The sequence below is a fragment of the Caloenas nicobarica genome, chromosome Z (genome assembly GCF_036013445.1).
Source record: "Caloenas nicobarica isolate bCalNic1 chromosome Z, bCalNic1.hap1, whole genome shotgun sequence".
NCBI lineage: Eukaryota > Metazoa > Chordata > Aves > Columbiformes > Columbidae > Caloenas > Caloenas nicobarica.
Genome location: NC_088284.1, coordinates 47,043,890 through 47,165,785, shown reverse-complemented (window position 1 = coordinate 47,165,785; position 121,896 = coordinate 47,043,890). Strand labels below are relative to the sequence as shown.

The 121,896-nt window shown below is 38.4% G+C and overlaps 1 protein-coding gene across 1 annotated transcript; it reads right to left on the bottom strand.

The window, feature by feature from the left end:
* Positions 1–8,063: 8,063 nt before the first annotated feature.
* On the bottom strand, positions 8,064–74,504 carry SLC12A2 (solute carrier family 12 member 2). The gene is made up of 27 exons (XM_065655687.1): positions 73,709–74,504; positions 54,297–54,416; positions 52,292–52,367; positions 51,591–51,686; positions 49,565–49,704; positions 48,458–48,568; positions 44,611–44,719; positions 44,049–44,176; positions 43,877–43,961; positions 39,629–39,777; positions 34,600–34,707; positions 33,487–33,610; positions 31,939–32,040; positions 30,597–30,752; positions 30,016–30,115; positions 25,448–25,559; positions 23,266–23,406; positions 22,956–23,062; positions 20,902–20,981; positions 19,085–19,225; positions 18,356–18,403; positions 16,715–16,837; positions 16,439–16,550; positions 15,783–15,869; positions 13,407–13,542; positions 11,889–11,956; positions 8,064–10,952 (listed from the first exon to the last, which is right to left on the bottom strand). The coding sequence occupies exons 1-27, from the start codon at positions 74,261–74,263 to the stop codon at positions 10,817–10,819; spliced, it is 3,450 nt and encodes a 1,149-aa protein (XP_065511759.1). The 5' UTR covers positions 74,264–74,504; the 3' UTR covers positions 8,064–10,816.
* Between the last annotated feature and the right edge of the window lie 47,392 nt (positions 74,505–121,896).

Sequence of the window (121,896 nt, the reverse complement as noted above, 5' to 3'; positions counted from 1 at the left end):
GGAGACAGAACCCCAACCCTTGTATATTTATTTAGCAAAAAAATAATGCAGTATATATCTAAGTGATGCAAATATAAGGGCCTAAACCTGATTGTCTGAATTCTGTAAAATAATGGCCATATCTCTAGGTCTTACTGTTCTTTATGTGGCGATAGCTTATGGAAGTTCATTGTTCTTCTCTCTACCCTATGTTAAACCTGTATTCATCACTATGAAAGAAAAAAGGGCAGGGGGGGGAGGAATCAAATAACCACTAGGCCATAATCTTCAAGTGCACATTCATTTTTTTTCTGAAAAACATTCACTTTAAGATAAAAATCAACACAGAGATCAACCATATCACCAAAAGGCACAAGTTTTCCTTGCTGTTTTGTCTGCTCCAGAAAAAAACATCTAGCAGAAGGCTGAAAGTAGGCAAGAAATAACTGATTTTAAAGTTACCAATTCAACAGAAGTTCTACCAAGTAGTTCACTCCCAAGCTTAAAAGGTGATTGCACTGTTCTCTCCCACTCATATACATTTCTGAAAGGCAAAAATTCTTACAAATCAGAAATAAAGGCAATTTCAAGCATTTGAGACAGGAAAGAATGAAAGCATTTGAGCATACTGCTCCCACACAACACTGGCTGGCCCAAATGAGCTATCGCCTGACTGATCTGCAAACATTTTAAGTTTAATATCAATGAGGAAGAGTTGTTTAGTACAAATATAACTCATTTGGTATGCTATAATGAGACAAGAAGTTTATATCACCATTTTGTGCCCATTTTTTTACCTGGGTATGTTGGCAGTTGCACTTCCCCCCCCCGGCCCTGAGCACCGGTGCGGCAGTTGCTCTGGTAGCTGCCCATCCCCTCTCAGAACTGGGGCCTTCAATGGGCAGTTAACGGCTCTTTGTGGAGACCCAGAGTCGCTGGGCAGGGTCGTCAGCAGAGGAGGGGCCGAGAGCGCCCACAGCCCAGAGAAGCCGAGAAGCTTCTGGAATGCCCACACTCGGGGGGCGGGGCATAGAGAAGCCGAGAAGCTTCTGGAATGCCCACAGCCAGATCTGAGCAGACTATAAATGGGGTTCCCGCTGGAGACCCCCTTGGTGTGGTCTCCTCGGAGCTGCGGGTCTGCCATGCTGCTGGAGTCCCTCCCCTTAGATGGAGAAGCCATCTGAGGTAACCTCCCGGGATGGGGAGTGCCTCACCTCTGCGTGTGGGTGAGTGAGAAATTACTGAATACATGCTTTAATAAGTCCTTGCCTGGTAGGCGAGTGTAAATTCCTCATCTGGGACAGACGAGTGTAAAGTCCTGGCCACAGTAGGCTAGTGTTTATCTCTTATGGGCAAAACGGGGCAGAGAGGGCTCTGGTTTGTTTTCCTGTGAGTGCGTAATGCACGCTGTGGATCCTCATTTTTCTTAACTTCGCTACACCCCAAATAATCTCCTAACCTAATATCAGAACCTGTATCTTATGTTATCGGAGTGCTAACTAATTGTATAAGTCCAATTTCTAATCGGTTTATCTGCATATGGCACTACTTTTCTGGCCAGAATAAAGTTTGTTTTGGACCTTGTTGTCCACCTAAACTTATTTTGGGGTGTCTCCGTGACACTAGATGTATGCACGATTGGGTGTACGCATGGGTGACACTGGGTGTATGCATGATGAAGTGATCAGACTTTGGAATTTTGAGATGAACTGTGGCAAAACCCAATAATTCCTACCTCTTCCAATCTGGCTTTTAATATCATATAACCCTCATATTATATGCTTAAACTCTCAAAACTAAGATTAAATTGCCCACACCAGTCTCCTTCTCAGTCTTAGTGACTCAGCACTGCCTAATGCATAATCCTAGCCTGCTCTTGCATCCTCAACATCCAAGCTGCACTCGTTTCCAGGTCTTACTTTTATGGGCAACCACAATCTTCAGCTTTAGTACTGGAACAAAGTCTACAGTTCCATACCATCTGGCAGTCACAGCGCTCCTTTCTTTTTCTATCTAAATTACTCATAAATTATTCAAACACTAACAACAATTTCTGTGTCACATTTTTGAAGGCCATTATACTGTAAAAAGACTGCTATTTTTTGGCACAGTGTTGCTGGATGCCTTATTTTCATGGCATTGATTCAAATAAATGGCTGAAGAGCCTAATATATTCATTCGAGAGTTTGCTGTGGTGTTTATTTTCCCCTAGCATGTCTTCCCAAACCCCTTTCTCAATTTCAGATAAGGCCTCCAGTAGACTAAGTCACTTCACGTATTAAGATCACTTCTTTCAAGGAAGACTCTTTCTAATTTTCTCTTTTTTTTTCACCTGGATAGTCAAACTATGATAGCAAATCAACTAATAAATCCGCAGAAAAACTCCAGCTCTACTAATAGCATCATCCTGACATTTTTATGAAAACAAGCATATTAATATGATCTTCAGCTAAATTTTCAGTTTCAGTTAAACTTTTCTCATTTTTCAATAAGCCTATAAGAGGCACAAATTTTCCATTTATTCAGAAAACAGGTCACAGGCTTTGGTACTTACAGGGTATTTTAAACACAGGAATATCTGTTGGAGACACAATACAGCTCAGAAAGCAATTAGAGAGATTTCTTGAATGTCTTGGTGATAACTTCTTGATGCAGTTGCTCAAAAAGCCACCTAGGACAAACTCTCTGCTGAATCTGTTTTCTCACAAGAAAGAATTGGCTGGGGATATGAAGGCCAAGATCAGTCCTGGCTGCGGTGAAGATGACAAAGAGCAGAGCTTAAGATCCTGAGAGAAGAAAGCAAGACAAAAGGTAGAAATACAGCCTCGGACTTCAGGAGAGCAGACCTTGGCTTCTTTTAAGATCTGTGTAGCAGGTTCCCAAAGGAGACTGCTCTGCAGGGCAGAGAGACCCAGAAAAGCCACCTGATCTGCAACAAAAACCTCTTAAATGCACAAGAACCTTCCAATCAGATGTGCAGGAAGTGGAGCAAGCCCAGCCGAAGGCCAGCACAGATGAAACAACTACCATATGCAATCAAACCCAAGTACACAGAAGGTGGGTGCAGAGATCAGCTGATGTGGATAATAGCAGTACCCTGACAAGTATACAGGGATGGCGTTTGGAAATCCAAAGCGCAGCTGGAATTGAAACTAGTGAGAGATGTGAAGAACAAAAAAATGGGCTTCAATTCACTTGCAGTGAAATATTAAGGTAATAAGCAAGTCCAGCATAGTTACACAGATGGGTGACTGGGCTGGAGCACACAACATGTAAGAGGAGATTCAGAAAACTGAGAGTTTTTTTCTGCTGAAGAAGAGAATGCAGTAGAGAAATCTTTTTCATGTCTTTTGCACAAAGGGATGAGAGGCAACAGACAAGTTGCAACACGGGAAAGTCTGATTTGACCATCCTTATGACGAAAACTTATAATTTGAACACTAGATACCCAGAGAGGCTTGGAGATATTAAAAACTCAACCTGACAAGGCCCTGTGCAATCCGGTATACCTGGAGCTGCACTGATAAGAAGACTGGGCTAGCCAACCTCCAGAGGTCTCTCCCAAAACTATTTATTGTACAAGTATGAAAACTCAAAAACAGAGCCAGATATCCAAAAACCTTCTATGCGTTACTTAATCCTGGGAAAGAACTTGCAGCTTTGTTTTATAAACAGCTCTTAAAAAACCAGCAAGAACACACAATGCATGTACCATTTCTTAAGATCACAGTTCTCTTACTAAAGCAGGACCAGCAGGGTGGGTGGTAGAGTAAAAGAACTTCTCTAATACTTTTTAAAGTTAAGAGAAAGAAATTGTACCCTATCCACAAATAGCTCCTCATTTGAAGGACGAAAAACACAAACTCCAAAAATCTGTCAAACAACATAACCTGGGCAGCCCCACCATTACTACACTACTGCCACCATGAAAATCTTAAGTCTTAGGAAGAACCTTGTCATTCCTTCAATCCCCAGGTACCACAGACTAATTTCAAAGATCCATACATATATTGTAGTGAAACTACATGGCATCTCTACCTGCTTTTTGGTTAGATTTGGGAAGCAGATAGCTTCAATCTCACCTTATGTCTATGGACTGAAGGAACGACCTGTGTTATGTACTTAATTTTTCTTTATCAGTGACGATAAATTATCGCACAACACAGGAATGTTTTAAAATTAGAAGCAATTACAACAACTAATTTAGAAGTGTTTCCCATTAAAAGGAAGAGGGAATATTCTTAGTATGCACAGCAAAACCTAGAAATCGGGATTTGATCTGAATTCCAAATCTGCCACCAAGTCACTTACTGTCATAAAAGCTGCCACAGAATATGGTTAATTACTGTCAGAGCAAGAACAAGACTACAAACTCAGAACCTACTGCCCTTTACATTATGTAGAGGCTTACTACCTATAGTCAATGCTACAGTAAGAGAAGATACTTTTTATTACTAACCTTGCCTAATTCTGGGAAAGTGAAAAAGTCCTGATCATGATGCATTTGGAGTGATGGCACACAGATATATTTGCAAAGACAGAATCCAAATAATAAATTAATACTGGAATGTTTTGTGTCTGGGATAGAATGAGTTTTCTAGAATCACCTAAGAGTTTCAGGGTCGGCCAATGGTACAGGATAGAAAAAGTAAAATCTATTTGCTGGCTAGAGTGGATGCTTAGTTCCCAGACTTAACAAGTAATGGTAAATTTTTTTTTTTTTTTGGTAGGGATTATTTGCATCATGCTGACTTCCAGGTCCCATCTGAGAATCAAGCCTCATTTTTCTAGGTGCTTACAAACAAGTCAAGAACAAGAAAGCAGCAACCCCCAAACCCTGCAATACAATTAAAATAAAAATATTATGGATAAAGAGTACTTACTAAGGTTTAGCATGTATGTGTCAAAGCTTGAGTTTTCCCAATAAATCCTACCATGTCTGAAATACTATTGCTAGTTGAACGATACAGAAAGATTTTAATGAGAATAAAGACTCTTAAAATTAACAACACTCAACTGTACAATCAAAAATAAAAGGAAATTCTATATGAGGTTAGCCAAAATCCCATGTGGAAGCCCACAGTATTCTGTGGTTAGCCTTAATTTCATATGTTAATACTGTGAATGGTTGTTATTGGTTGACTCCATAAAATGTCATTTGCTTTGAGGTGCAAAATCCTCTTGGCAAGCACTGCGCTTTGACCTCCTGTGATTTCTAGGTTACCAGTGCTTAAATTGCTATGTTTTACTACAAGCAACAATGCTTAACCTTTATGCTTATATTTTTGCACTTTACATATGTTTTGATTTTTTTTTCTTCATCCCCACTGCTCATCAGAGTTTCATTAAATTGGCCAGAATATTTACAAAACACCTAGGCTAACACTGGATTATCTGGCATATTCTTTGGTACATGAATTCCATCCCCTGCTTCATGTATAATTTTTTAAAATACTTTTCTAAATGTTAATCTATGTAATCAGTAACAGTAGTACAAAGGAGTTGTTAAAGAGTCCCTGTAATTTGCAACACCATGGTTAAACCAGTCTGCCAGGCAGCTTGGTCTCAAAGAATGAGACTCCCAGGGCTGGGAGTGAGGAGGTTTCAAGGCTAATCCCAGTGCTCTAACTTTCAGCCAGAGCCTGTGGAAATCCTTTGCTTGTGATTCCATTTTACCATCTGTTTTGCAGAGACAAATTTAAATGCAGAGAGATGTTCCAAGATTTACTTATTAGTTGTAATACATTTCAACATAGTGATATATTCAGGCTTAATAAGATGCAACACTATTTACTTTCCTTCAATACTTTAAATAGCCAGTACCTGAATATTTTGGGAGGACAAAGTTTTTATCACCTTGCTGCTTCTTCTGTACTTGGAGATGGTGGTAGATGTTTGCCTTGTTTGTTACTTACAAAGCAAAAACACCTCATTGAAATGTTATGGATCACTCTGAAACTAGATGGGACACACCAGTCTGTTTTGGTTTGTAATGTCTCTTCTCTCTCTGCCTGCAGCATTTATCCTTCTGTTCCCTAAGACTAATGCAGCTGGAAATAGCCACTGAGGAAAGTGAGTTATCATCCAGTGCTTTATGAAATGGTGGTTACTTAGTGGTAAAAAAGCTGTTTGAACTCAACAGGCAGCATCTGCATGGAGATTCCTGCACCCTTTAGAACACAACGAGAATATTTTTTGCACAAACGGAGAGGGAAGAATGAATATTAAAATTTTCTCAAATCCACAGTTAGAATTATGAAAAAAATAATACAAAAGAGCACTTTTATTCTGATATGTGTTAAGTTTATTCAAAGCATTGAGTCGTTTAGCCCTGAAACCAAAGGAACAGTGCAAGAGGAGTGTATTTGGCAGCACATTACCTGAAATGCTGAAAGACAATAGTGACACCTGGCGTTGCTGTTGTAGTTTGAGTTCCTAGAAAACCGTGCAGATGAAATATTTCCTATTTCTTTCACTACAAATCATGTTTTATTAGCAGGATTTTGTAATTATTACTGTGGACGGGAACTGAGGGACTGTGAACACAAGATTCGCAGACCCAGAACCTCACACTAGAACTTGTTTTGGCTACAGCTCCTCAGGGTCAGTTTTCCGCAGATCCCCAGAGGGTGGGAGCAGAGTTGCAAGTCCCTTTCTCTCATGCCCAGGTGCTACTGCCATGTATTTTCCAAGATTTCACTGAAGCACAATAAAAACATGTTTCCAGCACACAACACACACCACGCCATAAGCAAACATCAGAGCACTTTACAAAAGGACAGGCTTAGAGCAAGCCAGCAAGGGCAGCTATTTGGGGAGGGAGGGTGCATGACGCCCCTCACAGGCAGGGCCCCACTGCGGCCTTCACCCCGCCGGCATTGCCTGACGCTTTCAGTCCTGGTAAGAAAGAGTAAGAAAGGTGTCCTACTTTCCTGTTTCAAAACAAAACAGGTTACTATGCAGTGTGAACCTTCACTGTTTGATTATGTAGCCAAGTGATGAGATCAACCTTGATCCAATTTTCATTTTTTAAGCTTTAAAACTGTATGTGAAGCCATTTATCTGTGAATTCAGCTCGTGTTACTGTTTCATTATTTAGATCAACCACATCTCCAGCAAATAGGAGGATCTAGAATAACTGCTACATTTCTTCTCCTCTATGTCTTTACATACTGAAAAAGGTTAAAGCCAATGCCATACAAGTTGGCAGTGCGCTTTTAACAAGCATTCCCTTTCCACTGGGCTCCAAACCTTATTTTCAAGGCCTAGATTTAAATGCATGGAAAAACTTAATCAACAGGTATTTAGTAAGTTAAGGATATATACTAGGAGTTTGAATTTCTTAGAGTTTAAGTATCAAAAATTCTGTCACCCAGCTACATTAGGTAACACCAAAATTTACAAGGTTAAAGTTCTGTGGTTTTAAGTATCATGTGATGTGAGAAAATAAGGTGCCAGTGCTCATTATGGTCTTAAGAGTTTTCAACTAGTTTCTAGCTGAATGTACATTAGTAGAGTTAATGCCAAATGTCTCTTGCTTAGAAGTGGCTTTGCAACCCAGGAGTTAAAATATTTTCCCAGCCTACTTCCTCATATCCCAGTGGACTACTATTATTTTGAGGGAGAAAGAGATGTTAGACAGTCCTTCACTGTATTCAGAAGCAAAACAAATTGCATACGTAACAGGAAAAAATTTTCAGATAATGACATTCCAGCTTTAACACACCAAGTATTATGGATTGGTCTGCGTTGTCTGGCAAGTCATGGAAAATTTCAGTGAGTGAAAAAAAGCTTTATTTTTCTTCTGCAACCACCACTGTTCCTAACTCAGTAGTAGCAAACATTCCTCCTGAGAACAAAATGCTTGTCTCCTTGTATCAGACACCTGAATGGCTTTAAGCTGTACTCATGGTCCCATGCAACTTACCTTTATAGCAGAATTATCAGATGCATGCAAAAAATATATTCACATGTCAGATGCTATTTTCAGCATTAATCTATTTAACTAAGAACATTATTCCCTATCTCCCACCAATAAAAAAGGCTTTGTTAGACAGGACGGTTGTATTGAATTCACTTCCTTTTATTGCAGTGACATCCCCCTGGTACAAAGTATTAACTGCAATAATTACATTAAAACATTAGAAAAGCATTTGTGTGACAGTTACAGTACAGTATCAAATCTTACATATTCAAACCAAGTGGGCCATTACCCACTGACGCTCAAATCTTTAAATTATTTTCAGTTATTTTTAAATATGTAATGTCAGAAAAAGCATAAAAAAGAATGTATGTAAAAGGAAACCTAAATAAAAGTGAACAAATAAATAATTGATTTTCTCCAGCTACTACTGTCTTTCTAAACCTATACAAAGAAATCTAATCTATAGAAGGTATGAATTGCCATGTGTAAGTGATTTCATTTTTCAAGTAATTAATAATGATTGGAACATTAAATTTGGTGTCAAAATCAAAGCAGAAGTTGGAGTGACTGCCACTAACTGACATCTGTTGCATACAATTAACTGTTGAAATTTTAGTGTAGCAAATAATCTCTAAACTTGACCTCATGCCTAGTGTTAGTGGACTTCTGAGAGTGCATGTGAAAAGCATCCTATGTTATCTCACAGACATTACCTTAACTATCCCCATATGCATATTTAGATATATTTTATATAAATTTTATACACATATATGCACGTATACACACACTTCATTTGGTTTCTGTGTTACTGATCACAAGCAATGGTTTCCTGAATGGGCAAAAAACCTTTTAAATAAGTGTACCTGTGCACGTTTTCTATTTATTTAAAGATAGCAGCACTAAATCCATGCCTTACTGTCCATCTGTTCAAAAGAATGTGACCCATAAAACAAGAAGAAACATGCCAATGATTCCATATTCACAATGTGGCATCCTTATTCCCTAAAAAGCACTGTAAAACCTGTAATAGATACGTTGGTAAGTTTGATACCCACCTCTCACCTGGAAGGAAACAGCACTTCTAGTGCAAAATGTCTTGTCTTACAATGTTTATGACAACAGGCTGGGTTCATGCTGGCATCAGTTATCTCACACTTAGCAGCAAAACATGCATGTTTGTTTTTCTTTATTGAATAATTTCAATTAAAAAAGTCTCAAATCCAATTGACTGAAACAGGAAAAAAATATTTTTGCAGTTCAACCAGAACTTGACAGTGTATACTGCACTGAGTATTTTTTATTTTAACCACAACAATTTGAAGCTCTACCTTGCCACACAATGATTATGTTTTGTCCTTCAAAAGGAATAGTTACATTTCAATTTTATCTTGTACTTGGCATAAAAATACACCGTTGCTGTGCATCCTTAAATGAAAGTCACTCAACCATCTGATCCAGTAGCTTGTCCAATGCTAATATCAAAAGCTTGTGAAATGTTTTTAGGCAATCCTTTCTATCCAAAATATATTAGGAATTTAAAAACCAGTTCACATTACTAACCTTTATACAAAGGCTCAAGTGAAATTTCTGTGTAGGTGTTCATAGTAGACCAAATTATTAAGTTTTCAAACTATACAATGAATGGGCACAGACGACTGGCAGTTCCTTTATTGAACACAGAAAATGTATAAAGTAGGATGTATGGAATAGATCTAAATTACTAGACAATCAAACCTGAGCATTATTTAATAAGACTAACTATATTTTCTGACAACTGAATGAATTGACCTAAAAACATCTCCCCTAGTAACTAGTGGTCCTTTTAACCAATTGTTGAAAAATGCGAGAGAACTGTAGCTTTTACATTTCATATTGGATAGCAAGATTCCACATAGTGTTTACTGTTTTCTGTTAGATAGTATCACATTGCTTATATTATCCCCATTCAAGCCTTAAGTTGAGTTTTGCTTCAAAGTAAGTTGAAAGTGACACCAAAAAGTAATAGGCCAAGAACTAGGACAGGTCGTCTTTTCTTCTAATTTATAGTAAGATAAAAAGCCCCAGCCAGTAGGAGGAATTTGGGTTTCATACTAGAGCTAGAGAGCAAAGACTGACCAGGATCCTTTACCAACATAGCTAATGTTAGCTGTGTATATCAGACTAGTGTCAAAGTAGTACACATTATCAAATCTGAGAAAAATGTCTTCTCTGCTAGTAGAATTAGTTTTATTTAACTGTTGCAGAATTTAGTAGCACAAAGTCTTGACAATGACATCAGGAATTTGCTTTAGTTCAGCTGACCTGCCCCAATTCTCACCTTTAAATCTAACAGATACAATAATAGAAAACCAAAAACCTTCTTGACAATAGAAAACATACAGTACTAAGAACTAATAGCTCAATGGAAGACCGAAAAGCAGCATTCATTTTTATTGTAATGTGGAAGAGACTAGAAAGTAAAGGAAATCTAATCTAAACCCTTAGTTGAAGGCAGATTTTGACATTCTATATAAATTTACAAAATAGGATGTATGGATGAGATTTGGTTAATTTCAGAAGGCACCTCAAGGCTAAAAGGCTTTTATAAATCTATAATCCTTTCATTGACCAAAAATAAAACATTTTATTGCTGCTATTCAAATAGCAAAAAAAAAAAGCTTGTCTTGTTCATCAGTCTAACAAGGAATCCTCCCCCATTAAGCAAGATTAAATTACAGAAAATATAGGATAAAACTGAACATGTCACAACTTTAGAAATACAGTGACTTTCCTTGTGTGCTTTGAAGTCAGTGAAATAGTGAAAAGATAGTCACTTTTTGCCTTTGTGATGTTAATAAACTACAGACTATGTCAGTCACTCTCCCCTGGGCACTGAAGTACAATTTCATCATAGCTGTCCCATGTGCAGTAATCTTAGGAATAGAAGGTAAGAACACTCTGATGATTCCCACGAACGAGGAGAATTGGTGGCAGATCTTTAGAAAGAGCTTCTAACCAGGCCATGTATAGTGCACTAGAAACCGCACCTTTTCGTGCAACTGGCAAACTCCTACAATGCACAAGCAAATAAAAAAAGCATTCGACAATTAGAAAAATCTTGTGAAGCGCAAGTTATATCACAGAAATATGAAAATATGATTCTACAAAGAGATAGATATTAAGTCAAATTTCCTTTTGTTTGGTTGTTTTTTCTTTTGTTCCCTTCTCTCCTCCTGCCCCCTCAGAATTCAGTTAATGAGTTTGTATCTTAAGCACTACAGGCCTTTACATCTGTTTACCCCTCACTTCTGGCCTCTGATCACCCTTTTGTATTCAGGTAGCTCAATGGAGAATTCTCCTCAATTGAAGACAGTTTCTCGAAAGACTATTCAAGATTTTAAAATACATTTTTTTCTTATGATGCCAATGGTGCAGTCTAATATTCCTTCTTGTAATCCTTCCAAAACATGCCATACACTTTTCTTTTGAAAAAAACTACTGTAACTATTTGCCCTACTCAAACTACACTTATAGTACTACTTCATGGAGCTCCGAATCAGGCTCCTGAAGAAAAACACAGCAAAGAAACCTACGATCTGCATTCTGCTTGTTTACACCAAAAGTAATTCCATGGAAATCCATCAGTAGGATGATGATCTAACTTGATCTAGAGAGATTTCCTACAACAAGAAGTGAAAGGAAGGACCTGAAAGGGAGGGGAACAGTTGGCATGTGGGAGTGGAAAGAATGTGATAATCCTGGGCCACGCTACAAGTGTGGAAGTAATCTCCTAAAGTGTGGAAACATGAAGCTATACAGGCCATTTTTCATTAATCAGTATAGTAGCTCCATACTTCTAATAAATACTTTCTGCATTGAAATCTCTGAGGATTTTTATACTTTAATGCCAAGGCACACGTTTTTCCCTAGCCTGCATTTGCATATATTTGTATTTCAAATTACAGTTCTGTATCAATTAGGATAACAGCACAACTCATTTACTTACATGACAATTATGTTAGCTGTACTCGAATGTTCTTTCAGCAACTCATTCAGCCTAATCTGGCGGTAAGTCTGTAATTAAATTGAAACGCGTTAAGAAGATTTTTTATAACAAACTACAAAAGTTCAAGAAAAATGAAAACCAGTTATGATCAATTGGTATAAGTAACTTATAGAAAACGTGTACTTCCGCCTCAGTTTGGCAACTTGTTCACTTTTCTGAAATACCCATGGTTTTAAGCCTAGGAGTGAAGGAAGCAGTAAGCTTAAAACATGCAAATAGGCCAACTACTCTGAAAGCTAGATTTAAGATAGTTCCTCTAGTAATAACACCATCCTCAATAGCTCTTGGAAGCAAGAACCTTCTATGGTCTCTTCAAGGTTCTTTTAACCACATTCTATAAGCTCACAGTGAGCAGGTCTTACAAAATTGAAGTCCCATCTTTACTTGGTAAGCCTACCTCCATAATGGGCCTCCCTTTTTTTACTACCCTATCCTGTCCTCACATCTGATACAGCTTGCTCAGTTATTTTCAGTTCTCTTTTATGTCAACTAACTTTATAGCAAACATTTTGAGTTAACCATTTTGTATAGTCCTGTTGTTCTCAGATGAGCTGAGATCTAGTTAACCTGTGGGCTAGTGGCTGCAGAAATAATTAAGCTATCAGCAGACAAAAGAATAAATCACTTCCTGAAATGAGTTTTGGTGACATTTGTAGACAAGAGGAACAGTAAGGCATCAAGCAGTTCAACAACTATAAAGCAACTGTACTTCATAAAGATCTTCTCCCTTGGTAATATGCAGTTAAGATACCTCAGCAGCAGCTGCCAGTCAGTCTGTACCCACCTGTTAAACTTTATTTTTTTCTTTTTTTTCCCCCTCTTACAATGCAGAATGACCTCTTATTCCCATTTCTTCTCTACTGCAAATCCTCACAGAAGTTGTAAAAACCCAGACAGGAAAAAGCAGATAAGGGTGGCATACAGTCAGGACCCCCTTGAATAACATCTGATCACTGAAACTTTAACCAGTCTTTCTTTAAAGAGATACATGCCTATATCTGCATCCTGTTATAGGACACTACCTGAGTCTCCTCCATCAAAGTACTTGAGAAGGAATACCTCTGACATCTCTGTAGTGCACAGCTGCTTGGGAAAAGTGTCAAACGTTTAACTGCTCCTTAATGTATTTTTTTTTTTTTTAATTATGAAGTAGAAAATGTTACTTTGGTCAAAAAAAGTCAAGCTGAATATGGACTATATTTTTCTATATTAACTGCTGAAATACTGTAGGAAAGTAGTTTAGGGCCTCACATACAGAAATGGAGAAAGTTTTATTTTTTGGTGAACCATCTAAATGGTGTTGGATGCTGCTTTCCATCAGTTTTGCATGAAAACAGCCATGGAAAACAGAATAACAAGAATTAACTCATTGATATCACATCCACATATACAGTAGCAATAAGAATTAGGATAAGAAGTTCAACAACATTTAAAATAACACTCTAAAGAACACAGAACCTTTGTCTTGTAAAGCTCAAGTTCATTATCTGTTATCCTCCACGGCTCATCCTCCTTCATTTTATCTGCAACTTCTTGTTCTTTATCATCTTCGTGAAGTCGGAAGGGCTCTATCATTTCTTCAAAAGCTGCGATACTGAAATGATTAAGTGAAAAGCTAGATTAAAACATGTATGAGTCTATATGTCAGCAATGACTGTCATGGTTATCAGAAAATAAGTTTTATTACTATGTAAAAATTAAGTGAACTGAATTTTTTTCACTGACAATTGCAGTTAGAACATCACATGAGCTATTTGTATACACAGACATTATAAATCAGCAAACAATTAGGGACATCTGTGAGATCTTTCACTGTTCATTATGCAACTGAGGTTCCTCACGCAACTAAATGTTTTAGCCAGTAAAACAAAAACGAAAACCACACAAAAAACCCTCCCCAATTTTATTGCTAGAGTTTTACTATAATTGTTTGAAAGCTGAAGAGTACTACCTTAGAAAATGTATAGTAACTAACAGTAGTTTCTTCAGAATTAAATTTGAAAGAGGAAACTATATGTCGCACTAAAAAAAAAAAGCTATCGTCTCATGCTAGTGCCATTAGGATTTTTGCTTTGATATTTTTATTTTGTTTCTTTTAAATCTTTCCAATACAGTCTGATGGCCACATTCAAATGCAAGTAACCACAGCCATCTTGTTTAGTCTTCCTGTTGCACTTGTTACTTTGAATTTATTTTAACTCTAGCAAGAACTTTGAAAGAAAACCTGAAGACCAAGGAGACACTCACTTCTACTAGAAAGAACAACTGACATTACCCTATTTTCTCTACCCATATTAGGATAACAGCAAACAATGGCTGCCACAAATTATGGAAGTATAATAACTTCATTTTGCACAGCCCCAGCATGTGAGATATGAGAAAAATATGCAAGATTTTTAGCAGAACATACTGAAATGTGTGCCTTACATCCAATAATATAACTGCATTTTGATGATATTTGATTGGTTTTTTATCAATATGACAAGGTATTGCCAGTCTTCTGTCGTTGCAAATTACAATGTAGCAAGTTTGACAAACATCAAAGAATACCTCTTATTGTAATATCACTAGGTGTAACGTGTTAGCTTCCATATAGTTAAACATACCTCCATTAGAAAATGGGCATGGGGGAAATTCCTATTCCCCCTAGACACCCCCACACTACTAAAAAAACCCACCACATCTTTTTTTCTAGCCTTGGTGGTCTTTAATGATGTTAGCTGATACAACTTCGCCTTCATCATAAGGAAAAAACCAAATGTGATCTGCTATTTTTTGGCTGAACAAAAAATAACTGTATTAACAATATATTTTTAACAGCTGCTGTGCAACACATCATCATCTTCCCCCACTTAGTTTACAGCTATTGTTAATGCCAGCTGGTACTTTAGAAAGGTTTTTGATATATCATGGGGAATGTACCCAGAAAGATAGAAAAAATGCTCTCAGAATAACTAATTCATGGATCGCTTCTGTAAAATAAAATAATCTCAATCTCAACTTTCTGTGCATAAATGCATACTACCTTTAAGTTTACACATTTTACATCAGCAGGCTTAGAGGAGCAAAGACATCCAGAAATCAACAGAATGCCAGAAGTACTCTACTGTTTTAGTTGCTTGATATATTCTATACATTTAAGAAAAGGTGATTAAAAAGCAGAGTATTAAAGAATGCATATTAGGATTCACCATTTACATAAGTTGTAGAACAGGATTTCCTAATTTGTGTGACATGTCAAATTATTCTGATACATCCATAAGATATTTTTACAACTTTAACATACTAAATAAGACTTGAAGGGAAAGGAAGATAATATTTTTAGATCTTACACATTCTGTTATACATTTGCACTGAAAGCCATCTACAATTAGTATCTTTTAAAGCTGACAATCAGAAATGTCGCATGTATGATGAACCCTGTGCAAATTAAAAGTCCAAACAATTAAAAAAAAAAAAAATAAAAAAAAAAATCAGGCTATCTGAAGACTAAGTTGGTTACATTAAACCAAGTAAGATAAAGGCCATTTAAGTTTTTATAAACAGTCCTCTTTTCAGAGAAGATAGCTCTAGAGAAATTGGATTTTTTAAAAACCGTATTTTTCTAAATGTAATATTACAGTCTACAGGCCAGAGATTCAAAAAATACAAAATTCTATGTTCTTGGACATAGGAATTATTGATTAATGTATTTACTGAATTTTCGTGAAACACTGGATGTCATAGGAACTACTCTACCAAAACTGCTATGTAGGGAAGAGTGAAGTATTCTAAATCCATGAAAGAGATCAAGAATTCAACCAACAAACAAGATGGGGTTTTTTTGAGACTTACTTCTCTTTCTTTGGCTTAGTATTAATATCCCCAAGAACCATAATGTCTGAGAAGTCTATTCGAAATTTGCTGAGCAAAGTAGCCATCCTGTATGAGAAAAACAAGCCTTTATGCATTATTAGATTTTTAATTATCTCACAGGGTAAACAGATAGGTGCTGGGTAATAAAAACACTACTTTAAGGAAACAAACAAACAAAACACACACTTAAATGTGATAGGGGGGAAAAAACCTAACCTGGCATACAGCTATACATCAACAGCATGCTTTGGAAACAAACAAACAAAAACCAAACATAACAAGCAAACAAGGAATAAAAACCACAAACAAGGAAAAACAAAACCCACAAACCCAGCCACAACACCACCCCTCCTCCCCTTTTCCAAATAATAAAACTAAGAGAAGAGCTGTGCCTTAAAGACAACCTCAGAAAATACCTGACAAAATGTTAGTCTGAGACAATGATGCAGAAAATTTACTTTAACTTGAGGCATCTCATCCAAAACAATCTGGAGGAAATGTAAATTTTTTTTTGAGAAAGAAATAGAATTACACCCCAAAGAACAATTGAAAGAAGGCTACGAGGAAGAGAAAGTCATCTACTGTGTATCATGCTCTATTAGCATTTTCAATTAAATGTTTGTAGGTCAACTTACGCTCTTCTGTCATGATCAATTCTGTTTATTTTTCCACCAATAAACACTCTGATCTTACAGTCTTTCCACTTCTTCTTGGTTGTTAGAAGATAAGGAATCAACAGCGTCAAACCTGCATTTTGACCAGAATTTAGGAATGATTCAGAAAATAGATTACAAATGCTCTACACAATGCTCTATATACGAGCTGACTGAAAAATACCCATTAACAATTAATTCAAAATCTCTTCAATAATTTTAGTTTCAACATTTGTTTTAATGTATAAAGCACATTACCTCCGTCATCAAAGAGCCACCAGACATCAATATTGCTTTTGCCTTGTTTCTTCTGAAACTGAGTACTAGCATCAAGAAGTCTTTGGTCAGCCAAGTTCAAAGGAGAAGATGGACTCTTTGAATCTGGAAAAACGTATGATGAAACTTGATTTTTAAGTGTTTTCGTTAATTACCCTGAAATTAATCAAATGCAACTTCTAAGTATTTTGTGATATATGCAAGTTTAAATAAAAGTTGTTTCTTCTCCCTTACCCTGACTCCAAATTTTGATTAGATAAACTGAGCTGTATTTAGCAAGTCTGTGAACTTATAACTTCAGCAGTTAAAGATTTAAATCTCAAAGTCACTTAGCAGACATTTACGAAAGAGAGGATCTGTAAGATCTTTATACAGTCATTTGCCTGCACAATTTAACTAAACTTGCATACATAATTCAGAGCATTAGGTCATGCACTGTCTACCACTTGCATATGACAAAACTTCCCTAAAAACATGTAGATACTAATTTACAAGTAAATACCATGTCCTAAGCACTTTTCTTCTTAAATCCATTTTTAAGTATGTGGTAAAAAGAAAAGCTAGTTCTGTGTACTAGAACTCTATCTTTTGCAACAAGTACTGTTTTGCACGTGTAAGGCTCAGTGTAGACCATTTTGCGTAGCAAAGTTATTTGATTTGCTGAGAACAAGAGAACAATGTCATTTTCAAGCAGATTAATACAGGTAAATATATTTTTTTAAAAGCTACAGAAAAAACTAACCCTTTTACCCTTAACTGAAACCTCAGTTTGAACAAGAGCCAAGAGTTTGATATTCATCTCAGTCCTTATTCTACGAGACATTTTTAAATTTAGAGTACATCTTTGACTGATTTATGTTAATATAGCACTTCACTGCATACTGGGACTTCTTCCAAACTGCCATCTTGAGCTTCAAGATGCAATCTCATTTCCATTATTAAAACATAACAGCTTCTAGATGTTGAAATTATGAAAAAAGTATTTTAAAAGTTAGATGAATCTTAGTTAAGGTAAAAACATTTGCTTAACTCAAAAAAGTCTGAAATAAACCAGGAAGTGAAAACTGCTCAAGTCATCTGTCAAAATGCTGTTTATTTGAATGACCACTTTCAGATGTTAATCTCACTGAGTGGCTATATGATGCCTTAATTTGCAAGCTATTGAACAATTCCAAATAACAGAGCAACAACTATGGCTTTAGAAGATCTACTGAATAACCTGATGGTGCACTTCCACTATACCATTAGATAGTATTTCCCTTACACTAGGATGAAGTAAGGACCCAGACAGATACCTGAGACACAAAGAACTAAGCGAGCTCCTGAACACATTTCAAATGTTACTTAAGAATAAAAGAAAAAAAATCCAACATTCATATCTTAGACGTATGCACAATCTTTTCTCACTAGCAACTTGTTCTGAGAATTTCCACGAAGCTGCCATTTTTCCATAGGCTAATCCCTAAAGATGAAACACATTCCAAAGCAGATATGAAGAAATAAATTAACATTGCATGGCTGGTATTTTTCTCTCTCTCATATGTGTAGAAAGGAGTACAAAAGGAAAACTGAAATTAACAATGCAAAAGAATGATTTAACACAAAAAGGTGGAAAATGCCTGCCTTTTTTCAACAGTGGTTGTGTTGGAGTCTTTCCATCCTCGTCCTCCTCTGGAAGATTATTAAAGATACAAAATAAAAAGGTTAATTTCCTTTATGATGTTAATGAAAACATTACTAATGTATATTAAAAAAATAGAAAATAAAGATGTAGAATGGAATGGATTTTGATACAAAGAAAAGTAGCATGCAAATGCAGTCTACAAGACCCTGAGATTTATTTGTACTTAAAAAGAATTAATCACACTGCTCACTTAACTATTAAGTCACTCCAAGCTTTTACTTTAGAAAGAAGAGGCAAGTTGATTATTGTTATGTCAGAGTATCCTGAATTATGTGTGTTTGTTAACAGGCACATAATATTCCAGTCTCAAGTGAAAAAACCTCCATAAATTTAGCAGCCTGCAAATCACACATAGTATATTGATATGCGGCACGATTGACAAGCAATTTTTAATGCCCAAACTCATTAACAAAGAAAAATCCATTGTAGGTCATTGTCTACCACCTGGTTTATTTAGGCAACTAGACATGAAAGATTATTTTACATACTGGTCAGCTCTAAACCAAAGTACTCAAGTGATTTGACATCTAGGGCTAGAAAAGCATGACACACTTCTGTTCCACAGACACAAAAATTCCATAAATAATTCCTTGGTGAGGGGAGAAAGGAACTGAAAAGAGAATGAGAGAGAGTAAGAAGTCAAATTTCACTGCTAACTAGCAAGTTACCTTTATGTAGAGTTGGGCTTCTATCACTGGATGATGGAGCAAAAGCTATGCAAGTGTCTGTCTCAGCCTTCTTGCTGTAATCCACTTTTACTATGATATCCTTGGCACATGGAGATTTTTCTTGGGATGACAGTAACTCTTCTTTGAGACAGTAAAGAAACACATTATAAGCCACTTAATTGTTCCAAATGGTACCAATAGAGGTATGTGACTACACAAAGATCATTCACAGTTGGTTACACTCTACTGCAGCTGTTATACTACAGCAAAGAAGGGTGTTGATTGCATTAGCACAGACTAAACATAAAACAGAGTGAGCTAATACTGAGGAAGTACAACCAGGAGGGGAAAAAAAAAAAATCCATTTCCACTCTAACTCCAAGAGGAAGATGAGCCTTATATAAGACCCAGACCAAGTATGTCTCACAGCTGAGGTTTTTTTCCAGGTTTAGTTTCAGTGATGCTACTTCGTAGCTGTCAGGGTTAAAGCAAACTCACATAGAATCATAGAACAGTTTGGGTTGGAAGGGACCTTCAAAGGTCATCTAGTCCAAGCTCTCTGCAATGAGCAGGGACATCTTCTACTAGATCAGGTTGCTCAGAGCCCCATCCAGCCTGGCCTTGAGTGTCTCCAGAGATGGGGCATCCACCACCTCTCTGGACAACCTATTCATGTACTGGACTTTGTCTGGCTGAAAGTTTCCCACAGGAGTTCCTCTCCCTTCCCAAGAGGCTGTTTCTCTCCACCCCAAGATGTACAGGATGCAGGAGATGCCTGGAAATGCAAAGCCCTTCATTAGCAACCTGGCCTGACCTCCTCTCAGCAGTCTTCAGAGTATTTTCTTGTAAAGGCCAAGCAGACCCAGTCTAACATATTAAAATACCAGAGGCCAGGGCTGTATCCTGCAGGCTGTGGATGTCTTATGCTGTGGCAGAATCTGCACGTCCCTTGGCTGCTGCACCACAGTGGATACTAAGAATCTCCTGACATCTTGGTGTTAATATTTCCCCATCTTCTCAGCAGTGTTGTTTACACTGCAGGTTCACTCCTTGCCATTTCTGATACACCTCTGCCCTCCTGCACACAGGGACAGGTTTTCTGTCTCTCTCCAAATCCTAAGACATTCCTATGTTTGCAGTGAAGGAACGACCCTCCTCTCTTCAGGAAGATGACCCCCCTGCAGCATTCTTCCTCACTGTATCGACCTTGATAGAGTAAGCTACAAACAAATGAGATATTATCAATTCAGTTGACAGCTGCTGCCAAAGCTCACAGGCTTCCTTCATTATTCTGCTTGAAATCTAACTAAAATTATACAATTTTGCTTAACACCACTACCTACAAAGCATAACCAAGTCTTCCACATTGAAAACAGAAAACCTTTCCAAACCTGAGATGGACTACTGCTGAAGTCTCTAAACTAGTGTCTGTAGGGGTTGGCAACCCACATCAGACCCACCATGCAACATTTGTTGTGATTTTCAGGATTTCTATACATGGTCCCAAATATTTTATACCAATTTGGCAGCCTCTTCAATTTGTTTCAGTAAAACAGTAAATCCTTCGGAAGCAACTATGTGCAGCTTACGAATGAAGAAAGTTGAAACACATAGAAAAACAGGTTCTGTTGCTGAGCATGGGGTATTCTTATTCTACATTCCCAACTTGTTAATTTCAGTGACATTATTCTATGAGACATGGTTTGAGTTTTGGTTTGGTTTTTTTTAATAACTTATCTTTATCTAATATTTTCAGAAAGTGGTATTAAAAGGGAATTTGAACAGCTATTTATCAGATAAAACAAAATGTATCTTACCTTGGCCCTGAAGGTGAGAAATGTCCAGGCCCTCCTTTAGGCGGATGACAACTACACCGTACTGAACATCAAAGGCATCACTAAACAAGAAGAACAAAACAAAACCAAAACAAACAAAAAAACTAAAACCTTTTATTTCCCAAAGGACCTACTTTACACACCCTCTTCAAACAAATTCCAGTGATTAAACACTGCCATTTAAACTCCCAAATAATAAATTTGTGTTACAATTTCAGTTTCAATTCGAAACTATCAACCGCATCAGTGAACTGAATACCACGTATTGAAGAGTAACACATAGAAGGGATATTTATTCCCTCTCCTCCCTCTTTCTCCTATGTAAACAGTGAATAAGAAAAGCAACATGAACATGTCAGTCAAGTTCTGCACAGATGATAAGACACACTGAGAAATCTGAATTCTTATCTTCCGCATCAATACAGGGATTTATTTTGTGTAGATACCCTTGATTTGGGAACTAACATTTCTGACGTCTTTCGAAGACTTTTGGGTACTAAAATCACCTACAAAGTTGTAAATTAGAATCAAATTAGCTATAAGTTAGCCGTAATGTGACTACTTCTATTGTATCTAATGGGGAAGGAATTCGCTCCCTTAAAAAACAAAGAGGGAAAACTTCATTATTGTAGAAACAAGCAAAAAGCCTAAATAAATGGATGAGTAAAAATGGAGTAACCCCTCCCCAAGATATAAGACAGAAAAACATGAACTCAACCATGTCATACAGTTTGCATTAGCCATTGATCACTGTATTAGATATAAATACCTCATAACAACCAACTATAAATCAGAGAACTCCCTCCCATGTCATTTCCCCAAACAAAAATTTCTCAAGATTTCACTCATTAAAGTCTTCTCTTTAGAAGCAGTAAGACTCGATTAGAAATGTGCAAAGTATCAAAATATTCTATAATAAATCCAAGAAAAATTGAGGTTGATTTAAGAAGAAAATGTTTTGTCCATTGGTGAACATTTTAAATTCATTATTTAATTTGTTAAATTTGTAAAGATTAGATGTGTTTCTATTGTGTGCTTCAGAAACTTTCAATTTTCCAGAGATTTTCCAGAAATAAGCTTGACCTACAGTTATTACTTCCTGAGGTTTCTTTAGAGATGTGGAGAACCACATAACTTGTTAGCCTTCACAGATCTTCCAGCACGAGCCGTTCCAAAGTAAAACAGAAAAAAAAGAAAAAACAAGAACTAACCAACATGTTTCCTTATTTTTCACTGCATTTGGTGCTCCTGCTTTTCTCTATAAGGAGCTGGGAAAGTATAATTTTTTTCCTTTTCTAATCTCTACCTGTAATTCCCTATTGTCTCTTTTAAATGCACAGTAAATGAGAAGTGTAAAGCACAAGTGAAGTGGATTAAACAGCACATAAGGAAAACAAAAAACTCTCTATATAAATGCAAGAAGCCAGTTTTGGTTTTCTTAAGTGTTCGTAGCTCAAGTTATTCTACTCAATTTTTTTACCAGAACTGGTCTGCTTTTCAGTACTGTAAAATTACATTGGTATTTCCTTCCCCATCTCCTTTCTGACTACTGTATTACTTTAGGTGTCAGTGCTGCATATTAGCAAGTAAAATATTTCTTGTATATGAAAACAAGGTTTAGCGAAGATAGAACTTCAGCATAAGAGTTGATTTGTTCTCTCCTATACTTAATCCATACAGAAAAAGTGCAGGAAAATCCCTGCTTTCTGTAGAAACTATGCTTTAAAGAATTCAGCAAACTGGCACCTAAGACACTAACTCCATCTCTAAGGACAATAACTCTTAAACCTCAGACCACTGTGTCAACTCTTTCCAGATGCAGAAGGAGTTACTATATAAAAATCTAAGCTGTTTATAAAGACTTGCTTATTAATTTCCATATCAGAAAAACACAAGATATGGAAGATTGCTGGATCAGCAATATGTTAAGTCTGAGTCTACCTGAAAGAGATGTCATGCAACTAAGATCTTCTTGCGTTACTACCAAAGGTACTGAAATGGAACATAAGAGCTACACCTCCCCGTTTTCTACTTACTGGAATAAATTGATATAGGTTTCAACGTCTCTCATGTCACCTTGTCTCCAGTTTTTCTTAAATCCAACAACAAGGGTGTTAGGTCTCATTCTACCCAGACCAGCAGCCTAAGAACAACAAAAAATTTTTTTTAAAACATGTTACTGAAACAACTAAAGGTTCTATTATTTTCTCTAAGCAGAAAACAAAGTATTTTTCAAAGTTTTGATGTAACTTTGCAAAATGAAAACACTTCAAAGTATAAAATCTTCCAAGTTTGATGTTCATCGTCACCACTTTAATAAAAAAAAAAAAAGAAAGAGAGGTATACCTGCATTAAGTATTGCCCTCCATCCCTCAAGTCCTCTGCATGCACTGGTGCATAGAAAGCCTTCATCTTGTTTTTAATTAGCCATCGTTGATATTTAGCCAAATCAGTTGACAGCTCCTTCATTGCTTGCCTCCGAGGACCCTTTCAAAGTAAGGAAATAAAAACAGCAGAGAGAACATGAATTTTGAGTAGTAACAAAGCCTGCACCCTCCCCAACTTTCTTGATTTCACTGCTGGAATCCAATTTGAACTTGAAGATCCTCAAAACATGCTTTCACACTATTAAAAAACCCAAAACAACAAAATTCCAGGCAATATCAGCAGCAAAGAGTGGACTAAATTATAATTTTTAGGAAGAGTGTTGCTCAAGCTTTAGCAATCTTGTTCCTGCAGAGCACAACCCACTTCCCCAGGAAGCGGCAAAAACTTGTCCTCCAAAGCATGAAGTAGTTTTAAGAAGAAATGGCTTTTTCATGAAACATACATAGATATAGCATGACTTAATATCAGGCTTTAAGGGAATATTTGTTTCAAGCTGTACATGCTTGCCTCTGTGCATACATTATCCTCATCAGAAAAACTTTGTCACAGTAGTGTCACTTCTGCAGTTTTATGTTGCAGTCAAAGTCATCTCCTCTTTAACAGTTTCATTACTTTCATCAGGACAAATCATTGTGTTCCTCCCAGACATCAAAATTCAGAATACAGGACAAGGTAAAATCAAGAACACACTAGTCTAGGTTTTGCAAAACTATACAGACTCTGACTAAATGGTCAGATTAAGTGAAGAATAAGGTAGTGTCATCTTGTAGGAAAGCAATTTTAAATAGAGATAAGATACACTCCCAGAAAATCTCTTGTCAGAATTGCTTTCCTACAATAAGGATTATACTATATTATTCTTTTCAGTACAGCCCTACTTTTGAAAGACAGTAATTCTTTATGTGGTATCTTACCTCTCTCGTATTACACAGTTTCTGTCCTTCGCACTTACTGAAATGTTAACTCGATTTGCTCTTACTGCTTCAGTAGATCAGAGGCAAATCATATTTATTAAGTGTGGTAAATCTAAACATATTTTCAACTCAGAACATTCTATGATCTATGATGTTTAAAAGTAATCAATCTTTGCATTTACTTGTTTAAATGTTCTTAGTGATGTGACAGAAAAATTTTGGCCTTTAATCATGAAGCTAAACTACACAATCTGAGTATGCTAAAACACCACTTCCAGTGTTTATCAGAGATGCAACGGTGTCTCTGTAGCTAACTGAAGTTTTGATACAGACCATAGTATGACAGCCACCTTATAACACAGTTAAGACAACTCATGACAAGCACAATTCTGAAGAACAGTTACTTGAAACTTGCTTCCTTCCTTCCACTCCAAAACCTCTATAGGTCTGCTGTAGATTTTTTTTTTTTTTAAGTAGTAAGGACTGCTGAAATTATGTCCTTCCAGAACTGTCCTCGCACACCCCAACTCCAAAATACTAGGGGCTGGGCAGAAAGAGTACAGGAAAGGAAATGCCTGTTTATCTTGCTGTTTCACTGGTCAATGAAATGAATCTGATAACTGAAGGAAGAAAAAACTACTAGAAATGTTAACAGCAATTTTTGCTATTGGCTAAACTGATACTGAATTTCCTACTTAAGAAGGTTTATTTTAGTCCAGACTTTGTAAGAAAGCAACACAGGAATCAATCTTCCTGAAACAGTTAACACTGAAAGGAAATCTAGCTGTATACTACACATCACTTTGACTTAACTGCTCTGCCTAAAGCATGAGAGAGTACATGAGATTGTATGACACAAGGAGAGAAACAGACCCAGGCTGTAATCCAATGTTCACTTTACTCCTACAAAGCTTCCCCAGCATTTAAGCATCAAATGATGAGAGGTACTAATTTTGCAAAGTTTCCCCTGCAGTATACCTAACTTGAACAGTGACGACCACACGTGAGTGGATCCTACCAGTAAACCTTTTTGCACTTCTCAATGTCTAATGATGTTTTCATTAAAAAACACACAAAAAAACCTAAAACCCCAAACAAAACCCTACACACCAAACACACCCACAAACCAACAACACAAAAACAAGAACCACCCCCCAAAAAGGCAAATGGGTTAAAACACCTCCACCAAGATACCTTACTTTAAAGTACAGACAGAATACACCTACCATGTGTACGTGGCCGCAGATCATCAAACCCACATTCTTGGTGAAAGCATGGACAAGGTGAAGTAGAGCTGGACGTGCATTTGGAGCACCTGTCATAATTAAGCACTGAGGTCTAGAATTGGAATAGATGATGAAGAAAAAAAAAAGGTTGGAATTAATTTCATCTGGAGTAGTGGAGTTCTTCATTAACGGAAATAAGTTTCTTCCAAATATTGGCCATAAGAACATAATCATCACTGGAGAGGTAGTAACCTCATCTACTTTTACAAGACTATACTAAATTAAGATCTGTTTTTCCACAACTGTCAGCAGACCTATGATTAAATGGTTCCAGACTTTGAAATCCCACTAAATCTGAAAACGTACACATTTAAGAAGATCAGAAACAGATTTTAGACAAAACAAGGTCAGAGAGATGAACTTCTTCTCCCATTTGTAAGCCACTTCCCTTTGCATTTTCTAGCTTATATTCTTCTGTGCCCAACAGAAAAACTGGAATAATATATATATATTTTTTAATTACTACCATTCAGAAGGCAGTGCCAAACAACTGCAAGTAAGTTATTCTAGAAAACTTTCTCATCATTTTTAAAAGATGAAGTCTCCAGGCTTCAGAATTCAAGAGATAATTTTTCATATTGCAAAAATAAATAAGCCATCTGTGTCAATCTGTACAGCAGCTCCAGTTCATTTTCCACCTTAGAATCACAGAAGAGAAACATTCAGGTTCGAAAAGAACCTGAAGGTCAAGTCTAACCATAAGCCAAACACTACCAAGTCCACCTCTAAACCAGGTCCCTAAGAACCTTGTCTACATGTCTTTTAAACACTTGCAGGGATGGTGACTCAACCACTTCCCTGGGCAGCCTGTTCCAATGCCTGACAACCCTTTCCATGAAGAAGTTTCTCCCAATATCGAGTCTAAACCTCCCCTGGCACAACTTGAGCCTGCTTCCTCTCGTCGTATCATTTGTTACTTGGGAAAAGAGACAGACACCCACCGTGCTCCAACCTCCTTTCAGGTAGTTGTAGAGAACAATAAGGTCTCCCTTCAACCTCCTTTTCTCAAGGCTGAACAGTCCCAGCTCCTTCAACCACTCCTGAGACTTGTGCTCCAGGCCCCTCACCAGCCTCATCACCCTCCTCTGCACTCTCTCTAATACCTCAATGTCTTTCTTGTAGTGAGGGGCCCCAAACTGAACACAGGATTCAAGGTGAGGCCTCACCAGTGACAAGTACAGTGGCACAATCACTTCTCTAGTCCTGCTGGCCACACTATTTCTGGTACAAGCCAGGATGCTGCTGGCCTTTCTGGCCACCTGGGCACACTGCTGGCTCATGTTCAGCCACCTGTCAATCAACACCCCCAGGTCTTTTTCCCCCAGGCAGCTTTCCAGTCACTCTTCCCCGAGCCTGTAACATTGCCTGGGGTTGTTGTGACCCAAGTGCAGCACCCAGCACTTGGCCTTGTTGAACCTCATACAACTGGCCTCAGCCCAACAATCAAGCCTGTCCAGATCCCTCCCTGTAGAGCCTTCCTACCCTTCAGCAGATCAACACTCCCACTCACCTTGGTGTCATCTGCAAACTTGTATTATCATAGAATCATATAATTGTTTTTGTTGGAAGAGATTTTAAAGATCATCTAGTTCCAGCCTCCTGCCATGGGTAGGGACACCTTCCTCTAGACCAGATTGCTCAAAGCCCCATCCAACCTGGCCTTGAACACTTCCAGGGGTGGGGGCAACCTGTTCCAGTGTCTCACCCGCCCCATGGTAAAGTATTTTTTCGTTATATCTAATCTAAATCTACCCTCTTTCAGTAAAAAATCATTACCCTTTGTCCTATCACTACATGCCCTTGCAGTAACTCCCTTCTCAGCATTCTTGTAGGTCCCCTTTAGGTACTGGAAGGCTGCTATAAGGTCTCCCCAGAGCCTTCTCTTCTCTAGCCTTTCTTCATAGGAGAGGTCCTCCAGCCCTCTGATCATCTTGGTGGCCCTCCTCTGGACTTGCTCCAACAGATCCGTGCCCTTCTTATTATGGGGCCCTCAGGGCTGGGCACAGTACTCCAGGTGGGGTCTCACCAGAGCAGAGGGGCAGCATCAACTTTCTCAACTTGCTGGTCATGCTTCTTTTGATGCAGCCCAGGATACAGTTGGCTTTCTAGGGTGCAAGCGCACACTGCCAGGTCATGTCGAGCTTCTCACCAGCCAATGCCCCCAAGTCCTTCTCCTCAGGGCTGCTCTCAATCCATTCTCCTCCCAGCCTATATTTGTGCTTGGGATTGCCTCAACCCACATGCAGGACCTTGCTCTTGGCACTGAACTTCTACATCAGCAGTGTCAAACTCATTTTCACCAGGGGCCACATCAGCCTCATGGTTGCCTTCAAAATGCCAAATGTAATTTTAGGACTGTATAAATGGAACTACTCCTACGTTTATCCAGTCCTAAAATTACATTAACTACTCCTACATTTATACAGTCCTAAAACTACATTCAGCCCTTTGAAGGCAACAGTGAGGCTGATGTGGACCCTGGTGAAAATGAGTTTGACACCTCTGCTCTATATTATAAATACATAAATACTGAGCTGCTCTGGTTTAGAATGTAGCTCTAGAACTCAAAACATTTTTTTCTATAGGTTAGAAACCAGTATCAGGCCAAAACCAGTTCTCCTAAAGCCACTGTGCTTAAAACTGGCTTAACATTAAGATCTGTATCTCCTTAGGATAACAAGAAGTTTAAAACTCAAAAAGCTATATACTAGCTTCCCAAACAAAGGAGCTCAAGTATTTCCCATGCAATCCTAAATACATACTGATCAGCAAAACATTCATTCACTATATCAGCACAAGCAGAAAGTTGCACTAGGTAAGAATTTTCCTATAAAGCCTATTTCTACATCAGTGTTTGTAACCCAAAATACTCTCAGCAGACAGAAGTAAGCTTGCAACACTAATCACAGTTTGGCATTGCTAATTATTTAATGCCGGCCTTTAGATTTGCATTAGGGGAAGTTTGAAAATTGCTGCTCTTGATACCTAAGCAACAGTTTCTGAATGTAGACTTTTTTCCTGTTAACAATGCAGCTTGATGTAATAGGTAATAAAACGTTTATGAATAAATCAGAGATTTTCATGTCATATTAAGACTTAGAGCTTCAGAAGGAAGAACTGCTTCATAATTATAATTCAAGTTTTTTGTTTTATACCTACAGCAGCCAACCCTTTCAAGTTTGGAAGTGGGAAAACCCATTGATACTCATATTAATACATTTGCAATTTAGTTGTACTGTCATATTCTTTGAGGTGGTGCTCATACCTCTACCATGATTGGCTGACATATCTAATTTCACCTGTCTGTATGTATGCAACAGACACTGGAAGTACCTATCCTGTAGTTCTTAAAGAAAATTAAGTCACTACCAAGAGAGGCTAGGGATTAGAACTGGAGTATTTTCCTAACTAACAGGAAATACCATAGATCTCTTCTTTGAAAAACCTAACCTCAGAGAATGGCACCTGTATCAAGAATCTCTCCCTGAACTCATTCCTTATTAAATGCTGCACTAAGTATTCAAAGTCTCCCTTCATATACAATGGAAGATTTTAGTAGCTAGATTCTCTTGCTAATAGGCTGAGCATAACAGAATAGTACACTTAGAGCTGCAGCTGCAACACTTGATTAAGTGCTGACACTATAAATCCTGTGCTGGGCACAGGCACTATGTAGGAGGTTAACTGCTCTATTTAAAGAGACAGGTCAACAGAACCTCCATCCTTGGAAATACTCAAAACTTGACTGGATAGGGCCCCGAGCAATCTGATGTAAAATCAAAGTTGGATCTAACTTTGCAGCCAGATCTATGCCAAGTCAGTTTAGTCGGAGATTATATAACACCACATTCTATTTATTTGGAGGAATTAGTTTAATGCAATGCTTTTTGTTGAAAATTTTTAAGTACCTTTCTTGTATGACACCTTATGCCAGAAAAGTGGCATAAATACCACAGGATAGAAAACTGCCTTCTGGAGTAGGACTTTTCTGGGTAGCCATGTTGGCAGACATCAGTTCTCTTCTTCAGTGTGTGAAAAACAATCGTGTAGCCTCTCTCTCATTACTAAACTGAAGTGCAATGAGAGAATATGTCTAATGTGAAATACCTAGTGTTGAGGGCAACATTCACAGTATACACATCTTGGGGATTTTAGGTTAGATCAGTTTTAACCCAAGCACATGGACTGAATGCTCATCAGCAGTTTGCAGCATATCTTCCAATTCAGCTTCAAAGAGGAAAACAATTCACAGTTCGTAATGCAAACCATGAAGTGTCTAACAATAAGCAGACATCATCCATAGACTTGCTTCTAAAGTGCACTCGTAATCAGAAATAAGATGCTAGTGTAAATATGTCCAGAGGATGTCCATGGTGGTGAAATTCAAAGTTGTCATAATCCACAGGAGATGAACTGGCATTTACTGGAAACCATCATAACAAACATTGTGACAGTACCCTACGGAATACATAGAAGTCATTTCCTATGCTTTTAGTATTAACTGTTACCTGAAGTTTTTCACGTGATCTTCCACTCCTGAGAGCCGAATAGAATGCTGTAGTGCATTCAAGTATGTCAAAGCTTGTGTTGAGGATCCCCAGTTCACATCTGTTGGAAGATTTGAAGTTCCAGTATTTTAAAGCTGTTCACTGTTAAACTACATGATCACAAAATGAATGTTGAATATCAATTGAAAACACAGAAGATTTAAGCTACATCTTATACATTCTATACAACACTAGTCAAACCCATACAGCTAAGCAGGCAATTCTGTTTAAATATAACATTTCTCTAGAAGTTTTAGCAAACTTAAGTTTGATGTGTTACAATTACAGGAAGAAAGAATTACAGGGTTTTTTTCCCAACTCTTCAAAGACTGTGACAACTTTAGAGTAAAAAAAATAACAGTTCAGGAAAAAATGCCATGCTTGGTTACTTTATATCACAGCAAAGGAAAGTGTCATCTGCAACAGGTTGAACTAGTCAGCCAAACCGAAATATGTTATTTTTTTCTCCTAAAGGGCCTAACTTTTTTCCTTTCTTGTACATTCCATTTCCCCCCACTATAGCCGGAAGCTGCTATACATACCTGGTTTCTTGTAAGTGACATAAATGTATAGTCCAAGGACTATGACATACGTCAGAAGTGCTGCCCACCAATTAATGACAAACATCACAATGCAGCACAGAATAGCTCCAACAAGAGAAATCCACATATTGTAGTATTTGAAAGCAGGGCGCCAACCTAGCCGAAATATAATTTGGGGAACAGAAAAGAGGAGGGAAATAAATTTAACCACTACTCCAAGAGAAGGAAGGTGCTATCCCTCTTTTCCTTCCCTAGTGTTCTGCATCACATTTAATGTAAATGTGTGACAGTTTCACTATCATGCAAAACAGACTGTGGCACATTTATGCTTTCCATTTTCCAACACCTTTCAAATGAATTTGCATCTTTCTTACATAGGTATGCAAATGTGTCTAATTTTGCCCTCTAAACACAGATCTCAAAAGTAAAGTTTTAAGATGCTTGTGCCAGTATGTCTATTGAATCAGACTACAGGAACCTTTGGCAATAGCTTGTCTGACAGTCGATTTTTGCTTTCAAGCTAGCCTAACATGAATTATAAGCTTGTGACTCCGTCTCTCACATTCTACTAAATGTTTCTAGTTGTGCATTTTTACTGCTTTCACATGGCCAGAAACTTTCACCATCTGAAAATGAAAAGGACAGATACATCCAAGTAGAACTTGAATATATCAAAATAGTGGATTATCACTGTTTTACATCCCTATTTGTCACACGTTTATCCAAAAAAGCAAAAATACATTTGCACACCCCCACTAACACACCCAAGATTAACAAGCGCATTAGATGTAGAATTGTCTAAGCAGAGTTATGCACTGATCTGGCAAAGCAATGATGTCTTCCCAGATCAGCAACTTGAGAAATTTTTAAGGGCATTATTTCTGTACAAATGCATAGTGGACTGGGTATGATACACGTGTGTTTTGCAAGTACTGGGTTTTGGCATATTTCTGTAGTTTAACTAGCTTCCCACACCAAAGGCTATAAAAATGTGGCAATACCACTGCAATTCCAGTTTCTTCTGGACTGGAAGATGAAACATATTAACAGATCTAAAGACGACAAAAGGGTGCTTCTTGAACACCAGACACTGAATTAGCAAGAAAGCTTTCTTCAAGGGTTTCTGAAAAAACACTGAATTATCTTGTGTTCCCTCAGCAAAAAATTTCAGAAGACAAGTACACACCATATTACACTTGTAATTCAGATGCACCATGACAGTCAAATAGATATGTAGTAATTAAATTAAGCTAAATATTCCTTTATATTACTATCTTTAAAACTGTATTTATGCGTAAGGAAATTGTGGGCTAAACTCTCACCCTCAAAATGTAGTGCCTACCTGGAGATTTTGCAAGAGAAGCATGGAATACAGAGAAGTTAATCAAGGCATATGAGGCCAAGAAGAAGTTAGAAATAATTGGAGCAATGACGTTCAGTTCAGCTGTAAAACCAAAAACAATGCAGGCTGTTATGAAAGATATCAACCAATGGCTTTGAAAATTCCAGAGTAAAAAATCTGCTACAAACAACCTTTTTTCTGATGTACTCTGAGGAAAATCAGTTTGTCCTTTCTGTCCAACAAACCAAGCTATTATCTTAATTGTCTCTTATGTACCAAGTTATCTTCTAATAGTCAGGAAGTGCAACTTTCAGTTTCAAAAATATAAACATTTTTTTCACACTACCAAGTGCTCCAGGACTGACAGTTTTGAAGCACTTCATACTTCCTCAAAATAAGTCACTGAAAAAATTTCTTTTCCAGCATGGCTTAATCAAACAGTGCACCAATACTCTGGGTTCTGAAGAATGTCAGAAACAGCAGACAGAGCATTAATACACCTGTAGTACACCTCTAGCTCAATTCTCAAACAGCAAAGAACAGGACACTACTAAGTTTAGAGACAATTGACTATGGTGAATGGCAACTCCAGACAAAGTTAGTGTGAGGAATGTGACAAACACATTCATCTGTCTGCATTTTAAGTGAAAAGTTTAAGTGAAAAGTTGCATCAATAGTACTACTACAGTGCTTTATTACAGACCAATAGTATCACAACAGCAAAAAATACACCTTTTTACTGAAAGAGATGGAAAAACCTGATGCTCCCCTTTCTTTGAGGCAGCACAGTTGAAAGCATGTATATGCGTATCCTCACCATAAAAAAAAAAAAAAAAAAAAGAAAAAAAAAATCAAAATGAGAATTTGCCATGCTGGTCTGCAAGGTTCTGCTTGTAATCAAGCTTCCAGTCAGCATGCTGAGGTAGGGACATCATGGGTATACCTGTGCCTGAAGCAGACTTGGGCAATGATGAAAGAGCAAACTGGGCAATGGAGTTCGAAAGTACTGGTACGGGACTCATGGATGGACACAGCACAATTAGTATGCCATCTACACAGAACACATGTAATACTACCTAGACTATCTTCACCTTTAGCAACAGCAGCATCCCCACTCATCTCTACTGTTTGTAACTTAAAAGGAAAACACACTTTAAAAAGTATTATTCATGAAAGTTTGCCATTTACTGAAGCTGTTTCTCATTATTAAAAATCTGAAAGAAATTTTCATTTCTAGGTTCTAACACTTCTCTATGTCAAGCAAAAGATGTTTTTTTTATTGATTGATAGTATCTAAAGACATATACCTGTGGTTATTAAGAAAAGCACAGTATTGCTACAGTTAAATTCAAATTTACTGCAGCTCTAGACAGTTATACCAAGAAGACAAGAGAACATAACCCTCAAAATACATAGACTTAGAACGCTGACTTAGAATTAAACATTGTGCATTAGACCTCTAGAACACTCTCATCAATTTGTGATATAGAATAGAATGCTTTGTAAAGGACAAAAGGATATTGAGATTTATTATAATTTCAAACTAACCAATTAGTATGAATCCAAGAGCAATTAAAAATGTTAGAAGATATCCTCTCAGTGGCTCATTGTTCTTCCCATAGCCTTTAGCAAACATCTGAAATCCTGGATAAATGTTGTCCTTGCACAAAGCCTAAGAAAAAAAACATTCAAGAGTCAGCATGCATTTTGCTAGAAATGTATCCTTACTAATGGTTACTAATGCTGTCTTCCACTGCATATTATCTTCCTGAAAGAAGTTTATAGCCACCATGTACTAATTATATTTTCAACTGTCTTTCCATCTTGACATTTTGCATTTCCAGTATTCTATCCTTCACTAATTTCTACCCATCAGAACAAGCTTAGCTCTTCTGCAAGTAGTTGACTATTCTTCTTTACTGGTGTCTTACAATTACAAAGAGTCTTTCTTTAGAGACAATGTTTTCTCAGAAAGCGCAAAGTTTGCCCAATGTACACATCAGTGCTCTGCATCAATACTTGTGCTTCTATTTTGCAATAAAATCCCTTCTACATATGACTCTTTACTGAACTTTTGGGAAAGAAGGTCATTAGAGGACATTAAAGTTTTATCCAATTAAAGAAAAATTGTAAGACAAAGAATGAGATCAAATGGTTCAAAAGAACATAAAGCAAATACATTCAGGAACACCAACAAAATAAATGTAAATGATTTATGTAAGAGCTAGTACACAATTATTTTGATAGTGTATTCTCTGAGGATTAAGATTCCACAGCTACAGGTTCTATTCTATTCTAATCCTTCTGTGATTACTTTGAGAAATGAACTAATCTGTTATCTTTGTATGTGCTCCACTGGTACTTATAACGAGAAACATCTAAAGGAGTTTGTAGATTCCTGTAATGTTAATTACACCACAACTAAACTCTAAACTAACCAGAAACACATGACATCTGGAACAAATTCTAGTCTAGCTATATTTAGCAACAATAAAACACTAATTTCCCATTCTAAGCAGCAGGAAAATACTAGATCTATCTACTGATGTCAACTGGTAGGAATAATGACAGCAAGATGTCAGAATCCCCTTCCAAAAATTCTGATTCAAAAGTTCATTGAAATTATTCTTTAAAAGATTTTGGCTTTGCTTCTATACTTACCTGAAAGATCTTAGGTGCACTCACAAGAGATGCTAGTGCAGAAGACAGGGTGGCTGAAAAAATACCTGCAGTAATCAGTGGTGCAAATCCTGATACCATGCTCATCACCTGGAAGCAAAATATAGATATTTTTTAAAGAATATGAAAAAGTATACTATACAAATGGATGCAACATTACCTACACAAACAGAAAACCAAAATATTATGCATCCTCCACTTAAAAGCTGTTAGAATGTCATGCGTTCGTATCAATGAATGAACTAGGGACAAATCAGGGAATATAAATGGATCCTAATTTTAGAACAAGAGAAGGTGGCTTTTCACACAACATACAGTCCCAACCATGTAATACTCAGGTCAAAGCAATCAATGTCTAAAGTCTCCACGGGCTCATAAGATGATTAAAAATAAGTCATGGAAGAAAAATACATTGGAATTTGTTACATATTTTGACTAGCATACCAGTGAATAACATGGTCTCAAGGAGCCCAAGTGACAGAACAACTGAAATTAGGGAACATCTTCGGAAAGCTGACTGTCTTTTTCAGTATCTCCATCACTCTAAGTTAAGCCTGTTTCCCATTCAAAACCACAAAGACAAGACAAACTTGCTTCCTGTCTCCCCAGCATTACATCCTAGGACATCTTTGTAACCCCAGTGAGTAAAATCCTATATGCAAGAATACTATTCTTGGTAGACTGGATGACTAACAAAATAAATCCTTAGTAAGTTAAGTGTAAGAGAAGGGTGTTGATAAGACATAAAAAAAATAATTCCGAATTAGAACCAAAGCAGTTTCTGTTTAGTTGCCATATAGCCTAGAGACCCTCTCCTACCCTTTTACTGATTACTTCCATAACACAGCTGCATCCAGCTTTGCATGTGTCAAGCGAAGTAAGATACAGAACTATGTATTTAACAAAAAAATCATGGTTTAATATAATACTTCTCTTTACAAACCAAAACCCTGAACTGCTTGAAGAGAGCGAACATTTAAGAATTTAATACCATCTTGAAAAAGCTTATGTTTTTAGTCATTTGACCAAACCCAGCATAGTGCCTTTCAAACACATTGTGTCAGAATGAGGTTCTGCATCATTTGCAGTGATTACTTGCCTCTTTCATCCTGGCAACTTGTCTAGCGTATCAGGAAAGGAACTGAAGGCAAGAGAAATCATGCACAAGTGTCCAGATTTTAAGTTGCTGTCACCTGAAGTTGTAAAATCTAGCTGTCTAAAATAATCTTACAAAGTAGGACATGCTCTCGGAAACAATACACAGGTGACTGATTAAGTTTTATTAATATTCCTAGGGCTAAACTACTGACAAAAAGTAACATTTTTCTACAGATCAGACTGACAAAAACTGTTTGGCCTCTTAAACAGTCAACCAAGCCTCTATACTACATCAGGTTTCATTGGTCAGTTCAAGGCATGCCTGGCCTAAAAAAGAGAAATTAAATAATTGCAGGTACATAAGGTGAGAGTGAAGTGGCTGCCAAGCAGGATAAGAAATGAAGGCGGTAATTTCCTGAAGCATATTTGTAGTTGGCCTTTATTCATAGATGAATAAAACTAATGACACATACACTAAGCTGTCCCTCCTATGCCCAGGTTTAAGCTAGTTCTATAATCAACAGAAAAAGTTAACAGTTGCAAATGCCAGTTTGTAATAACCCTACACTATAATTGTAGAAGAGAAGTTTAGGGTGTCAATGCTTTACTGACAAATAATTTAGAAAGAAACTTTTGCTATAGCAACATATTGAACAAGCACAGAATAATCTCTGTAGAAGCAGTATGAAAATTTTCTTCCCTGCAAGGATGGCTTAATCAATCTTCCCTGGAAGGACCTCCTACGGACAGAATCTGTGTCTCCATCACTTTTCTTCCCATCCAATTTAAAACATTGTTGTTTTGAGGCCTTCACTTCACTACACTTGCATAAACTTCTTGCAGGTTAGTTCTTACACTGTACTCAGATTTTACATCCTCCTTCTAGGTTTTCTTCATTGCCTCCATTTATTTACACTATTTGTTTTTTAATATTACATCTGGTTCATAAATTTAAGAGAAATCTGAGTAAGATGTATGCAGATGAAGTCTGTCCATTTTAAAAGCTAATGAGTTACAACTTGGGTTACTAATGTAAGAGATATTAGGAAACTTCTTCCAAGCTAGAGGAACAAAATGGCAACCAGTTTCAGTAAAACCAGTATGCCACGGTGTTAAACACCTCTCTCTCCCCTTCCTCCCTCATACACACTATATCCCAAACCTCATGACCACAAAACCAAGAAGTACACATATGCAGTTGCTATAGCACTGAAATTTTCATCCTTGAAAGAACACACAGAACTGGAAGCACAGACATCTAGTAAGAATGGCTCCGTTATCACTGGTGTGGTGAGACAGATACGTAGTTACTGCTGATAAGGCATTCATTATGTTTGCTTGGCATTTATTGTTTAGACAGTTTATTAAATTTCAAACATTTGGAATAACGAAATATTGTATCTTGACTACAGTTTCAGTTCTTTGGTCCAGCCATTGTGGAGTAGAAAAAAAACAGCACATGGAAACAAGCAGCAGCTTCTTTAGATTTTCACGACGAATACAGATGCCCTTCCCCTAAATATTTTCAAATATTTTCCAGCTGCCTTCCTTTGTAGAAGGAATGTTTTAGCAGAACTTTCACGCTGTTTCTGGAGTTTCATGCTACTTTCAACTTTCATCCAAAGTTGACCAAATTCTGCATTTAAATTATCCAAAGCTATAACTTATTCTGGGGAAGTTCCAGGCTGAGGCTACAAAGCCCCAAACAAGTTTCTGAAGTTACTCTTCAACCAGGTTACAGCCTGGACACAGAAATGTCACTGGCACTGAACAGAGAAATGTCTGAAGCCTGTGAGGACCTCTAATTCATTTGCATTGACTACAACAGAAACTAAAGATAGTTCTTCTATGCAAGTCTGAGTAAGCCCGTCTCACCAACTGTTCTCATTTTAAGTTTTAGTACCATCTAAGCTTGCCACAAGTAAATCATACTACAAGTCATCCCTTTGCTGCCCAAACACATCTAAAACTTGAGCTGCCCAAGTATTAACTTCAAATAAATTCTTTGCCAGAACTGAATACAGCAAAGTGTATCAAAGTGATAAAGTCATCAGGCTGTGCACATGAGTAAGCTGGCACTTTCAAGCCCAGAATCTGCATGCTTACAACCTGTAAGACAAATCAACAATCTTTGCTCACTTAGGCATTAATTTATGGTTTTAGAATATTTGTTTTCTGTTATTTAACCTACAGAAAGAAGTTACATTTGTATGAAGAGCTTCAGAGATACACAGGCTTAGAGCCACCCTTAACACACACAGTGACTCACATATAAAAAGAAAAAAAAAAAAAAATCTCTCCTTACAGCTACCATCCAGAGCTACTAAGTTGAGGATAGTTCAATTAGAAAATGGAGAACAGTTTATCTATAGGTAGGCAGTATCTCATTGAAATTATTTCCTTCTGACATCTCCTGAGAAACAGAAACAGACTCTTAGAGACGCACAGCAACAGCTGTGAGGATGAGAGGGAAAAAAACAAACAGCAAGGGAAAGTCCCACTGGGGATTAGAAAAACAAAATTCCACAGAGAAGATGGCTAAGCACAGCAGCAGGTTGCCCAGAGATGCTGTGCAGTCTCCATGACGTAGTTTTCAAAACCTCAACAAAAAGGGGGTGTAAGGGGCCTTGCATTCTCTGTGCATGCCATGGCCTTGAAAGCAACTTTTCTTATTTGGATTGCACTATTTTTTCCACAGAGAGAAACAAGAATAATTTGGGAGACAGAAGCACTCTTTAGACCAAATTGTAAGAAACTAGAACATTAATGACTAACTTATTAGAAGTACAAGCAACATTTATGGCAAGCAACCTTCATTATGTTATGACTTAAAGAAAAAGATACAACCAGAGGAAACCAGTTCTACACTATTCTCGGCTGTCCATCTGATGATATACTTTTTGAGTTTGGGTTCTTCTGAGCTTAAATGAATGAGGAATGTCATCAAATGCAGAATAATTATTCCCACTGGACCAATTCTGAAGTGTTTCTAAATACAGACTTTTTCTAAACCAGAACATAGTAAGACCACACAGATACTCAAATTAGTCCACTATAGAAATGTATTTTACTCTAATACAATGCTCTACACTGCAACATTATTTCAGCATGTACAAAAGAGGTTTTTCATCCAGCTTTGCAGGTAAGGCTGTCAGCCTGACATGTAAGCAGTACATGGAAGAAGTACATGTACCACAAGCTACATATCTTTTTCATTAGTGGATTTCAGGCTGATCTCTAGCCAACTTTTTGTATACCTATTAGAAAAATTTAGGACAAAGATGGACTGCCACAAAGTAAGTTTAAGTCACTAGGAAATATGTATGTTTTCCTGTGTTTCTTTCAAACCCTTACCAATAGTTCGTGGACATCTCTGTTACCTGTGAAGTGTAAGTTGAACACTATGAATTACTCCATTAATTCTATAGGATTTTTAAATACATTAACATCAGGTTTTATGATAACTCAAAATGTTCTTACCATGAAAGAGGATATTGTGACAAATACGTAAAACATTCTTAAAAAGTCAGCATATATTCTAAGAAAATTAAAAAATTAAGGAACAAGTTATTGACAGAGGCTACCTATGATTACTATGCATCACTATTAACAGTGAGTACTCCTATCCACATCACTCGATGACATTCAGTTATCTGAAGTTGCAGTTCCAACACCTAAGCTACGCAGTTTAGTCAGAAGATTAAATATTTATACCATCTGTGTATAAACACCCAAAAGTTTTTAACATAGTTATGTTGTTCTTCACACTAGCTAGAGTGTACCATTTAACTATTCCAGATAAACCTTATATTTATGGAAAAAGGCATTTTTATTCTATGATTTTTCTCAATATGCAATTCAAAGAAGAATAAACACAAAAGCAAATGAACAGATTTAGGAAGAAGTTTTATACCTGGAAATTGTTCATCAACCCATACTGACACCCTGCCTGACAGGATGAGAAATCATAGTTTAAGTTGCAAGCTGCAGTAGTGCAATTTGTCAGCTCGGTGACAATGGTGTTATTAACATTTCCTGTGGCATCTCGAACAACACAGGAACCTAGAGTGAACACAACCACAAAAAAAAAAAGCATTAACAGATTGAACCTGAACTTAAAGACCTGTGTCAAGCTTGATTCCCTTTATATGTAAGCGTATTCTCACAGAGTAATGTCAAAATATGGCATTTACATTTTTAATATATTTCAGTATTAAGCACATCTTCCCTATGAAGAAAAAATAGAAACAAGCAAATTAATTGTTCTCTTGCCTGAGATGATCTTCAGTTAATAAATCTGAGTCTAATATGAAGAGGAAAGTTTTAGCACAGAGGAAAACAATGTCAATAGATTTGCAAAAGTTTAACTGCACAATTTTAGCTCAACATATTATTTCTCTGAATAATGAGTTTCTGCATAGCTCTTTAACTGAAGCACCATCACCTGATTTTATAGGGGGTTTTTTGTCCATTATCTTAAAGGGATGCAGCATTTTTGTACTACTATGTACAGATATATGCAGACAGGTGTGTGTAGTGTTGCACTTATTTATTTTCCAGTCAATACAGCTCAGACATTAAAATAAATTAAGTAATTTGTCACAAAAGCCTGTCGCAAGCTATTTTCAAACGCTCAAACAAGCCACCTCCTATGTGACTGTGGTATTTTAAGTTGACTTCCTGGTGAAAAACAAAGCCACACAATCCCATTCCTACCACATCTTATAATTAAGTTTATCACTTAAACTGGTGTCTTAATCTATGATTATTTGCAATTTCACTGGTCAAGAAAACTCTTAAGACACAGCATTTCAGCCCTTAAATACTAAGAAAAGCTTAAAAATACTGAAAAGCCCACAAGTCTTCTACCTCAAGGTCTCTTGTCTCAAAGAATGAAACAAACTAGAGCAGACTAAGTATTATTTAACATTCTATAGTTTAATAGTTGAAGTAGTTAATTGTCCAGACACTAGCAAATATTTCCAGTAACAGGAATTAAATAAGGAATGGGGAAGAGAAGACGGAAGACTACAGAGCAGTAGCCAACAGAATTTCCTTAATTTGGTCTTTTAGGAACCTGAATGACAAGGAGGTCCCAGGAACAGAATTCTGCAACTACTGAGGATGTAAATTACTTACTTGCAAAATAAGAAGCAGGGAACAGGTGTGCGCGAACTTAAGTTTCTTCAATAACAATCCCTATTACCTATGTAATTTGTCTCTCTTTCATTGGGAAAATGAATTCCTAAATACCTATGCCATATTTAGATTGCCTCTGAGCCATAAGAACTTGATTAACAGCCTTCAATAATGCCTGGTCCTGGTAGGTGAATATTACTTAATCTTTCCACTTTTCAGATTTATTTTTCAGTTACTTATTAGGCCCAACTCGCTAAATTTCAGTATGAGTTTCCTATATTGATCACCTGTCTTACGCTTTTCTTGTGGGTATGCAGAGAGGCTGGAGTTTTTGTTGTTCCTCTGTTTTAAATAGGATTAAAACCTCTGTACAATAAAAAGTTTCTTCTCTTCCACTACACAAGTATTTGCCCCAGCCATTCAAGCAGTATATAATGGACGTGACACTATATTTACTAGTTGAACTATGTGTAGATAACATTTTGTTGGTAACAGATTGCAGTCGCAGACTCATTAAGTTAAGCAAAACATGAAATAGCTGGAGTGCACTATCACGGCCCTCCTCTTCCTCATTCCCTTTTTTATGGTTCAGATCCAACTGTCTGGCAGGTCTTTCACATATGGAGTCAAAGCACAACAGAAAAGGACAATGGCACTATGAACAAATTTAATGTGAGCCTTAATATGTGAGAATGCAGAACAGAAGCCAGCTGGGCAAGCTCCGTTCTCAGCAGAAGATACTTAGATATAAGTAAGAGTCCAGACATTTAACCTTCATTCAGAAACATTCTATTTTTTTGAGAGATCGTGGCAACATCTTCCCTATGAACCTCAGGATTTCACCTTTGCATAGGCATTTATGAGCACGTCTTGTTATCTCCTAACTCCATGCAACCAGCAAGAATTCCAGAGATACTACCCTGAGTCCTTCAGACCGCAGATGAGAGCGCTTTACTTCTCCAGTGCTAACAAGCAGCTACAGTTAAGCTCTCATTAATCAACTTTACTTCCCTATGTAGAAGAAGCATGTCCTAACCCTACACAGATGTTTGAGGTTTTTATTAGAGCATTAGTCTGCATTAGTCCCTTGCTAAAATATGAAACTTCATACTTTCTCCTTACAGCTGTTATCTTTTTGAGAGAGGCTGCCTAGCTCAAGCACTAGAACTAGCAACTTTGGTCATCTTAACCTCCTCTGTTCAGTTTCTTAACCTTCTTTCTTACTACAGAGCATGCAAATACTGGGCTAAATTCAGAACATCATCTTCCCCTTCAGACACTAAAAAAAAGGAAAAGGTTCTTCATGTGGTGGTGGAGCACTGGAACAGGCTCCCCAGGGAGGTGTCACGGCCCCAAGCCTGACAGTGTTCAAGAAGAGACTGGACAACGCCCTCAGACACATAGTGTGAACTGTGGGGTTGTCAGATGCAGGGACAAGAGTTGGATTTGATGATCCCTGTGGGTCCCTTTCAGCTCAGGACATTCTATGATTTTGTGACTCAGTCACATTTACTAGCCACTTCACAGTTTTAATGACTTGCTTATCACTACTCTGGAAGCTTCCAGTGGGAAATAAGTGTGTGGGGAAAGGAATAAAAATATTTGTATTTGTCTGATTCCTGATCCAATGCCTCAAAAAAAAAAAAAAGGCAGCTAGATTTCACTCATATCATAATCTCTGACTTCTGCAATAGCACTGGCCTTTTCTAACTAGCAGAATTCTAAGTGTAAGTTATAGGAGGCAACTAAGGTAAGACATTTCTGATGCACCAACCAATTTCATATTCTGCTGGTTTTGCAAACTGTTCCTTTTGTAATATGAAAAATGAGGTTTTTCATGTTGAAAGATTATCAAAGTATTCCATTAACAAATGACTATTAACGAGCATTTTGCTCTCACATTCACTCAAGTATTCAAATTTGGTAGCAGAGGTCTATGTTGTCCATCTAATTAGAAAATAAGTGTAGGTCATTATGCTGCATAAAGCAGAATCACTACAGAGCAACTATTTGGCAGAGCTACAGTACAATGTTAGCCAACAGAGGCAGACTAGCAAGACTGGTATACTTGGAAAGGAAGTACCATTAGTTGTAAGCTCAATGGTACCCTTATAAATAAGAGAATTTCATTCAAAAGGCATCACAGCTAAGATAAGGCAAGGTCTCTCACATAAGAAAACTGATTAGTGCTGCCAGAAACTAATTTATGTGATTCAAATAAAAACATTTCCCATCATAGGCAAGAAATACGTGAGATATGATTACAATCTTAAGTTTACTAGAATAGCATTGTTTTATGGGTGGGAAAGCCTGGTTGACCATTGCTGCTCTAGAGCAAAACTGTAACAGAGCATCAAGCCCCAAGGCAATTTCTACAGATAATTTCAAACCACTCCAGGGTGGGGAAGCCCAGGAAGAGATGTTATAAAAATACTAAGATCAGTCTATGATTGTTTCTCCTCTTTCCACATGAAAATAAATTACAGACAATGCTTCTGAACAGGACAACACTTCTGAAGGTGGGCTACCCAGATTAAGGTAACATAAACTCTCCTCTCTCTAGCAGGGAATGACTGCTCATGCATCCTCACCAAAGAGCTGTTTGATCACCTCACAATTCCCTTCAGATAAGCAGCTGACTACCATCATCTTCAAACCAATATGGGTGTTTGTTCAGTGAGTATTTTCTGAAAACATGCTTTACTAATCCAGGGATTATTTCACCGCTAAATTGTAAATCTTTTAACATAAATAACTGCAATAAATGAGCATCCATATTAAGTCTTTAGTCCTCCTTAGTCTCAAACAATCACTAGTCTTAGAAAACACCACTCCATTCAGGAAATTATAAAATCAGCTGAAAATTGAACTTCCAACAATAATTAGAAATGTCTGGCTATTACTTTCCCACGCATGAAAGTCAATTACATAATGACTTTACATAATGCATTACATAAACCATACCAAAACACAACCTCAGAATGACTGCGAAAGGATAAAATTAAAAATATTATCTATTTACCTACAGATACTGCAATTCCTACGTAAACCAATGTAGTAATTAAGATGGCCAACAGTGTTCCTTTAGGTATGGCTGACTGAGGATCCTGAAAGAAAAATGTCAGCAGACAGTGATGACAGACATAAACGTACGCTCAGTGTTTGTGAACAATATTTGTTCATTCACTACTCACCGCAAGATCACCTGAGATATTTGCACCAGCAAGTATGCCAGTTGCAGCAGGGAAGAAAATAGCAAATACAGAAAAGAAAGTTTCTCCATCTCGGAAATCTGGTCCAAAATTCTCGGAAAATATTTCAGCTGTAGAAAAAGATTTAAGTCTGTCAATATTCATACAGAAGCTACAGTATTAGCTCATTCCAGCCATTATCAGCTCCATGAAAAAGCTGAAAGTCACAGCTGTATGACCTTAAAATTAAGTGTAGAACATTTAAGTCGTAATTCATCACCTTGACTCAAAATTCAGAGTAAACTTACATAGCCTTTAAAACCAGAAAAAGTACTTACAGTATCATGCAACTTTTTAAAAATTTAATATAACCGATATTAAGTACGCAAGACCAACTTCTGGCCCAATAACTCTAAGGAACAAAACTGCAGAAGTCGGAAAGAATTAGGAAAAAATCTCTATAGTTAAACGGGACTATAAGCTATTTTAGATGTTTAACTTAACTATGACAGCATGTGTCCTCTTTGCAAAGATATTGTTTACAATACTAGCTGTTCCAACATACCTTTATAACCAAAGAAACCTTTAGGCTTCTTGCTGTCCAAAGGAATAAATGTTCCTATAACAAAGTCTCCAATAGCAAGTATGAGGATCACCAGTAAGACTATCTGTGCCTGAAACATACAATGGTTGCAGTCAGACAGAAGAACTTGTTCCTTTTTGCAGTTTCAAGCTCCAAGGTTATGTTCTAAAATGCAAATATTTACTTGATTCCAAATTCAGCTTACTCTTCTCAGTTTGTTTTCCACAAATATATAATGCAAGCTGGAGAGAACACATACCAGGATTTTTAATAACGAAGTAGGAATAATTTGTAAGTTTAATGTCTGTTCAAAAGAGAATTTGTTATTACTGTACTCCTCAAAGCTATACTTCTAAAGACAAAATACTTAGAAGAACTATTTTCACTATAAGCCTTCAAGAATGAATGGATTTGAGTAGACTGAGAAAATTCACAAGAAAAGAGCTAAATGTACACAAATGCTAGGAGTATTGCCTTATTAACCACAATCATAATACTTTGCCTTATACTTCAGTATGCGACATTTATTTTACTAAGAGTTTTATTAACTCACAAATCAAACAGCTTTTATTTGCTATTTTATGCAATGGACTACATTAGTTTGTTACATTCTCATATTCTCAAACCCTTATTTATGAAATCAAACCGCAGACTACCACAATTATGTGTTAATTTCTAGTTTGTTGAGACATTTTCACTACAACATAAATTCTTAGCCACTGTTCAACAAAACTATTATAAATCTTACACTTGGAACAAGAAGCACTTTTAACCACCCAATGCCTCTAAAGTGTGAGTAAAGATAAATCCAGGCATTGAAGAGATGTTCAGGTTTTACACTGAAATAAGCAACCACACTGGCCTATTATCTTTTGTGTTATTTGATGCCTTATAAAGGCATATACCAGTGGCTCAGGAGAAACTATTTGTAGTTTAAGTTCTTTTTCCACGCCTAGGACCAGAACTTAATACACAATAGCACAGTGGCATTGCTGATTATTACAAACCAAAGTTTTCAGTTCAGACAGTCTCAAAAGAAAACAGGATAGCAAAGCAATAAATGAAGGATAAGAGCCAAGAGCAGAGTCAGTAGACCACCTGAAGAGACCAGTTTGTGCACTCTAGCTAGATGTCTCCTTTGCCAAGCCTCGTAAATAGGTGAGAGGTGTAGGCAGTGCAGCTGGGTCCTCATCACAAGTCTTCAATAAGCCTAGAGAATTCAACATCAAGTTGCCACAGAGCAATTGCCACAAGTGGATTTATCCAGTAACAAACCTAGGCTTCTCCCTGAAGCTAAGAGTGCTTTCTGTATATCTTCCTTATATGCAAAAGTCTCAAAGAAAGAATGGGCTTTGAAGACTTCAACACAAGGAGCTGAGTGCTAAGAGACCACAAACTCTGAAAAGATATTTTTAAGCAGGCTTCCCTAGGATCCCGGTCCTTCTTAGCTTCTAGATCTACTTAAAAGGCATTATTATAGATTCCCCTCATCCCATTTTTCAAGACATTCTTTAAGTCATGAAGAAGGCATACAAGAACATCATAGATACTTTAATCAAGAGGGAAGTACTAGTGTTTTGCTAGGCTAAGCTGTATATTAACCCACATGAAGTGCTTGTTTGAGAGGTTCAGCTGCTCATCATCACTCCTACTTGCCTTGTTCCGTGATTCAGAAACAAAGCCAATAAGCCTTGTTTTTTGCATTGAGCACAGGATTTTTGAAAGTTGAATATTTCCTAATAAAGATGACACTACAGTGATACCATAGGTCAGGTTTGATATAGAAACATTAAACAACTGGGGTATTTCTATGCAAGCTAATGTTATAGAACTGTTCATGCTACCAAGCAAAAGCAATATATTTCTTGTGACTTCAAGTGACAGTGGCCAGAGGGTTAATAACAAATAATTCATTCAAAGGAAAAAGTAAACGGTTGAGATTAAGGAGGACAGTACTGTTTGAAGTCAGGTGCGTTAAGATATTACAAATTGAAGTTACATACACTGAAGGACTACTGAGAAAGCTCAACAATTTTTACAGAAGTATACTATTCGATTTAAAAATACATGTCGAAGTAAATTTCTTCAGATGCTTTTTCTGGTACATCCAAGTGTTGCACTTAAACTTCACTTTTTCTATGATATCAATCTCTCTAAGGCTGGAAGCAACAACGAGAAAAAATCCTCTCTCATTTCAATTATGAATACCATCAATTTTGATGCTGGAGCGTAAGAAACTCTTACAACAATTACATGAAGAGACGCTTTCAGTTGCCTCTCACTGAAAAATACAGGAACTATTGTGAACCAAGTATCAAATTTGAAAGGAGACCAAGGAAGCCTCTTCTCTATTTTTGATCACACTGTGGATGGCCACTACATGCAGAAAACAGTGAGCAAGTGACACTACCTAGTAATACAGAGCAGAAAACTAATATGGCAACGTCTGTATTAAAGTGTATTAGGGTCTGTACATGTTTGTTTCCACAATCACAGCACATGAGGTTCAACAAGGCCAAGTGCCAGGTCCTGCACTTGAGTCACAACCACCCCAGGCAATGTTACAGGCTTGGGGAAGAGTGACTGGAAAGCTGCCTGGTAGAGAGGGATCTGGGAGTGTTGATTGACAGCTGGCTGAACATGAGCCAGCAGTGTCCACAGGTGGCCAAAAAGGCCAACAGCATCCTGGCTTGTACCAGGAATAGTGTGGCCAGCAGGACTAGAGAAGTGACTGTGCCACTGTGCTCAGCACTGGTGAGGCCTCGCCTTGAATCCTGTGCTCACTTTTGGGCCCCTCATCGTAAGAACGACATTGAGGTACCAGAGAGAGTACAGAGGAGGGCGACAAAGCTGCTGAGGGGTCTGGAGCACAAGTCTGACGGGATGCAGCTGAGGGAACTGGGGCTGTTCAGCCTGGAGAAAAGGAGGCTGAGGGGAGACCTGATCGCTGTCTGCAACTACCTGAAAGGAGGCTGTAGCATGGAGGGGGTTGGTCTCTTCTCCCGAGTAGCAAGTAATAAGACAAGGTGAAATGGCCTCAAGTTGCACCAGGAGAGGTTTAGATTCAAGATCAGGAAAAATTTCTTCAATGAAAGGGTTGTCAGGCATTGGAACAGGCTGCCCAGGGAAGTGGTGGAGTCACGATCCCTGGAGGTGTTTAAAAGGCATGTAGATGACATTCTTAGGGACATGGTTTAGTGCTAGAGTTAGGTTATGGTTGGACTCCATGATCCTGAGGGTTTCTTCCAACTGAAATGATCCTATGTTTCTGTTCTATTGTATGATCTAAGACTGTACAGCCACAAGAAGATGAGGAAAGCAGGTGCCCCCTCCTGCACATTCATCACCACCAGTGTTCACACCCCCCTGCAGCACTGGGCCAAGTGTCTGCCTCACATGTCCGGCTGTTTCCAAGTGTAAACAAAACCAGAAGAGAGCAGAAGGGAAGGCAAGAGCTCATTTGAAGTTCCCAGTGAGAGCAAATTCCCACGCTAACCTTTTCGCATTATGCTGTAATTGCCAGGAAGGGGGTAATATCGCTAATGACGCTGTCAAGTTTGTTAAGAGTAGATTATGCTGGTTTTTAGGTTTTCATAGATGCTTAAGCTCCCAGCAGAAAAGCAGCCTAAGGTCTGAAATGCTGTCCAGACCTGCAGATCCTAGAGCTAGACAGATCTACTGCAAACACTGCCTACTGACTGACTTCTAACATACCATGCATACAATACAGAGTGCACTAAATATACTAAAAATAAATCAAACAGCTGAGGTAGAAAAAGGAATCAAAATTATTAAGCAGATAATAAAAACAAAGGTAACAATTCCTTACTTTGGCTTCCCATTCCATTCCAGCAACGGAAATACCCAGCAATATAACCACTGTGATAGCCCCTATGATTCTGATATCATTCATTTCATCAATCATCAACGTTCCATTTTCCTAACAAAACAAACAAAAAAATAGAATCATACACTTTATCAAGTACTTATCTTTCCTACTGCATTTTACTGACTGTAATTTATTAGTAGAGTTAAACCTCTATACCACAGACTTACTAATTTTAAATTCCCTGTAAGGACACAAGTACTTTGCTTTTTGCCCAGTTTTAAATCATGCATTCCATGTCTTTGAACTGGTCAAGGCAACCACAGATATCAGTACAGGCTGGGAGATGAAGGGATTGAGAGCAGCCTTGCTGAGAAGGACTTGGGGGTAGTGGTGGATGAAAAGCTGGATGTGATCTGACAATGTGCACTTGCAGCCCAGAAGACCAAATTGTATCCTGGGCTGCATCAAAAGGAGTGTGGCCAGCAGGTTAAGGCAGGTGATTTCACCCCTCTGCTCCACTCCAGTGAGACCCCACCTGGAGTCCTGTGTCCAGCTCTGGAGCCCGCTGTACAGGAAAGACATGGACCTGTTGGAGAGGGTCCAGAGGAGGCCACCAAGATGATCAAAGGGCTGGAACACCTCTCCTATGAGAACAGCCTGTGGGAGTTGGGGTTGTTCAGCATGGAGAAGAGAAGGCTCCAGGGAGAACTTATTGTGGCCTTTCAGTACTTAAAGGGAGCTTATAAGAAAGATGGGGACAGACTTGTTACACTACAGTGTGTAGTGTTAGGATACGGGGTAATGGTTTTGAACTAAAAGGGGGTAGAGTCAGGCTAGATATAAGGAGGAAATTTTTTTATGATGAGGGTTGTGAAATACTGGAACAGGCTGCCCAAAGAAGTGCAGATGCCCCATGTCTGGAAACATTCAAAGTCACATTAGACAGGGCTTTGCACAACCTGATCTAGTTGAAGATGTCCCTGCTCTTTGCATGGGGGTGGACTAGATGACTTTTAAAGGTCTTTTCCAACCCAAATCATTCTATGATGACAGCTCCAACGTGCATAAAGGACAATGTAATCAGTATGACCGCTATCATCCATGTACCTTGAGCAGCTCCACAACTGTCTCTGCAAAGCCGACAACATACATTGCTACTGCAACAGCATTGGCAAATGCAAAAATCAGACCTATAGCACCACCAAACTCTGGCCCTAGGCTTCTGGAAATTAAGTAATATGCTCCTCCTGAAACACAAAAAGACAAAAAATCACTACATGAAAGACCCTAAAAATAAACAGTCATCAGCAATTTAAAGTTTACATGAACAAGATGCAATTTATTTTTGCATCTTCCCTGTTGTATTAGAAAATAACCCAAAACTCAATATTTAAGGGACAGACACACTGATATTTCAGGGATACATTTCAAGTTTTTATGAAAACATACTAGTTGAAAATAATTGCCTGACTCATGCAACACATTACATTATTCAGTTATGCATCCAGCTCTAGGGTTAAAAAGAAATTATAAACCAGAAGCTGTAGTAGTACTGGGGTGTTTATTTCAAATTCAAAGTATTTAAGCTTAGTTTTACTACTACACATTTTCATTAGCTATAACTCAAGAAACTGGCAAAGTAGACTGTAATAAACCCAACCCAAGTTCCAAACCTCAGCAACCTGTTCCTTAAAGCTCTGTTGTAAAGGGAATTTTCTGCCCTCCAATGGGACTCAATCACACAGCCACTTCACTGTGCTTCAAAAAGATAGGCCCAGTTCCAAAGTAATTTCAATTTGAAACTGGGTCCAACTTTTTGAAACACCCTGTATTTTTCTTTGTATTTTTGAGATTGACAAATATACTATCTCAAATCCCACATGTGACAAATGGAACACTAAGTATCTACAGCAATAAAGAACAAAATATTTTAAAAGTGTAGCAAAGGCACATTCCTCCAATTTAAGGCTAAGCTCTCCAGAAGCAAAAATATCCTACAGCTCCAGTCTGAAGCAACTGAGTGTACACTAAAAATTAGCAACAGGAAATCCTTAACTTCACTGCATTACAGTTCTTGTACTAAACTTACGTAGGTACCCAGCTTTGACATACTTTGCAAATCAGAATGTTAACATAAGAAAAATATTACTGTAAGATTTTCAGAGGAACACCTGTGATTTTATTTTACAGTTCTTCCCCTTTAGCACTGCAAATTTTCTAATGAAGTATTATTTTGCAACAGTGACCCTAAAAAAATGGCTCTCATAAGAACAGAAAAATCCAGTATGTACAACGCAGCCTGAAAAAAGAAAGGGCATTTAGAAACTATGCTTGACATAATGCTAAGATTCATAGATGATACTTCCTGTTGGGTCTGTTTACTTTGTGATAGTAAGGTTTTTCTCTTCATTCTTTATCAAGATAATTTTATAAGCTTTTATTTTAATTCCAACACATTTTCTACTAGTAGCAGTCTTTTTGTGAAGCAGTTTGAGCACGTCAAAGGCACCAACCACTTAAAAACTATTTTGTAGGAATGGCTGACAAGAGCATGCAAACCACGAAAGGGAACAAAAACCACCACTCTTAAGAAAGCTAGAGATAAGAGTTTGGAGAATTGCTTTGATGTATAAAAAAAAAAAAATCATGATACAACAAGAGCATATCCTTTCGTATGCTCTCATGTATACATATAGCTTATCCTTTCATAGGATGTATTTTTTCATTAGTAAGTTTTATTTCAGGATATGAATACATAAAAGTACACATGCACGCTCTTGACCAACAGTGTAAATGCAGAAGAATATTAAGACCCTATTCATTCCTGGATACGTGTCTCTTGAAATATTTGTATTCCAAAAATTAAGAACAGATGATGTTTTCCCACAAAGGAAAAGCCACTAGTAAAATCAAATTAGTAGGCTAATTTCTGACTTTTCATTACACAACTGCTTAGTCAAATACAGAACATAAGGAAGACTCTGCTCCTCAGAAAACTAACTTTTCCATACATTTCATCCATCTTGTTTTTTCCCTGATGCTAAAAGGATGGAAAATAAATTAGAAGTTTCATCCTCAAGGTGTACACTTCAGAGTGATGAAAGATTAAAAAGCTTTATCGAAGTAGATTTACCTCCTCTTACAAACCCGTTTGTGGCTATTGCTGAAGTAGACAGTCCTGTAATGCTTGTCACAACAGTGGCCATTCCAATCACCAAGACAGACAGACCTTTTGGAAAAAAGGGAAAAAAGGTCTAAGTACAGCAGTATTAAAACTTATAAATCTTGAACTTGGTTTAAAGAATTAGTCTTGCAAATATAATACAAATTTACTGTCTGTGGTCCTGCACATTCAAGCAAAAGGCTTCTTCATTCCCTTTTTCTACACAGAAGTTTCCAAGATATAAACAGAACTGGATAAATGTTATCTTTAATCAGCAAGGTAAAAGCTGCATCCTAGAGTTTCAAGGAAACACTCGTGTTTTGCAGATGAGGTGTTTTCTGCAGCCTAACACCAGGTGAAATCTTTGAAGAAAATTGTTCATATACTAAATAGTCTATAAGCAGACTTTAATAACCACAGATCAAAAGTTTCTCTCTACAATTCCCTAAAGACTTACAAATGACAATTTTAACTTACATACCTTATAGATAAATGAGCCAGTTTAAGTAACTTCATACTGCTTGAAGTTTTGATAAGGGTAAATCACCTTCACAACTGGCAATATTAAGGTGATTTTCTACTTCTTTTTAAAGTGTAAGCTCAGCACCAACATCTCTTTTGGATGAGATTTAAAAGTTGCTGAAATAAAAATACAGCATTCATACACATACCTATCCCAGCTTGTCCTACAATCCATGATAGTCTGATGAAGAGCATCACGCCCCAAATATTTAACATACATCGTACCTAAAACAGTAATTTTACATAGGTTAGGTCTTATATCAGCTGCCATTTCCACTAATGCTTCATTTTAGTTTTTAATGTCGAAATTATCTTGCAGTCTTTCCCCACCGACTTTCAAATTATTTCACAAGATCAGATTTTAATCAGACAAGTTTAGGTTTGATTAAAAAAAAATAAAAGGAACCTAAAGATGATTAAAAAGTTACTACCTTGAACATAGATTAAGTTACAGTACTTCAATATCTGACGCTTGTAGTATGTCTTGACCAAACAATAAAATAATTTAGATCCCAGCTTTCAGGATCCAAAATTCACACTATAGAATACATGACTACATATAAGATTGCAAGGTCTAAAACCCCAGTTCGGATCTCCCACAATCTCCCCCAAAAAATGCACTGAAGCAATACTCTATTAAATTTATTCTTTTTTAAAAAATAGCCCCCACAACTTCCCAGTCCAAGAAATTTTGTATCTTACAACATCGCTGCACACTAATAGGATGGGGGGGTATGCATTTTTTTTATCCTTGTTTTTTTAAACTCTTATCCTCAGTAAAATAGAGTCTGCAATGTACAGAATTTAGACAGAAGACTAACAGCAAGTCTTAGGTCACTCTCTTACCTAAAAAGTATGATATCAGTCCAACAAGAAGCTTAGCTGGTCATTAGGATTAGAAGGGAGACAAGGACCTCTCCAAACCACAAAAGTAAAAAGTTTTCAGAGATTTAAAGTCTTTTGCAAAATGTAAATCACCTGAGCTGGAAATATTCACCCAGGTTGCTTACGCCTACTAGTAAATACTAACTGCAACTTTCAAACAACTGAAAGGGAGATCATCCTCCTTGAAACTTTTCAATAGACTTTAGAAGAAAATGGTCAGCTACATTTATTCTCTGACTCCTTAATACTTTGAATTTCTCCAAACCCAAATTCTGTATTGGACTACTCCTGTAAGCAACAATTCTAAGTCAGCTTCATACCTGCTTTAAAACTAAAAAACTCTGTCCTCGGTTGGGGTACATAACAGAAATCCATAATACCTGTTTGACAGGTACCACAGGCACTCTCCCTCTCCCAGAGAATATGGCTACTTCAGGACTTGTCAGGTAGTTGCTAATACACAGCGGAAGCTTGCTGAACTGAAGTTAGGTATTCCTAATGCTCAAGTTCAGCATGTTTTAATCAACTGTTGCATTTGCAGCCACCACTATAAACTCTTACAGCTTTGAAGTATGTATTAATCACGGTTTCTCTTTGTGAAAATATTAAAAATAAGTTAATAAGTACTTGTAATGAAATCCCTCATGTCGCCCTTAATTTTTCAATACTCCAAATGGGAACAAACTCAGTTTTTTCCATCATGACTATATTGTATTTAGTGTTAAGACTTCCATAGCTTAGGAGAAGATTTTTTTTTTTTGGTGACAGGTTCAACGAGACTTAAATACTTAATCCTGGTCAAGTTTTGCTATATACTAGTAGGTACTCTCCTCACCACAGTATTTTTTGGTTCTCTAGAAAGAAGTAAATAAAAATCCAACATCCAATGCTTCAGCCCTAAACTTTATGGATATAAAGTGAACACACATTGAATGTATTCTCTCCAATTGCATTTGTCTTCGTCACTGAAGATTCATATATAGTTTTTCTACTACATATGAATACTTACATTATCTTTTTCTTTCTTGGAAATTATGCAACTTCAAAAGTGTAAAACCTGTCCTAAGAAGCCATGATCCCTTCAAAAGCTGAAGTCCTGAAGTATTTACTTCCTTAAAATCTCAGCAACTCTTCCTAAAATTATGGCATTTTTCACATCTATCATACATATATTCTTTTATTTATACAGTGCTATCACAATCCCTCTCAAAAAAGGTTATTAGAAGGATCATATCTGCAAGAAACTGAAGTACAATACATTAAACTTACCAATACACCTTTTATCCAGCCAAACTTGACCACTCCTTTGCTGTCAGGAGTATAAGTGGCTGCTGCTTCCCCAGCTGGTGTGCCTTCCTCACCATTTGCATATCCATCTTCAAAGGGCTCCTAGGGAAAAAAAAAAAAAAGTTTATCTTTTATGTGATTAACAGAGAGAGCATTTGATGCTCACACTGTAAAAAAAAACAAACAACCTGTCTACTTGCACAAACTGAAAAACTAAAGAATGACACAGCAAAAGTTTTAAGCTTTTCCTTTATGTTCCTTGCATGAGCCACATCTCACAGATTTCAAGGAATATAAAACAAACTTACACAGACCACATAGGTATTCTGCTTCAATTAGAGCAAACTGTTAGCAGTCAAAAGAAATAAATATTTTTAAGAATCAGCTCTGCAGCCCTAAGAAACAAACACCTGATCTTTTAGAAAAACAGTTACAAGATTTCAAATGCAGTGACTTCTACAGCACAGGAAGTTTTATTTCTTAATCTGAAAGTTCTACCACAAGTTACTGGTCTCTTCTACACCATTTCATGTACTTCAGACTTAGCTGTCATTTGATCATTTTTTCAGGAAATAAATAATTCACTTCCCTGCAAACTATTCCACTATTGATTGTAAAGTGATACTTCTAGAATGGAGGGTGGGAGAGAGGCATTTCAAGTAGGAGGGAAGAGAAGCCTTCTCAAACACTTTTCCCTGTTTAAAAGGGAAGGATGACAGATGCAGAAAACAGTCGCATGGACAAAGACCAACTTGTGGCTTTTCCTTACAATTCAACTCAGCCTTACAATGCAAAAATCTTCATTGTCTGATATATATTAAAAATATATGTGTATAATACACATACTTGTTGCATGCTTGCTTTTCAAGAGGTAGTTTTGTTTTGCCAAGCCAGCCAAACACCTAAATGTTTAAACTCAAATATTTCCTACATTTGCTGCAGGAAGTACTCCTAACAAAGTATGTTAGTTATCCAAGGCAACAAGTATAAAGCATGAATATACTAGAAAGAGCCTGAATACCACTCAGAGAATACTATTCAACAAACCAGCTCAAGCAGTATTTGTGAAGCAGCCTGCATCCCAAAGGGCTCAGAAAACAGTTAAGCAATTAGAGGTTCAATCCCAATGAGGTAAAGGGCAAAACGCTCATTCGCTAAATAAGACACAAAACAGACTAGACCCAAATTATTCTTTCAAGAAGTATGTTTTGTGCTGTAGAGACACAGTATGAAAGCTAAGTGTGAGATACTTTATTAAAGTCCTTCTCCTCCTGATACATTAAAACCAAATATACCATCAAAACAGAGTCCAGAGGAAATATTTTTAGAACTGTCACTTATTAAGGGTATTATCCATATCCCCTTACAATCAGTAGTAAGCATACAAACACAAACAGGGAAAAAAAAAAAAATCAGATTATGTCAATCTTATCCAAAGGTCATTAGCACAGATTCATGTCAGTACTTCTCTCACTGACTCTGCATTATGAAATGATCATTAAAAACAGGTATATCTGCAACACATCTGGAGACCTTGTATGGCATATGCTTTCCACCACAAGGCAGAAGCACAATCAGTTTGCAGATCATTACCTTCAACAAACAGCTATCTTAAATAGTACGTTTTATTGTCTCCAGAAGGGATTAAAAAAATACAGATATATACTTACATATTTTTATACGTATGTGTGCATATATATGTAATGTACGGTATACGTTATATAAACAGAGGACAAAAATAAACTTAACTAGGAATTACATGGTTTGCTGAACTGCAGCTCTTTTGGATAGATGAGAACTTAATGGCTGTAACTTCTTGGGGGATTTGTATCACCTTTGACTAGATGAATCTATTAACTTGCTGATTATTTGTAATCAGGCACTCAAACCAAATCAAGCAAGAAGTGATGTGTGATCCATTTAGAGTGACAAGAAAAACAGCAAGAACAAAACAAGAGAATTACAATGCTGCTACATTTAAGATTTTATGTGGTATTAACTGTAGCATCTCTATGGCGAAAAATAGAATAATTAACTAGCTTTAATTACATACATACAGCTACACGCCACTCATTTGCTGAGCCAATGCTGACCTCCCTAAATCAGAACTGAGGCGATGGCAAGCCCTGTCATCAGGCTTCTTGCCCAACTTGGACACACCTGAAGATCACAACAGAAAAGAAAGAGCCTACATCCTGCCCAGTACCCTTGACTACTCATCCTTCAAATGACTTTCCCAGAAATGCAGGAAGAAACATCAAAACGCTTTCAACCTATTATATTAATGTGTCTCTCATCAGATTCTGCTGTTTCCAGCAGCACTTACTAGAAGTTTCTCCCCAATTCTCCTTCTACTCACCTTCTGAAGTGTGGAGGAAAAAAGAAAGAGATACATTAAAACAAAGGACAGGTTAATAAACGTGTTCACAATCATGATAACAAATCCTCCAATCAAGCATGCAACAGTGTAACTGCATATTATTATTCCTTCATATAAAGCCCATTCCTGTTTCTCATTAAAAAAGCATCACACTATATATACCTGCAACAACCTCAATTTTAAAGCATTGCATAAAGGGAGTCACATTTCTATTATCTAAGAAGGTTTATGCTTTGGCCTAGAAAGCTGCCAACATTTGAGAACATCTGGTATTGCAAAAAGGCATGTCGTGCCTGTAATAAGAAACAATAAAATTGTTATTTGAAAAGACTGGTCAGGAAGGATCGAGGAAGGGCTACAAGAAGTGTGTATCTGCATGTCCAAAAATATTGAAACATTACATGTGACTAAAGTAGCTAATGCTGTAATACCAAGTCACAACACTTTTTAAAAATAGGCTACAAGTTTTTGTTTACTGCACATTTAGGTTTTAAGAGAAGGTGGAGAATATCTCACTATCTCGTGTAAGAGAAAATTATATACTTCAGCATATGACCATGACTGGCCTGGTATTGGTAAAACCTGCACACACGAACAAGTTGGCCTCCAGAGGTCACTTTCAACCTCAACCATCATGTCATAGCTAAACATTTTACTACAGTGCTCAAACAACCCCATAGTTCAGCCTGTTTTATTCTGGGAAAGAGACAATGGCTCACAACTGGTATTTTGGGTTATCAGTTACCAGATCAGCTCCAAGATATGCACACTATGAACACAAGAAAGTTTTGTTCTGTATGTCTTGTCTCTCCACACTATGCAATATTTCTTAGGAAAATATTTTTAAGTAGATGCAAAATGTAATAACTGAAAGGTTACTGCTGGTTATCAGTGCTAGTGGGTGCACAATAAAGCACCAGTGAGAACAGATATTACAGAGTGTGGGCACAAAAGAATTCCACTACACAAGGCTCCAAGTTCAGTCCTTTAATGCGAGATTAAGAAAGCACCACTGTGGCCTCAGCGGTAAATAAAGCAGGCATAGTATTTTTCGTGCTTGTGCTGAGGAGGAGACAATGCTTCTACCCAAGTAGCATACTAAATGGAAAAAAATGCTCTAGTACTATTTTAGAACAGCAATATATGTAAGATAAGATCTTCATAAACAGTAAAAATCACTAACACTAGGGATTTGGAGGAGGTGTAACAAAAGGGGAAAGAAAAGAAGGTTTTAGCATTTCAGATCAGAAATACTCTTATTAACACAACTTTTTAATGCAAATAATGTCTTTTATCTAATTGGTACAAAGAACAGAGTTATGTTGCTCACTTGCACTGTTACAGGAAAAATAAAACACATTTACATGTTGACAATTCTACCATATACTGATAGGAACCTAGCCAAGAAGCAGTTAAATTGCATTCCTACACAGAAATTTACATTGTTGTATCACAGTGCACTGAAAAGTACAGATAATATACTATTCCATCTCCAGTACTGGCTCATAACAATAAGTTATTTGTGCCAATTGTGAATAGCCTCCACATTTATTAGAAGCGTATTCGTAATGAGAAAAACTCGTTAGCCAGAAGACAGAGATATTTTGCACACAGCTTGAAATACACTGGTGCACGGAAAAGGTTCTCATCAGTAAAAATTGCTGCTTAGTTTTACTGAGAGTTCTTGATAGTGGTTAATGGCATGCAGCACATTTATTTGTGAAGAACTTATCTAGATCCCACGTTAAAGGCACCATACTTAGACTATGTTGAACTATATGAGGTGGTACCAGAATAAACGCACATGAACTCTTCATTTTTTTTCAAGTATCACAACATGGAAGACCCAAGTAAAGGACAGGACAACAAGTAAGCTTGTATCTAAGAGTACCTTATTATTCCTCAGCCAGATCACTTTCTTTGCAATCTGCCTGATTCGGTATGTCCCAAGCACAGCTAATCCTTCCTATTGCCATTACTCGTGTGCAAAGAGGGGAGGCCAAAGAAGCACCTGAGACTAGAACATTTAACTGCTCTTTTTTCATCTTTAAAGTTTGACCAGTTATGGATTTAGCACATGCCATAAAGTATGGGCCTCTCCTCCTACGAATTCCTCAGAAAAGCTTCACAACAGTACCTTTTTCTTGTCTTAGTAGGATACAGTACTGAAGCTGGTTTAAATAATTAATACTATCAAAATGTTAAAGATAAGAGACTCATCTTTTCAAGCTCCAATATCTGCAAGGAAATATAAAAATGGCACTCCACTACATTTAATCGAGAGAACAGCTGCTTACATTTCAAACTACTTTGAACTTACATATTCTGATAATGAGCGCATGGCGCTCCCATCATTTAACATGCTTCCTGTGTGACCAGCAGGTCAAGGGAGGTTCTCCTCCCCCTCTACTCTGCCCTGGTGAGGCCGCACCTGGAGTACTGCGTCCAGTTCTGGGCTGCCCAGTTTAAGAAGGACAAGGAACTACTGGAGGGAGTTCGGTGGTGGGCTATGAAGATGATCAGGGGTCTGAAGCATCTTTCTTACGATGAGAGACTGACAGCTGGGTCTTTCAGCCTGGAAAAGAGAAGGCTGAGAGAGGATCTTTATGTTTATAAATATCTGAAGGGTGACTGTCAAGAGGATGGGACCAGACTCTTTTCAGTGGTACCCAACGATAGGATGAGGGGCAACAGGCACAAACTGAAGCACAGGAGGTTCCATCTGAATATGAAGAGAAACTCTCTTACTTTAAGGGTGCCAGAGCACTGGAACAGGCTGCCCAGAGAAGTTGTGGAGTCTCCTCTGGAGACATCCAAGACCCACCTGGACACATTCCTGTGCAATCTACTCTAGGTGAATCTGCCTTAGCAGATGGGTTGGACTAGATGATCTCCAGAGATCACTTTCAACCCCAACCATTCTGTGATTCCTGAGGACAGGAAACAATGGAAGCCACCCAAGAACTATCTTTCATCAGAGGTATGAACAGAACACTTCTGTGCAGCAATTGGTCTCAGTCCTCACCAGCTACAGTCCAAGCCCCAACAATGGGATAATGGTTTTATCCACTAGGAGCTTTGCGGTTAGAGGTGTTTGCAGCAATCACCACAGACAGTGGAACCCTTCTGCACAAAAGAGAGAGACTTGCACTCATCTTCTACACTCCCTCACTGCAACTTCCAGTGTTACTGCCAAGCTGTTCAATACACCTTACCATAACAATTACTTGTTTTCATCTTCCAAAAGGTTAACTTTACAGGCATTGCCATTTTTAAGAAATCCCTTTTTGTGGAAGGAAACAATCAGTAAAGCGTACTGATCCAGATGTAGCATGCCAGCTGTCTCAAAAGTGGATGACCTGTTACTTGTAGAGATTATACCCCTTAAGCAGCCCAACTCTACAGGTGTATACAGTAAAGACTATGGCTATTCAAACACAAAACTTGACAGTACATAGGATTTTTCAGAGTTAACAGAGCTCAAAACATACACAGAAGAAAACCTTACAAACATTTGCGTTTGCTTCTCTAATTCAAACACACTTCAACCAGTGTGGATAAAATAAAAATGACAGATTAAAGAAAGTTATCAAACAGCAGCAGAATTACTGAAAAATTTGCCTCAGAAGATGCTAGCACATCCCATGATTTTTAAAGGCTACAAATCTTTTCTTGGATGAGCAAGCCTTCAACTTTCCCTTCTGGAACAAACTTTTAGATTCTTCCTCCACCTCAGCTGTGATATTTCTAATGATCTGAATGAAGCGTTTTAAAAGTGCTAGGTGTGTTGTATGGACACAATAAATGCATAGAATAATCCTGCTGACATAGGTGTTTACCTCTGACGCAACAGTGACTTCTTTTGCAAACAGTTTATAGTAGTAAAAATATATTTAAGCGTGATACTGTACTACCAAAGAATAAACCCACTATTCAATGTAAGACACACAACGTTGTATCAAATACATCTGTTCTTCACACACTGCTTTTGCAGCATGCTAACACTTGCAGTCATAAAATTTCCAGTTTGTGCCCAAAGGTCTCTGATAAGCTGTTCTTACATTCTAATGCTTTTAGCTAACCAGTGGTGAAAGAAACCAAGAGCACCAAGTTTCCTTTCCAAAATGTGTGAATACCTATGGAATGGTTTTAAGCATATTGTAGTCCAGAGACGAAAGAGAGTCCTGTGATTAACACTTTATTCTCAGTCAGACATTCAAATTGCTTGATAAAGTATTTCAGTACCTAAATATGCAAGAAGAAAAATAACTTCTCACTAGTCTTTGACTTCAGCTGGTGACCATTGTTTGTAATAATTTTTTTTCAAAATGGCTGAGGTACTGTTGCTAACTTTACTCTGCAGACTAACAACAAATCACAGTGAGTTTTTAATACTAAGTTTCAAAAACATCTCTGCCAGGTCTTACAGTTTGAGTGTTTTCTGTACGGGAAACACACAGATCTAAAAGGGAGTAAGTATTTAAGTAATTACTTTAAAAATATCTTACATAACACTCTCTTAAGGAACAGTCAGTACCAGCAAGTACAGTCTATTTTGTAAACTAGTAACACTAGCAATACTGTTGTTGACAAACAGCTATTTTCTTCTCTATACTGGTCTGTTTCCGAACTGCTAACCCTAAAGCTTTGTTAGATATCCTCATTGCTTTCATTTATGCCAAAATGAATTTATCTAAGCCTCCCTCCCATCGAAACCCCAGAACTATACAGTAAATACCAATATCCAAACCTGCCTGGAACAGTTACTTCTTAAGAAAGGTAATTTGCTGTTCAGACCTATCAAACCATGGAGAAGAATCTTGTTAGACCTAGAAGCTGGAAATTAACACAACTGAAACTCAATGCCCATGAAAGCAAATTAATAAGAGAAAAAAAACATATGCTGTCTACATCTCTCTCTGCTCTTGGAAAAACTCTATTTCTGGCTTACTCTAAACACTTTCAGAAAATTGTCACCTTGTTACACAGTAACAGTTGAACAGGAAAGACTATAAACCCAGCAAAATAATTCCATAAAGAATAAAAACAAAACAGAAATTGTAGCACACCTGAACTTTAAATATTGCATGCAGTTCTAGTTCTTCCTCACCAGTCCTCTGTTGGGATAAGGACAATGATAGGGTCATCATGAGTTAGTGTGGAAACTAAGAACTAGTGTGCCCAGCTCTTGATTAATGCTTCCTAATAGCCCTCAACCTGATGAAAGAGCAGTGAAAGTGCAAATTTCTAAAAGAAGGTTACTACTTTCTACATGTTAATTGCATCACTAATTTATATCTTCCTAACAGATGTAATAGTCTGAATCCTTTGTACTTCAAACAGGGTAACAATCCAAGAGAATACAGTTACCCTTTCACTTAAAGATTGCCACAGACACTTAGAAGAGTTTATGAATTCCTGATAATTCACCAGTTACAAATAAACTTGTCAAATTAGCAAAAGAGATTCAGGTGTTCAGGTTTTTCAGGACTTAGATGGGAAGCTTGGGTGATTTGTATTGCTACCAGTGGGGAAAACCCAATCAGAGAGCACATGCAATATAAAACATGGCAGAAGACATGTTCAAGACATCTCAGTCTGCCTAAGAGCCTTCTTATCATTTTCTTTAAAAAACAAACTCAAAAATCACAAACTTTTTGAGAACATTGCTATTCATTGTGCAATGGCTAGCTGTTGATGGCAGTTTTGAAAATTCAGTAGTAATATTAAATACTGTACTGTTTGCTTTTAAATCAGGAATAACTAATTCGCTAATAGAATTTATCATTTCCAGTCCTTGTTTGAAGCATATGTAAAACGCTGATACTATAATGTGGTTCAAGTATCTTTACAGTCATTACCTAAAAAAAGCCTACTAATCCATTAAATGGCACACAGCAGTTACCTACAGCAACAGAAGATAAAGTACTCAGATAAAACACGATCTGTTCTTAAAACTCAGGATTCCTCGGAATCAAACATTAACAGCTTCAACCATTGGCTGAATTAAAAGAAATCATTTTCAAATTTGCAGCCAAGAGACCAAAACTTAAATGCTTTGGCTACCTTCTCTACAATAACAAATTTTAAACATAGCAACAAATGCTTTTGGCATTTACTTCCAGAGATTTTAAAGGAGATTGCATCAAACACAGAATGTTAATGTTATCTTAAACTCAAATTAAAGTCTGCTGTACTTTGATTACAGCAGAGCAATTTTAAACACCAGAAATTTATAGTTACAATTAACATGTCAACTGAGGAATTAGCCAGCTACATGTCTCTGCCATCAGCTTGTATTTCAGTGTCTTGCAATTCAATACTGCTTTTAACAAAGAAACATTAAGCAATTTTCTCTGTGAGTGTACATATGTATATATACTCATTCTGATTTTAGAAGTCATTTCCACATTAATTCTTTTAAAGGGATAGAGAATCATCCATTCTTCCTCTCAACTCTTACAAGTAGTAAGATGTATTAATCACGCTAGCAACACCGCTCATCAAGAAATTTACTCAGACAATTTATTCCAGTTTAGGAGTAAATTATTGTTCTTGCAAGGTGGTATACTTACAAAGGATACACAGAAGTCTTGTTTATAAAGCTCACCACGTTTACATGGCATACAATTTTTTTGACTGAGCTCTAAGCATACTAACCACACGAAGGATATGGACTTTACTCTTTAAGGAGGCGATTACAATCATCCCCTCCTAACTTGGGATGGATACAAATTACAATGTGGTAGACTTTTGCTTGAAGCAAAAGGTCTGGAATCAATTCAGAATGAAGTAACAGCATAACTGCCCATACTCAAAAGCACTTTAATTGGTGAAAATTGATGGATGAAGTTACTGTAATAGCGGTACTCCACAGCCACTAACTAGTCACATCCTTAAGTTATCCAGGCATTAGATTACTGCATAATATTCCAAGGGTGATCTCATCCTTTCCTCTACCTGTGTTCTCTACTCTGTCATCAGGTGTTTTGAGTTTTCAGCCTTTTTAAGCACAGAAAATGTTTCAATGCTTTCCTAATCATCATATAAAGTCTCTCTCAAGGTAGATTACTGATCAGTGCCTCTGGAAACAGTGACATTGTCGGTACGACTTGATCTAGTCATTGTAACATCGGCATCGGAAATTCAGATTAAAACCTTTCCATTCCTAACAGAGAAGGATTAGCCATATTTACAGAAGAAAACATCCAGAGGAAAGCACTGAAATCTAGGTAGCCATGCAAAGGCAGAGATTTTAAAGCCTGCAGCCAGCACGGTCTGATCAGACAGAATCCTTTCAAGTAGTTTTTAAACATAACATAGCAAAGTTTTGTTGCCACCTGCAGGTATGCAAGAGTGCTATCCTATCTGAAATACTAGTAGTATTTTTTTCTCCATCCTAAAAACATTACTTAAAGAACAAGAGCATTTTGCAAAAGTATCAAGAAAAAAAACAACTCTGTCTTCGCATTTTGATTCATACATCCCTTGATAAGAACAGGATGACATGAATACTCTGTGCAAGTTGTTGATCATGACAATTAGAAACAACTGAGGAAAGACCCACTGTTCAGCAGCTGTGCAGTGTGGCTACCCCGTGGCAGAACCACAATGTTATGTTCCACACTCCCAGAAATATTGTGGGTAAAGTCAGACCTTCCTGTCAAGGAACAGTCAAAATGGTCTGTCACCATAAAAACAAAATGAAAAACAAACAAACAAAAAACCCCAACAACCCACCTCACACCTTCCTTTGCCAGTCTCTACACTTCTTCTAGTTAAGAGGAAGTTGCACCATTAACATCTAGTCATAAAAAAGGAGGCATGACTTCCCACACAAGTGTATGGACAACCAATCCATCCAGCTTAGGAGGAAGAAATACATGTGCTCTACCTCACACCCCAAAGGATACACATCAGTTCTGGTTTTGATGGATCACCCATTTCCTGGCCTCTCCAGAACCAAACTAGTAGTTTCCCTATTGCACCAGTGTATTTGATCTTTTCCAGAAGAACCACCATACTCTGAATGATTATCAAAGTAATTATTCATTACTGTGCATTGACCATCATTCCTTTTGATATACATTGGCATGAAATGAGAAATCACACTTCTCAGAAAAACAGATCCAGGCTCTAAACACAGGTAGTTTTCACTTGATTATCTGAATAACAGAACTCTGATACATCTATAATGGTTAAAGACCTTTTAAGTGTTTCACATAATTTTCTTGTTTTCTAGAATGAAGCAGATGCAGCATTTGATTGCATAACAGGAGAATTAAATCCTGTTAGCAAGCCTCTTGTGTAGCAGTTTTGCATATTCAAATACAGCCTGAGAAATACAACGTTCTGTAAATACAAAAAGAATCTTCCAGTCTTGCTCAAGAACTTGTTTTCAACACAACAAATTCTCCAGTTTGCTTCTATACTCCATGACCAAAAAAGGTTAATTTGAAGAATTCTTGCTTTTAATACCTTTCAGTTTTCATCCATTTCTGCAAAACAGTACGATGCACTTTCGACTCAAGAGGTGGGGGATGGGGAGCAAGTGTACCACACTATGCAGCAGTAACCTTAATAAATCTTCCCAGTTTAATTAGAAATCTAGTTCTAAGTGTACTAAGTTCATGAAAAATTACATTTACCCTACTGTCTTTTAACATCGTGCCATGAAGTACCAGATCATACACTCATAGATTAGTTTGGGTTGGAAGGGACCTTCAAAGCTCACCTAGTCCAACCCCCTGCAATGAGTAGGGACATCTTCAACTAGATCAGGTTACTCAGAGCCCCGTCCAGCCTGGCCTTGAATGTCTCCAGGGATGAGGCATCTACCATCTCTCTGGGCAACCTGCTCCAGTGTTTCACCACCACCGTCATAAAAAACTTCCTTGTGTCTAACCTGAATCTCCCCTCCTTTAGTTTGAAACCATTACACCTTGTACTATCACAACAGCCCCTGCTAAAAAGTCTGTTCTTACCTTTTAAGTACTGAAAGGCTGCAATAAGGTCACTCCAGAGCCTTCTCTTCTCCAAGCTGAACACCCCAACTCTCTCAGCCTGTCCTCACAGCAGAAGTGTTCCAGCCCTCTGATAATTTTTGTGGCCTCCTCTGGACCCTCTCCAACAGGTCCATGTCTTTCCTGTACTGAGGGCTCTGGAGCTGGACACAGGACTCCAAGTGAGGTCTCGCCAGAGCGGAGTAGAGGGGCAGAATCACCTGCCCCAACCTGCTGGTCACGCTCCTTTTGATGCAGCTACTGGCACAGCCCAAGTCAGAACTGAGCAGAGCTGGTACACAGATGCAGCCTAGCACTTAGACTGTACCGGCACAGCACTACATTCAAGTCAAAGCTGCCATACTGTCTACAGCTCAAGAGTAATATTACTCCGAAAAGTCTCAAGAGTCTCTCTCTACCATGTAAATCCTCAGAGTAAGTTGAAACATTAACCTAGCATCACAGTTTCTTTATAGCTGAAACAGATGTTGCTATTTGCTTTGAATTAAAAAAAAGAGTAATCTGAAACAGAACCAGTTAATTCAAAGAAGTTAACTAGCAAAATGAAGATAAAAGGAAGAAACTTGCTTGTCACAACAGGATTTTAGGGATTTTTTTCAAGTTTTTTTTTTAATCACCGCATCCTTAAATCAGTTAAGTTTATTGGGCACAGATAACGCATCTTAGTTTTTACGCGTAAAAATAAATTTCACTAAGTTTATCAGGCCTAATTGGCATGCTGAAGTATAGAAGTAAATCAAAGACGTTCCATGTGCTCAAGCTGCAAGAACTGGACAGCTTCCAAAATACTGAAGGGCAAACAATTCTAAGTCAACTATTTGAAAAGAATTCTTAGTAATGAAAAATGACCACACTGTGATTGTTATTACCTGTACCAAAAAGAGGGGGGAATGGGGTTTGTGGTTGCGCGTGTATGAATATTATATGCGGCTTTAGGAAAAATTCTGAAGGATGTAACATTGGATGTAGTACACTGGTTTGAATTCCTCTGAGATAACGATCTTGCCAACCTCCTTCTTCAAGACTGAAAATCATCTGAGGTCTAATAAAATGCAGTAATAAAAGGGAAAAAGTTAATCTGAAGATGAAAATTAATTCTGCAGCACCTTCCTCTTTAACCAGCTCTGAAACAGCTTATGCTGAAAGAAAAGCTGCCAAGCTAGAGAGAAGTTATTGCTACTCTTCCAGGTTCTGGCCTTGAATTAGTCATTGATACTGACAATGTCAGCTAAAATTGGTTTACTAAAAAAAAAAATAAACCCCACTGAAACGGCACTCCCTCCCTCCTTCCCCAGTTGTACTGCTCTGGCAAATTACAATGCCTTTTCTTCTGACACGAGCACTCAAGGGGTTCACAGTGCATTGCAGCGGTTTCCAACAGGTGCACAAGACAGTCCATTACGAGCATGGGATGAAAATAAGGTTTTTTTAAGGTTAATAAAGTACAAAAAGATATCCACAAGCTTTATCTTTATCTTGTCCTTTAATTTTTATTTTGTACCAGATGCAATATTAGTATGGTAGTACACATATATAATTTATAAATAAATACGTACACTAGGGACGCATGCTCAATTTTTTTTTTTACTGATACAAGCGTGCAGTCAAAAGACAGTGGAGACCAGTGGTGTACTGGATCAGGGAACTGATTCAGCACATCCAGTGCAAGATTTGGTAATTGAGAGTGGGTTGGCTTTCTGTAAAACAGATCAGTCCCCAGTTCCAAGTCAAAAATACAAATATCACCACAAGAGAGAGCGCAGAAGTCTACCCTTTAAGCCCACACGTGCTATCAAATTATACCCTATTAACGGAGCTCAGTTATTTCCAACCTCTTTGCAGGAAGGAAATAAAAAAAAAAAAACCAAAAACCAAATACAAAACAAACCAAAAAATCCCACACACAACACAACAAAACACAGTTAGAACCATATTAAAAATTTGCTGAAGACAATTCAAGGTTTTCAGCATTCCACAGGTGGTTTGGACTAAAGACTTATTGCAAAGACCAGATAAGAGAGATTCAAGCATCAAGCAATGTAAAATCGTGAAGTACATGTGGTCCTCACAAAATACAAACTCTGAACGACTAATATTTACTGCTGCAAACAGAGCAGTACATTAATTTATTTTCCCTTGATGAAGATAGTGATAATTAAGTGGGGTATCAAGATGGTGTGGTTGACATGCTGGAGGGAAGGGATGCCATCCAGAGGGATCTTGACAGGCTCGAGAGGTGGGCCTCAGTGAACCTGATGAAGTTCAACAAGGCCAAGAGCAAGGTCCCACCCATGGTTTGGCACAATCCCAAGCACGAATACAGGCTGGGAGGAGAATTGATTGAGAGCAGCCCTGAGGAAAAGGACTTGGGGGTTTTGGTTCATAAAAAGCTTAACATGACCTGGCAATGTGCTCTCACAGCCCAGAAAGCCAACTGTATCTTGGGCTGCACCACAGAGTGTGGCCAGCAGGTCAAGGGAGGTGATGCTGCCCCTCTACTCCACTCTGGTGAGCCCTCATCTGGAGTACTGCATCATGCTCTGGGCTGCCAACATAAAACTTGTTGGAGAGGGTCCAGGGAAGGGCCACAAACAACATCGGAAGGCTGGAACACCTCTCCTATGAAGACAGGCTGAGAGAGTTGAGGTTGTTCAGCCTGGAGAAGAGAAGGCTCTGGGGAGACCTTATAGCAGCCTTCCAGTACCTAAAGGGGACCTGCAAGGGCATATAGGGATCGGACAAGGGGTAATGGCTTTAAACTGAAAGAGATTGAGATTAGATATAAGGAAGAAATTTTTTACCATGAAGGTGGTGAGGCACCAGAACAGGTTGCCCAGAGAAACTGTGGCTGTCCCATCTCTGGAAGTGTTCAAGGCCAGGTTGGATGGGGTTTTAAGCAACCTGGTCTAGTGGAAGGTGTACCTGCCCATGGCTGGAACTACATGATGTTTAAAGTACCTCCCAACCCAAACCATTCTATGATGTTTTGATAAGCAAAGTGAAGATCCTCCACACAGGTTGAAAAAGCATAAGAACACCATTATGCATGAAGCCTCATCTGAGTACAGGTGCATTGAACTCACTGCTTTGCAAAAGTGATGAACAACAGCAGTTACAAATTAAAGGCTCCTACAATGTCCAAGAGCACAGGGACCAAGACTAAAAGAGTTACTCTTGGGTTTTTTTAGTGCAGTGGAGTTCAGAATGGAAATTCAAATTCTGCTTACAAATATAAAGGAGAGCAAGAAGGAAAGTAAGCTATCTTAATTAAATCACACTGACTCAAGAACTAAGAGACCTACTGGTGTAAACAAGATTCAGCAAGGTATGACAATAAAAACTATCTGCAAGTGGTTCTCAGTCTTCTGGTAGCAGGAGAAGGGAGGAAGTAGTTTTTCAAGACAGGCTTTACATAACATGGTCACCTAACCTGATTTTTTTAGATGATTCTAGACAATCATCTTTCAGCCTTTTATGCATCTTTAGCTAAACTCTGTTTTCTTTATAGGGTAAGCAGATACAAACCAAGAACTGAAAAACAAAGAAGACAAATGTTAGAAGTGCAGCCATTGTTTAACATTTTCAAGAGAGAATACTTTCTTTATTAAAAAGCAGTGCCATAAGCAGCCTTTTCACTGTGCTTAAGTTAAACATTAAGTTACCACATAAGAGGAAAAACTGCAATGTTCAAAAAAATACATATCAAATCCAGGAAGACAGCTTAAAAAATTATAGGCATCCAACTTGACTAAAAGCAAACAAAACACCTCAATTCTCCATCAAGACTATCTATAATGTCTTCTTTCTTACTTCTGTCTCCAAATTCAGAGGACAGGTGTATGGTTTTCTGTGCAGAAGGAAGAAAAGCACACTTGTGTTTTTAAATATTTTTGGGATTTTTTGGTTTTGTTTTTGATTTGGGCTTGGGAGATAGGGGTGGTGTAAAGATGTTTGTCTAAAATCAACCTGTCAAGGGAACAAACTAGTACTCTCAGTATTTAATAAAAAACAGAACAAAGCTACCAGCAGAGGGCCTGATTCACATAACATTACTTACTACAGTTGTAAATGACCACACAAAAGACATATCAAATCAGAATCATTCACGTACTGTTGATTCTTCCAAAATAATAAGCTCCCCAATTAAGGCAATGCTACACAGAAAAAAATACAGATTCATGAATAGTAGTCCAAAATCTGAATTTTTTAGAAGTATTCACTTTCCAGAGCCATAAGTTCTATGACATTATGGCATGGTAATTTTCACATTGAGGAAGACAAAGGCAGACAGAATGTCTTCTACAGGCTATAGCTTTACCAATATATGCAGCTGACCTAGACAAAACAGATATTCCTGAACTGTAAGACAGAAAAATAAAATACTATAAGTTAGGACACTTTAAATCTTCCTACTGTCTGAATGCAGATCCCCTCAAGAGGGCAGGAGACACCACTGCCACTGCAACAAAAACCTACACATCATGTTGTGCTGTTTCCCTCTCACTTCTTTGTTAATAACCATCCTCTTGCCTTACATCTCTGGAGACTAACACTCCTGCAAAGCATTGCCTTATCTATGAGGTAAGCAACTGCAACAGCAAAGTCTCTGTATCATCTCTCTAAAGTAAGATTAATGCACATGAATGGGGTAAGCAACCAATTGATCAATTTGGTTACCTGCAGCCAATGACATATGAAGACAAGACCCCTCAATTGAAATTTAACATGACAGAAACAGATCAGAATTATGCAATTCATCTACTTCAGAGTAGTGCAGCACCACCCAGCTGCGTTTCCAAAACCAGTTTCAAGAACAATCCCTTCTTTTCTACTAGGAAAACCACTGTTGGAACAACCACATGAAGCCTGAGGTGGTTAGACACCTACCCTACCAGCACAGCAAGACAAATCCTTGTCAAAAGTATCCCTTCTGTATATAGATGTGCATTCTCCTCCAACAGTGCTTTTCTATGAGAATAGGATCAGTAGAAGAGTTAGACATATGAAGCTTGTAAACAAAACTAAGGAAAAAAAACAAACACAAAAAAACAACTGTTCTATAATTGACACTAGCATCAACAATACTGTAATACTGCCTCACAATTATTTATTTATCTTTTAAAAGGAAAAAAGAATGGCATAAACTTTAACTGCAAGATGAAATTGCTACATTCAAAGCAGTGAACCACATTGCTGGTGAACACATTTTTGGATCAGTCTTAAAAAATAACTGCCAACCTTGATGCACTCAGTCAAGAAGCAGGGGCATAACAACTTGTCTTTATGTAGTGCAAATCTTTTGTAATGGTACTAGGATGTTCATACCAGCTGCCCTACTAAGTCTTTGACATATATGCTCTACAAGTTTAGTACAAAAAACAAAAACAAAAAACCAACAAAACCCCCACACACACAGCTAAAGAGCAAGCTTAATTTTCCAAGTTCTCAAAAGGCAGTGAAATATCTTCTTTAATGCATAGTATTATTCAACACTAGAGACCATTACTGCTAGTCAGCAGAAAGTGAAGTCACTTTGGGAATGGATACAATAAATCCTCTGAAACAAACTGAAAAAAGCACAATAGCTTTGTGAAGATCTTTCATATAGAAGTACAGCACCATCATGATTTAAAAGTCATCAGCGCTCTGGGACCAGAAATAAAGTACATAATAATAGATGTGGTATAGTTTGTACCACAGAGATTTGAAAAAATGTAGGTATCCATTGCTATTAGTATGCATGACGCACCCTTATTAAAATCTTTTGTGTTCTCAACTTTATCTTGCAAATTGTTTTGCTAAGTCTGAAGTGAAAATAATTGCTTCCCTTCTTTATATAAGCCTAAATGCTTGCTAATACATTAATTGCTTTGGAAATTAAACATCCTGTGACAAAACAGCTGAGTTACAATGTAAAACTTCAACTTAACTTCTGAAGTTTATATCATGACAGTTTTTAAAATGAATACTTCGGTATAATATCAAAAATAACTGAAGTTGCACATTCCATCCTCTACTGGGTGGAGGGAGGACAGCAGACAGGCCATCACATTAAAAAAAAATCATCTTCACATAAACACCTATCCACATTGCAAAAAAAAAAATTCATCATATTTGGAAATTATTAATTTGAGTTGATTAACACTCACAATGAAACTGTTCTGATACCAATCCTGTAATTAGGTGGTCTACAACTTCTCTATACTACAACCTACCAAGAAAAGCTTTCCATGCTTTGTAATGAAATATAAAGAAATTACACTTTTAGAAACAACAGTCCCAGAGTAAGTTAGATTACACACTGAAATGTCTTAATGGTCTCATAAAGAGCTCCGACTGCTGCAAGATTAACACACTGAAAAAACTATCTGCAAAGCTTAGAAATTCAACTCATGTCCTGCTTAGAGAACAGAGTATCTACCAACCTGGTCATTCCATCACAGACCAAAAGTCAGAAATTGGGAAGTGGGGGGGTGGCAGAAATCAGTGTGTTTTCACATATATTATGTGGTTTATTTATAGTGTACCTAACCGCATGCATAAGAGAGTAACTGCCTACTTCCATTCCATACTAACTTAGACCACAGAACATAATTTAACTCCATCAGGAAGGGACGTGAAGGGCAAGAGTAGTTTGCTAATACTGTTAGTAATTATTTTGATATCTAATCTTAGATGTTGCAAGGAAGTATCTCTAAAGCACACCAAGTAATTATTTCTATCAGAAGAGATGAAGAGTCAATTTCAAAAAACACACTTAAAGAATCACCACATGCCCCCAAAAAGCCCATAGATCAGTGCAGGCGCACTGAGATGCCTAATAATCGTGTGAAAACAGGACAGTGTCAAAAGAACATAAATCTTCTCATGAAACTCCACCTGTAAGAAGTGAAAGGTGGGAAGGAAAAAGTTCTGGAAACAGAACATTCTTCACTTCATTAGGATGGGGCCCACATTTTCCTCTACTTTCCTAAACCCAGCAGAAAAATCCCCTAGACTTCTTAAGAGTATACCCAAATACTGAAAGGCAATTTTCAGACTACAAGAAAGCAGCATTGCAATAGTTTGATCTGGTTTTAGTTTAGTCATGATAGTTTAATCATGATCTGGAAAAATACATTAAAATAATTCCAGGTTCAGTAAAGCTCGCCTTTTAATACAGCAAGCCTACATGCAAAATAAGGTCTCACTGTAACTAGTCTCTAGTAACACACTGACTAGTCCAAAATAGAAAAAAGCTTGACCTGCACAGCTTCAAAAATTGTGAAGCCTTGACCGTGACGCCTTCGGGCGCAGGGATACTCAGCGCCACTGAAAACGCTCCTGAAGGAGAAGCAGCCTCGGCGGTATCTGTGCAGCCTCCAGCATCCCGCCAGAAGGCGGTCTGGCTCGGCACTGCCTGCGCAGGGAGCAGCATGTGTGTTCAGCTGGTTGGGAGACAAACCTCCTGTCACTACCGAAAGCGAGCGCATCCGTCTTCATTGGGTATTTTTAGCATCTCTTCCAAATATTTTCATTTGCCTTCCCAGACTGAAACCTCTCGCAGACCCCCAGTTCCCTATCGGTTCAAGGCAATACGGAACAGAACTGGAAAACTGCTGCGTCTATAACAGAGCCTCTCCAGGTTATGGAAAAAACATTTGCCCCGCTGACCTACAGCTGTAACTACTTCACACCACAGGGACCACGTCCCAGAAATATACGGGGGAAAAACGCCACTGCGTCACGAAAAGAAAAGGAAAAAAAAAAAAAAAAAAAGAAAGAGAAGACGCAGCCGACCCGATGCATTCGCACTGTTTGCTCCTCCTCCAGGCTCAGCGAGCTTTTAGCTCCTTCCTCCCCCCACCGCCGACAGGCACCGAACGGCTGCACGCCCCGAGAGCGGCCCCGGCGGGCGCACAACGCGGGGTCCGCGGCCGCTCCCCGCCCGGCGCGGAGGCGGCCCGGGGACGGGCGGGGAGGCAGGGGATGGGTGCGCGGCGGCCGCTCACCTTGTCCAGCTCATCGTGCAGCTCGGCCAGGCTGGGCCTGATGAGCTTCTCGCCCAGGTCGGCGGCCGTCTGGCGGTAGTGGTCGATGCGGGGCACGGCGTCCATGGTGTTGTGGCCGAAGGTGCGCAGGTAGTAGGTGTTGGTGTGGGTGTCGTAGTAGTAGTGGTGGTGCCCGCCGGAGTGGAGGCTGCCCTCGCTCAGCACCGTGTCGCCGCCGTTCTGGAAACTGACATTGCCGCCCTCCGAGCTGCCGCCCCCCGGCTCGCCAGGGCTATCGTCGCCGGCCGACGGGTCCACGAAGTTCACTCGAAACCTTCCCTTGGCTTCCTCGCTGCCCTTCCCCGCCGCGCCGCCTTCCCCGCTCCCCTTGCGGGGCTCCTCGGCCGAGCGGCCGGCGCCCTCGGCCACCAAGTCCACCTGGAAGCGGCTCTGGCTCGGCGTGGGACCCAGCGGTTTGCCCAGCGCACCGCCGCCTGCCGCATCCCTGCCCTCCTCCGCCCGCCGCTCCTCGCCCGCGGCGGGCCCGGGCGGCGGCAGCTGCTGCTTGCCCTCCATGCCTGTTCCTCGCCGGCCGAGCACTGCCCGCGGCGGCGGCACCGGCTGCTCTGAACGCCCCTCGCGGCGGCGGCTCCGCTGCTTTAAACCGCCAACCAGCGCCCGCGGCTGCAACGCGCCGCAAACAACGCCAGGCGCCGCGCGCGCCCCGCCCCGCCGCCCCCCCCCGGGCCGCAGCGCCAGGTGATGATGCCGCCGGTGCGGCCCCCGCCCCCCCGCGCCTGCCCCCCGCCGCCGCCGCGCGTCCCTCAGCGCAGCCGGGCCCGCCGCCGCCTTCCCGCCCCGCTCCCGAGCGCGCCCGCTACGCGAAGGCGCCGCCCGCCGCTCTGACAGCCCCGCGCGGGGAAGAGCGGCTGCGCCCGCAGGGCGCACCGGAGCTTCGACAAAAAGGAGCGGCGCGGGGCCGCCAAGGAAACGGCCCCCGGCGCCCTTCGCCTCCCCGCCCCCCCCCCGCTCCGGCCGCGCCACCTGGTCCCCGCTCGGCGGTGGTAGGAACTTGGAGGCGAACCGGCCAGCGCCGCCTCGCCGCGCCCGCTCGTTTCACCGCTCGGGCGGAGGCGAGATGCAGGGGGCCGCCGGCGCCGCCTGCTCCCCAGGCTCCGCCCACTCCCGGCTGCGGCGGCGGGAGCGGCTCCCCGGCCCGTCGGCGGCGCTCGCGGGGCGGGCGCCGGCGGCTCCTCCCGGCCCCGGCTATGGCCGCCGCCGCATCCGCCCTGCGGCGGCCCGGGAAGCGTGTGTGGTGGGACGGGCAGCGCCTGGCCCGGGGCGGGGGGTCGCGGCGCCCCGGCGCTTGCCCGCGTGTTCAAGCCTGTTGTCAGCCGCCTGCCGCCACATCTCGCGAGAAGAGCGCCGGCCACGGGGGCTGCGCGGGCCGCGCCTGGCTCCGCGGGCTGAGAGGGCGCTTGCGCGCCCCCTGCGCCGCTGCCCCGCGCGCCCTCCCCAGCGCCGGCGTGGGGAGCGGCCTGTGCCCCACGGCGGGCGAGGCGGCCGCGAGCTGTCCTTATCACCCCCGGACGTTACTCAGCTTCGTGGGCGTGGGGCGGTCCGCGGGATGGAGGCGAGGCGGCCGCAGGGCTCCGAGGACCGGGCAGCCCTGAGGGCGCCGGGGTCCGCCGGTGCTGGCTTCGTCCCGCCCGCCGGCCCCTCGCTCACAACGCCGCAAAACCCCCGGTCCCTCTTTGAGCTGCCTCGTCTTGGTCTTTGCTGTACGCCACTTAGCTGCTCCTTGGCGTTGTTCGGGGGTGAAAGGGTCCGGCTTGGATGAATGAGGGCAAAGATGCGATGTGTCCCCGCCGGTACGCGCGGACCAGTGAATGCCGGGGATGCGCAGGAGTGTTTGCCCACGGGTACCTTGGAGGAGAAATAAGTGCAGAGAGCAGAAGTTGGTGGGCGTTTGAGCGCCGTTATCACCTTACAGCCTCCAGATCTTTCTCGAGTGTGCTGTAAAAATAATTTTCTCCTCACATAATAGATCTGATGTCATTTTGGGTACTGTGTTGTAACTCTTTGCCCCTATTCTCTTAAACTGTATGCTTTCTCTGAAAGTATACATGGTTCCCTGATTTAAAAAATGCAATTGTTCTACCCGCCTTCTTTTGGTGGAGCATAGGGTCTGGATAATCCATTAAAGCAGGGGAGGTTAGCTCTGAGGCTGTGAAAAAAACCACACTGGCGTAAGTAAAATCCTTCTGTTTCCACAGTAAGAAATTAGAAAGGAATCCACCAACTATTTTTTGTCAGGTATTTTTATTGTCTTTAAGGTAGTAGTTCACAGAATGCCAGGAGAGTTGGACAACAGTTGCTAAAACAATTTTACCTTATTTAGTTGCAAAAAATCTGTGACCAAACTGCAAAACAAAAGATTAAAGTGTAGTGAGATGTTTGCTTTTATCAGGGAGCAGAGACTTGAGACTCAACAGTGGATGATAAAGAGAACAAGAGAGAATAAAAGATTTTGGTTTAGAATTGAAAGCAAACAGCACTATAACAGCAGACGATGTGCAAAGAAAATCCTCCACTGTACATTTTGCATAAGCAGACATAAACACTGCATGATCAACACCTGCATAGAATTTCATATGGGAAAGTGTTTGGAAGCAATTTAGATTTGGAAATGTTTATTTCGGTTAGTTTCCTGGATAAATAAGTAATGACAGGAAAGATGAGGGAAGCACCTTGTGAAATCCCATGATCCTGGTACAGTTGGTGGTGATGGGATTGTATTAGGATACTTAGCTATTTTAAATCAAACAGCTTTCTATATACACGCCTAGATATATGTATTGGCTACATCTGTGAGGCCCGCAGCCTACTTGATGTCAATTCCTCTTGTCTTTGTTGCAGTGCAACACTCAGACATTTAACCTGTCCCACAATTCTGCATCCTCCGAGTCAGTGATCAGGTTAGCCTTGCTCATCCTGAGGGAGGCCAAAGCACCGGTCTGAGCAAAACAGGTGGCAGATGGAGCCCTTGCACTTCAGGCTTCAAGAAGCGGTTCCTTCTTAGAAGAAGGAAGAAGGAACTGGATGGAAAGAGTATGCTAATGGGAAGAAAACAGGGCACAGAAAAGCCCTGAGTGTCCTGTCAGAGATGCAAAAGCACTACTGAAAATTCCAGATTTGGTTTTGGTAGTTTAAAAACTTGGGAACATTGGTTTATAATAATATTTATTGCATGTACAATGCATACACTTACTGGAGAAAATATCAGATGCATCTGAGTCAATGGCTTACCATTATCAGAGGTACCTTTTGTGACCAGACATATTCTTTTGGCACCTGAGGGCATCAGAAGGATCTGTGAGAATGGCTGTCAGCATTGGTAGAAGGAGTTTAGCACCTGTATGAACCTCCAAGTAAGAAGATCTGAACAGGACAACTGTTCTGGGTCAGACAAAGTAAGCCAAGGGGCCTTCTTGTCTGTTAATTGTCTATTTTTCCCCTGATGTTATGCAGCTGCCCCAATGTCCTGTGGCAGGGACTTCCACATGTAAACATGGTGTGAGGAACTGCCTCCTTTTTCTGCTTTCAGCTTGCCATTTACTAGCTTCATTGGATACCTCATAGTGCTCATTTGATACCCAGTATGAAAAACTGGAAAATGCAGCCACTTAATAACGTTATGACTGTTGTGGCCATTTAGACCTTGACTAGATCTCATCCCATTTGCCTCTTTTCCAAGCAGAAGAACTCTAGTTAAGTCCTTGCTCTTGTGGATACTGTTCCACACGTCCTTGCTCCTCTCTGGTTCTGCCAGATCTTTTTTGAGATGCACACTCAATGTTTAGCTTGTGAGTCCACTGTGGAACTCCTTTCAGTAAGCGAACAGATCACTTAGTCCTATTCTCTTTCCTGTGTTTAAATCAGCCATTTCTCAAAACACAGTCTTTACCTCTGATTTAATTGGTCCTTGGTTTCTTTAAAAGCCTTTGGCAAGAGATCCTGTCACAAGTATTTCAGCAAATCATGTACATGGTTTCAGCTAAAGCTTATCTACTTGCTTGTGAATGCCTATGGAAAACTCTGGTTTACTTACAATGTACAAGAGCTGTGCTGAAACTCCAAAAATCATATTTGCCAATGTGTCCACTAATTCTATGCTTTGTTATAGTTTGTCATGATTTGTCTGATGACAGGCACCAGATGTAGAAGCCTGTAGATCCACAGATCTACCCTCAAATCCTGAAAATAGGTGTCTCATGTCCAAAACGAATGCCCTCGGGCACAAAGCTGGTTTTAAGATGCTGTGCATCAGCATTAATAATTTATCAGTTTCATCCTTGAGTTCCTCTAGAGATTGAAGCTGAGTGCCATTTGGACCTGTTGCCTTGTTACTGTTTAGGGAGATCCTTCTTGTTGGTGCCTTGCAGAAGGGCTCCAGCAGGGGAGCATCTCCGGCCTCTTCTGCAGTGCAGGCAAATGACAAGAACTCATTTTGCCTGCCCAATAGGGCCCTAGCTTCTCTGAGTGCTCTTTCTGTATCTTCGTCACCCATTGGTCTTAGAGTCTTGACAGGCTTGCTGTTCCAGATACCTGTAAGGGGTGATTTCTTTCTCTTCTTTTTTTTTCTCCTGTATTCTATTTGGGCAGTCATCTCATGCTTATGATCTGTTTTGTTTTGAGTTTAATGTATTTGGACATAACTTCAGTTTTTCAAAGCATTACTTCTTTTTTCTAGTAACTTGCCTTATTCATGCTATTTAGTTTTGCCAGCTTCCTCTCAACCTTTCTCAAGTCATTCTTGATTGGTATAAATTTGCTCTGTCTCTCCAAAATGATTTTTTTTTCTCAGTCAGCACCTGTAAGAACCTAAGTCGTCTTGGTCTCCTCTCCAGCTTTGTCTTTCACCAGCTTTCTCATTTTGTATTTTTTTTCTGTTGAGCATAGGTCTGGTGAATCAGAGGAGTCTGCATACTTTTTGTTTCTGCACTCACTGTTGCAGTGCAGTTTTTCAGTACTAAAATTTTGAAATAGGTCTTGTGTGTGCACTTGTGTGTGCACTGCTTGTACCATAATGAGGGTTATTTCCCCTCTTGTATACCGCCTACTCCTTGCTACAGTCATTGTTAACATCTGAAAAGGTTGTTGCTGCATCATGATCTCATGTCACATTTTCCTAGTTAGCACACGGCCTTGTTTTTTTCCTTCTTTTCCTTCCTTTGTTTCTTATTTTACATTCTTCGCTTCCATCTTTTTTCCTTCTTGTTTCATAATAGATAGAGGCACGGGTAATATTTGTATGCTACTACCACACTGTTTATTGTGCCCTTTATAATTATTTCAGGTGTTGATCCACATCAGTGTTTAAGTAATACTGTCTTTCTTTTCCCAGAAACCTGGATGAAGTCTTAACAAATACTGTATTGTCATGTGGCAACTTACCTGTATTTATATTATACTAATCCTATCTTACAAGAAAAAAAAGGTAATTGCAGCAACAGTTCTGAAAGGCTGCCAGATAAATTGTATGATTAAGACACTCAGAAATGAAACCCGTTTGCTGGCAGCCAGATGTGGTGGTGGAACAATCTGTTTCAGGGCCCTTTCTTGTTCTGACCATGCCTTTGATGTGTCCATGTGTGTCTTTAATGTTCCACTGCCCTAACACAACATTGCCTTGTTTTTAGTGGCCTGGTGGTAATGAGAGTACCTCTGTAATGACTCTCGTAGTTTATAATATTTGACTATTTGTAACATTCTCAATTTGAAGACTGACATGCAGGGTAGGTAGGTTTTGGATAGCTTCTTCAAAGGACTCCAATGTTAATACTCTGTTAGAAATGTATTTACTTAGGAGTGAGGCGAAGGGTATATGCCGTGTCTATCCAGAAATGGAAGTCTTTGCAAGGTATTGTGCTTTTTCGGAAGCTGAAGGAAGGACATTCAGCAACTTCTCCCATCCCTGAGTTTGTGAGTTTCCATGTCTAGTTTTAGGGTGCTGGTTTATCTTTAAAGTTCTGGTTGTGTAGTATCCAAGAGGCTGCCTTCATCCTGTGCCCATACTAGTCCATTTGAGACCAACGAAGCCTCACAGGCTCTAGAAACCATTGGCAAAGTCTACATGTGACAAAGTGAGATAAAATATGAAGATGTTATAATTATGGGCTTTAATTATCACGTATCATCTGGAGCACTTAATATCTGACTCATTCCCTTTTTTTTGCCCAGCATTTGAAAACTGCAGTATGTATATACCTGCGTTAGGAAGAAGAAATTATTCAAAGGGGAAATGGATTTCATTATCTTAAACTGCTGTAGTCATAGGCAGTTACATCAAGAATAACTTGAGGATATAGATTAACATATTGCAACAGTTTTAGAGATATAAATAAATAAGCATACAAACAAGCAAACAAACAGGCTTTTTGTTCAGTCCAAATATCTTGAAAGCAAAATGATACTCTTCACTAATTTTTTTTTATTATATTTCTACTTTTAGTCATTTCTACATGTCTCAGTCTCTAAGGAATTCTATAGTAGACAAAGCTGCAGGATAGCACTGAGGCACTGCTGAAATGTAACAGTTTGAATACTCAATAACTGTTTGGTCCAGGCCACAGAGTACTAATTTTGATTTCAAACCTTACATGCAGATTGCAGCCAAGTAGCTCAGGACAGATATCACACCCTTTCTCTCACCAGAGATTCTCCTGTTTCATTTCTCCATGAACTGGGAACTTGTTCTGATACTTTCTTCCTGACACCTCTGCATGAACTAAGTCCATTTTGCATGGTTCAATTCCTTCTTCTGTTCATCTCTTTGCTCTCTAAAACTACATGCAAGACGTTGTCTCAAACATTGAACTTGTGAAGGTCTTTCTCCATATATAGAGTCATAGAATGATTTGGGTTGGAAGGGACCTCCAAAGGTCACCTAGTCCAACCCCCTGCAATGAGCAGGGACATCCTCAACTAGATCAGGTTGCTCAGAGCCCTGTCCAGCCTGGCCTTGAATGTCTCCAGGAATGGGGCATCCACCACCTCTCTGGGCAACATGGGCCAGTGTTTTACCACCCTCACTGTAAAATTTTTTTCCTCGTATCCAGCCTGAATCTTTGGTAGGTAAAGTTACATGAATTCAATGATTGTAAGAAAGATCACTGATTCAAGCCTCAGTATCGGTGGATGCCACACAGACTCTACAACCACAGAGGTTTGGTAAAACACCAGTTTGAAATGTGCTTGCTTCTTCAATATAGCTTCTTTCTATACAGATGGCCAAACATATGACAGTGCTGTACACTGATGAGTCGCTGTGTAAGGGTATAGGAAGAGCTCCACATGTCCCTTTTCACTGAAATCCAGCATTTGCTGTTTGGGCTTGGTAGCTTTTGTGCTGAAAAAGTAAAAGACACATCACTCTCCATCAATCCAACAATCACCTGAAAGCTGATGTTAAAACAACTCTGAAGAACAGTTTCACCTCTTATAGGCAGAACATTTTGAGTCATTGAACAATACTGAGTATGCAAGCAGCTAGAAATCAACTCTAGCATTCAAGAGAGAAAATAAGCACCGAGCAATTAGAGAATTAGAAATCTGATTCCAGTGAGATATTTCAGGAATATTTTCTCATCTGTAACTTACCTCTGAATTTGTGAGCAAGCTTGCTGGTGTCCACATCACTGGGGGAGAACACGTCATCATTTCCAGGGAGATCGAATACTTCAATAGCCATGTCACATCCTGGAAGTACGGGTCTCATGTCTTCATCTTCTTCATCTGTAGCATATTCCCCAGAATACAGGGATGAAAAACTGCTTTAGCCTTCAAGGGTCTATCTAAGTGTTTTCTGTTTCTCATTTTTCCTTTTCAAAGTGATATTTTTTTGTTTGGTTACTTAATCATGTTTCTTGAAGAGAAGATAACTTCCACATCATTGTATCCCATTCATTAGCTTCTGAAATGGATGTCCTTTGGAGTAGACGTCCATCTGTATAAAGAAGCCTAAGGAAGTGGGTTTGCCAGTAGCCCACCAGTGCCCACAGACAAGGTGTCTGTAATATTTCCAGGAGCTCAAGCCAGCTAACCACATTCTACTCATAGAATTAATTTTAAGTCCCTTTAATTCTCCTTGTATTATGACAGTCAGTCCATTTAATTATTTTCTTTTTTTTTTTTCTTTTGTGTTCTATAAGCTCACATTATCAAAATGGAGTGGAAGTTACCAATCGTTTATGCTGTAGTCATCCCACTGCGCCCACTGGCTGAGCACAGGGCACAGCTGACAGGCGAACCCACCAGCCAACTACTTACCTGCCCATGGCCCATTTTGCCTAGTCCTCCTCAGATCACCTCAACCCCCTTTTCTCACCTTTGGTTCCTCCTCCAACATGCCATAATAAATCCTATGGGATCCCAAGCTGCTCTTCCACTGCACCCACAACCTTTCCCTCAGCTCCAGGCAGCAACCTCTTCAGCCTGAAATTATTTGATTTTTATTTCGTCTGAACAAAAATGAGTCAAATGCATGATTTAAATATCAATCAACTGTTATACCTCTGGGTGATTATAGCACAGTTTTCTTGTAAAAGGAAAACAAGAAAATCCCAGTATTCTTAAATAAGGTTATACTTGTAAACAATAATCCAGTACAGAAAGTACAGAAATTAACAGGATGACATTTTGCATTCACAGTGTTGTAGTCCAAATAATGCTGATGGATTTGTGTAGACTTATTTTACTGGTTTTTGACCATGGCTGTTCAAATGGTTTTACTACCTCTCATGCTCCGAACTGTCGTGCTTTTCCTGTAAAGTGTAACTACTAGCTTTAGTGTTTCTTAACGAATTTTTCATAGTTACTGGAAGATGTTACTTGGTCCCAGTCATATCTCAATGATTCTTTCTTTGCATTATATTTATGTGGAATCAGTGGACTCCTTATATGTAACACTCCAGCAGCTTAAACTTGCCAAGTCTTGTATGCTGACCTCATAGAATTTAAGTCAAATTGAGTTAGATTTGAGATTTACCACTTATCCACAGAAGTTCTAACATGCATTTTAACAAGACTGGGAACCTGAGTAGGCACTGCCAATGACATTCATGTGTGTTACGTGTTCCTGCAATGCAAAATTTTTTAATTCCTTTCTACTGCTGAATTTATGCCAGGAAGATGGATACCAATTAATTACAGGATGGTATTTAAGATGGTTAGAAATCTTAGCAGAGTTTTGCTCCAGGCTCTTGCTGGTAGGTGCTATAACGGTATTTGAAAAAGCAGAGTAAAATAACCACTTAAAACTGAGTAGTTCAGACTGGAGGGAGAAGTCTAATTGTGTGAATAGAAAACTTTATACCCTCCTCTGATATGATGAACTACATGTCTTCCATATGCCAGCAGCATAAAATATAATTTATCTACTCATCATACATTTTTTTGTGTTGTTTTATGAGTTACAATTTAAACTGTTTAAATGTTCAGGAGGTTAAGGCTATGGGAAAGGAAACTTACACTCCTTCTATGTCACCAGGATCTTCTCTTACTCATTTAACATTTATTCATATCCAGACACTTGGGGAGGTTTGGTATGTAATTGTGATTGCCTGTGAAGTTGGGTAGGCATCAGGGGGTAAGATCCTGGGTGACCGATCAAGGAAGATGGACCTTTACCCCATCACTGAGGGTGGCTGCTGGGGGACCTGTGTCCCAGTACGTGCACAGCCCTGGGAGTGGTTGCACCTACCAGCCCAGCTGTTGCAAGGGAGTCAAGTAAGCTTGCTCATAAGCAGTTTTAATCATGATTTATCTCCTTGCTTCTTCAGAAGAGGAAACTAATGTGGAAACACCAAGGAACTAAGGTGGAAGAAGAAGTTTAATAGTGGTAAAAGAGCATATTCTGCCCTGAACCATTTTACAAAGGGGAAAACCGAGGCGTGGAAATACAACAGCTTGAATCAAATCTACTGTGTGTGAGTGAGTGGAGGTGGATATTTTGAACATACAATACCCTTTCAGTTTTCATTTCCACATTTTTGTTCCACCCACAGATTCATTGGGGAAATTACTAATACCAAAGGCAGTCAAATCCATTATAATCTTATAAGTAGTGGGAGCTGAAAACAGAGGTTTGTAGTAATGCACTTGTTTTTCCCTTGCTTTCAGTCTTAGAACTTATCTTAGAACTACAGATTGCATTACAGATATTATTTGTATGTCCTTTGTGTAGCTTTTTAAGCTTATCCTGTTGGCAGGGTAAGTTGCTGCATAATTTATTGTATTCCTGAACAATGCTAAATATTCTGGTCAAGTCTTCTTTTTTCTTGGGGTATTTTTGTATGTGCTCTTGAAGTCTTTAAAAGCTTAGATAGTGACTCACCTGCATTCTTTCAAAGAGTTTATCACTAACATCTGAAAAGCATTACACTGAAGTTTTATAAAAAAATGTAGCCCCATGTCTTTATATAGAGTAGAATCCAAACATTTTTCTTCTTGTCCTTAAAAATATATTTGAACTCCTTTCCTAGGTTAAGTTCAGAGTGACTTGAGTTAATGGTCCCTGGAGAGCTAAAGAAATTCAGCATTGATGAAAATTCACTGGAAAAGATAGCATGTACATGATATTTCTCAGTAAACATGAATGATTCAAAGAAAAAAAAATGTAAATTATGTTAGCATAGCTTAATGAAAACATATTGGTACAGCAGCAGTTAAAAAAAGGGATAAAACCACAGTAAATTGTTACAATAATATTCAGTCAGTCACTCATCTCCACTCAAAATTGGACAGTTCTGATTGATTAGGAAAACAAAAACAAAAACCAACAAAACCCAAGAACAACAACAACATGACACACACACCAAAACAACACCAACAAAAACCACACCACAACAACACAGCAATAGGCAAAAGTTTCCAGGTTTAGAGAAATAAAAGAAGTGGGGAAATGAGAGACTAAAAAGGCTGAGGTTCTTTAGAGAGATCAAACAGAAAGGGACTCAGCAGATGTGTGCAAATTGCTGTAAGTCAATTGAATAGAGAAAACAGGGAGTTACAGTCTACCTTTCTACTAGAATGGGACAATGAATTAAGTTGGAAAGTGATGACACACGGCATAATTAACTTGTTGACGCAGATGCCATAGACTTAGGTGGGTGGGAAGCAAGGACTAGCCATTCAAGTGACCAACAAAAACATCAGCAGCATTTTAAAGATCTTAATCTGTTTCTGTCAAAGTATATGTGAACTGTAATAAGGAGTAGAAAGAATTTCTCCCAAAATCATTGTATTAATTGCTACTCTGAATTTCCTTATGCTCGCTCCTGTCACCGGTCACCATTAGAGACCAGGTTTCCAGATAATGTTTACATTAGCTCACTATATAAGGGTTTTGCTCTTAGGAAAACACCCCTATTCTGAGGCATCTGGTGGCAGAAGTGGTCATCAGGTACATTTATAAATGCTGGAAAATTAAACCGATGGCGATAATCTGATGCCAGTTCTGATACAAATGTTCAAAAGAGAATCTACTCTTTCGATTTTCTTCTCCCTTGATGAAAGGTACATAAAATTCCAGAAACAGACACTGACTTGCTCCTGCTTTGATTGGGTAACAGGTTCATATTTTCAAAACATCCTGTAAACAGTTCATTTAGACCAAGAGGGAAAACTTCTGCTGTAACTATAGCTCGTTTCTATCCCACATGTCCTACTGCAAAATTTGTTTTATCCAGGTTCAAAAATAGCTACTTCAGTGGTGCCAAAAAACATATGGCAAGCATCACCCCCACACATTGCAGTCTATTGTCATCACCCATTTATGTCAAAGGGAATTAATATCATAGGCACTCCTTAATCTTTCAGAATGGACTGGAAGGAAATGCAATAGAAATACTTTCCTGCAGCTGTCTCTGCACATCCTCTAATTGTGGTTATCCTCATCTAGAATGTCAAAATGCAATAATATCTAAATTTGTCTTTTTGCATTGCTCAGTATTTCTTATTATTTCTTTACTCTGTCAGTAAGCAGTAGTTTTTCCTCCTATCCCTGTATGGTATGATCTCATCAAAGAGTTGTTTTGTTTTGTAATGGAAATTATAACTGGTTCTTCATTATTTTTGTCCTCCTGGTTTGCCCCCTAATGACAAACCTCACAAGGCTGTTCTTTGTGTGACCAGCTACCTCCCATAGCAAAGACACACCTTAGAAGAGAATTTGCCTCTATTCTGTCACTGTCTTGTCTCATTTACAAGTGAGATTTTGAATCCCTGTCTGATTGTTTCTCCTAAAGCTATTGCTAGTATTCTGTTTTAGATTTCTTATCTTGTTTTGCTTCTGTCTTTCCTCTTGGCCTTTGTCCAGTAATACAGCTTGGATCTTAGCAGGCTGAAAGGTATCTGATCCCAGATTATAGTTTTTTATCTGATCCCAGATTATAGTACTTCTCTAGGCCACTGAATTTTAAAAACTGCTTAATGACCTATACCTTATTTACATAAATGGATGTATAATACAGCTATTCAGTTGAACAGCTATTCAATTAGCTATATTATATACATAGCTAGACACCCAACTTAGTTATGTAAGTATGTGTTTGTCTCCTTTGCTATTCAGCCAGGCACTGAAGAGTGTATTTAGAATTAAACTTGTCCAGGTCCACTAAGGTCAAGCAGTTTGTTTAAGAGCCATGCCAAACAGAAGTAGATTGCTAAAAGAAATCCCTCATTAAATGTTCTTTTGCAGTTTGGTACAGGGGAAAAAATAAAAAGGTAAAAACAATGTAAGCTAATGAGGAGGTTTAGAGTTTGAGACTGAAGTATTTCACCTGTCACCTGACATGTTTAAATGTTTTCACTGAGGTTATTTAGTTGCTCTAGGGTTTTGGGGGATTTTTTGGTTTTTTGGTTTTGGGGTTTTTTTAATATGGAAATATATTTAATAGAAACTGGAAACAGAATTGAGTAATGACATTTAATTTCACTACATTTATTTTTCTAGCAACTGAGCCTAGCTGTGAGCCACAGACAGTGAACTCCATAAAAGATTATTTTAATATTCGTACAGGGTTTTTCTGTTTGACCCTTCATCTCCTACTCCTCAGATGAACATATACTGTCATGTGCAGCAGAACTGTCCATCCATAAGCATTGTAGCTCGTTTTTGTATTAGAGGAAAATATTCTGCATATTATTTGGAGGAAACTCTTGGTGAATTTTAAATTTAAATTCAAATTACAGCTGTTGCAGGAAATAACACATAGCATATTTTATGTGAAGAGGAATATACAATTTAGTTCAGAAATATAATATTATACAAACAATTTTTTACTTCCAATGCAGCTATTACTTTGCTAATTTGACAAATATTTCTATATAGGTAAAATATTGGTGTACCAATTTTTGTGTTCCAACAGGAGACAAGTGTTTTCTTGTTTTACGGAATCAAGTAGATAAATGCTGAATATGGCATTTTGGAAGGTGGTGCTTGTCACTCCATGCATTCCTTGATTCCCTGTCAATAGGTTGATGAAGTGTAGACATCTCAGGCATTTGGCAACTATATACAAATAAACAGTCTTGTCAATTTATAAAAGATTACCATGGTATCTTGGTACTAAAGTGTAGGCATTATTAAATATGTAGAAGACACTAGAAAGGCCTTCCCTAGTAAGATTATCTGAAAACTTACACTTATCAGTGCTCTGTGAAAACTGAACCTTGATGTCATAATCTAATAATTTTTCATGCATTCGCATCTCCTATTCAGCCAGATTTCTGATTATATTTCATTAATTTTGTTTTCAGTTTAAAAAAACCCAGTGTATAAGTTTGTTCCCAGAGAAAATGGATGACTTTTTTCTAAGAAACCGGGGTGACTTTAAAACATTATATGAGGACAATGAAGTTAGAAAACAACTTTGCATTAAAGCTGTTGTGTTAGCTGTGAATACTTTGCATAATGTAGTCCTTACATTTCTGGAAGAAAATTACTCTTCTGGTAAACAGTATACTTTTGGTGTATGAATGAGTATTCCTTTAAGATAACTGACTTATAAATACAAATATGATTCACTGAGGGTTCTGCAGTACAACTTTTGGGTTTTGTTTATCCAATATGCACAGGAAGGAAAGGTCAAGGCCAAAGGCAGAAAGTTTAGAAATCCGAGACAAAAAGTTACCGTACATAATACATTTTAAATTTTCGCAGCTGTTGTTGTCCTTCTTTCTGTACTATCCAGATGTACCAAAATTCATGGTTTTTAATCTGGCTAATGTCATGTTGAACATTAAACATTTCACACACACAACTGAAGGCACTCTTGATTTCTTCACCTGCATTCTGACTTGGACTTGGGTCAAATTTCAGAACTATTTTTTAACAGATATTGGGAAACACACAGTACTGAGATAAAACATAGATTTTTCTGGTTAATTTTTCCATTATTCTGTAGTAAGATTGTTTCAGTTCTAACTTAGATTGATGTGCTGCTTTTTTTAGTCTAATTGATAAAAATTTAATAATGCCAAAATCCTTGACTTCTTTATTGTTTAAAAAAACTCCAAAACTCAGGGTCAAAATTTATTATCAATCTGTTTATTTTAGTCCTGCCCTCTCTGTGAAATATTATAACTTTTATTCAAATTATTCTGTGGTTTGGAGGCTGATTTGTTAGTAGGTACCTTTTTGCCTCGTTCTGAATATGGCTAGTGGGTCTGTAAGTCGATATATTTATGCCAGACTTATTTTCCAAAGTTTTATTTTCTAAATATGAACTAACATTTCTTCAAAATAGTGATTTTTCAGAAATACCCGTGGAAGTTCATCATAACAGTACACTAACTGAAACATATCCTAGTAATTCATAGACACTGTGGATGAATGAAGAAGATAAAACATCACCACTTTTTCATTAAAACTTCATTGAAAATGCAAAGTGAAAAAAAGGTTGTTTATTTATTATGCAGGAGAGTAGGGATTTTTTAGTTAAATATGAGTTAACTATGACAGTTACTCTGATTTAGGCAGTACAGTATTAGAAAATTACATAAGTACACATATATATTTGCCCAAAATGTTATAAGCTGTGTGGCTGTTTGGGTCTCAGTCATTTGTCATTTTCCTAAAAAGAAATGCTGTACTTTGTTTTTTCATACCCAGTAAATACAAGTGTAAATGTCTTGTACATCAAATTATTGCCAAAGATTCCAGGGCACAAACGACCTTCAGAGTACTAAACCAAACAGGCGTTTCCTCAGTGGTGTTCTGACTTGGGAAAAGATACAGGGAAAATTCTTTCTCATCCTTCTCCCCATTCTTCCTGATGGGATAAGGCTGTTCTTTTCCTTCTTTTGCTTCCTCTCTCTCCCTCCCCACAGTCAGTAAGAGCCAGGTCTTTCTTTTGCTCCCCACCATCAGGCTTACAAAGCTGCCAGTGTAAACCTAACTTCTAGCAGGCAAAGAGCTATTCTCTGTATATAAATGTACTGCTTTTATTCCTTGTTTCTCCTTGTGGATAGTTTTGCAGGATAGAGAGCATTGCAAGACTAGTCCAAGCGGGAATTGCCCAAAGACAGCAACAGAACAGTCTCTTCCAGAGCTTGCATCTGAAGTACCTCCCAGGGCCAACATCCTACATCCTGACTGAGCCAAAGCACCTTCTCTTCTTATGAGAACATTAGGAACTCACCTATCCTCAGAGTACAAAACACTGGATTAGCAATTCAAGTTAAAGGTTAACTCCAAGAGCTCTTTAGTTTTGCAATCCCATTCTCTGAGGAAATTAAATTATTTTAATAGGCACGTTAAGTATAGATTTACATGAAGTGAATGAACCCATCCAGCTGAGGTTCCCACAGTCAGCCTGAATTGGTGGGTAGAGCACTTCTAGGAGGCAGTCTGCCTAGCCAAGGTCTAATCACCCCCTGGAGGGTCCTAACTCCTTCTACTAGTTATGAAGAGCAGATAGGCCAGCTAAGTTCTTAAGGTTTATAAACTTAGGTAGCTGACACACAAATCCAAGAGGTGTGTTGATGCTTGCATCAAGACTCAGCATTGCAGAGACTGTCAGGCAAGGGTAGGAGGGGGCAGGTTTTTGTCACCTGGTTTGTGAGAAGAGAGCTGTTTTATACAGGATTCTACCACTGGAGAATAAGACCTTTGCCACTGCATTCAGTGTGTCCAGGTTTCTTCTTGATTCTTTTTCTCTCTTGAAAGGAAGCAATAGAGTTATTACTGCCCTGAGTTCCAATGGCTGAAGATGACCTATAGAGGCAAATTTGACCAAGAAAAAAAATGCAGTGGATTAAGATTATTAGAACAAAAATGGGCAGGGTGGGAAGGAATGAAAATAGATTTCGAGAAGGTGTGTAAAAGTTGCTCTGGAGTAAGATAAATCAACTGCACCAATGACATTCAAGATTTATGTTTGTCTAACCTGCTAATAAAACCCGCAATGGTAGATTTCCCACCATCTCTCTCTCCTGGTGTTTAACTAGCTTTGATGCTCTGTCCTTGGAGAGCTCATTTGGGCAGAGGTTTTGATCTGCCCTACCCTCACGCCACATAGTTCTCCAACTCCTCACATGAAAGCTTCATTGTTAGTGTTTGTGCTGCCTTTTCATATCTAGACAATCTTTCACCTAGCCAGGGCAGGTGTAATGTCGGGCTTATTCTGTGCCAAAAGTAGCAGATACATGTTCCCGGATCGGTCTTTACATTCTTATCCAACTTGTCAATACATACGCAATGTGTTTTTATGGAATTTTTTTTTATCTGTACCACGAGTTGCAACACGTAAATGTTTGTGTCTGCAGTGAGTATATACTTTTCAAGGACATTTCTGGAAGAACAGGATAAGGCTTCTTAAGAGGCTATCTCCTGGTTACGCAAAAAGAGCAATTAATTTAATCGTTATTACTTACACCATAGTTATAATAACTTATGAAAAAGTACGGTAATTTTTAAAATATCTGGTTTTATTGTAGCAATATTTCATCTCCTGAAGAGATCACTCCATAACATTTTCAGTATTAAGTCATTGTTTCTCTCATTTACATCTTCTTACTTTTCAAAACATATCTTACATTTTCTATTGGAAACACTCATGGGGGAGTAGGTACTTCATTGTCTCTCTTCCTCCTCCTGGGTTTAGAAAGAGATGGGGATTGACAGTGATGGTAGGAGAGAATATTTGAGCTCCTGTAACATGGACTAGCTGTTACATTCTTAGTGGTCCTAAAACTGGGGAGAAAATTTGCATACCTACAGCACTTCTTTTGATCCATCAGTTCGGTAAAGCTGAAGAGCTGAAACAAATCAAACCTCAGCTTTTGTCAGAACTTTCTGAAATTCAGTGGTCGTTATCAAAACACTGTGTAAACGTTATAGCTCCACATTTCCAAGTTTTGGCTCAGACTCTGATTGCGCTTGAATTGTTTCTGAGTGATCAAAAGAGAAATTAATAGGCGCCTAGCAAGAAAGCTCACTTTATGTTATTTACAGTCTAGTCTAATCTCAAGACATTTAGATAGGTATGATAAACATTCCTTTGAACTGAACCTAACCTATTCCTGAAGGATTACAGAACACTGAAGTCTATGAAGGCATTAAATACAACTGCTGTCTCAAATTAATTAGTCTTCCACATTTCTTGAGTGCTCACAAATGGTTTCACAAAACTTAGAGGCCTACGCGTCATGCATTCACATGGATATTCCATATGTATTATGGAAGAGCAGCAGTTTGTTGTATTTTATCGAGAGTAGATGGTGTCAAAGAAGGGGACTTCCTGTCTTAGATGTAGAGGGGCTGGATAAGAGAGAGGGGGTTTTATGCTTTCCAGAACAGACATCTATAAATAGAAATCATGTAGCCATAAGCGATTAAAAAAACATAATTAACCAATAGCCCATGGAAGCCATTTGCATTTTAGGTTGTTAATGCCAGAAGGCTACTGTTAGGCCTGTGAAATACTTTGATAACTTGCACTTTGGGGAATACAGGATTTTCGTTGGAGTTTGAAATGTGCTGCTTTTTAAGTCTAAGTGGAAATTAAATTAAAACATTATCATCTACATTGTTAAAAGTTAGAAGTCTGCATCAGACAAAACCTGTTTTTTAGTGTAGCACTGTGAAGTGAACAGAAATATGATTTTTATTATTATTTAAAATATAAATCTAACCCTCATGCGTAATTGATGGCAAAACTGATTAATTTCAGTAGCGTGCCATCAAACTAAGTGCTGTATGAGTTAAACTGAGTTAATTTAAAAGTGATCTATCAAAAAAATCCCCAGAGTGAAAGAGGTCTCCTTCTATTTAATTTATGGCATTTCCATTCAGTTGACATAAAATTATGTGTCAGAAGAAGAGTTTCTTTGAGCAAAACATTTAAACTTATAATTTTTATACATATTTAAATTCTGTTAAAATGACTAGATGTTTTGGTGAGCAGGAATATAATTCGTTGATGCTAAAATGTTGGCATATGGTAAAGCACTTTGTTGCACAGAAGGCTAAGTGCCTTTCTAGAGACACACTGATTTTAATAATGACAAAGCCAGAGACAGTACCATCTTTTCCATGTGTTCATGAACTGATAAGCACTTTTTCAGTCTTTTCACCTCTGGAGTTCTGGGTTCAGTTGTTTTCTACTAAAAATGTTAAAAGTTGAATAAGCTATCACATACCCAGACAGACCACTTACTGTCAGGCAGAATTCTTATGATTTTAGATGCATTTTGCTGTGTTTTGAATATTGGGTTAGATTTGCTATATTGCTCTGATCAAAAGATGAACAATTTACTTGACATATCTTGATAAAATCTTATGTACTTCAGCAGAGCTTAGAGTTACATTGTCTAAGGTAAATGTAGTGTAAGTATTTCCATACATTGCTATATTTTATAATGCAGGAATAATTTTCTGTATGTCCAATCTCTAGAAAGTGGATCAGTGAATTTTGGGAGTTTGGTTTTTTATATTTTTCTTATGCATATCGATATATTTAAAGTATTACTAAATTGCATTTAAATTATCAGACACTAAAAGATTGTGATAATTGTGTGGATTTTTGCATATCTGTGTGAAAGTACCCAGTATGCTGCACAGTGATTTTCCTGTGATACTAAATGTTTAAATGTCTTCTAACACAGCATTGATAAAATATTGTGTGCCTATAAGGTAGTGGAAATATAGAGACCAGGATGTGTGCATGCTTCTTTCAACTGGATGTTATGCTGCGAGCCAATAATTAAATATTTACAGAGGGAGACAAAAGGTTGTACCTTAGGCTGAGATCTTCTGAAGTTGTATGTGTAGTAATGTTGAGGGTACTAAGAGATCCAGAAGTCATCCAATAGTGGGTGAGTTGGAAACAACACTCATGTTATGATAGATAATGAAAGGATCTTAGAACCTTGCACCCTTGGTCAGATGGTTCCCTTGCAGACAGTTGCCAGCATCAACATTTCTGTACCTGTGCAACTGTCTTTACTTTTCAAGCACTGTAAGTCCATTTTCACTACGTGCACATGGATGGGACCACCTAAATGCTTACAACAGCCCTACAAAGCAGAAGTAGAAGCAAGTGTTCTGAAAATTTGCCTGAGCATAAGTTTAGATTCTTCTTTTATTCCTGTTACATGGACCCTTCCCAGGAGGATCAATCAAGTGTTAGTATGAACAAGGTGGATCTAGAGAATCACATCTCACAAGATGCTGCTGGGCATTTTTAAAGTTTACTTCAATTATGCTGACCTATATTGAAAAGAATGGTTCTAGTCATTTAGTGTTTGTCCCCATCTTCATATTAGTTTACTTCCACAGCAGCAAGAACTTTTTAAATATGAGGATATGCAGGTTTATACACTGGTAAATTTCTTTCAGCCTAGTGTTTAGGAGGTGCAGTGTTACCAGAATAGCAGTTTTGTATAGCACAGAATGCTTGTTTGTCTTACTGACTGGCTGGCTACAAGCAGGACAACATGTACCTCAGGGAGCCTCCAAATGTACTTTAGATATAAAACACTAAAAAAGCAATGACATATATTTCTACATATTTAACTTTGTACAATGATAAGTGAGGCCCTGTTCGTGTTTACTCTTTAGTCATTACTGGAACAAACACAATTAATAATAAGATGAATTGTGGCTGACATGCAAGTTATTATAGCAATTTCAGGTTTTGTTTCCATTTTGATCCAGCACAAAACCTCAGAATTACTCAGATGACTGTCTGATACCATTTGGTTTTTTACCTTTTCATATTTAGAAGCCACTGTGTGCCTCCCCAGGACTAAAATGTTATGCAGAACCCAACTTCAAAAAGTCCCAAAGCCCCTGAAGTGGATTATTTAGTTAGGCTGAAAATGTACAATTCCTTAAGGCAATTTTCTTGATGTTATGAGCCATCCATCAAAATCTTCACAAAGGCTGGACCCCAGAAAACACATGGAGAGGCCAGAAGGAAGGAGCTCTGCGAGTTTGGATGTTGGCTGGACTGGATGTGACTGACTCTGCAGCTAGCTGGATCTCACGATAACCTAGTTCCTGCCACAGCTGAAGACTGGGACTACCCAGGAGCTTTCAGTCTAGCATATATATGGCCGTGTGAGATAGACTGGTATTGGTGCCACACTTAACTATTCACGACATGAGCCCTAGGCAGCCTTTTCTTATCATTGGCACTCTTAACAACATGCCTCATAACGATTACTTAGCAGTATCATGAGAGCAGACAGGTCCTCGATAGGTGAGATGCAGCACAGGACTCATGCAGAAAACACTGGTGATTTAAGGAGTACTGGGGAGAAAGCCAGCGTGAGCAAATGATAGGTCTGGGGTTTAGCAGATCCAAACTAAGCTTCTTGAATGATTACTGCCACCAGGAAAGGATTGAAGGCTGATTATCTCAGGGGAGAGACATACCTATCAGCAGGCTGACTCAGATTAGCCATAAGCTCCCCTTGTAAGCTTTTCTTTCAAGCTTGTGCACACTTTATCTTCTGGAAGGCCATTCCACTGAGAACCAGCTCTCCCAGGTGGTGTGTGGGAACCTCAGCTCCCAGTGAAATGCTGGAATGCCAGTGCCTGTGGGACTGCCTAGAGTTTGTGGTACAGGCCATAGAAGTACCTACTTATATAATATATTTACTTTTTACAGGATGTACTGGTGTACAAAACATCAGCAAAGACCTATCTACTGTCCAATGCCCTCCCATTTAATACTTCCTTTGGGATGGCGCCATATTTACACAATGCACGTATTTAACTGTATTGATTTGGGCCCATTTCCAAATTCTGTAAGTCAGTCATGGGAAACATAAACAAGAAACTATTTAACTTTTTACAAATCTGCAAGTGTTTGATATTAACACACATCCTTCAGTTATCTCTCCTCTGAACAGCATTCCAGACAAAAAATTACTCCGACAAGTAAAAGGCAATGTGTAAACTAACCTAAAAACACAGTTGCTTGTGAAATCTCATTAAAGCTGAAAAGCAGAAAGCAGTGAGAATAGCTGCACAGCGCACTGATCCTCAGATGAGTGCTCTGTCTTTTCTGTGGCATCTAAACCCTACATATGTTGGAATAGATGGTCTATTTTAAAACTAAGTAAATATTAAACTTCTACACTCACTTATTGTTTGCACTCTTTGACACTTGGCTGTAACTTGTTGCAAGTTTGTCAGATGAAATCACTTTTTAGCAAGATGGCAGATAACTATGAAGTAAAACAAACAATCGAAACTCGTAAAGACAGACATTTTCTAAATGCTATAGTGCTCACTAATTGCACTTTTAGGGATCAAGTGATGGTAGCAAGAAAAATTGCTGTGCTCTCTGATGAGCTGAGCTCAAGGAATCAGCCTTTCTCTTGCCCTTGCCTTATAAAAAAGGGAAACCTGTGTCAAGCAAGTTGTTTTGATGGACTGAAAGGTCATACTGCAGAACTCACTGCTGAGGCTCTGTCTTACTTACACGTTTTATCTGCCAGCCATTTTCTAAAGAGACATGATAGCTCTGTGAAGCTTTCTTTTATTTGAGTCTAGGTGCATGTTTTAGTTACGCAGCCATCAGCTTTTTCTTTGTTGCCCGAGCAAGGTCATGAGTCATAGTCATGATTAAATGTTGTTTGTTTTTTTCATTATTGGTAAGAAATTAGTTCTTTCAGTTAATGATTAAAAAAAAAAAAAAAGAAAGAAAATGTGTGAACTATGGAGGTAAACAAACCCAAGTATTACACTGATTTATTAATGTCTCTGGGAATTTCATCTGTGCATCCAGGACTGCATTTAAGGCACAAGATATTGGCATTTTGTAATTATAATTGCTCCAATTTTATGGTAGAAGGCTAATCCTAGAAACCAGAAAAAAAATATTTGAAACAGCACATTGAGAAGAAATAGGCTTTGTTCCTAGAGCTGCTGGTGTCTTTGATGGTAACCTGGAATAATCATTGATATCAGAGCTTTCAAAAGCATCCTCTGATCCTGCAAAGTCAACTAAGGATGTCTAGGAACTGATTTTCCTGTGAGGCTCCAGTGCACTTCAGTAGGAGTATCAGAACCCAACACAGGAAAATTAAATGGCATGCACCTAAACTGAGCACTACCATTAAATAGAGCTTAGATTAAAAAAAATGTTATATTTCTAACTCTTGCCACTATAGGCAGAATGGCAGAAGAAAAGATGTCAAGTGAGTTAGTATGTTCTGGACATCTTCTGGACATTAATGTATTTAATGATAAATACCTTTAAGAAACAGTGTTTGACTACAGTGTTTTTTTCAGAGGTCACAAAAACTGTTCACTTACAAACTGATTTATTTGAATTGCTGATAATACCATGTGATAATATGTGTATAAATTAGGCTCACCCTCCCCTAATCAACTTCAGCAAAACTGAGTTCAAACCACATACTTCTTCAACACCAAACTACTATAGATCTAGTATCTGCAGGTTGAAAACATGGCCTCTTCTGAAACACAGCAATCAGGAGTGCTAAATTTTGTTAAGAGATTCAGCCTACAAAACAATGCTGAGGAAGATTAAAGTATCTTCCTCTGTTACAAATAAATAGCTCAAATCAGTAAGGATTTTCTCTTCTGTCCATGAATGTCTTTAAAATCTTCCAGAGAACAAAAAAAAACTGGCTTGCTTTTTCTGTTCTCAACGAATATTTATAAAGTAGTTTCACATCTGATTGCTTTGGGATCATCTGCAAGAAGTGTATGGCCTCAGCAGTTAGAAATACCCCTAAAGTGTTCTCATTTGGAAATAAAAGAGAGAGAGAAGTGTAACTTAAGCTGCTGTTAAAGTCTCTAAGGGTGGGATTTATCACCTCTAACTTTAGCTATCTAAATTCTCTCACTACGCTAATGGAGAGAGATAAGCACGTCCTGTGTATGATTCATGCCACTTTGAGATAGAAATCTTAGATGGGAAGTGCCTATCTTTCCATTAGAGAGGTCACCTAGATGATGAATGTATAGAAGATATCTAATTTTCAAACAGGTAAAATTTGTTGAAATAAATCACAAGAAATTACATATTCCAGAACAGGAAAACCGAAGCAGAATTTGGCAGGGAATACAGGGAAATTACTGTCACCTGATCACGAGATTGCACAACTAAAGCAATAAATTAAAAGTTGAAATCCTGCGACTGTCCTTGAGGAAAGAAGAAATATTAAGATTCTTTTCCAGCTTTCTCTAATAATACCCTGATTTCAGTGTCTAACAGTGAAATGCTGGCAGGAGCTCTATTCGTCATAATTTTGTGATTGCTTTACTGCATTTCATATATTTTTTTCTTAGGTTGAATTTCATGCATATAGTGGCTAGAGATGCAATGCTGTCAACTGCCGTCAGCCATCTGTCTTGGACTTCTGGGCCACATGGAGGAGGAGCCACGCTGGAAAGGGATTCAGACAAGGCTGAAAAATCCTGCATTGCCTGGAAGAGGAGCCAAGTGAGCTGTCAGTGGGTGACAGGACTGACACTAGGGCTCAGGCCTGGAACTGAAATAAAAAAGGGGTGCTGCAGTCCTGCTTCCGTTCATTTCCTGACAAAAACAGTCATAAAATTTATGAAGCTGTTACCTTTGGCACGGAAGGGACAGGGATAACAATAAAAGCATCATATCATCTGAAAATATATTAGCTTGTCTCTCTTCTTCTGTGTCTACTCAGTTCCTAACTTAGAGGCATTCCAAAGAAGCTTTTGGATCTAGACAGACACCCCATGACTTCTTCTGCTTGTTTCCTGCCTCTGACTTTCTCTGAGATCCTGGCTTGTAATCTGCTATCCTCCTACAGTTCCTTATGGCACTGTCTTAGTACTATCCAAAAATACATGTGTTCTGTAAAGAAAGCACCTATTTGCTTGGAACCGATATCGACATCCTGGGTCTTGCTCGGTTGTACCTTCAACTTGTTAATTTCCTTCCAGAACAGTTCTTTTCCAATGCAATGATCTAGCTTCAATGACTAATTTGGACAGCCACTTTAACTCAAACTGTGCCAAATTACAGAGTTCAGGTAGAACTGAATCTCTAGGTAATCTGGTCGTTTTGGTTTTTGTTGTTGTTGTTTTTTGTGGGTTTCTTTGTTTGTTTTTCCTGTTTATGAATTATTACACATGGATGCTTGTTTGCTTAAAACACCCAATGAAAACATAAGAAAATTACTTCACAGATATACTAAGGTGTGTTTTGGAGTCAATCTAATATACAGGGGTATCAAATTCTTTCCCTGCCTACCCAATTTTAGCAGTATTCAGAGCTGTATAGCATATTCGAAGTCACAGTCGGGTTGTTTGTGCGTAACTCATATTTCCTGTTACCAGTGTTGTATAATCTGGGATGGTATTGACCCAAAATGAACAAAAATTTAATTTGAAGTTACAGAGGAGTTTTACATTTTTTCATGTTTCCTCCAGTTTCAGACACTATTCTCCTTTTCCTTTGGTGTTATGCATGCAGACAAGCACAGTAATAGTCCTATTACATAACTGTTCAGAAATGCTCCCGTTTCACGGGAAAGATGCCTCTCATTCACACACCTTATGCAAACAAGATATAAATTGCTACACAAGTGAGGACACGCAACATTATGCTTGAAAAGTCTGTTCAGGTGAAATTGTCATGGCCCTTCCCTGCGCCAGATAGTGAAACCCTCCCTTTGGCTTGTTTTCCTCCCTTTCTGGGACTGACAAAACACTGCTGCTTCATCACTAATGGGGAAGAGCTGTGCGATGAAAAACAACATGCCCTTCACGTTCAAGGTTGGCTTGACCCCTGCTGAATGTATTCTTATGCAGCAGATTCGATGCCGACTGAACAGCTTTTAAACCGGTAACCCAAATGACGTGGATTGCACAAATAAGCATATGGGTTAGCTTAAGCTCTTGTAAGCCTTTATCATCACCCTCACCTTTGCCACAATCTGAATGCAGCTGTAGAAGAGCAAACTGCTCAGCAAGCAATAGGATGAATGAAATATGGTCGATGCTTGATTTTGATGTCTAAAAAGATATGTGTTCTTCCAGCTGGAGGTTCCACACAGCTGCGACACATAAGCAGTATGTCTCAATTGCAGATCTGTAGTCAAATCATAGGGGTTTTTTTCCTCAACTGGGGTTTCTGTCTTCTCATCAACACATTCACAAGGCCTTTGAGAAATTAGGGACTGAAAGACCTCTGCTGACAGGTACATTTTGTGCAAAAGTTACTGGGATAAAGGGGGAGGCAGACGATATGATTATGTTATGACAAGAGACTGGACTGTGATAATTCCAGGATATTTTCCTTTAGTTAATACCTAAATGATAAGAACTGAAACCACATTGTATTCTTTTAATTACAGCCTGATAAGCACTGTTCTCCAGGACAGCACTAGAGTGACAAAAAAGTTGTCTCAGCCATTAGTGGACTTCAAAACTATGAGTATTAGCTCAGGCTAGATTCCTGGCAATGAACACACAAATTGAGAGAGAAGCAATCTTCATTAGTGGTTCACTATTCTTAGCAGCTCATTATTCCTAAATTCTCTGAGTTCATTATCCTAAGGAAGTTTCTCTATGCAGCAGAAGATATACTGATACTTTCTGACTTGAATTAAGCCAACTTTACATTAAATTTAAGTACATTTACAATACCTTTCTTGAAAGAAAAGAGGATGTGCACCGAAGTAAGAAAGGTAAGATACTGACAGCGGCATTTCCCTTTTCCTTCGCTGTTGCCCCTCGCCCTAACTGGTACTTTTCCTGTAATGCTCCTCACTGCAGGGCAGCTTAGGAGCGCTTTGGCAGGGAAGAGTCTGCTTATTCTCCCTGGAGACTGCACAGAGATCATAAATCCTTTTGGAGTTCTTAACCCTTATACGTAACTGACAGCTTTAATCTTCTGCATTACTAAATTCGAGGAAGAGGCAGTGCCAGCATGTTGAGAGAAGGCACACGTGTTCAAATTACTGGATAGCCGGTCACACACTTTCTCATGTTGTTATTTAATGGATTTTGCAAGCATAATCTGCTGTGCACTGGAAGTGCTTTGTTTGAGACACATCAAGGTTGTAATTAATACTTATGATAGATAGAAATAGGTCACTGAACTTTGTTTCGTTAAGGAATTCCTTGTTTCAATCACATTAGTGACTCCTGCCTGCTTTTCCCTAAAATTGTAATTCATGTTATACTCGTTCTCCTCTAAATTTTCCTCTTGGTATAACTAGCACTTCTTTCATGCCTTCTACTGTTAGAGTAAGAAGGAACCAGTTGCCAATACTAATTATTATGGCAAGGTGATGCGTGAATGCTGATGATCTTCTTGTAGAAAAGAAGGACATTATGACCTGTTAAGCAAATCAACCCAACTGTTTAGATGATAGAACATTCTGTTCAAATCTTTTACCGGCTGGCTAACTAAAACTAAGAGAGGAAGCTACCCTTACATACCTTGCTTCTCACTTATCTTTAGACCAGTATAATTATGATACTATTCCAATAATGTTTTTCACTGATACAGCACTGTTCCATATATATTTTGGAGCATTTTAATGCATGAGGAAACATTTATCCTGCATATAAAAGAAAGAAAATAAATTAGGTGTTCCAGGTGGCATATGATTTTATTATTACAGTTAGGGAGAATATTGGTGTCTCGTGTCTTCTTGTTGCAAGACCCCAAAGCTGCAAGAACCATTTGTGAAGATAATGTAATGCTGATGTTTAATGCTTGGGGTTTTTCCACTGTTTTGTCACGCAGGGCATTAGTGTTTGACTGACTGTATGTTTCTGAAGATGACAGAGCATTGTCTCTTTTTCAGGTTGCAGGGGGTTTTTGCCTCTTTTGCATAAGGATTGCTTTCACAGCACTGATTGCTTAAGACAAGAGCTATCTAAATGTGTTTGAGTGTATGCAATCATCAGAGGCATGTTTTGCAACTTTCTGTCAGACTCCAATAAATATACAGCAATTAAAAGACAGATTATGAGAATCTAGTAGGCGGGCAAACAGTGTTTGCCAGCATAATTTTTAAAAGTATCCAGCAGTTCGTAAGCTGCTGTGGGGCTCCATTGTCAGTTAAATACCATTAAAGCACCTTTTATTCAGAGTTCGGAATCAGAAACAACATATGAAAACTGGTACAGTGGTGATAAAGTTAGATGTGACAATTTTACCAAGGTCCCACTGTTTTATCTGAACACAGGATGCCCTTTGATTATCAACAAAACAAATCCAAACATCATGACATTTAAATATCTCAAATTCCTTCAGTGACAAGCTAGACTGGCAGTCGGTAGTACCCAATGAGGGAGCAATAAGTGCTATAGTTATAAAGCTCACCCTCTTAGGTACTATACAGACCAGCTAACTGTCAGATGATTTCAAATGAAGGGTTTATCATCTATGGTATGCACAGGGGGAACATACAAATAAAACCTTTATTCCTGATTCTACAAAAATTGACTAAAGCAACTTTCCCAAGTACAGTAAAGATGTAGCGGAGAAGAGGGTTCTCCAGCTTTGATCCAAAAAGATAAATTATGCTTTTTTAGTATGATTCAACATCTGCTACAGCTGTAAGTCATTTATACCTAATGTCCATAAGGTTCTCAGGGTTTCGCTTGATTCTGTATAACTGCCTCCTCTTTTAATGGGGAGTTACTGATGGGAAATTGCCAAGCAGGTCCAGTTGTAGCTCAGTGCACATCTGGGTTGTATTAAATACTTTGATAATATTTCAATCCTATTTACTTAGGACTTGTAACAGAAATTGAATTCCAGTCTACGGAAACAGGAGTTATGCACCATGTATCAGAATAGCAATGATTTCCTATTAATTTCTTACTTTCCTCAGTAATGTATATGTTATTAGGAAGGTGCCTTCTAGCTGGTTTAAGGATTTTAAGCTCTTACTAGAAAAACAGTAGGAAGTGGTATATTATTTGCCATGCATAGTTAGGCTCTTGCAACATGGAGACAACAGGATATCAAACAGTAACTACAGACAATGGATAGGCCTTTAAAGATACATGTTTATAAAGGACAGTTTTTTCCAGGTTGTATGTGGGAGGTTTTGGATATTATCCAGGATTATTCAGTTTATCTGGTCTTTCTGAGTCTGTGACAACTGAAGTGATGTAAATATGAATTACAATCATAACAAACCAATGATGCTTTTTAAGGTCTTCAATGTGCCTTACAACATTTACTTTCCCTTAAGCAGTGTAAGTGTGATTAAGGTACTATTTCTTATTGTGTCAAACAGCTTACTGATATGACAGTCTTGAGTAAGAAACATTATTTTCACATTGACAACAGCAATGCAAGTATTTAAATCAATCCTAGTTCTTGTCCCAGAATCGTAGTACCACAGTTTATTGAGCTTTCTAAAAGTGCATAGTTTGCACTTTGCTCATAGAGACCTTTTTTTAATAAAGCTCTTCAGTAAATGCCTCTTCATCCATATAACTAGAATGAGAAGGAAAAAAAAAATCTGAGAAGTATTCCACCACACATACACCAATTAAGTTGTTCCAGAAAAACTCAAGAACAAGTAGTAATATTGCTTGTGGTTCTCAACCTTGATCCATGGTAAGTTCTTTCAACAAAAATGTAAATCCATGGTGTTAATAATTCCAGGATCCATAACTTGGTGTTATGAGATAAAATTTTATAAAATGTTCTTAGCCTTCTATACCTTGATACAAACACTGACATCATGGAGGAGCTATTTCTTTAACATCACCTTGCAGATAATTACCCCATCTGAACAATGACTATGAAACAACAAATGTCTTCATATCACCTTATTAAACAGTGAGTCTGATGGAGTTAAGGTGTTTGGAATTTAGTTCCTGAAATTACAATGTAAGGAAAGAATTTTCAAACACTTGAGTTAAATACTCGATTCCCACTCAACCTCTTAAGATATTACCAAAATCCCTGTCAAAGGGGCTTAGATTGAAAAGTGTGTTCCTTAATAATTGTCATAAGTCTCACAGATCAAACAGACCATGGAAGTGGTCCATGTAAGGGTGTGCCTATGAAACTGCAAAACTATTTTATGAAGCAAATGTTGAAACAAGGTGGTCTCATCTGTGCTGATGCAGAAATAGCTATGTTTCAGGCCCAATCTGTAATAAACACTCATGTGGAATTGAGGTAGATAGACTTTGAAACACACAATTCAATCTCACCCTTCCTCCCTCCACTCTGTTTCAGGCAGGGATGTTTCCGCTTTACTCCCTGAGTTGGAAAGAAACCGCAGTTTGTTTGGGGAGGTTTTGCTTTTAAACCTTTCAGTCGTTCCCCAGCTCCCTTTCCTCCTCTTCAATGTCCCGTTGGTAACATAACGAGAAGTTTGAAAGGCCAGTGAATGACAGTTTCTGAAACAGGTGGCATTTGTGATAAAGGCTTGGCACTTTGTTTTCTCTCTGGTATGCCACGTATCAGCAGCCAGTAACATGCCTTGAGTCAGACACACAACTGCTCTTAATATTGGAGATAAAAAAATAATTCTGTGATGATCTTTAGCATGTAAGGACTTCAAAGGAATCTAAAAGAAACAGAAAACTGTTCAGCACATGTGAAATGTGAATTTAAGACATCAGATGGGCTTTTCAGTAAGTTCATTAAGATGTTAATAGAGTAGTGCTATTTATCTTTTCAACACTCTGCATATTCTGAACATCAGGAATCCAGCTCCCTGTTAGAGAAAAAACATTTTTAACCACATGTCCATTCAAGCTACCAATAATGTGAAGTAAAATAACTTTTTCTAACTCTGAAAATGGCAAGCTGTTTAGGATACTATAGAAATGGCCGCCTTTGGAGGGGAATTTTAAATACTTTAGGAAGTATATCGTGTTTATATTTACTATTCTAATTTTTACTCTTGACACAAAATACCAATATAAAAGGTACGCTAGACTTGCAGAGTGACTGAGGAAATAACCTTCCTGCAATGCTTACATTTTTAAGGTAGTGGTAGTACTCGGGATCCACTGTATACCGTACCCACTGCAGGGTGAAGAAAGATCTGACAGAGGTAGGCTGTTGCTCATTTCCAAAGGAGACTGTACTTTAACCCACCCTTGCACCAAGAGGGGACATTCTGGGGGACAGTTCGGAAGCCTGCAGGCCTCTCCACCATCATTTGAAGCCATTGCCAGAATAGACTACATAGCATTTCTGTTGCCAAGTTTATGCCAATTAGGAAGGCAGTAGCTGCTACATAGGTGATTTGTACAGTGCCTCCGGCATATTTCCTAAATGGTGACTATCAACCATTTTCATCTTTATTTCAGATTTTTTTTTCTCCTTACAGAAGACAAATTTAGAAGAGAAGCACTGAAAACAGGAATTAAAACACAAGACAATTAAGTTTTTGATCCAGAAGAGACAAGAAAAGAAAAGCAAAACCAAGGAACTCATTAAAACAAAAGATAGTGTGGTATGTAGACTGTAGCTTTGGAGCATCCCATACACGCTGCACTTGCACAATAACAGCCCACTTGGCAGATGCCCCTATCCGTGTTATCACTGTGTTTAGGAACATCACCAAGAGCCTTCCTCCTTGTAAATGAAGGCAACATTTAGTGTGAGTTGAGTGTCTCAGGATTTTGCAGAGTTCATACTTACGTTATATGCTAGGAACTCCACACCTCCTGTAACCAGAGTGGTAAAAAAACCCAAACAAGCCAAACCAACTAGCCAACCAACCAACGAACCAAGCCAAAAAAACACAAACCAAAAAACAGAAACAAAAAACCACAACCAAAACCCGCCCAACCAACCAAAGAACAGAAAGAGTGGGTTTTTTTGCAAAAACATTTTCTTATTTTCATTCCAGAACACTGATTATTTTAGTGCAAATTAAGTTTATTATTATTATTATTATTATTATTATTATTATTATTATTATTATTATTATTATTATTATTTCTCTTTTGCAACTGGGTGTGTCAGAAAAGGAAACTCCCAAGCTATAAAAATGTGAAAACTGGAGGAAAAAATACAAGTAGCTGCTTTTTCTTTCACCAGACTTTCCTCACTTTGAAAAATATTCAAATGGAAACAGGAAAAAATAAGCCCTAAATACTACATTACATTCAGTGGGGGAAAAATAGTAATGGGATGAGACAGAAAGAAGAAAAGAGAGAAGAAAAATATATCTGGGAACTCATTTCCAGTTAAGTTTAAAAAATCTCCCATTTGTCAAAGAAAATGTTTTTGTCAAATTGTCTGTGTTCCCTAAAACTACCAAACCCACACCTCCTTATTTCTTCCCCTGGGTTTGATCACCTTGCCTGTCAGTTTATCACAGTAGCACATATTCTAAAACCAAACAAACACCTGGCCCATCACATTCATTTCATGCTACATAAAAGAGCGGTCAGATTGAATGTCAGCTGTGACTCGGGGCCTTCAAGTATGTCCTTCTCTCCCTTTCTGCAGAACACCAGCAGGACGGCTTGATTCATGGAGGGCTGTATATTAATTCTAAGTGACTGGCTTCCTGGGTATATCTCACTCAGCCGTGTGCAATCTATTGTGTTCTCTGTAATGAAACCCACAGTGATGATATTTAGAAAGTTAATATGTCCAAGCAAAGAAGCCATTGATTCCCATCCAAGAACTTAATCAACAGGACACATTTTTCTTCCGCTGTGATGTCTCATGAATTAATTAATGCAATTCAAGATTCTTATGTGTTGAAAATGTGCTTGATTATTTACAGGCTAAAGCCGAACACTTTCAACCAAAACAGTTGATTTGTGGTGCTAATCTGGGGCATGGTTAACACAGTGCTTTGTCACTGGAAACAAATACAATTCTAGTAACTTCCCGTGCAGGGGATCAAGACGAATATCGAATTTTCCTTTTTGAGTCAAGAATATCTTAATTCCAGAAGCACAATGACTTGCAGTCCTGAGAGAAAAGGAAAGCATAATAAAACATGAAGCTCCATCTATTGCGAATCATGGATTCTAATTATTTTGCTGTCCTAATTTTTTGGAAAATTCATGTTGCCAGACTTACTTTCTCCTTAAATGGACAAAAAGCCAAAAGACAACCTAAGGGATTTTCACTTCTAATTTTTATAATTTTTACCAGCTGCACGGATTTGCCTGGTTTACCTTGTATGAGAAATGAAACTGCCATGCTCCAGTCAAACTGCTGCAGTAATGTGAGAGTTAACTGCTAATCCATGTTGCAGAACTCATACAGTACTACTTTTATTAAGATTAGCTTTTAAACCTGCCCTCAGTGTTTTCAGGCTTTTTTGTAACAAGCATGGATAAGCACCTTTTAATTAGTTATCTGTAAAACTGTTTAGTTTGTTGGCAGTCGTTGCTGACAAGAGGTCTGTAACAGCTCTGTGATATAGATGATGCTGTCTGAGCTTCTGTGTACGTTCTATTGGCAAAGTCTGCACAGGCAGGGTTGTTACTTATCAACAGAAAGGTGCAATAAATAAATATTAGGCTAATTGGAAGTATATAAATACATTAAGATAATCAACAGCTATCTATATAACAATTAGACGTCGCAATTTTGTGATGAATTTTTAACTTGTATTCATGATTCTACTGTTGTCTCAGCTTAGACCAGAGGTTTTTCTGTGAACAGGCTGTTTCTTGTTGTGCTTGCACAATGTGTAACAGTCCTGCTTGAAGTCCTCAAATACTGGTATAAGCACAGATGAATCAGGAAACTGTACTAGTGCTTATTTATATAATTAAAACTACAATATAGCTCTCTTCCCTCCTCTCTCCTCATCACCATCTTTAAGCTATATACAGTTGTCGGGACTGCTATCTTAAATGGCTTTCTGGCTTTTAATTTAAACTGTTAAAACAGAACATGACCTTGATTGAAAGGAGAAGCCTGGCACCTATAGCGATTAGGACTGAAATATGATTATACATGGAAATTATCAAATTTCAAAGAAATAAACTCTGTAGGTTTGTATCCACCAACATGTAAAAAGGCAAGCATATTGGACCAATGGGATCTGAAAATTCGAGAGTTGAACTGGATTTGGCTGACAAGTTTCAGCCTGGTGGGAATTCAGATGGTTGCATAAATCCTCTGGAAGAGAAATATCAACAGTACCTGACCTTTAAAATGAAAGTTGTAGCCATTTTTCTCAGTCCTGTATCCTGAAAATTGACAGAGTGGTGAGAGCACCTTATTATGAATACTCTTGAATGTATTTGCTGATAAGCTGATTATTTTCTTTCTTTCGCTTCTCATTAATTAATTAAAAAGAACTACTGTTGTTTCAGCTACATGGCTGAAAGAAAAGCATAATACATGATATTAATTTTAGGAGGAGAGTTTGTGAAATACTTGGCTTAAGCAGGTATTTCAGAAACAAGGACTTTGGCCCCATCCGATTGGATTTGCATCCAGTGTACATACAAATATACATTAAATAATTTTCAGTATTTAGGGATCATATATCACAGAATTAGAGGTGCAAGTTTAAGCAAGTGTATTCAAACTCAATTATAAAAATAATGTGCCTTACTAGTAATCCATAGGCAGTCATTGGATTGTCAAAGTTATCAATAATGAATAACTAGCCTAATAGCAGAAGATATTTATACATTTTATCCAAAGTTAAAGAGTCCAACATGTGAAATGTTTATTCAACAAACAGTAAATCTGTACCAGAATGCATACATTGCATTGCTAATATCATACACTTGTGTTAGTCTTTCAAACTGTAAAAAAATCTAGAGTCTTGCTGTATAACTTACTGCATGTAATTGAAGGTGGGTAACAAATCAAACAACATAAAATCCTGAAAAAAACCCCCACAGTTTCATATCCATGGTATTTGAATATAACCTTGAATAATGAGATAGTATGCAATGCTAGCCAAGTCACATTTTCCCAGATGCTATGCATTTCTTGTATTCTGGGAGCTAAACATAAAATATAGAGGGTCTGATCTGCAGTAGACTTGAGAAATGACTGCTGCAGTTCAAATCAAGAGTTTGACTTTGACTTGAACTTTGCATACTAAACTTTCTGGAAAAAAAATGAAACAAAACAAAACAAAAACAAAAACAAAAACAAAAAAAACCCCAAAGACCCAAGCCCAAACAAACCCAACAAACTACTGAGTATTATTAAGCTGTCAATTCTGAATTAGTTTTAATTTTAATGTGTTCCTACCCTTCTCCCCTCCTCAAGTAGGAAAACTACCAACCAGCTTCATGTTATTAAGCAACATGTATGAACAACCAAAAGGCAGGTGATTAATGGTAATAAATATCCAAAGATGAAATACTCATATTAAAAACTTGCAAGAGCAAATAGACACAAGACCTTGGAAGCTGATTAAATTGCTTTAGAAGTCCTAAAATCATGAGACTACCAGAGAAAAACCCAGGAGGAAATTAATCTTTCTTTATGTACAATATAATTTCAGTTATGGGCAGTAAATACTGCACAAGGTCTCTCACCAAATGATAGCATAACAATACTGGCTGGTGATTCATTTTGTGATCATAACCCATTCTGGGAACTATAAAAGAAGGGATTGAGCTGTTCTAATACGAAAATATTCTAAGTACTTCTTTTCAGTGAATAATATTTCTAAGGGAACACAGACTATCTGAAGTATAGGTTATATACCTATAATACTTTTCCACATTTTTTGAAAGACTGAAATAAACTAAGAAGAGTACAGAGAATCAGTTAGGTAATTTTCTGTTTGTTTTGCCAAATAACAATTTGGGACCATCACACAATGGAACATAGTTATTCTGTCACAGTCAAAGTTAGAGATATTTTTAGGCAAGGGCAGCTCTGGATTTAAATATGCATCTAACTTAATTATTGATGCTGCTTTGGGGGAGTAGCAGCAAATATAATCTTAGGAATTTAACATAAGCAGGCCTCTATTTAAAAAAACCCCAAACTTCATTACTTATCGGTGTATGCTTTTTCTTAGTATATAGGCATATATTGTTATTTAAAGCCATTTGGCCTGGTTTTTTCACTGCTGACATATGTGTAGCTGAGTGACTGCAAGCTTCCCTGAACACCACATCTACACGTCTTTTAAACACCTCCAGGGACGGTGACTCCACCACTTCCCTGGGCAGCCTGTTCCAATGCCTGACAACCCTTTCATTGAAGAAATTTTTCCTAATCTCCAATCTAAACCTCCCCTGGTGCAACTTGAGGCCATTTCCTCTTGTCCTATCACTTGCTACTTGGGAGAAGAGACCAACACCCTCCATGCTACAACCTCCTTTCAGGTAGTTGCAGACAGCGATCAGGTCTCCCCTCAGCCTCCTTTTCTCCAGGCTGAACAGCCCCAGTTCCCTCAGCTGCATCCTGTCAGACTTGTGCTCCAGACCCCTCAGCAGCTTTGTGGCCCTCCTCTGTACTCTCTCTGGTACCTCAATGTCGTTCTTATGGTGAGGGGCCCAAAAGTGAGCACAGGATTCAAGGTGAGGCCTCACCAGTGCTGAGCACGGTGGCACAGTCACTTCTCTAGTCCTGCTGGCCACACTATTCCTGGTACAAGCCAGGATGCTGTTGGCCTTTTTGGCCACCTGGGCACACTACTGGCTCATGTTCAGCTGGCTGTCAATCAACACTCCCAGATCCCTTTCTGTCAGGCAGCTTTCCAGCCACTCTTCCCCAAGCCTGTAGCGCTGCCTGGGGTTGTTGTGACTCAAGTGCAGGACCTGGCACTTGGCCTTGTTAAACCTCATACAATTGGCCTCGGCCCAACGATCCAGCCAGTCCAGATCCTTCTGTAGACCCTTCTTACCCTCAAGCAGATGAACACTTCCACCCAACTGAATGTCATCTGCAAACTTACATCTTGCAAGTTCCTCGCAGTTGTTTAGCAAAACAAAAATTGATCATCAAAGGTATCCTCAGTATTTCTCTGTCTTTCATCCACCTGACATTTCTGACTAGAAAGCAACTTTTCCCACTTGATCTTAGCAAGAATCTCACAGACTCCCTAGTATCTCTTGGATACCAAAGAGAGAGAGAGAGTTGAGAACACAGGAAGACATCCATCTCATGTACTGCCACTTGTGAATGGCACATCATCCCGAAAGAATGTGCCGTCTGATGCTATTGAAATCTTCCTTCTCTCAACTAGAAAGCCATTTATTTGAAATCTCTAAGTATAAACAATGTTACCTAGTGATTGTACGCCCTGATACCTTCTTAGAGCAAATGGAAGAGTATAAAGTTGTCTTTTTTCTAGCCTTTGAACTTGCTCCTATACTTCTAACTCTCCTTATTTTCTGCATTTTATTTACCAAGGCAAAATCTAGAAATAAGTAAATATTCTTTTTGTGAACCTTTTGGACTCTTCCTAGCATATAAAACTGTAGTGACTACATACCAACTATTCTGTTGTTCTGCTTAGCATATGAAAATGCATTCTGCATAGCATATTAAAAGCTTCTGAAGCAGCTTTCAGAAACCTTTTCTGTGCAGTTCTATTGATATTTCCAAAGAATTTCAGAAGCAGAGCAAATTGCTTATTCAAGTTCTATTCAGTGTCTGCATCAAGGAGTCTTTAAGGTACAGAATAAAGCCAAACAATTTCTCTGCTTTGCCTGTTTTACCCATTGGTGCCTAGCATTAAAAAATTAAGACAAAACTAGTATGCAGCTAAGAAGGAAGTTAGGAATTTGTGGTTCTAACTCCTATTGATACATTTCCGCTTCCTTTCTCCATCTGAAAAAAAAAAATAGTTTGGGACATTTTTTCAGATGCCTGTAAGATAGCTATTTTTCCCCTGAGATTCATGACTCATTTCCTATCTTCCTGTAGATAATTTTACTCAAGAATTTGTCATCCAATGTTGTCCTTACCGACACATCTTCAGTCTGTTTACATTCAGAAATACTGCAATATGCTAAGGCTTCAGAGTAAAGAGATAATTAATATCTAGAGATTATTTGTGAAGTATTTTATTCCATATGCTTTTCTGAAACTGAATAATTCAGTCCTGGAAAAGTGATGTACTTAATGAACCTTTCAGTATATATCAAGATAGGGATTCTCTCTGCTCACTTGGCTTACTGTCAACACTGTCAGAAAGGAAATTATGGAAAATAGGAGCCTGCACTGTAAGGTTTAACTAAGGTCATCGGTGTATTTAAGAACATGTTACATGACTGTCCACACGAAATGGAAGATAAACACAGTTTAGATTATATGTGTGTATATACCTAATTTTATTTTAAGGAAGTGGATATTTAGAGACTAATCATATTTGATCTAGAGATGCCAAGTATGTTGTTTTACACCATTTTTAAAGGAGAATGCAGAAGTATGGAAAATTGTCTGCAGAGGAATACACGTTAGCAGTATTTCTCTTTTGTGATAAATACCTGTTAGAACTACCATTATGTATTTTAGAAAGTTACACAAGAAAAGCAGCTGAAATAGAAATAGAAAGTAAATAAAACACAAAATATTACCTGATTGTGCTTTTGATATCTAAGTTGTCTGTTATGTTTATGAAAAACTACTCCAAAGGAGTTCGTATCTCTTCCAATATCATACCATATCATATTTACTGCCTTGGTTTCTGCCCTGTAACGAAATCCTTGCTAGACTGCTGCAGTAATAATAACGAATATAAGCATTAAGTCACTTGAGAGCTACTTGAGGGAATAATCCCAATTCTTATACGATAAAACAATGCTGGATTTGCTTCGATTTACCCTAGGAACGGGGTTTACCTCTGTTGTTGCCCAAATGGGGCTGAAAAACAAGAAGGTAGCATTGGACCAGCTGCTTGCATCCTACACTATGGTTTAACCAGAAAAATGGAAGTGGTGCTTAGTACAGAGGCCTTATTTAAAATACATGACAGATTTTCTTACAGTCCAGATATTTAAAAGTATCTTATTTAAATTAGAAATATCAATAAAAATAGCCAAATCAACCTTACAGTTAAAAAGAGAAGGGTGTTTGTTTTTTACACCACATCTAATTATTGATCTTATTTGGGAAATTGCTTGTGAATGACTGATACCAAATCCACCCAGAATAAATCTGATAAATCTGATTAATTCAGAGGATAATACGATTTAAGTAAAGCATGAATACAGATTGCCAGCAATGTCATTAGTTTTAGAAACTGTGTCTCTAAAACATGGCAAAGTTTGCAAGCATGCAGACTTAACTCACTTCTGTGACTACCAGTTTATTTCAAATCATCCATATGAAGTTATGCATCCTGATATCCTCTTTAATGTTGCAGGACAGTCAGAGGTATTACTTTATATTTAAAGTATGGTGATAATGAAGGTCAGAGATTGGGCCTCAGAGGAGATAGAAATGTCAGTATGATTCACCTGAACTAGAAAAATCCTACGTTTTACATCTCCTTCAAACATGATTTAATTTCACTGATAAGCAACAGATGCCAATTAAAAAACAACAAACAAACAAACAAACAACAAACAAACAAACCCCCAACAACAAAACCAAAACCACAAACAAAACCAAAAACAGACGAACAAACAAAACCACCACAAAAACCAAAAAACCAACAGGCTCAGCACAGCTACAATCATAACAATGACCTTGGCTTATATCTCGTAGCCATGGTAGCAACTGAAAGGACTCTTCCCACAGTGTGTTAGGAGGAGGGTTTTAATCACAATTTCCCATGACTGGGTGTCTCAACGACAGACCAAGGCTGAAAAAAAGAGTTTCATGGTAAAGGAAGTTACTCTGACACACACAATAATTTGTGATCACATCATAGGAATTTTGCTTCAGTTCTGTAGGGAGTATGCCTGCTCTAGAGGCTCTACTTGCAGCTACTTTTGGAATTATAAAACCGCACCTATAAATGGTGGTGAAGTTTTGCTATTTATATTTATACTTATATTCATATTTGGAACAGAGTAATCTGTATATGAGAAAGTTTTTCAGTGTTTCCTGTTAGTTTGAGGGTTGTCAAGTCAAAGTCAAAACTCTGGAGATTGTTCTTAGTCTGATTTTTGGAAATGTCTTTGTGCCCCTTTCGTTAAAGGTAAAACAGCAGTGCTACTACTCTCTGCTTACAGGAATGTGGAAAAAATTAATTAATCACTTTCAAAAGCAAAAAAAGTTTTAGGAGGCTTTTCTGATGTTCTCTGCGGCAGATAAAGTGAATGGCTCCCTCTTTTAAGTCATTTAGCTGGTGCATTTTTCCTAATATTCTCAGGACATGCAAAAAGCATAAATACAGTGTGATCAGCTTGATTACCACGTTCATAGATGGCAAAGAAAATTTGAAAACTGAGAAAATAGCAACTGGGGAGTGGCACGAAATTTACACACTGTTAAATGTAGGATTTGCTTCTGTTTCGAAAGATCAAAGCACTGATCTTTAGGCAAGAAAATGTTCAGGTCAATATATAGTTAGGCTACAATACTGTGTATACCACAGATTAGCACAGATGCTGGCACGTGCATGTTGTGCTCGAAATACTTCAACCCTCTCCAGTCACCTGGGACACAGTTTCAGAAACCTCGTTGTCATTTTTGCAGGGCAGCTCAGAAGCAATCTGAGCTTTATGCTCACTATTTTTTGATGTATATGTACGGGAAGTGCTCAAGGCTTCACCATGTAAACTACATGAATTGATTATTTTGGCAGCTGCCACCCTGTCTAATCCAGCTCTTGGGGCCTTCCTCTTTCCACTGGATCCAGGCCACCATGTAGCTGAAGTCAGTAGCAGCAATAGGCAGAATTTTCTACAGACAGTTGCTCTGTCACACAGCCCTCCCGCTAGCTCATTGTAAAGCTACTCACTTTACCTTCTTGCCAGAATAAATTAGTAGGGTCACAATAAATACCAGGTTTAACTGGAATGAATTCCACGGTAGCCTCTCAAGCTGTGGTCCTCCAGCCCATGGGGATGGGAAGCTTCCAGCAACAAGCAAGGACCCAAGTTCTGGCTGCACTCTAACTGCAAATTGGAGAAAACCCACTATGTAATACATACAAATAAATGGCTACTTGCATCGGATCTTTTAAATAATCCCTAAAACTTCCAAGAACAAATATGCTAAAGAAATTCAACTGGCTTTACTGTGCAGGGAAGCTATTACGTAACTGACAGTTCTTGTCCATGAGGCTTCTCTCCCTGATTTTCCTAGATAAGCATAAAGCAGTCAAAGTTAGAGGATTACTGCCGTGTAGCAAAATGGAGGCGAGAAATGGGGACTTCCCAGTTATCCTGAGGGATAAGGACAGCTATTGCCAAAAGGTTAGAGTGAATCAAACCTGTACTGTCGGGAAACCCTCCTGTTTGGAAGAGATGGATTCGTAGTATACTGTCAGTGACAGACCTCTGCAATCACTGTGACAGATGCAGTGATACTTGTGGAAATTAAAAAAAAATGACAGCAACAAGCAGTGTCAGTGTTGCCTTTTCAAAATCTGCAGAGAAGAAACCAAACAACGGGAGTAGTGAAGAGTGTGCCAGAAAACGGCCACCAACATTGTATATGTAAAATAAGAACAGAGGACGCTAACGTCACTTAGTAATAATATTTTCCCAGAAAAGTCACAGCCTCCAGTAACTGCCACTCCAAGGACTCCTCCAGTATATTTAATAGCCTTTGCTGGATATTTCTCTTGTTAAGTTTGTACAGTCACTTTTTGAATAAAAGAAAAATTTCATCTTTCCCCAATTTCTGTGGCAAGACATTACCTAACCTACCTCCCTTTTGTTTTAGATTAACCTGCCAGATTGTAGTTCTGTTAGATGCTTCCTAATTCTGGTATTTGAAGAGGCAATCAACAGTCATTGCCTACTTGCCTTTTCCCTGTCCCAAGTGATTTTTACAGAATGCTGTCTGGGTCATTTTCAGCCTTTCCAAAGTGAGGAACTCCAGTGTATGTGATCCTGCCTCCATTTCGCTCCTGCTCATGGCTGATCTGCTTTCCTTGGGTTAAGTGAACCTTTTCTTGTCCTACTGCTTTTCAATATGGAGCACTCAGAGTTACGTACCAAATTCAGCGTATGGCAGCTGCTGGCTTCACACTGTGCCACCACAATGCTTTCTGTGAAAGCAAGGGGCAATGAGGAGCCGGGGGAGAGCAGGCTAATAATCCCAGTTGTTTATTTTTGAACTCATAGCTATGATACTCAGTTCCTGGATTCTGACTGAGAGGTTAATGAGTGAGTAAGCAGTGACACTTGTAAACATTTGCCCTTAAAACTGGTTTTACAGCCAGTCTTGCAGAACCTGGCTAGGCAGGACTATGCATTGTCACTGGAACAAAACTACTGTGAAAGCTAAATGGAAGGTCAAAGAATTTGGCTTCATTCCTTATTGGGAAATCCACAGTAAGTATGTAGTAACTGTTGTCAGCACTTGGCAGTGGGTGGTCACTTGAGAATGGAAGCTGCGTGGAAATTCCCATGTTTTGGGCAAAGAAGGAAAAAAGGAAGAGGGACCTATTGCCCTGTAGGACACGTAGCCAAGAGGGGAGTGTCTTTACTGACTGCTGTGTGTTATTGAACTGTATGACACTAGCGACTGAAGTGAAAACAATTTCAAGGCTATTAGGGGTAGACTGGGAAATGTTCATTCCAAGTGCTGTTAATATTCCATTAGTACTTGCAGGTTTAAAAGACAAAATATAGCAAAACCATACCTTTTTGAACTTCATGTGGGTGCAAGTTTACAGAGAGATGATATGGTCTGTGACTTGCAAGATTATTGCAGACCGAAAAAGATGACAAGTGGGAAAGAAGTTCTCACTTGATTGAGCTATTTATTTAGATAGCATTCTGGCATACAGTTATAAAAATATCGCACAAAAATGTCAGTCTCAGCTTTTCTTCTTGCAAGAGTTAAAAAATTAAACTTAAATATCATTCTACATTCTCCATACATTGCCACACTGTTTTAGTTTGAAGAAATGATTGTGTACACATTTCAATAATTTGTATTTGATAGCAATGCTTAAACACTTAGGTGTTAAATCATCTCTGCAACATACACATTTTATTTTCTACATAATCTGCCAGAGGTTGTAGCACTCCTACCAACTTCATTTTCCCCACTCTATAGCTTGAAATGATCCATTTGTTGTTTAACAGTGCAATAGAAGAAACATCAGAAATAAATTAATTTTGTTATACAAAGAGAGCTTATTACTTACGGGATGTCCCTGAAAGCCTTTATTAATATTTATCAAGGTGCAGATATTTAAAGGTATTAGAGTATCTGAAGATTACATACCCATGAAGAACTTGCAAAAAACTCTACGCATCTAATTAATTTAAAGATACATGTCAGCTTTTGAAAGTCCCACTGAGGCTTCTATCCACATTTTGAGTTATTTCAATGACTTAGAACCAAAACTGTAACATCCCTAGTTGATAATGCCTTGGAGTTAAAACAGTAATAAAGCTGGCTGACACCAGCTAAAGTGCAAGTGGTTTAAGCTACTGCATTGGCTGTTCTACTGGCAGTTCCACAAGAGATGCCTGCTTTTGCACATACAACAGTGAGGAGGCTACACTTATAGAAAATTATTGCAAACCCTCTCATCCAGAAGAGCATGTTAGCCCCTAAACCAAACTGGAAATCAGCTGGGGGCAAACCTATATTCAAAGCTCTTTTTCTTGCCAGCTGTCAAACAGGTCCCTGCAAGTCACATGAAGGTCTGCTTTTCTGTATTTCACATACACTGAAGCAGTTTGTATTAGGGGTCCCCGTATTGCTGGTTTTCATTTCAAGCATGCCTGTGGAAATGAGATGCTAGCTCTTATGTCAGTCTTCTCCATGAGCTTTAATGATAGGCAATATTTGAAGAAAACAATGTGCTGCTTTTAAAATGCTGTTTTGCAGTTCCTTCTCTGTTTAGCACATCAGTTTCTGTATCTTTTTCTTAGACTAAGGTGAAATTTCCCTCCTTTGAGATGAAGTCTATCTTGTTTCTCTTATCTAAGATGGCTACTATGTCCTTATGCAGTCCTCTCATGACCCATAACTTCAGGGGAAGGCTAAAGATTTAAGATCTATCCCCATTAACCAAAGAATATTAATGCACCTTAAAATATGTCTCCTTTTCCTTGCCATTTCCAAGCTGGATCATCATATCCCTTTTGCTGCCTCGTTTCTTCTGAACGCGCACCTGTATGCCACTTGGTACAATGGGCATACAGGGACAGAAGGGCTGACTCCTGACCTTTCATCCCACTTCTTCTGGTGAGGAAGACTTCTCATTGCAGTCTTCCTTTCACTGTCATGGCCTTCTAAAGGTACATGAATAAAGCACTGTAAGTCATGTAACAACAACTGCCAAATAGGTGATACCTTTACTATGTTCATAACTATTTTTTCTCTGTAAGGTATGCTGTAAAGATTTACAGTCAACTATCCTGCACCCTGAATTTACAGACTGACTTTCCTATCAGAGAACAGCAACCGTGGGGCTGCTCTACGACAGTTCGATAGGGGCACAGGTGCTCACCCAAAAAAAGCTGCAGTCTGACCATCCCTGAGCAAGGTGAGCAGGGCGAGCCAGTGACAACAACAGGAACCATCAAGAATCCAGTAATTATCAGACAACTGCTGGGCAACATCAACCCGGCAAGTCCAGTCTGCAAGTCCGGAAAAGATTTGATCAGCTCAGGTAGAGAGCAGGGTACCTGGGCCTGAGCTTAAATGTATCTCTTGGGCTAATGGATGTTTGGAGGCTGGATGCCTGGTTTATTTTGTGGTTTGTTTCTGGGTTTGGGTGTTTTTGTTGTTGTTTGTGTGTGTCTGGGGAGGCGGGGGGTTGTTTGTTGTTTTGGTTTGGTTTTGTTGTTGTATTTTGGTTTTGTGTTTTGTTTTGGTTGGTTGGTTGGTTTTTAACTGTATATGTTAGCTAAACATTTAGCTTACCCTGCTGAAATTTTCTTACATAAAGTAAATATTACACTAGACTCTATTGCAGAAACAATTACAGTCACAAACTCATACATTTTGACAGGAAGGACTTTAACAGAATGAACATTTTTGCATTTCTTTAAGTAGGATGTCTCTTTCATAAAATGGCTCCAAAGAGATTTCAATGTCTTTAGCTCTGAAGAAGGAGTGGTGTTTAAAAGTACAAAATTCCTTGCAGGATCACATTGTCACATATATTAATATTATATTGTGTACATGGGATGCTAGCTAATAAGCAGTGCGATATGATGCTGTTTGGGATACTTTGACCAAGTCCCATGCATCGGATTTGGTAACTAACCATAAGGAAAAAACAACTTCAGAATTTGTATGCAAGTAGGCAATGCAACCAGCTTAGACTCTGTTTTGCATCAGAAAACACTTACAATAAAGGGTATGCATACAAAAAAGCAACTGACTGAAAGCTCCTTGAAGTCAAAGCATTCAACAATGATGCTTAAGCTCTTTGCTTCGTCAGGACCTAAGTGATAACTAGCAGTAACCCAGTCATTCTAAAAATTTAAAATATTGCACTTGGTGATTTTTATAGGCATGCTGTACAAAAAGCAGACAGAAGCTGTTCTGAACAGTTCCTCGACTCTCCTACAGTTGGATAATTTCTGATGGGAAATATGGCAAACGAGGCTTTCAGAGCATGTCAGAACAGGGCTCTTTCACCAGCTTCATAACTGCTTGTCTGCCTATGTAACCTTATTCAAGTTCTGTATCTGCCAAATAAGAATCTTAATGCTAGCTTGTCCATGTAAAGTACATAGAAATGAAAAGACCTGTTTGCTCTGTACATTTCACTTACTTTGGGTCATAGGTATTCAAGTGTCCCAGTGAAATCAATACAAGATCCATCAAATGAAGTTGCAGATTATAGCCTTTCATTAGTATAAGTACGTGCACATAACTTGATGGCAGTGGCTTTGAAAACAATGCTTTATCATTCCAGAAGGATACTTGCTGACTCCCTAATAACTTTTACTTTTCTTTGAATTTACCAAATTCTTACATGACTACAGGGTGTTTGTTCTGTGACTAACTGAATTTACTCACTGTTTTATGCAAGATTATAAATCTTGCTAATTATTATAGTTGATGAATTAATATCTTTTCTCACAAGCTTAGTTACAGCTTGTCAGAAAGTTGGTTTTCAAGCTCATGAATAATTTCACATGTCTGGAAAGACCAAACTGGATAAACATAAGTATTTTAATAGATGTGAAATATTTCATTTGGTCTTCAAATCTCTTTGAAAGAAGTTTCAAAAGAAAATAAAACTTACATTTCAAATATTAAAATAAGCCTCTGGATATTTTTTAAACATTTCCCAATTTTTATTTTTACAAAAAAAAATAGATCAAAACTGCTATGATTTGTTTAACAAAGAAGTTTCTGTCACAGCAGATCTCCCTAGCAGAAAATTATTTACATATTTTTTCTACCAACCCTGAGTTTAATTCTATGCAGTATCAGCAGCCTCAAAGTCCAGAGGGGCTGAAGGGTGTTATGGATATATAATCTCATGGCATGTGACAAAATTAAACTGTGACATGAATGGGATCCATTCAGTGGTTTGATATCTCTCAATGCCCTTCATACAGTTCACGTTCTATGCCATAAAATGATGCAAAGTCTACCTAAACATTCTCCTCCACACTGTAATTAAACGGTTCATTAAACAAAATAAGTTACGGTTCTTAAAGAAGTCATAGGCCTGTAAAAAAGACTTGAATATAATAATGACTGGCAGTTAGGAGAGATTGTACATCAGTCTCTAGGAGAGACTGTAGAGTCCATAGGACAGTGTCATCTGGAATCTTTATAGCAGAAAGACTACATCTAAACTGTTGTGAAAAAGAGTTGTTATCTGTAAAGATACAAGTTATCCTTACAGATTGCAGAGTATGAATATTACTTCATATCTTAGTGTGTTTTATACTGTGACACTAAACAACAGATCATGTAAGAATCCAAAGTTTTCCCTGAGCCTACTGGCACACACAAAAAGACCTTATTCTGCAAGGAGTAACATGCCCCCCTTTTCTTCCTCCTTGAGCTGCTGGTGAACTGTGGTCAGGACTATACCTCTGCCCAGCCTGTGGGATTTAATCAGCTGAAGAAGAAGAATAAAAGTGCTTATGCTGCAACTCTGACCAACCCATAACATTTGTAAGGCTGTTGTCAGCTCTTTGGCATTCTGTACAGGGGTCAGACATGGAGTGGTTTTAGATTTACTGAAATTTCTCTTTCCCTTTTAAAACACCTTCTCTCCCCAAGGATTACTCCCACCATGCTGTCTGAGCAAGGTGGAACACAAATTAGTACATCCGTTTCCTTTTTTAGTCTCCTACAGACATGAGAGAAAGGTATGCATGTTGTGCTTTCTTATGTAGCTTTGTAATCTTAACAACCGTAGGGAATTTGCCCTCTTGACTGGAATTATCCCACCACAGTTTGCCTAAATTGTTTGGTTTAGTGTTATAAACATTTACTAAGTGTTAATGAAATGTGTTACAGACAAAAAAACAGTAACAGCAAAAAAATTGAGACAATATCTGAAGAAACTTCCCGGGATAATTTATTGCTTAACAACAATTTTGCAGCCAGTTCGATAACTAGGACTCCTGAAGAGAAATGCGTATTTTAACATTTAATCCTTTAAATGCAGTTGCTTAGTTCCTTTGAACTCTAGTATTCTGTTTATTTTTTGGTGCTTTCTCTAATGTGTGACTGCCGCATTCTTTCCAGTTTAACTGATAGTGTGTCTACCTCGTCCAAGGTTATTCATACCTTGCTAATGAAATGATTAAATTTATCATGAAGGCTCCATTTTCTGATTTGGCTTTGAAATTTGTTGACTTTCTAGTTCTAAATGATATAACAAAGCAGGAAGAAGTTCTGGTTTTTTGCTGGGAAATATTATTGTACCTTTTACTTCAGAGAACTACATGAAAGTTAGCTGATTTGACATCACATTGTAAACTCAGTAGTGTCAATTAAGAAAGTTCCAGTTCTCAGAAATTTCCACGAGATTTGTCCCGACATTGCCGCCATTTGGTACTTTTGATAAATAATTTTAAGATATTTTAGCAATCATAATAGCCTGGGACTTAAAATCTGCTACCAGCTGCTGCATTTTCTTTTCACTTTGCTCTAAAGTTTGTTCCAGTTGCTTTATCTTCTCATGCTACAGTGAAACTTGAGCAGATGACACCAGAATCAAATGAAGCCTAGTCTCTCTCGCACACTGGTCTGAGATCTCTACATAGCTCTTCTGTCATTCTTTCCTTTAAAATAAACTTTTAAAAATAGTCTGTTGAGTCTTAATTTCACCTGACACAAATAAGAAATTTTCTTTTCCTCTGGTCACTTTGTTATTCATATTCTTAGAAGAGTCAAAAAGCGGGTTAAGGACTTGCAATCAATGCTGACAAGTGTACGTTCCTGCTGGAAATGTTCTGAAGTTAAACCTACACCAGCTGTATCTGAAGAGTTCTAATTTTTTTTTGTCTGAATTTTTAACCACTGCATATTTTGATACCAAGTATGTGAAGACAGATTGTTATCGCTGCTGCAAACAGCTAACAGCTATGATGACACTGACAGAGAGGAATTTGAAATAGAACTTGAAGAATCTCTGGGGCTTACCATAGAATGAGTTTGAATATCTGATGATTTATTAGCTTCTTAAACAATGACAAATGCTAAGATCTTCAAATC

Coding starts and splice junctions, on each gene's coding strand:
- SLC12A2 (XM_065655687.1), bottom strand. CDS start 74,263: ATGGAGGGCAAGCAGCAGCTGCCGCCGCCCGGGCCCGCCGCGGGCGAG. Junction 43,962..44,048: donor ATATCTCAGGTGATCTTGCG/GTGAGTAGTGAA, acceptor TTTTTCTTTCAG/GATCCTCAGTCAGCCATACC. Junction 30,753..31,938: donor TTCTCTTGCAAAATCTCCAG/GTAGGCACTACA, acceptor TATTTCGGCTAG/GTTGGCGCCCTGCTTTCAAA.